Source organism: Cololabis saira, chromosome 21, assembly GCF_033807715.1.
Source record: "Cololabis saira isolate AMF1-May2022 chromosome 21, fColSai1.1, whole genome shotgun sequence".
In the NCBI taxonomy this organism is placed as follows: Eukaryota; Metazoa; Chordata; class Actinopteri; order Beloniformes; family Belonidae; genus Cololabis; species Cololabis saira.
The window spans coordinates 22,027,777-22,154,287 of NC_084607.1; the positions used below are offsets into that span (position 1 = coordinate 22,027,777).

The window sequence follows — 126,511 nt, forward strand, 5'->3', positions numbered from 1 at the left end:
CTACTACAAATAAACTGTTTTTGTAATGTAGACATTGCATACACACGATACCTGATGGGACTTTCATTTGTGTCGGGTGGAGACACCATCTCTGCTACAAAGACATCGTGTTTTGACCTGCGTGTCTTCGGGGAGGATATCTTAACAGGGCTGTCTACAGGTGAAGTAGCTATCGCTTCATCCTTGGACTCAGTCAGTCTCCTGGATTTCCTGACAGAAGCTGTTGGGGAGGTTTGAGGTGTTTGTGTGACGACAGCCTCCCCTCTCAACCTCCTCACAGCGGGCACAGAGGGAGTTGAGGTGACGGGAGGCTCCTCTTCTTCATGGTCATCAATTATTGTGACCACTGATTCTTCCGCAGCTGTAGCAGCAGGTGAGGTGGCCACATCTTTTTTGCATTTATCTTTCTTGCGTCCTTTTTTTGTTGGTTTCTTTGTGGCAGATTGGTTTCCCTGAGAGACTTGCTCAACAGAAGGTTGAATTACAGCATCGTCTTCGACAGGTTTGTCTGGAGCATCCAAAACCTTCTCCACTGCTTGTTTCTGTTTGCCTTGGTTCTTGACAGGTTTGGTTTTGGAGCCGTCCATGCTGGGCTGTTTGAAAGCAGCCATAAACTGTTTCTTCTCCGCCTTGCTACACTTTGGAGCCAATTCGCTCTCAAGCACTGCCAGCTCCAGATCCTCCTCTTGAAGAACCACATTAGATTTACGTTTTCCAGTTAGAGGAGAAGTAGAAGGCTGGGGTTCAGCCTCTGCATTAGAAGACGAGACCATCTCTGCAGGGCTCTTGGACATTTTTCTCCTACTGAAGATCGAAGCTATGCTTCCCTCTGCTTTTGCCTTTTCCTGTTTAGGTGAGACTACATGCACCTCAGCCTGGATTGTGACAGTTCGGGGTGAAATCTGCACAGATGGCCCCACATTTTCTTCAGCTTTTGGCATCTCCAAGTGCTCAGATTTCAATTCTTCTGTATCTGATGAGATCTTACTAACATCGTCTTTTCCCACATCATTTTTGTCTTCTTCAATTTCACACTGACTTCGCAAGAAATCCTCAAATGAGATTTTGACTGCGCTGTCATTTAACTGAGAGGTCTCATCAGCAATGACTTCCATGCTCACATCACACTCTGTTTCTTTCCCCTCCGGCTCTGGATGCTTTGCCTCTTTTTGCTGTCTCTTCCTTCTTTTCTGCACAGCAGATCTGAGCTGTTTTAGTTGATCTCTTGGGGATAAGTCAGTAGTGTTCTGTGCTGGTTCAGGTCTGACATTACCCTCACATTTGAAGCCATGTTCTTGAGGTTTATTGCTTTCAGGACACTTATCACTAACAGTCTCAGTGCCAGTGATCTCTCTTGTAGTGATGCAAGCCTCAGCACTAAGCTGTGACAGCAGAGCTTCTGTTTTGTCACCAAAGATCCCACAGCTGCTAACTACGTCTGCGTCAGAGTCTTCAACAACCAGGTAGGTCACATCACTAGTAGTGGTAACACTTTCAGATGCCACAAGTTTCCTTGCAGCTTTGCTGGACTTTTTGCTTCTTTTCCGTGATGGATGTTTCCCAAGCTCTGGGTTGGTGTTTTTTTCTGCAGAATGAGACTTCGGACAGTTTTCTTTAGCTTGTTGTGGAGGAGTTGTTTTCCGGCTAAAGTAGTCCATAATGTTGTTGGAGCGAGGAGGAGAAAAAGGTTTCTCCACGGGCTTGGGCACGGGAGAAAAATAGTTTGTGATTGTCTTGACAACAGGACTGCCACCATCTTTGCAAGACTTTTTGCAAGGCTGTTGGACAAAGATAATGGCAATCAAAAAAGAGGATGTAGAGAAATTAGGGCCAATGGCCTTAACACAATTATTACATAGGTGTCTGATCATAGTTACCTAAGGTGACTGCAGAAATCGTTCATATTTGTTCTATTAGCTTTGATTCATTTTTTTCTACGTAAATAAAAATCATAGTACTGTCATCTTTCAGCGCTCAATTCACAGATCATCTGTTACAATTTGATGTAGTCAAATGTTTTTCTAAAAATGCTTAACACCACAAATTTTAGTCACAACAACACAATACACCAGTGGGAATTCTTTTTTACTTTAAGCACAAAGAAAAAAAGGGAAAACCCAACAACATGAGCGAAATAATGTGCCTGATGTGCACAGCCCAATATTTTATTACCGGTATACATACTGATACATGCCACGCACAGCCGCAGTTAGAATTATAATATTACCTGGGTGTCAAAGTCCTCAACAACAGAAGCCATAGCCAAAACACCAGCCATAATTTGAAGAGATCTGAAGCAAAATAAAACACACATGGTTGAGCATCAAATCATAACAAAGGTTCAAATGTAATGACTGGATCACGAGATAAAAGAGAGGAATCCATTTCCTTGAAAATAAACTAATTTGCTTCTCACCATTTTTTTCATTTCTCATGCACCAATTTATCATTCATAAATGAGAAAAATGAATAACGTCAAAGGGTAATTATCAGCCTGTCTTTTTTCAATCACAATTAAATAGGTGTCAGCACTGGTATTTACACTACAACTCGTAAAGTCTCTAAAGGTTTCAAAGAAAGTCCACCTAGGCTGCACTTGTAAATAAGAAATGTGTTCTTAATTTGCTTGCCTGGTTAAATAAAGGTGAAATAAATAAATAAAAAACTGCGAAATTCAAAATAAACAGCTTCACCCCCCTGGTATGAAGGAGGTTCGTAGTTAGAAATATGCTCGCGAAAACCATTGATCATGAAACGATCATACAGTTGTCAGGAAACACATGAGACATGTACAGGACTGTCTCAGAAAATTTGAATATTGTGATAAAGTTCTTTATTTTCTGTAATGCAATTAAAAAAACAAAAATGTCATACATTCTGGATTCATTACAAATCAACTGAAATATTGCAAGCCTTTTTTTATTTTAATATTGCTGATTATGGTTTACAGTTTAAAGATTAAGATTCCCAGAATATTCTAATTTTTTTGAGATAGGATATTTGAGTTTTCTTAAACTGTAAGCCATGATGAGCAATATTAAAATAAAAAAAGGCTTGCAATATTTCAGTTGATTTGTAATGAATCCAGAATGTATGACATTTTTGTTTTTGAAATTGCATTACAGAAAATCACAATAAGCTAATTTTCTGAGACAGTCCTCTAGAAGGTTTTTCTGGGAGGCCCGACAACTCTCACAACTTGGTGCTAAACGACAAACGACAAAAACCAATATTAAGGAAGACACTCACCTTCAATACTGGACCCGTATCTTAGCTTCAGAGACTCCTTTCCTACCCGTTTTCACTCACTTTTGCCTCTGTTCGTGTGAATACAGAAGAGCGCTACTCTTCATTGTGTTTATCATCAACAGACAAGTTTTCACTGCAGGAAAAGCAGCTAGCGTAAGTTCAAACTTCACCTCATTCTGGTAGTAAAACTCCTACAGGTGCCCCGTACTTTCTCCAAGTAAGACACGGAGACGTCAGTGAAACGCGCACTATGATGTCCTAATGTTTTGAGAAGCGAACTGAAAGTCAAAATACACAATTTTCCACATAAACTGTCTCTTCAAAAACGCGCCATACCGCTGGTGAATGAAGAGCGCCAAATATACGTGACCCCTGACGAGCCGCGGCTCCACCAATCACAGGAGAGAACACAGCAACGTCACCGAAACGTCATCAGCAACCCATAACAAAGATGGCGGTTTGATGGAAGGAGAATATGTACAGCGTCCCCTACTGGCGGAGTTTAACACACACACACACACACACACACACACACACACACACACACACACACACACACACACACACACACACAGGACTGTCTCAGAAAATTAGAATATTGTGATAAAGTTCTTTATTTTCTGTAATGCAATTAAAAAAACAAAAATGTCATACATTCTGGATTCATTACAAATCAACTGAAATATTGCAGCCTTTTATTATTTTAATATGGCTGATTATGGTTTACAGTTTAAGATTAAGATTCCCAGAATATTCTAATTTTTTGAGATAGGATATTTGAGTTTTCTTAAACTGTAAGCCATGATCATAATAAAAGGCTTGCAATATTTCAGTTGATTTGTAATGAATCCAGAATGTATGGCATTTTTGTTTTTGTAATTGCATTACAGCAAATCACAATATTCAAATTTTCTGAGACAGTCCTGTATATACTGTATATTATATATATGGTTATTCCAACAAATATAAAAAAACGGATGGTTAATGTGCTATACCAGCTACTATAATATGCTATAAAGATTGATTGATTGACTGGCAAATAATCTGTAAAAATTAAAAAATATAATCTGTTGCCACACTGTATCCAGAATCTGTTTCAGGAAAGACAAAATGTATATGAACTGAGAGGAAGCTGTATGTTCACAAAAACAAAGAACAGAATGGATGTCAAACATAGATGTGGCAATCTTTTTCAAGAATTTTGGTTCCCATTATTCTCTGGTTTAGAGAACTTTATTGTCCGCTGAATGCTGTTTAATTGCTGTCATTTACTTTATGTATCTGTAGGTATTTGAGTTTTGATGCCCCTATTGTTATTTACTGATGTTATTTTCCATATTTTTATTCACTCACTTACTTATTTTTTTTTTTCTTTCCATTTTATTTATTTTTTTTTTGTGTATGTTTTTGTGCTTTTTTGGGGGGGATAGGCGGGAGTAGGCACGCATGCATAAAAGAAAATTGTAAGACCTACCGTCATTAAGAATGCATCTGATTGTCTTTCTTTTGTGAAATAAAAAGATATATATATATATATATATATAAAAAAAACATAGATGTGTTTCAGTGTATGGGCTTAATCTGTGGAATGTTTTGGAAATGGAAATTAAAGATGCAGTACATACCAAATATTTAAAATAATATTGAAGAACAAGATGCTCATTAAGTATGATCATATTGTATGAGTGTTTATGTAAGTCTCAGAACTTAAATAGATAATAGGTCTATGCAGTATATTGAATGTTTTCAAATATACAAAAAGTATATGAAATGTTTTTCTTTTAATTGATTTACTGCTCTGTATCGGTATATGTAGGAGCTGACAGAAATTGATTATAAAGGGGTAGGCGTAATAAGCAAAGCTTCAGCCTACACCTTTTCGGTCTTGTTTTGTTTATATATTTTGGTCTAATGCAATATTAGCATTAAATTCATGTTCATTTGTTGTTTTCTTTTCTTTCATTTCTTTTGTATTTGAATTCTTAATTTGGAAATGACCGGAAAAAAAACCAAACAAACAAAAACAACAGTAACATGATTCAATCGTTACATTCATGCAGCCCTTTGATTCAAAAACAACTTTCAAGTGAAGAACTGGTGTGGTGGTGCTATGTTAGTATTTTACCCCAAGCTATATCCGTATTCGACGTGTAGACTGGAGTTGGGGATCAATCCCACAACTTTCCAGCAGATTGGCAAACACTGTACCTCCTGAACTACAGACTCATCATTATCCACAACAGTAACTATAGTTTTCATCAACAAACAACAAAGTTTGAGCTCCACGGATGTTAAGGAATAGGTTGTGACAAGTTATTTTGCATTAAAATAGGAATAGGTGGGTATGCATAAAAGATAATAATCTATCTGTTTGTTAGTAAATGCTATTTTTTCTCTTCATAAACTTAACTCACACACCATGAACAAAGTTTCTCAAGTAGTGCAAAGAAATTAAGCCACTCCCTACTGGTGTATTGTTTCCATACTTGCATTTACTTTCATTTTCAAACTATGGCGAACACAGCTGCTACTGGCAGCTCTGGTAGGTGGTTTTGTTTTTAAAAAGCTGTCTTTTAAACTGTTCAACACCTTGAGTATCGAAACAGATTTAAAAAAAAAAAACATTGTTCATATTGGCTTTAGAAATTGTATTGTCATCAGAAAAATACGTATGTTGAATACAAGGAAATACACTATGGGCTGACTGGTTTGTTAAGTTTTCAGTTTGGATTTCACAGGAGCAATGTTGTCTAACTAAAGATTTTCCTTTCCAGATAAGTTTACTGTTGTACTGACATTTAATCTTTATATATTTTTCTAATTGGTAGAGATGGTATGTGCTTGAAAAAAAAGCCATGCAAAAATATGCATGTTATCTGATCTTTAGATCTGCATAAACAGATTATTCTAGCTGTAAAAAATGAATTAATGAACATTAAACTTTGTGTCTTACAGATCAAAGCCATCACACTCCAGAGTTGAGGATCGTGTTGATAGGTGGCAGAGAATTAACTAGAAGTAAAAGTTCAACAGGGAACTTCATACTCGGTCAAAATGTTTTTGACACCAGCATAAGAACCGCTCAGAGCGTGTCGAGGCAGCGGGAGGTTCACGGCAGACAAGTCACCGTGGTTGATACTCCGGGCTGGTGGTGGAATTATACACGAGAAAACACCCCAAAGCTGGATAAGAGAGAAATCCAAAATAGTGTCCATTTGTGTCCCCCAGGGCCTCACGCCTTTCTTCTGGTTGTTCCTGTTGATCAGCACTTGTACTTATCTCGGATTGTTATACCATCACTAAAAGAGCACCTGAAACTTTTCCAAGGAGATGTTTTCAGTCACACCATCCTGCTCTTTACTGCACGAGCTCCATGTAGCAACAAAGACATAGAATCAAAAATCCAAACATGCCCAACACTGCTCTGGATTCTTCAGCAATGTGGGAACAGAACACATGTTCTCAATATCAGTGACGGGGAGGACAGGGTTCAAGTTGTGCAGCTGTTTGAGAAAATCGAGGCAATGGTTGCCGTCAACGGGGGTCGTCTCTATTCTGTCGATGAAGCTCAAGGAAATACTCTGAGAGAAGAAATTCAAGCTTTGGCTGAAAGAGCCTCAAAAAGGTTTGATTATGTTCAGAAGGAAAGAAGGAAACTCAAAGCAGTCATTGAAGGTAAGTCACATATTTATCTGTTTCTAAACATAAAGTGACATAAGACGTCTTTGAATTAACAAATTAAATTAAATTAACAAATGAAACATATTGTAGACAAAGCAACAATTAAAATGAATGCCCATTAATAGCAGTTTACAAAACATACGTGTAAGAAACTATGTAACAAATTTTTTATTCCAAGTTGTCTTGTGCAGAAACAATGAAGATAATCTAGTGGGTTTCAGTATTATGCAGACAAACAGCCATGTGTAATGTTTTTCATGTAAGTGTGTTGTAAGTGTGTGTGTGTAAGTATGTTGAAGGATTGATAAGATAGAGTTGTTAGGATAGATGGTGTGCTTGGAAGAGCCCTCCTCTTTTCAAGAGCTTCTTGAAAACACCAAGAGATGGCCCTGCTCGTCAACTTGTGGCTTGTTCCGCTATTGAGGAATTATGAAACAGTCTACAGAGTGCCCTGTTAATGCTACATCAATAATTTTCACTACGAATCAGTCTGAAATCGATGGGAAATCAGTTCAAAACAATTTGAGGTACAACATTAAATAATGCAACAGATTATTCACAAATGGGAAGCATTCATCAATCTTCTAAGTAATGGACATCCCATTTATCCCAAGTTTAAGACCTGTGCAATGCTAAAAGAAACACAAAAAGCCAAGGAGTTGTATTTGAGACCTCACACACCTCACTGATTATGTTAAATGTTAAAATCCATGACAAAAAATTTGAAAATTATTATCAGAAGAAGACTGAAGATGTAGGGTTTGTTTGGCAGCAGAAAACACGGAACAATGTCCTGTGGACAGATGGAACCAAACGGAGATGTCTGGTCATAATGCTCAGCAACATGGTTAGTGAAAGCCAAACAGCCTTTCAGCAGAAACACCTCATTCCTGCTGTCAAGCATCGCAGTGGATTGCTGCATTTATTCACTTAACACTGAATGGGTGACTGAAGGCCTCAGTCACCCATTCATATTGCACTGTTTTGTACATATATCTATGTATAGGCATCATTTGTTCTATCATACACACAATCATACACAGATAAACATGGACTGTGAGGCCAGGAGTCAAACCAATATCTTTCAGTAAGGCAAATGACTCTACCTCTGCTGCGGTTCAGGAGCTTGAAATTACAGGACAGGAGCAAAGTTATATGATCAGATGTTGTATTTGGTTAATACTAAGGCCAACTATGACCAGATAAAATATCAGGTTTTCCAACATAACTAACAACCATAAATAATCCTCAATTTGGCATCAGCAGTCAAAGCATAATTTGACTCTTTGTCTGTCGTTACTGTGTTTTGAAATGATTCAGTATCATATGAGTTGAAAAATCCTGTTAATATCCAGATGGAGGAGACTAATGGTCTGATTTATTTGTTTTCTTTTCTTTCTTCTTGTGCAGCTGGCAAAACCCTGCCAGAGCATTTAAGACTTGTGATAGTTGGTGCACAGTGGGCAGCCAGGAGCTCAGCTGGAAACACAATTCTGGGGAAAAAAGCATTTGAAATTAATGATGGTAACAAGAGAACAGTGCACAGTGAAATAAGTCACGGCGTGGTTGCTGGTAGGAGACTCACAGTGGTAGATTCTCCTGGATGGTTCTGCAACCACAGTCTCCAAGACTCCTGTGAGAGGGACAAGGTTGAAATAGAGAATAGCATGTACATGTGTCCTCCAGGACCACATGCTGTGCTCCTTGCGATCGTCCTGGGAACTGCAATCAATGGATCATACAAGAAAACAGTCCAGGACCACATGAGCCTGTTCACGGATGACATCTGGAAGCACACCATCATTCTGTTTACTAGAGGTGACTGGCTCGGAGTGAAGACTGTGGAGGAGCGCATAGAGAGTGAGAAAAGTCTGCAGTGGCTGGTGAACAAATGTGGCAACAGGTATCACGTCCTGAACAACATGAATCAAGACGATACAGTGCAGGTAAAGGAGCTCCTTGAGAAGATTGATGGGATGATAGCAGGAAATGAAAATCCTTATTATGAAGTTGACCAGGAACGGGCAACACAAATTGAGGCCAAGAGAGAAGCTGAAGACAAGAAGGCCAAACGGATACGGAAGATAAATGGAAGACAGTCAAGAATACTGACAGAGCTGTTTAAAGGTAATAGAAAAATGAGAATGTATTTTCTAATTCACACAGACAATAATATCGTTTCTTTTGTTTTGTTTTGTTTTATTCTTACAGGGGAGAGGCAGTCAATCTCTGACATAAGGCTCGTTCTTCTTGGCCGAACAGAGTCAGGAAAGAGTACAGCAGGAAATATAATCCTACTCAATGAGATGTTTGACACAGGTTTTGGAACAGCTTCGTCTAAGAAGGTAATTCAAGATGCTCATCTCTACAATGAATTAGTCCACAGGTCGATCAGTCATGTCATAGCTTTTGTTTCCTTGCAGGATGTCCAAGATCAGAGAACAACCGCAACATGTGTGAAACATCAAAGGACATTCAGTGGAGTAAAGATCACAGTTGTTGACACACCAGGCTGGTCCAAAGACACGGCCCCATCAGACTGGCTCAAAGGAGAAGTTCTCCGTGGTATCTCCATGTGTGCCCCGGGGCCTCATGTATTTCTCTTAGTTGTTCCCATCTCAAGAGCCTTTACAGAAAATGATCAGAGAGCAGTGCTGGAGCTCTTGAAGCCGTTTACTGAGAGAGTGTGGAGGCACTGCATGGTGCTGTTCACATGGGGAGACTGGCTTGGCCAGCGCCCAGTTGAAGACCACATCGCCAGAGAGGGGGAGGCTCTCCAGGAGCTGGTGGAAAAGTGCGGGAACAGATACCACGTTCTGAGCGAGAATTATTGGGGTGATTCTCAAATAGTCAAAGGGTTGCTCCAAAAAGTCATTCACGTCATACGGCGAAACAAGGGATGTTTCACAACTGAAGAGAAAAAAACAAAATTCTTCTCACTACCAAAGCTAAGAAAGCAGCCCACACTGACAGAAGAGGAGTGGAACCAGAGGGAGCAGACACTGATAGACCGGATGCTGAAAGCTTTAGCAAATGAACCAGACGAGCAAACACTGCCCTCTGTGACGGTGGCACAAAGCATGGATGAAGCTTTCATTCCAAGTAGTGAGTTTGATATAATCAAGTACCAGCATTTGAGTCTAAACATACTGTCACTTACATACATTGTTCCAATTATTGATTGATGTCTTTTAACTGCTGTTTCAGTGAGTGGAGATGCTGCCTCAGAGTATGGGAGCGCTTCAGAGTCTGGGAATCCAAGAGCACATGACAATGTTGCTCACTGGCTGAGAAACCAAGTCGGACGTTCTGACAAAACCTCTGGGATTGGCAGCATCTGTTCCTCAGCCTCCTTTATGGGAAGGTTTGATGGAAATCCTGAAGTTCATGAAGAACAGCCAAAAAGTCACCCTTATCCAGGAAAGGAGGCAGGACTCAGTCCGCACAACAGACTCGCCACAAATAGTGCTGAAATTCAGCGCAGATACTCTTTTTAGGCAGTAAACATGTTGCACAGTAGCAGGAACTCCATTAAGTTACTGAACACAAGCAACAACAAATATGATCAACAGGGGATCATTTGATAGACTTAAATATTTTTAATATAGGTATGTAACAGATAAGTCTTAGAACTATAACTGTATATTCAATTGTTAGAAGATGTTAATAGTCATGTAAATATAGAGATTTTATTCTTAACTGTCCACTGTATAGTGTAGGAGAGAGGCATCAAAAACCTACAGGACACTGTCCCTTGAGGTCTTTGCACACCCATGGTGTAGGAGATAATAAAGAATCGCCTCGTAATCAGTCGGCCTGTTAAGATTACTATTTCATGGGGTCATAAAACACCCATGAATGTGATGTGATTATTTTAGAATGCCCCCCCCCCCCATTTTGACTGTATGATGTATAAAATCATGGTAACTTTAATGAAGAAATATGTAGCAAAAAATAAAAATATACCGTTTCATTCATGTTATGTACTTGTAAGTTTTGTATTTTCTTTTTTTCAGTACTATTTGTTCACGTGATACATTTCATCCATAGGGGCCTTTCTAACTCTCAAGGACACCATGCTGGGTTTTATCTTGAGCTCTCTGGACTTAAGCTGTACAGCAAATAGAACTACTGTATTTATTTTGCTTTGATTTAATTGGAGGAAGCGTGATTGCATCCAGCAATGCAGATGCTGCAAACACTTACAGAGGGAGCATAACGTCCCTTGGTGGGGCAAGGAAATCTGAGTGTCATGCATAGCTGTGGTGAGTAACATTGTTGTCATGTCTGATCTGACCTGGGGGAATAGTCTGACTGAAGGTTGAATAAAAGGAGTCCAAGAAGCTACCTTTGAGGGACTCCACAGGTCATGGGAATAATGCCGCGTTCCATTTGTCCTCGGAAGTGGGGATTTCCCAGTTCCCAGTCGGAATTTTCAACTGGAACGCTCCTCGAAGTGGGATTTCCCACTGAGAAAGTGGGAGAGTCTTCACCACCCCCGAGTTCACATTCCAAGATGGCTTCCCCGGTTGTAAACAGTAGAAGAGAGCTCTGTAAAAATTCGAGGCACTTCATTCTAGTTTTGGTCACACTAAATCAGTCGTATACAAGTATTGTTCTGCATATATATGCTGCTATAGTGTAATTTACATTTTTCATGTGGTATATGCGAACTACAAACTTGTTTACCTACTTTGTAACTGGAACGCTGATAACTCGGCTGTGACGTGATTCCCAGTTCCGAGTTCCGACTTCCGAGGTAAATGGAACTCATCAGATTTATTCTTTTTTTTTTTTTTTTACCTTGTCTGCACACATATTACTGTAATGATTGATACCATGCAGGTAAAAACCAAAGGCATATATATGTGCATTATTGCTATATTTAATATATATACATATATACGCCTACATACGCATACACATACATACATTACAAACCCAGTGATTTTTCTTTGGGGGGGAGGGGTGTGGGGGGTGACATCCACTGCCAATCCAGGAAGCAGGAACACACGGAGGCACACGTGAAGCACTGGAAATCTGCAACAAAAACCACAAACAAAACACCAAACCAACAAAACCGATACGGAGCCGACCAAAACACAAACAGCAATCAACCCAAATCACAATCTGAGCTAAGCTACCGCTAACTAACCCCAAAATGCGTGTGTGTGTGTATGTGTATGTATACGTATGTGACTGTGTGACTGTGTGTGTGTGTGTGTGTGTGTGTGTGTGTGTGTGTGTGTGTGTGTGTGTGTGTGTGTGTGTGTGTGTGTAATAAACCAAACAAAGCTCCACCTGAAGTGTATCTATAGTGGGGGTAGGGGAGGGGGGGGAGCAACCCCGCCACCCGTGAGACCAGGGGCCGACCAGGAAGAACCCGGAACCCAGGCCACCAGCAACCCCACAGAGGGGAGAGGTAGGAGGGAGGCAACCCACCGCCTGCGAGCCCCCCCCCCCCCCCCCGTGGGCGGGGCCCCCACGACACGGGAAGAAGCAGCCAGGGATCCCACGGCGGCGGACCGCGACCCAGACAATCCCCGGCCACCCGGTCCGGGCCGGACACGTGGCCAGGAGGGCCCACCCTCCAGGCCAACGGCCCCCACCCGGCGATGAGCCAGCCTGCCCGGAGAGACAGAGCCGCCCAGGCCGCAGACGCGGGCAGGAGCACCCACACCCACGAAAGTGGCCCTCTAAGACCAGAGGGGCGCCCTGCCGCGGAGGCCGCGGGACCGGGGACGGGCCAGGAGAGAGGGAACCCCCCAACAGGGCGACACCCGCGCGGGCCCGACAACGGAGGGCCCCAGACCCAGGCATCCCATTCATTCATCCATTCACCTATCCGATATCTATACTAATAATAATATTATATACTATCACCATAATAATAATAATAGTAATGATATAATAATAATTATATTAATAACCATCTTTGTATGTGTGTTTGTGTGCTCAGATTTATTCTCACCCAATGAAAAAACAAAGCACCTGACCTGATAACTTCACCCAGTTTTACAGTCAGTCAAAGATCTTATGTGGCCCTGGGTAGCTCAGTGGGTTGAGCGGGCATTTACGGAGGCTGTAGCCCTGGTGCAGGCGGTGGATCGAGACCTGGCCTGTCGCTCTTAACTGCGTGTCTTCCCCTCTCTCTCTGCTCATTTCCTGTCTACCTACTTTCCCAATAAAGGCCACTAGTGCCACAAAAACCTTTTTATTTAAAAAAAAAAAAGAAGGATCTTGTGGTCTCTTGGTCCACAGTATCAAAGGCTGAACTAAAGTCAAGCAGCACAAGATGATGTTCTCACTAAATTTTGACCTCATTTACGGCCTTGATAAGAGATGTGTTGTGAATTTGTCAGAAGTCAGACTGAAATCTAGTTTAATGACCATTCACATTTAAGAAATTGTTGGCCTGAATTCATCAAGTTTTCTCAGTAATTTCCAATAAAGGTAAGATTAAGATTGGCCTGTAATCGTGTAATACTGAAACAATCCAAGCTTATTTTCAGTAGTAAGGTCTTTACAACAGCAGTTTTGAGGACATTTTAGGACATATTTAAAAAAGTGTTGAATGTGCGGTACCTGTCAAATGTTTGAACACACCTACTTATCCATGATAAATAGATAAACATGTCAGAATAGTAGTTAAAAACATTGCGACTGACAATGAAAAAAATCCTTGAAAAACTTGTGGTTTTTCACTATTAACTCCAGTCACCTAGGAACTGCTGGTAATGCTGAACCTGGCTGCTGATGTCTGTTTAATGTGAGGTACCTGTCAAATGTTTAATAATAACTAAGAAGTATATAAAATAAGAAGATGAATATATTACAGTATATTCACAAATTACAATATTATAAAACTTTGTGAATAACAGTGAATAAAACCCTTGTGTTGTTTCACTGTCCAGTATATTCAGTTAGTTAGTTAATACATTGAACCCTTTTCCCAGAACTAACTCATAAATCATGATCAAAGTTTCGAGAGTAATAAAAAAGAGATAAGCCACTCTATGCAGGTGCGCTTACTCTTGTTTCTATTGCCCTGTTTGTGCACACAACAAGCAGCAAACCCAGAACGGCCAAGGGACAACTATGGCAAACACAACTACTACAACCAACTATGGTAGGTGATTATTTTTATTTCTTACTTTTTTTTTTAACTGTACAGCACCTTGAGTATTAAAATAGATTTTTAAAAATGGACCAGGCTTGCCGGTTTGGGAAGTTTTGGGTTTGGATTTCACAGCAGCAGCATTGACTAACTAAAGAGTTTTCTTTTCTTTTTATATTTTTCTAATTGGCATGTCCTTGTTACTTATAATTACATATTTAAAAGAATAATTTATGCCATAAAAATATGAATGTGAACTGATCTGTTGTTTCTGCATAAACATTGTGGCTGAATGTATTAATATAAATTACACTTTGTGTCTTACAGGTCAAAGCCATCACACTCCAGAGTTGAGCATCGTGTTGATAGGTGGCAGAGGATTAACTAGAAGTAAAAGTTCAACAGGGAACTTCATACTTGGTCAAAATGTTTTTGACACCAGCATAAGAACCGCTCAGAGCGTGTCGAGGCAGCGGGAGGTTCACGGCAGACAAGTCACCGTGGTTGATACTCCAGGCTGGTGGTGGGATTACACACGAGAAAACACCCCAAAGCTGGATAAGAGAGAAATCCAAAATAGTGTCCATTTGTGTCCCCCAGGGCCTCACGCCTTTCTTCTGGTTGTTCCTGTTGATCAATACTTATTTCAGATTGTTATACCATCACTAAAAGAGCACCTGAAACTTTTCCAAGGAGATGTTTTCAGGCACACCATCCTGCTCTTTACTGCACGAGCTAAATGTAGCAACAAAGAGATATAATCCAAAATCCAAACATTGGATGTCACTGCTCTGGATTCTTCAGCAATGTGGGAACAGAAAACATATTCTCAATATCAGTGACGGGGAGGACAGGGTTCAAGTCCTGCAGCTGTTTGAGAAAATCGAGGAAATGGTTGCCGTCAACGGGGGTCGTCTCTATTCTGTCGATGAAGCTGAAAGAAATACTCTCAGAGAAGAAATGCAAGTTTTGGCTAAAAGAGCCTCAAAAAGGTTTGATTATGTTCAGAAGGAAAGAAGGAAACTCAAAGCAGTCATTGAAGGTAAGTCACATATTTATTTGTTCCTAAAAATGAAATAGAATCAAATAAAAGACAATTGCTGAGAATTAACAAAACATGAATTTCAATAATTCAATGGCTCCAACCATAAAAGATAGGAAGATAGAAGATAGGAAGATAGAAAAAATATCTGTTTATATCTTTAATAAAGAGTCATTATGCAGAAGTAGAGAAACTTAGTTAAAAGCAAATGAAACGATTCATATAACAATTTTCCAAGATGGGAAAGTATTAGCCAACAATCAAAATGAATACTAATATGCATACTAGAAAAAAAAAAAAAAAAAAAAAAACGAGAAGATTATTGGACTGAACGTGCAATTCATTTAACTCACACTTAATTCTTGCAAACTTCTGCCAAAGTTATGGTTTTAGCAACCTTTAAACCCAGGTTGTTACTGTTTTGGGACAGGCAGAGTATTGTACTGATTACGGGAAAGTAAATGAAAACAGGTGTGTTAAAACTGGGACGCATTTAAATCATACAGGACAGCAAACCTAGAGGACCAGACCTGAAGACCCCTGCTCTATGTGAAACCAATGTCCTGATTTATTTATTTTCTTTTGGCTCAAACTTTTACAGGCGGCAGAACCCCGCCAGCACTTTTGAGAATCGTGATGGTTGGTGGGCAGTTCGGAGCCAGGAGCTCGGGAGGAAACAGCATTCTGGGAAAGAATGCATTTGACATTAATGGCAGTAGAACGGTGTGCTCTGAAATAAGTCACGGCGTGGTTGCTGGTAGGAGACTCACAGTGGTAGATTCTCCTGGCTGGTTCTACAACCACAGTCTCCAAGACTGCTGTGAGAGGGATAAAGCTGAAATAGAGAATAGCATGTACATGTGTCCTCCAGGACCACATGCTGTGCTCCTTGTGATCGCCCTGGAAACTGCAATCAATGGATCATACAAGAAAACAGTCCAGGACCACATGAGCCTGTTCACGGATGACATCTGGAAGCACACCATCATTCTGTTCACTAGAGGTGACTGGCTCGGAGTGAAGACTGTGGAGGAGCGCATAGAGAGTGAGAAAAGTCTGCAGTGGCTGGTGAACAAATGTGGCAACAGGTATCACGTCCTGAACAAAATTAATCAAGACGATACAGTGCAGGAAAAGGATCTCCTTGAGAAGATTGACAAGATGATAGCAGGAAATGAAAATCCTTATTATGAAGTTGACCAGGAACGGGCAACACAAATTGAGGCCAAGAGAGAAGCTGAAGACAAGAAGGCCAAACGGATACGGAAGATAAATGACAGACAATCAAGAATACTGACAGAGCTGTTTAAAGGTAATCTAAAATTTCTAAAATTTCTAATGTATTATGATACATTCAGCATATATATATATATATATATATATATATATATACATATATATATATATACATATATATATATATGCCCCATTTGTAAGGAACATGTATTTGTAGGATGAGGAGCAGAGCTGAGTTGGTTGTGACCATGAAAAATGTTACAAATCTTCTCTGCCAATGGCAAACAGATTATTTTACTGTCGCTATTGACTCTTGTTTTGAGCTTCTGGTACCCCCAGCGCTCGTGCCGTATGGCAACGTCAAGCTGGTGTTCCACAAAACCAAGTTGGGCATTGTTTGGAGTGAGCCCCAGTACCATCTCCAAACTGAAGGCCAAGCTCCAAATAAAGGAGGATGTCAGAGATAGGCTGCGAAGTGGGCATCTCAAAAAGATGACACCTCAAAAAGACTCCTCACCCTGACAGCACTTATGGCCCTTTCGCACTAGTCACGCCTCTGCTCGGTTCTACCCGCCACGGCCCCGTCTTGGGCTTTTGCACTAGGGCTGAGACGGGTAGAGCCGCTCCAAGCCGATACATTTTCTCTAACCATTCTGCCGAGGTTCTATCCGGGCTGAGCCGGGACTATTTCTGACGTCACCACCCTCCGCGCCTCTGATTGGTCGGGGGGCGGGGACGTTTGAATCAGGAAGCGGGAGTCAGAGCGAGAGCGACCCGCGGCTCGTGGCGATTTTATTATAAAGCGCAAAACGTCTGTTTGGTGATCCAACTCTGAGGTGCAGATGTTCATAAACCTGGTGACTGACGAGAGAATTAAAAAAGGGATGTAGACGGGCTGTTTTTTTCTCAGCCGCTCGCGGCTCCAGCTGATTTCTGATCAGCGCCGACATGAACAAAGCGGTTGCGCAATCGAGTATGTCACAGCAGCTTAACCCCAACCTGCCCACTTCTCCCCTGGCAGTGGAAAACCAAACGGGGACAAAACGGGTAGAGGCGTGACGAGCCGAGTCGGGCCGACAGGACTAGTGCAAAAGGGCCATTAGGTACCGTAGGACGGTATGGCCAACAGCTCTCTGTCCAGACAATACAGAACAGACTGCATGCAGCCAGATTTCAGTCTCATAGGGCTGCCAGGAGGCCTGCCATGACTGCATGACTGCAACACATCCACTAGAACATGAACATGTGGAGGAACGTCATGTTCAGCACTGAGTCCAGATTTATGCCTACAGAAACTGGATCACGGGGTCAGAGGTTGGGGAAGATGTGAAGAACGCTATGCCAGATAAAAGCAAACCGATAGAGTAACATCTTTTGGTGGAGGGAGCGTGATGGTCCGGCATCTCCCTCACTGAGGTTCGCCATCATTGGAGACGATCTCAATGCAGAGATAAAAATCAAGATGAAATTGTGCAACCAGTGGCAATCCCATATCTCCACAGCCTGGGACCAAAAACGATCATCCAAGATGACAACGCTGGCACCCACAGAGCGGGGTTTATCAGAGACTACCTCCAGAACTTGGGAGAGGAAAGGATGGAACCCCATTGAACACTTGTGGGATCAGCTTGGGTGTGCTGTTTGTGCCAGAGTGACCAAAACAATCACGTTGGCTGACTTGCGACAAATGGTGGTGAAGAATGGGATGCCATCCCACAGCCGTGTGTGACCAGGCTGGTGACCAGCATGAGGAGGAGGTGCCAGGCTGTTGTTGCTGTCGGTCCTTCCACACACTACTGAGGCCCCTGTTTGTTAAATTGATAAACTGTTAAATGGACAGAAATGCAGGTTCCTTACAAATGTGTTACCATTTAAAAGGTAAATTAATAGGCTTGAACAGTATACTATTTATCACCATGAAGCATTGTTACAATAGAGAAATAATCCACCAAACACAAATTTCCTTGCTATTTGTGCTAAGTTTAGTGTGTGTGTGTGTTTTGTTTGTTTTGTTTTATTCTTACAGGGGAGAGGCAGTCAATCTCTGACATCAGGCTCGTTCTTCTTGGCCGAACAGAGTCAGGAAAGAGTACAGCAGGAAATATAATCCTACTCAATGAGATGTTTGACACAGGTTTTGGAACAGCTTGGTCTAAGAAGGTAATTCAAGATGCTCATCTCTACAATGAATTAGTTCACAGGTCGATCAGTCATGTCATAGCTTTTATTTCCTTGCAGGATGTCCAAGATCAGAGAACAACCGCAACATGTGTGAAACATCAAGGGACATTCAGTGGAGTAAATGTGTGTGGAGTGTGCCCCGGGGCCTCACGTATTTCTCTTAGTTGTTCCCATCTCAAGAGCATTTACAGAAAATGATCAGAGAGCAGTGCTGGAGCTCTTGGAGCCGTTTACTGAGAGAGTGTGGAGGCACTGCATGGTGCTGTTCACATGGGGAGACTGGCTTGGCCAGCGCCCAGTTGAACACCACATCGCCAGAGAGGGTGAGGCTCTTCAGGAGCTGGTGGAAAAATGCGGGAACAGATACCACGTTCTGAGCCGGTATGACTTTGGTGCTCCTGATATGGTCAATGAGTTAGTCCAAAAGGTTACTGACATCATAACACGGAACAAGGGATGTTTCACAACTGAAGGCAAAGAAATTAAAAATGACTAGCAAAGAAAGCAGCCCACACTGACAGAAGAGGAGTGGAACCAGAGGGAGCAGACACTGATAGACCGGATGCTGAAAGCTTTAGCAAATGAACCAGACGAGCAAACACTGCCCTCTGTGACGGTGGCAAATAGCATGGATGATGCTATTATTCCAAACAGTGAGTTTGATATAATCAAATACAAGCATTTGAGTGGAAACATGCTGTCACATGCATTGTTTCAATTAATGACATGTTTAATTTCTGTTTCAGTGAGTGGAGATGGTACCTCCGATTATGGGAGTACGTTGGGGTTTAGGAATCAAAGAAAACATGATAATGTTGCTCACTGGCTGAGAAACCAAGTTGGAGGTTCTGACATCAGTTCTGGGATCGGCAGCATGTGTTCCTCAGCCTCCAATGTGTAAATGTTTGATGAAAATCGTCCAATGGATGAAAATTCTGCTTTCCAGAAAATTATAAAAAGATATATTTTGCATGAAAGTTATTTTTAATACTACTGCAAATCACCACAGATACTATTTTTTGGGAGTAAACAAAGTCACTGGACAGTATGCAACAAAAAAATGAACTGACGAAAGTTAAGAGCTACAAGTATTGATATTTATTTCTGATATGAAATTAAATTTATGTCTGACCATAAAATATTATCCACATAACTCACAGAATAGTTGTATTTTAAAGAACTAAATGTTTGTAAACTTGTTTGTAAAATCACATTTTTGATGGATCTCCTTGTTGCAGGAGAGGAAATAATGACACACTTTTGATCTCCTTTTAATCAATATATTAAAGTTATATCATATATGCTGGAAAAGATACCCCTATATATATATATATATATATGTATATATATATATATATATATATATATATATATATATATATATATATATATATATATATATATATATATATATATATATATATATTCATGTTAGAATAATAATTCTAAGTAAATGTACAATGTATAGAAAAATAAAGCAAGAGCTGCTTCACTGTTTCTATAAACATGTAATAAATGTCAATAAATATCAACCATCCCATGTGTGTTAGAGAGGTGTGTAAGGAAGATTTCTCTCAAGGGTCTGTAGAATTACACTCTTCACTGATTAAAAAAAAAAAAGTTTAACTGGAAAAACTTCAACACAATTTAAGAAGTAAAATATGAATTAGAAACATTTAAACAGTAAATTTAAAAAAAGGAGGGACACAATTTATTTGGTTTTTACACTTTTTTATAGTTTATTTTTGGTTCATTAATTGCTCGATAACATAAAAGATGTTCTTAGGTTTATATTTTAATTTAGGACAAAGCCTTTTTTTTAATGAATCAATTATAGATTTAAACTATTTGCGATGCATGCACTTGTCAGGCTCAAATTACAGCTTAGGTTAAGGCAAGTTTATTTGTAACGCACAATTCAACAACAAGGTGATTCAAAGGGCTTTAGAAAGACATTAAAACATAAATAAAAATCACCATTTAAAATTTAAATGAAAAAGAAAGAAATAAGAATAATGGATAAAATCAGTCAAAACCAATCAAAATATGATGATGTTTTGGAATGCAGATTTAGAGCTTTATTGAGTGTTTCAGCTGATCTGAGGCTTTCTGAATGTTTGTTCCAGACATGTGGGGCATAGAAGCTGAATACAGTTTCTTCATGTCTGGTTCTGACTCTGGAAACTGATAAAAAAAAAGATAAAAAAACAGATCCAAGATGACCTGAGGGGTCTGGAAGTTTTATAATGGTTCAGGAGGTCATTGATGTATTTTGGTCCTAGACTATTGAAAGCTTTAAAGACCAGCATCAGAACTTTACAGTCTATGCTCTGATAGACTAAAGCAACTTTTATTTAACAGTTTCTCATGCAGTGAGACTATATATAACTATATAACTATAAAACCTCGTGTAAACAAAAGGTGATTGTGTTACAGTAGCAATAGGCATTATGCTTTGGGGCTTAAAGAGCATATTGCAGGTTAGATTTTTTTCAAAAATGATACCTGACCTTATGTGAAAATGACTATGTGAGAAGTTAATGTAGGATTTAATATGTTTTACAAGACATAAGGGCACTTATTCAGAGGAAAAAGTGGCTGATTTTAGCCAAGTTCCTACAAACGCTTTTTTTTTCGAACACCGCGTCATATGACGCAGCAACAGGGAGCAGTCTCCACAGCTGCCCCATCTGACTGCCCAGACCCCGTACACACGTAGCCGGGTATCTGCTTAACCGAAGATATTTTCCTACGTTTGGACCTGTCATCCACATGAAAACGCAAATAAACAAATGTTTAAAAAAACTCCAGGCAAAGGGAAGATTTTTGAAACCTCAGTTTATGTAGATGCGTGTAGACCTGGTGTAGACAGAGACAACCGGAGTTTTGCGTTTTCAAACGTCACATTATGCTCCAAAACAACAACAAATCTAGAAAAATCTTAGAAAAGTACAAACGTAGACAGATTACAAGTACTCACCTATTTTTAAGGAGTTTCGGAGTTTCTTTCAGGAGCACAGGGTGCTGTAGTGAATAAAGGCGGATTTATGGTTCCGTGTAAAATCGACGGCGTAGCCTACGGTGTAGGTTACGCGGCGCACGCAGCGTTCTGTGCGTCGCCGCGTAACCTACGCCGTAGGGTCTGCGTTGGTGTAACGTGGACCCATAAATCAGCCTTTTAAGAAGCGAGTTTCAGCTGTCAATCAAAAGAACGTGGGGGGACTAACGGGTTTCGTAATTATAAGGCTGTGGCCTGTCATATTGGTGTGAATACACATTCACAACCTCTTCAGTGTCACAACTAACATTGAGATCCATTATTTTTCCTATTGTTGAATTCACCGCGCTCCCCAATGCGACGTCACTTCCGGTTCAACTTTTTCAGATGCGGAAGTAAAATACTCTCACAAAAACAACTCTGGAGGTCACTGTAGTATATATTTATGCGTATTTCAATGAAAATTCAGTTCCTACATTATTTTCCTACACATTGATTCACAGGGGTCTCCAACCTGCAATATGCTCTTTAACTACCTTTTTATTTTTTTATGTCATAAAGTAGATGTCATTTACTGCCACCTGTAGCCCATGCATGCAGGTGCTCTGCAGCAGAAGCAGCAGCTGTATCTACAGCTCCTGCAGCAGCAGGGGGAGCTGCATCCACAGCTGCAGGCCAACAGGCCCACAACACAGCAGATACATAGGACAACAAAAAGGAAAGGTTCCCGGCCAGCCAGTCATGTTTCAGCCAGGATGGGTTAGAATAGAGTAAACATGGAGGTTTTCATCATATTTGTGTGGCGTGTCTTTGCCTGCTAAATCTCACATAGAGGATACCTATGTTCTGGGTCTCTGGAAAGCACTGAGACAACTTCTGTTGTAATAGACGCTATGTGAATAAAATTGAGGTTGAAGAAATTGAAGAAAAACTGAATTGAACCTATGTAGAAGTTAATCTCTTTTTTCCACCACTAATTACAAAACCCTTTAATTTCTGATACAAATGTCCCCTCAATCTTAACTCTTTGTATTGTAGATGCAGAGAGTTAAGATAAGGAGAATAATTAGAAAAGTAAGAAGACTGACTATAAAGGCAGGGTATGTGATTTCAGAAAATAAACCCCATCAACTCATGAAAAAAACATCTACAAGGTTTTTCTCTTTTAATTATTGTTTTCTTAATTCACTCATTTATGAGGATGACAATGGATCCAATGTGAAACTGTGGAAATCACTCTTTATTCAATCATGTATTTTACTGAAATACTTCAGCACTCATCTGCATGTGATTCAGACAAACAACACACATACACACACTATGTGCATTTTGGTATCACTGAAGTATCTAGTTAATAATAGCCAATCGTATTTATTTATTTTTAACTTACAGTTCTTCGTGTCCACATGCTCAAGTTTCCAGTCATTACAATTTGTGAATACATTTGATGTTTTTGTTCTTTGCACCAGCAAGCTGACTTTTAGTTTGTTCAATATAAGTGTTTTTGGTGCCTGCTGCAGGGTGGTTGCTGGTTCCCTGCAGCAGTAGCGGTAACACATTAGTCTGAAACCATGTGTGAAAGAGGCTCAGGAAGTTATAGGGTATTGAAAGTATGTTTGTTTTTTTCTGTTGAAAGGTTCCTAAATAACCACATCTCATGTGACAGCCATGGTTAGATATGCTAAGTAGAGAAGTTTCAATGCTTCCTTTTATATCTCTATGATTAGGCTGCAGTGAACAAACCTTTATTAAAACACATGAGTAAAAGCATTCTTAAAATCTGTTGCAGTTATTTCCAAAGAGTAATATTCATTGGTATACATGTAAAAAAAAAAAAAAAAAGAATTGTGTGAAACTTTATGATATGATTGCTGTCATACATCCACATTCATGTGGTCAGTGTGAACCATCATGCACTTTTGTGTTTGAAATAATTGTAGTTCCAGACCTTAAAGAGTCTATTGTGTAAATAGACTCATTTAACAGCAGGTGTCCTCACAAATTCAAGTAAATACGTAGTCTCTGCTGCAATCACAGCCTGTTCTCCAACCACTCATGTACAATGTGGGAAGATTGTGGTTGCATTGAAGACAGCAACGCCTGATTTGGGTATTAACCAAAGTAAAAAAAAAAAAAAAAAAAGAAGAAGAAAATATTCATTTATGAGTGTCATTTTTTTGTACTTGAAGTTACATTAAAATCTACAAAAAGAAAAGAGCAAGCATTTTTTTAAATTTCTTTAATTTGTATCTTTAAAATTAAAAACATCTGAATTGCATTCTACCACCTCCAAAGGCACAGTCATACTTATAGCAGACCAAAATTCATAAAACACTGCCACTGAACATCTTTTTTTGTTTTCTTGATTTGTTTTATACATAAGAAACAATGCACTATAAAAATGACTAAACATTTTTACTGGGTAAACCTTTCCATATGCTGTAAATCACTCTAAAGACTGTAGTGATATGTACTCAGCTGTAGAGATGGGGCTAAAGATAAGGGATGGTGTGCTGGTCTGAAGCTGGCAGTCATGTTGAAAACGTGCACTGCAGCTGCTAAAAAACACAGAATTAGGGAGGAGGGGAAGAAAGAAAATTGTACACCAACTAATCTTGATGCAGTGTTGAAGAATATAGATGTCTGAAGCAAAACAAAGCCATTGGTAGGCGGGAGGAAATGCAGTGAGATTGGTGGTGAAAGAGGACTGTGCAGAAAAACATAAGTTGTCTCACCTCTCACCAAATTTTCTGAACTGCTCCGAGTGGTGAGATATATTTCCATGTAACACCTAACACCTCCATCTCAACATGAAACACAATTCAAAGAAAAATGAAAAACATTTCAGATTACTCTGAGCTTTAAAGACAATAGTCGACATGTGCAAAGAGGCAGGGCCCAAGCCTGTTTGTAGTAAAAACACCAGGTTTGATGTAGGATTGAAAACAGAACATACAATCACAAATCAATAATGCACACAAAGGCTGCTTTACAATATGTGACAACACAGCACCATACACTGCACAAGAGGTTCACTTAGTGACAAAAATTCAAAAAAGTGGATAAATATACAGTAGAATATAACACTGCTCTTACTCAGGCACAGTCCTCCTTAAAACCTAGAAAGACCATTTAAAACAGGAACAGAGATCAAAGAAAACCGGTTTGGCACACACATGGAAAAAGTATACTGAAATAAGGCAAGAAAATAATGTCTGAAAGGAAAGGAAAATGAGGCCACAGAGGAAGGATTGAAGCACTTTCAACATAAAAAAACATGACACATACAGTACCTCTCTCATGGAACCACATGTTCGATAAAAGAGTGAGGATATTTTGCAGCAACTAACAGGAGTCCTTATTCCACAGCTGTAGCTATCTTTACAAGTGTGTTTATCAGCTGTAACAGGCACTCCGAGAACACACATACACAAAAACATTTCCTTTACAAGCAAATAAAATCAAGTGTATCTACACACACCTCCCACATAAAAAATGTGAAGGTGCAATGAAATAATTACAGAAACACTTGTCGTTACCCACAACTCATACCACCACGGAAAAGCATGTTCAATCAGTATCTTGAAATAACAGTGAAGAAATGTGACCACAGTGCTCATACAAACTGTCAGGGAACACAGGAGCACATCAGAACACAGACTAAACAAACCCATTTCATATTAAAAATCTACCAGCTGTATTATTTAAAAACAAAACAAAAAAAAACTCCCATATTTTCATGTAGCAATTGATGAATTAGTAACAACTATGTTTAGCTTAAGGTTCACTTTGCAGCCTCCTGCTGTAGAAGTTACCTTTGCACACACGCACGCACACACATCACAGTATTTTAAAGACCACTTTGACATGGCAGTGACAGTTTCAGAATGGTCTAAAGTGAGCAGACACTTCTCAATGAGGCGACAGAAAACATGCCTAGTTTGAGATCATTTTTACAGGTTCATACAGCTGAGGGTTAAAATGCTCCGTTTCTCCTCCTCCTTTAGAGACTCTGGTTCTTGAAGCCACATCCTAACACATCATCGCTGATGGTGGAATTAATAACTGGTGTAAATAGGTGGTTGTGCTATCCAGACAGCAGCAGTTAATGACTGGGTGTGTTTTGATTGTGTCTCAACAACAGAATCAAAACAGTAAGCAGTTGACAAGATCCATATATCTATATAACAAATGTATAAATTAGTATTCTATGTACATCTGTGTGTGCGTATGTGTGTGTATGATCTATAATCTCAGCCCACATCTGTCAGTAGTTAGTTGTCGCCTGACCCTGTAGTGAAGAGAACTCTCTGATCAGTTCTGGCTAACTTAGCAGGCGGCTCCAGAGACTCGTCTCCTAGCATGGGGCCGTCAGGGGGAAGGGACAGCTCCTGACATTCCTCCTCACTATCATCCTCTTCTTCCTCCTCTTCCTCTGTAATTGACAAATATAAAGTAGATGGTCACAAACAATGCTTGAAACACCACTAACATTATGACATGAAAGCAGTACAGACCTTTGTCAGGATCTAGCTGGTTCAGCCCCCGGCCTAAACTGGCAAACTGTTGGCAGGATGAAAAAAAAAAAAAGGTGAGTGAAAATGGCTTCTACTGTTGTCTTTATTTATTCTGTGTGTTTGAATGCTAAGGTGTGTGGATTGATACCTCTCCCATAACAGCAATGGGGGTCTCTCCTTTAGCCTGGGCCACTCTGTGCTCTATAAGGTAGTACATGTATTCATCATACAGCAGCCGGATCAAGTGAAAGGATCCGAAACTGGCTGCACTCCGCAGGGTTAGATCTCTGATCACCATGGAACTGGGGAATAGAGATGATAAGACAAGCCAGTGTCACACACACATATTTATTTTCCAACAGAAACAGGAAATACAGTGTTTCATTTCTTTACTGTGAGGCATGCCTTCTTGCAATTTCCAAATTGTACATAAGAAATCCTCAAATAGCTCAGTCTCTCCCACCAGAGATGGAAGCAGAGGAGGCAAGAATCAACACGAGAGGCGAAGTGATGTGAAAGGAATTTAACAAACTGAGAAATCCTGGGTTCAGGATATAATTTCAAACTCAACATCAGCTAAATTTGACTTGATGGCTGCATCTTTAACTTTTTACTTTGCTTTTCATTATTTTTTGATCAGGGGGTATTAAGGGTGTTTATGAGAATGTGTATATTTATTTTGAATGCATTTTATTTAAGATGTGTCATTTCAGGTGCCATGTTCTTCGGAGGACTGCGTCTACAAGGTGTGTCCTAATTATTTCAGATATTCGCCATCATCAGAAGAAGCCTGAGTGTAATGCAGCTACAGCTGTAGTTACTAGACGGACCTCCAGTTCTGTGTAGAGAATAAAACCTCAGAACTGGGAGTAAACACAATACTTCTGGCATTTTGAAGAAAGTTCCATCAATTTCTTGTTAGTGGACTTCCATTAAAAAAATCTAACCTGCACTGAAGTTTGACATAAAAATTGTTTCAGACTGTTGAGAATGAATAAAGCTTGCTTAATGGGTTATTAAAGCTTTAATTCAAGATCAAAATTAATAAGGATATTGTACGTCAAATTCACTTCAATCGCTCCCTTTCTTGTCTTTTAACTGCTCTGCTGTCGTACCTGTAAAAAGACCACTTGAGTAAGAAGAGCTTGGCAGCCTTGGGGAATGCAGCGCTGTGCTGGTAGGGCTTTAGGACTTGGGACACTACGCCGTCAAGCCACACAGCCCATTGCTCTAAGGAGTTCTGCTGCTGGAGGGTCAGCTTGAAGTCCTGTTCCAGCCGCTGGACTACACGATCTTCACAGCGACACACCCATGAAGCTTGCTCCTGCAGAGGATGAACAAGATGAGATCAAATGTGTCAATGTCATGTGGTTATTTTACACACATTTTCAACATTTGCTGGTAGCTAAGGTCTGTGCTTGGATTCCTTCTCTTTTACTAACTAGGTAGCAGGCTGGAACGCATAGAATAACAGTTATTGTGAGACTGATTGTGTTGTTTAGTTATTCATTCCTGATGTTCATGTGGTGCCCCATTTTGATCTATTCATTCTGATCATTTATTTACATTATTAAATAACATACAAGCACTCCCTTTGTTGCACAACATATGATACACATATAACAAGAATACCTTTTGATAAAAATGTAAATAAAAGGAGAAGTTTACTGTCTGTGCCATGGAAGATGTGTTTTACAGAAAGATCAAATGAGCTTGAAAAAAGTTACAAGTATGGCAGAATGTTTAATACTGAAAGAAGAAAAAAAACAACTTCACTGAAACCACAAGCTGCAGTGGAAATTACTGTATATGCACAGTTTTAAAACAAGTGCAAGAATCAACCACAGACACTTAGACTTGATGTTATTTCACACAAATGTTAAGTGAGCACGACCTCCAGAGACTAACCTGAACGTTAGCAAAGTCAACACGGTTGAGGTCAGACAGCATCTGGTTGATCTGAGCCGTGTTCTGCAGGACCGCGCGAGCTGCCTGGGCGAGGTGGTTCAGACTGGTGTAACGACGCAGCGTCTGAGCAAATGCATTGGCCGATGTTACCTGAAAAAGAAGAGAAAATGTTAAAGAAAATTGTGGGACATAAAACTATTGCTGTAATCATGAATCCTGTCAAAGCTTACGCTTTACTATTTGCAAAATATCACATGTGAATATTTTATTAAAGAATCAAAAGACTATCTTTCAAATTATTTGGATGAATTATTTTGCTGCTGGTTTTATTTTCATTCACGTAATAATTTGTTGTCTTCCCCTGGTATTAACTAAAAGTAAGCTTCTGTAAACCTCTGGTCCTAAAAGAACAACTTTTTTCATGTCGCCAAAAAACGCAGTCTTCCATCAGCTTCAAGCGTGGGTAAAAGATTTCACCTTGATGCGGACCATTTCCTCAGGAATGTTCATCATGGCATTGGTCAGCCAGCTCTCAAGGCTCTTGGCAAAGTTACGAATGGCTTGAGTTAAGGCACCTGGGGAGAGTAAGGTAGGTGGAAAGAATTAAAAACTAGTCAGCCTTTAGGTTAAACACTTGATTACTATGGTTACAGAGCCTGCTGGAGAAACAAGTTTATTAGCTGTATAAATCAGTAACCAGATCTCCAGTGTATATGTATATGGTTGTGGTTAATTGTGAATATTTTTATGAGGAAATTATGGTCCTTTGCAACATAATAATTTTGTGTAGAGGCTTACTGGGGATGGGTCTGAGGACATCAGGGATGAGGATCTCCACCAGGCTCTGGTACAAACTGTTGTCACAGTCACGACTCCAACGCAGCACTGGGTCATACTTGCACAACATCACCAGGCAGGACTTTGGAAGACGCTTTTCTGACTCATCATGACTGTCGAGACACACACAGATTGTATGGGAACAGAACTGCTATTGCAATGGCAATTTTTTTTTTAATGTTGGGATAAAAGCATATTATTTTATCAACGTTTGACGTCAGAAATAAACAACTCACACGGCCAGTGTAGCATCTCCAGCCTGACTTTGGCTGAACCTCCAGAAGGTTTTCCACAGAGTCTCCACCAGCGTAAACTGCAGGTTGACCATCACATCCAGTATGGCCTGAGAACACGCACAGAAAAGACCTCTAAAATCAATGACTGAAAATGAATAATAGAAGAAACAGAAACAAACTGGACAAAGAAAGAGGGAGGAAAACAAGGACTACTAAATAGGAATACCTAAGCCATATTTACGAAAAAAGGCCAATGCAACGAAAGTAATTTGTTACAATGTAAGCCACTTTTTTTTCTTCTTGTATGTCATAATTCTGCACTTCAAGGCACTGCTGCATCAACACTATCAGTTTTTCTTTTCACGTAATCTAGGCTCAATTTGGTGGAAAACTCAATAGAAAATAAATCCTCATAAATACTCAGCATGGGGCAGACTTTTAGTTACCTCGCAGTGTTCTCTGTACAGCAGCTGAAAGCTCTTTATGTGCTCAAGTTCAATACCCTCTGGCAGAGACTTCCCCTGGAAGTCGATGTCTGGGAACTCTGGAAGGGCTCTGGATGCATCTGTACAACGAACACAAAAACATTGTTGGTTTAAATCCCTTTTCAGATTGGTGCTGTCATGGTCGTCATAGATCACTGAGATTTATGGTTATGTCCATCTTTGTTTACATGAGAATTACAAGTATCCTGACTGATACAGTTTGAACTGGTGTCTGCAATGTTTAGAAACAATGCCCACTGGAAAAGTGTTGAATGTGCGGTACCTGTCAAATGTTTGAACACACCTACTTATCCATGATGAATAGATAAACATGCCAGAATAGTAGTACAGAATAGTAGGTAGGTAAAGACATTGCGACTGACAATGAAAAAAAAAATAAAAAATCATTGAAAAACTTTTGGTTTTTCACTATTAACTCCATTCACCTAGGAACTGCTGGTAATGCTGAACCTGGCTGCTGATGTCCACGTGCCCTGACCCCGCCTGCTGCTGTTGCTGCTGGCCTGCTCCTGCTGCTGTGCCGTTGGTCATTCCTTCAACTTTATGCACAGGCTTCAACCTAAGGTGAGCAAGGTGGAAAACGTCACGGTCTAGAAAAAGATGAAACATGATGAAGTGGGAAAAAAAAGGCAACTTGCTCGGCTTATGAAACTGGCAGATGTTAGGAGCATAAGAGGATTAAAACACAAATCCAGAGAGAAAGAGAGCGTGAAAGGACAACATAAAAGGCAAGAGCAAGCAGGATAGATTCTGGTGGGGATATGAAAAACAGAGATGGGTACAGTTGTGAAACGATTGACATGTTGTGCTCAAGTGTAGATTGTATTTTTTTCTTTGAATACCTCTGTTTCTGTGAGAATGGCTGTTGCCTCATTGCCAGATGTTGCTGGTCTTCCATCAGACGGAGAAGAGAAGAGCCTGCCTTGATTCTCAGTCCATAATAGTGGTATTTTGAATTACCCCTACCAAGATGACAAGACATTTATATTTATATTTGCCCATATTAGATCCCTCTAATCCAGTGTTTCCCAACCCTGCTCCTAGAGGCCCACTGTCCTGCATGTTTTAGGTGTTACCCTGCTTCAGCACACCTGATACAAGTGGCTGTGTCATCAACAGAATTGTGCAGACCTTGATGACAAGCTAATTAGGACCATCAATTAGAATCAGGTGTGATGATGAAGGGAAACATCTAAAACATGCAGGATAGTGTGCCTCGAGGATCAGGGTTGGGAAACACTGCTCTAATCTACATATACTACCACAGTATGTGTTCTCACAAAACTTACACACACACATAAACCATTCAAATATACTTTCTCTGCAAAAATGCAGTAATTGAAATTGCATAGTTCAGGGTGCTTGCTCTTTTTCCAAATTAAAATTCCAGACTTTTCCCAGACCTTTTTAAAACTGATTTTTTTTTTCCCAAGACCTTAACTTTATGTACTTGTATACTTGTGTGCCCACTGCCTACTTCATTGGTTGAGATTGTACCAATTGTGTTTATTAGAAATGTTTGTTAGAATTTTTTATAGGCTAGTATTCAATGAACGAATGCATTATTCACAGTAAATTATGTTTTTACTGATGAAAACGTTTCGAAACATGAAAATCACAAGTACATGAATTTCACATCAAACAAGTGTCACAAAGACTATCTATAAAAACACATGAACGGATGGATGAATGGATGTAGAATTCAGTCTCTTCACTCGCATCTTATTTTTTCTGTCCTTGACATGACTGACCTTATCTTTATGTTATCTCATTTTAACTTCTGAACCAGCTGTATCACAACACATAAAAGTGCATATTTGACCTAGCTCACTTGGCAAGAACAAAAAATAAACTATTTTTATATTTTATAGTTAAATAAACTATAAGTTTTATAGCCTACCTTTCTATTTCTCATTTCACAATGCCTTTGAGCATACTGTAAAATTCTATACATTTTTTCCCCATACTTTATTAAGACTTTCACACAAAATTCAAGACTTTTCAAGGTCTGGAAAACAGTGTTTCAAAATTCCATACTTATTAAGACTTTCAAGACTTGCGCAAGCACCCTGATAGTTGAAATTGCACGTCATTTTTGCCAATTTCTCCCCCCTTTTTTGTCAAAGTCACCCACACATGTGCTGCCTGTCTTCATCTCTACCCACATTTCTTTCTAGACGAAGCACACATTTTGCACTACCCCAGAGAGGTCTATAGATGTTTCTGGAAAAATATCCTACTTTGTCCTACTTTTAACTTTACTGGGATGTACCCTTATTTATCCCGACATACATATATCATGCCTGTGAATAACAATTCGTACAGGTGATGTCTGCTGATTACTTTCAGAAGTAAACATAATAAATAAATTCCTATAAAATCATCTGTAAAAGGAAAATGTCCAGAGAAATCCATTTAAAGATCAGCACTTGTATAGGGAATTTAATTTCTACATGAAAAGGGAATAAATTGGTGCATTGGTTGCATGTTGAAAAGGTGCCAGATTACTTGTATATATGGTCCAAGAGTTCCTCGATACTCAGGTCTGGTCGGCTGGTGATCTTACCGAGTGCCCAGGCGTCTTGTGCGTAGACCCATGAACACCGATCTAATGAGTTTCCCAAAAGAAGCAGCATTAACAGGCTCAAGTTTCTGTTCCTGGCAGTGCAGCAGGTAGTGGCAGTAAAGCGTTGAGCGTGGCAGACTTACACCTTCAGCTGTCTCATAGTTGTCCAGCAACCACTGCACCTGACACACAGGCAGTGAAAAGAGAAAATAGCTAACACAATTAGAATAGTCAACAGACACCAGAGAAAAATCAATCAATAAACAGATGAACCTCAACATATCTATACATTTACACACATACAAATACAGAATAAATAGGCTAATTAAACAAAAGCTTGACACATTACTGCATACAGCACATGCATACACATTTTTCTATTTCTATTGGAAAAAAAAAAATCAATTCACAATCACAGTCAACCACCAAGAAATGATAACACAAATACACCCATTTGCGTGCCGTGGCATACAACTCTGGTATGCAATGAATCAATGACCTGGAGTACTGATGGGATGTCTGCCAAACACAGTTTTGTTATCATTATCATATGGGATTCAATGATGAATTTAGCATGAATAATATAGTGGTCAGGCATTTCAAGCAGATTATAAATGCCTATCATCGCATGCACTGCAATGATATGAAAATGATGAGGTCACGGTTTGGTTTTGTTTTTGTTTGTTTTTTTATGAGGAAATCACAGTTAAAAACATAATTCTTTATCTTTAAGTTTTATAGTGATCACATTTCATAATACAGTATCATGTATCATCCTCAGAAGATAATCTGTTTTTCATTTTTAATTGTGCTTTCCACTTAACAAAACTCCACTATGACGTCATCAGTGTGCGCCATCAAAGGGTTGTGTGAATGAGAACGAAACAGTAAGAAAGTCCTGCGCTTGGCGCCTCTGCATACCTTCTTGTCTGCCGACGGCACGCTACTCTCCTCGCCTTCTGTAATACTCACAGTGGCTGGGGAGGCGCGGGCGGTGTGTGAGTAGTTCTGACTGTTGCCAGCCGCCGCTCCGCTGCTGCTGGTGCCCAGCATGTAACCCCCCTGGATCACGTAGCTGCCTGTTGCACTACCATTAGTGCCTGTCCCATCCTCTTCCCCGTTGGTAGTACCCCCTGCTGTCACTACAGTGGACCCGCCCCCTGTTGCACTAGTGGTCTGGGCCACGAACATAGACACACCTCCTGTGGTGCCAGCTGCCACAGAGACGGTCATGGGTGTGCCAGGGGTAGAGGCCTGGGAGCCTGAAGTTGGCTGACCTTCGTAATACTGCGTTGCCGTAGTCTGGGTGTACAGAGGAGTTTCCGTGTAAGGGAAAGAGCTGGAACGACTGGAGGAGAGACATGTAAAGATCTGTTAGAAAGTAAGGAATCTGTTGAATAAATTGGACAAAAGAAAGTAAGAGTTCTGCCTGGTCATTTGTTGAAAGAATTCTGGGACAGTTTCTAACATGGTGCTGGTGGCGTAGTTGGTGTCTCCTCCTTCCACATACTGCACTTGACTTGTGTACACATGTTGCACTGGTACTGATGTGAGCTGCTGCTGAACCTAAGGAGTAAAAACACAGACGCACATACATGCACACAAAAATGCAATAAATCCTTGCACCAGGAGTCTTGGGTTTTTTGCCAATGAAAACTAAAAACATATTTCAGCCACAGATATATTGTTTGTTGCTCCTGCCTCAACTCAATAGCAGCCATCTCCCTTGTTTCCCTAACCTACGTATGTTTATGTTTATGTGTATTTGTAAGGATCCCCATTAGCTATGCCCTTAAACACAGCTAGTCTTACTGGGGTCCACATTAAAAACAATACATTTAAAACATACAGTTAAAACGAAGACATAAAGAAAGAAAACTAAATAACACGACCAACCTACATTAAACTTTACCGTACATGTAAATCATTATCTTAAAGCAAAAAACATACATGAAACATTCCAATATACGGTAAAACATCATCTACGCTATGAAAATCTGATCGAAAATACCCCTATCCTGTCCAGTATGTATATGTATCTGTATAAGTGTGTGTGCGTGTATAGTATCCTGTACATATGTTTGATGAAGGGTAGCTGAATAGGGACTGAACAATATGTTGTCACTGAAGTCCTCGGATGTCCAAGCGAAATAACCAGGCTCTCCTGTCACAAGATGAAGCAGCAATTCCTCTAGATTCTTATCCCTGGCTAACTCGATGACACTGGTGCAAAGGGGAAACTGAAACATGGCAGGTTGAATCATACATGAAATAAGCTGAGCCAAAAGCTCTGGGACTGTCAGAGGTCACTTTGATCACACATTCTCACAGTGAGATTATCTGTTTGTTTGTATTCTATAAATGAGCGAGGTGTGTGTGTGTGTGTGTGTGTGTGTGTGTGTGTGTGTGTGTGTGTGTGTGTGTGTGTGTGTGTGTGTGTGTGTGTGTGTGTGTGTGTGTGTGTGTGTGTGTGTGTGTCTTACCTCTTGGGTGATATGAACAGGCTGTAGGCTGGTGACACTAAGCTGAGTGCCTGGCTCAGTTTTGGGAATCTGAGAGGTGGCCTGCACCACAGATCTCTGTTGAAATGAAGATGCTTTAAGTACAAAGAGTCTTAAAACAAAAGGAAAAAAATAATAATAATAATTCAATATTTGTGTGTAACTGTGTGTATATTTTACCTGCTGGGCTGTCTGGACCTGCTGAACAACCTGTGTGGGAACTCCTGTCTGAACCACAGCTGGAGGAGGACTGGCATCTGACACGCTGTCACTTGAGTTCAGGGAACCCTCTGAAAGAGAAAGAGAGAGTCAACCTTTCAAACGTTTTGAACTATCACTGTTGGTCTGCAAAAAATTGGGTGAGAACAAATATAAAATTAACAAAGCTCCACACAATACATTTACTCATGATATATTTGTGAAAATGTAATAAGTTGTACAAAGCTTTAAGCTTTGGGGGTCACTGCAGATACCTACCCTATCAAAACACGTCTGTCGGGCTTATGATGCATGCAATGCCATATTTTTCCATGACTGCTTGCAAGCACAACACTAACTCTACCACTTACAACACTCACAGCACGGGTAACAAAACAAAGCAGTAAATTTAAAGAAAAATCAATGTCTCTAAATTAGCATTTTCAATTATATTGCTGGGTATAACACAATGTTGGTGGTCTGAGTATAGTATGTCCAATTCATAACTGTCTGTAATTATAAAGGATTTCAAGATTGTGAGAAACTAGTACGTTTATACAGAAGGACTCTTAAAAGTAATGGAACTCTATGTCTAGATGAGAAGGTGTTTACAATATTTCTATATTTCTATATTTCTATACAAAATAAAAATCTGAATGATGTCATTTTGATTTTTGGGGGCATTTAGTTGGGCAGCCCACTAAACGCAATCCTAAAACCACAGAGCTTGGTCACATTAAAAAGCACCTGATTTGTACATATTTTAAACGCATATATTCATTTAGCTTTAAAGCATTATACAGTATATTCAAGTTGAAGAATTTGAACAGTATCAAATTATGCCAATTCTTTTCTTAAATCCTAATACTTTCACTTTTAACCAAGGTAAAGATCATAGGTGGTTTCACTGTAGTGACGATGAATAAAATGAATTCATCATAGGAGAGCTGCTTCTGTGAACGTAAGTTTAGCTGTAAGGCACAGTACCGTTCTGTTTAAGACTTTGCAATTAAAGATACTTTTTGCGTAAAAGGAAATTAATGAAATATGAAGTTTAGTCTTTACCTGTGACAGTAACAACGATGTATTGAGGAGTGCTTTGAGCATTTCCAGAGTGTGTGGGGGAGCTTTGGATCTCCGCAGTCACATACTGCGTCTGAGGTGGCTGGGTCTGTGATGTGGACTGGGATTGATTCCCAGCTGAAGGTTTCTGAGCAGGGAGGGAAGTACTTTCTTCTGTGGGAGTAGTTTGCCCTGTGGCTGTGACAACAGTAGGAGTTACCACAGTAGTCTGAATCTCTGCCAAAAACTGAGGGGCAGTTGTAGGGGTGGAGGCGGCGTCAGGTTGACCTGGTGTGATGGAAACAGGAGCTCCCTGGGTTTGGGCTGTCGGCTGTATCTCACCTACGTAGCCTGAGGTGGCCATTACAAGAAGTGGGAATCACCCTAGGAAAAAGAATTAAGTGACAACTTTGATATTGTGAAATGCAATGCACGATCAACAGTAAAGTGAATTAATGCTTTAAAACTAGTCTATAAGCATTTAGACAGAGCAGAGAAAAATATATATAGTAAATGCAGTTCCTAACTTTGGAAATCATAGCTAAGTAAGATGAAAAAACCTAAATCTAAATAAAATAATTAGACTAAAATAACAACCAAAAAAAAACAAAAAATTGTTTCACTCTTTCATAAGTGATAGTAAAAAATAATGATCAACTGTAATATTCATCTTGGGGCAAAAGTTTACAAGATGGGGATATCGGAAGTAAGTAGGTGTTGTAATGCATTGACAAATGGTAATTAATGAATAAGAGTGCTGCATGAAAGTAATGACGTGGGTGACCTGTTGGTTAAGCAGCTATGGAAGAAATGTGGGGGAGGAGCAATGACAAGAGCAAGTAACTTGGTGTCTCTACCTGTAATGTGACACATGTTGGGAAATCCCTTACCACACTTGTTCATGTTGTCATACATCCTGCGCCAGGCTTTGTATCAAACACATTTACATGCAATGCACGTGTTTCAGTAAAAATTCAATAAATTGTGACTCAGAAAAATATTTATTTAAATAGGATAACCCCCCCCCAAAAAAGTACATTTACAATCATTGCTTTTATTGTAAGAGTATTCTGATCGGTTATTATGCGTATACTTGTTTGTTTTTTAGGGCATTCGTTTGCATTCAAATTGCAGTTTGTGGTGTAAAAGTAATATTTATGGACCTCAAGACTTTGTGGCTGCACCTATATCTGTAATATTTTCAGTGTTTGACTTTGTGGTCATCAAAAAGAATTGTGATTTGGTAAAATTTGCAATGTTATTCAATGGATTATGTTATTTGAGACCCTGATAAGGTAAATTGTATTGAAAAGTTTAGCGAACAAAGAGGTCACTCAACTCAGACCTGCATGTGTGTGTATTATTGTTGTTGTTTTTATTATAAATGTAGTTGTGCTAGGAATGTATGACTGAATGTACTTATGTCTTAGATGTTATCTTTTCTGTAATATTTTATGTACTTTATGGACCCCAGGAAGATTAGTGGTCGCCAAGGCGGCAGCTAATGGTACGACGGAGTATTAGGGCCAAACTAAGACAAAAAAAATTGGAAATTACGAGAATAAAGTTGCAAAATTACGAGAATAAAGTCGTAAAATTACGAGAATAAAGTCATAGCCTAATGTTACGAGAATAAAGTTGTAATACTACGAAAATAAAGTCGTAATATTACGACTTTATTCTCGCAACAATATGACATGAATCTTGTAATTTTACGACTTTATTCTTGTAATATTATGACTTTATTCTCGTAATATAACGACTTTATTCTCGTAATTTTACGACTTTATTCTCGTAATATTACGACTTTATTCTCGTAATATTATGACTTTATTCTCGTAATATCACAACTTTATTCTCATAATATTACGACTTTATTCTCGCAACATTAGGCTATGACTTTATTCTCGTAATTTTACGACTTTATTCTCGTAATATTACGACTTTATTCTCGTAATATTACGACTTTATTCTAGCAACATTAGGCTATGACTTTATTCTTTTTTCTCGACATTTTGACTTTTTTCTCGAAATTGTACTTCAACATTAATCTCGACATTTCGACTTTCTTCTCGAAATTTCGACTTTTTTCTCGACATTTCGACTTTTTTCTCAAAGTGCATAATGAAAAAAAATCTTCCTCCTCTAAAATATTATTTTTATTTTCCTCCTGCCTGGCCCTAATACTCCTAATATTCCGTATAATGGGGATCCATCCAATAAACAATAAACAGAAACCTGCGAAGCACCTGCAGCGGGCTGGCCACGCCCCTGGCCACGCCCCCTGCACTGGCCACGCCCCCCGTCCGTTAACCTGCCACAACCGTTATCCTTTACCGTCTCAAAGCTACTCAAGACCAGTACTGGAGTTGAGGGGGGATGAGGGGGGATGGCATCCCCCCTGAAATAAAAATGGTCAAAAATCATCCCCCCTGAAATAAAAATGGTCAAAATCATCCCCCCTGAAATAAAAACGGTCAAAATCATCCCCCCTGAAATAAAAACGGTCAAAATCATCCCCCCTTTCCATCCCTTATGTCATTTCATCAATGAATGTGGTTTTACTGCTATTTCAACATTTAGAGTCATCACCAGAAAAATAAATTATTTGATAATTTTCACCTGTTTCAAGTAAATTTTCACTTGAAATAAGTAGATCTTATCTTCTTATTACAAGCAAAAAAATCTTGTTCCACTGGCAGATTTTTCTACTTATTTCAAGTGAAAATCTACTTGAAACAGGTGAAAGTGATGAGTCTTGTTTTAAGTCTAATGAGATTTTTTTTACTAAAATGAGACATTTTAACTAGAAATAAGACAAATATTCTTGTTAAGATTTTGAGTTTTTGCAGTGATCCATTTTACTTATCCTGTGAAGGACAGAGTCATATTGATAAGTTCAGAAAACAGTTTTTTATTGTTGTGTTTTGATGTATTTGATGTAAGCCCAGTGGATATTTAAAGCTTACAGAAGGCTGCATTTAACTGCTGCTATGTCATTCCTGCAGTATTTCTGCAGGTGTTTTGGTTAGTGCTATATTATTTGTAATATATTATATTATTTGTAATCAGCACAGATTATCTGTCCCCATATGATAAAATCCACCATCCCCCCTGATTTCTTTTTTACAACTCGAGTACTGCTCAAGACCATATAAGTAATTACACTTTTACACACATCTCCATCCAGGCTCCTCTTTGGGTATTGAACCTGCAACACCCTGCGTCTTGATTAGGCTCATAGTGAAACATACTGTGCTGAAATACTGTATAACAGTATAATGCAGAAAACATCACGTATGTTCATCACCAATAAATCAAACATCATCAGCTGTAAAGCAGAACTGAAAACTAGCTGGTCGTGACAGAACTGACGCCAGCCATCGAGCAGGGTAACTTGAGCAGCAGGCTAAAAGGCTGATTTATGCTCCCCCGTCACACCGACGCAGACCGTACGCGAACCTTACGCCGTCGATTTAACGCGGAACCATAAATCAGGCTGGACTGGTCTCTACAACAACCGCCATTTTGTACCTTTTGCTTTGACATCGCCATAACAACGGCCTGCTTGACTATGCATCCGTGGCTGCGTCGTCATGGCAGGCGAGAGTGGAATAGAGTAGCAAACACAAGACTAAAAACGCAGTCCCCTCACTATCAGCCCGTGAGCTACAACAGTTACCTGTTATGGCTACTGGAACAACGAGGGAAAAAGCAATAGCACATTTACATTGAGGCATTAGAGGAACAAAATATTTCAATATATATATCAAGAGCTTCACCTCTGGTTTCACGTGTGAATTCCCAAGTGGGGAAAATGTCTTCTTTTATTTTTATGGCGGATTGGGTGTTGTTGTTGATTCCCGTTGCTGGGCTCTCGTCGCCAGGGCTACCGTGGCTATGGCGCTTCGTCTTCACCAGGGCAACTGTTGCTACCCACCCGCTCCTGCCCTCCCCCTGCTCAGCGCTGATTGGCCGAGCGCTGCCAAATTGTCTTAAAGTCACAACCCGAGTAAAATTTCACTGTAAAACCGTCTACGCCCTTTTTTTTTTTTTTTTTTTTTTGAAAGCACCATTTTGGTTTTTTTTTTTATTTGATTTGATTTATTTTATTTTTGTACATGTAAAAAAAAGAAACAACACAAAGTAGTCATAAAATGCCAATGGAAAATGGCATTGAGCTGTTGAGTTCATGAGTCATTTTTTTTCTGTTTTACTACAACTGTAGCCTACAGTCATGGCCTTTGAGGCAAAAATATGTTTACAAGTTTTCTGTTTGCACTTTTGTTGTTGCACTTAAAATGTGCACTATTACATAATGGATTTTCTGCTTTCTTTCTATTGTTTTATATTAATCTATACAATTTTAAGTTAAGCAGGACAGGTTTCTGTTTAAGAAAGATACTTATTTTATTCAGTTTTTGATTTGATTTGATTTGATTTGATTTATTTTATTTTTGTACATGTAAAAAAAAAAGAAACAACACAAAATAGTCATAAAATGCCAATGGAAATGGCATTGAGCTGTTGAGTTCATGAGTTATTTTTTTTCTGTTTTACTACAACTGTAGCCTACAGTCATGGCCTTTGAGGCACAAATATGTTTACAAGTTTTCTACAGACTTTCTGTTTGCACTTTTGTTGTTGCACTTATAATGTGCACTATTACAGAATGGATTTTCTGCTTTCTTTCTATTGTTTTATATTAATTTATACAATTTTAAGTTAAGCAGGACAGGTTTCTGTTTAAGAAAGATACTTAATTTATTCAGTTAATTTTGTTATTTTGTTATTAAAGTGAATTGCTGGATAATAATTTGTTTTCCATGTGTTCATGGCATTCAAAAATATGCGTCTAATTCAATTCAGGTTCGAGTCAAATAGTTAAGATAGATACTTATTTTATTCAGTTTTTGATTTGATTTGATTTGATTTGATTTGATTTATTTTATTTTTGTACATGTAAAAAAAAAGAAACAACACTTCATGAGAAGTTTAAGAAAACAACAACAAAACAAAACAAGGAATTTCATCCTTTAAAACTTGCTAACTTGATTTACATGTGCCAAAAAAGGAGTAGGAAGAAGTGTAAACTTATTTAGTCCTACCCCCATTCACTGATCATTTAACCTGTATTTATAATTATTCACACACTGTACTCACACTGCTAAGTAACAGTATTGTTATAATGCAAACGAATGCCCTAAAAAACTACCAGTAAAAACTACCTCATACTGTGCAATATTCCCCATGCATAATGTGCAATATTCCTTAATTCATCCATGTGCAATATTCCTCCCACCCAGACAAGTGCAATATTCTTCCACTTATTCATGTACATTATCATCCTCTCACTCACTCATCTTTTTTATAGTATATATATATATATATATATATATATATATATATATATATATATATAAAAATAAAAGAAGACATTTTCCCCACTTGGGAATTCACACGTGAAACCAGAGGTGAAGCTCTTGATATATATATTGAAATATTTTTCTCTCTCTAATGCCTCAATGTAAATGTGCTATTGCTTTTTCCCTCGTTGTTCCAGTAGCAATAACAGGTAACTGTTGTAGCCCACGGGCTAAGTAACAGTATTGTTATAATGCAAACGAATGCCCTAAAAAACTACCAGTAAAAACTACCTCATACTGTGCAATATTCCCCATGCATAATGTGCAATATTCCTTAATTCATCCATGTGCAATGTGCAATGGATATATATATATATATATATATATATATATATATATATATATATATATATATATATATATATATATTTATGTTTAATGTTTCCCATTTTGCTGTTTACAGTCTTGACTTGTTTACATAGTTTTTTTTTTTTTTTGCATGCATGTGTGCACTTTACGGAGCTGCTGCCTAATCTCATTGTACCAGTATTGTACCAGTATAATGATAATAAAGGCTTTCTATTTCTATTTCTATTTCTTCTATTACTATTATATACTGTAATTATACTCACCCACATACTTATACATGCATACATACATACACATAGTTGAATATTTCTATATATTTGTACACATATGCCCATATAGATATTTATAAAAAATATACTTATTTACACTATGTATATATATATACACACATATATAATTTGCACATATATATGTTTTGAACTATTTATAACTAATGGCAAGTGCTATCTTTGTAAAAATGACGGGCTAATCTTCCTGTCTGTTACATCCCTGTTGCTTTAAGCCTGAATTATGGTTTTGCGTTAAATGGACGCAGAGCCTACGGCGTAGGGTCTGCGTTAGTGTAACGCAGAACCATAAATCAGCCCTTATTTGTCAGTATCATTATAACCCCCTCTGTCCTATAGAGAGATGAAAGCCGTTTCATACAGACCATAATTATATATATTTGGTTTTAATACATCAGACTGGTATATTTCAATAAACAAAAATTATATTCATTTACTGAATGTGTAATGACTGATACTGTAATGAATGATACTTAATGAATGAGCACTGCAGAATATGCTAGTTTAAAATGCCCAGCTCCTAGTTTGGAATTATTTTAATATGATGAACAAACGTATAAGCTTTTAAAACAAGATTTAAAATGGGGCAAAATATGATGATATTATGAAAATCTGATTTTAAAAAACAATTTAAATTATTTAGATACTTATATTTCCCTCAAAGTGACTTCTCACCCATTAATGCATGTTATCATGCATGCCATTATAGTCTGAAAGACTTTATAGCTTATTACATTATAAACCAATCCCCAACAAATTCAAAACTACTGATAAAAGTGAGTACTAAAACCTTGTTACACTGAAAATGTTCTGTGAGCAATACATGGATCCTGACAATGATACAAGATGTCCCTTTTTTTATATATATATATTTTTATCCCGATTTTACTGATATACATGTGCTAACCCCCCCCATTTTCCAGCCCCTACTCCAAAGGACCACTCGAGATGAGCCTTTGTCCATACCCTGACAGTTTCGGTTCTTTTGAGAGGATGAGGAAAACCTACATGAAATTAGTCAGTAAGGGTGATCAGTGTATACAGCATGTTTAAGTGCAGCATGGCTAATGTAATTGTAAGTAAAAATGAATATGAACAGTGGGCCCCTGGATGACCACAAGTAACTTTCTTACCCTTTTTTCAGGTTATGTAGTAATAAATACAAAACAGAATATGTAAACAGCAGCATTTGTTATGTACAGACACCTAAAATTAGTTTGTAAGTTGTACAGTCCACAAGATTTTGTTATGACTTCAATGACCTTCACATGTCAATGCGTTAATGAGTGTAAGGGGTGGACACCCTCCCAAAATGCCATTCAGTTTGCATTGTATCGTCACATTAATTACAGATTCATCATCTCTATTGTAATTTCCTAAATGAGCGACCTTTGACTACGTGGATACCCAGATAAAAATGTGTTTTATATTAGTCTGACTCATAATAAGACTTCTGGTGTTATCTGTCCTGAAAATGTCACTGGTCCCGTCTGGGCCCATCCTGTTCACCTTTTGGTAAAGAGCTGATAGAACAGGTGATTTTCAAGGAAAAATTAATACAATGCTCACAAAGTTGCACAGGGTCATGTGTGGATCAAAAAGTGGCAAACCTAATGCAGTAATAATGAGACTCATTGAGGTAAATTATATCGATTTGTGTTATTAGACCTGAAATGTGTGTAGTTCTAACATTACAATACAGTCAATATGTTTGTTTAATTCTTATTTCTAAGAGAAAAGACTTCACAATACACTACTCTTTTCAGGAATGGAGCATCCAACTAGAGCGGAATTTAAAGCAGTTTGATAGGCAACTCATAGTGACACATAATATATGTTGCTTGTAATGAACTGGTGATATTGCGTTATTTCCTTTTTTTTTTAATGATCACAAAGCAAATAGAATAGTGATTATGTTTTCATTTTTTGAAAATATGTACAATGCTATGTGAGCCAATATTAACACACCATTTGTTTTGTAAGTCCATTGATATACTCATGCATACATGATTATATAATATTTTATTACGTGTGGCTAATAAGGATCTGACTAAATCATTAAAATGAGGGACACTGAAGGTAACAAATGAACGTCACAAGCTGAAACACAATGAGCTCATTGAGGCCTCGATCACATTTTTGATTATGCTACCTTTAGTCCGCCTTTTGTTTGCATAAAGGTCTCCCGTCCTATCTCTTTCAAATCTGGTTACCTGCATGCGTAGTTTGTGTGTTTCCCTTGCATGGATCCAACCCCTTTATAAACCAGCCTGGGGTCACATGGAAAATCTAAAGCAGGTAGGAAGACTTGAAAGCAAAGAGGTAGCCAAAGCAGAGAATTTCTTCCATTTTAGACTATTTGTTCCTGCTTTGTTTGCTTGGGGTACCATGTGGAAAGCTGTGGTATTGGCTTTGTGTCTCCTTGCGGCAGGGGGTCAGCCGATGGAGGACCCAACATACGGGGTGAAGCTCTGTGGACGCGAGTTCATACGGGCTGTCATCTTCACTTGTGGTGGTTCACGATGGAGACGATCACTCAGGAGTTCAGGTAGGACAGAAGGAGCTACATCTGCATCTTTACTGATGTTTTGATGTGTCTCATCCACAGTCCTTGTCAGGTTTATATATTATTATTGACATTATCATGAAGCAGTTTGGATTTTATCTAATGCCTCAAATATGTATTGTATTTCATGAAGTTATTATCCGGATGTGTTTTGTCTGAAGTCATGTGAATTACTCTTATATTCATATATATCCTCTCTCTGTCTTAAAATTCTGCAGCTTATTTACTTTTTGGGTCAAATGTACAGCAATTAATAACCATGGAAATTAAATAATATACAATCTTAATTATAGACAGGCAATGTCATTGATAACATTTTAAATTATTGTTCATGTTATGTGGCCAGTCTCAAGTCAATTTTCAAATCTATTATCCTGTTATCAGACGACAACCATTATCAAATAGTGATATTAACCTGCCATAAAGTGTTTTTCACTGATTCTTTAATAACAGAGCCGATACCGCTCATTTTTTAATACACTTGTAAAAGAAAATAATAAGTATTCTCCGGTTCTTCATTAGATGTTCTTTTTTTTTTTTTTTTGTTATTCAGCAGATGTTTCAGAGGACCCATTCAGTTTCCACCAGGAGTCCTCAGAGGGCTTTAATCCCAATTTTGAGGTGGAAACCATCCTTCAAAAAAACAAAGATGTTAGCTTTCCATCCAGAGACGACAGGGAAGGCGTGTTCAGCAGACCCGCCCGATCGTTCATAACTGAGGAAATCTTGGAGGCTCTTCGTAAAGCTGACCGCAAAGGCAGGGATGTGGTGGTGGGTCTGTCTAATGCCTGCTGCAAGTGGGGCTGCAGCAAAAGTGAGATCAGCTCCCTTTGCTGAGGACTGGTATACCCCCCCTGAGTTCATACACTGGCAGACATTTGTTATCTATTTATTTATTTTTAACTGAAAAGCACACCAACTTTTTTTACACTTTTCATGAATATTCATTTAAATCTTGTGTGTTCAATTTAAATATAGTATCTGTGTGTAATGTTACATTTTTGTACCATGTAGTGATGTTTTTGTTATGTTTCTTATGAAATGTATTTTATGCTTATAGCTAATCAAGAGTCATATATGTATTTTCTTTCCAATACCATACAAATGACTGACTAAAAATAAATCAAACAGATAAATGCTTTGTTCAGATAAATTGGTAAAAAAGTCACTTGTTTAGGAAGATGTCTATACTTTCAGTTGTCAAATCATATGGATGTTTTTGATGTTTCACATTTGTTATTGGGGAGACTGCTTAAAAAGATATTTTGACCCACAATAAAGATGAGAGTGTACAAGTCATGCATTTCCATACTTCCGTACTTTTAGTGGTGGATGAAATGTTCATTCATAGAAGTACCAAAATATGTGAATTGTAAGAGAACTTGATGAATATATACATATATTAACATGTTAACTTTTGATTATAGTGAAATAATAATGTAGGCTATTTCAACAGTGTGTATGAGAGTGAATGTGTATGAATGGAAGGCTTGTATTCTATATCAATTACATATATCAGTATAAACCAGTTCATACTTTACTGTACAAAATATATTAAATGCAAATTAGTGATGTAATAACTTATGACAGTGTTATGAATAAGCATTGATGGTAGGATCATTGCACAAAGTGGATATGAAGATGATTTTCTTTTACAAAAGTGGGTGCTGGCTCCATAAACATGAATGGTGCAGATGGGGCTGTAGGGGAGCAAGCTTTAGAGGTAGGTTTCCATATTTTTACATGAGTGCAAAAGAGATGCAAATGGTAATCCTCCTGACTGGAGGGGCTTTTTCCTATTAAGCCTTAGTTTGAAATCCTCAGGAGGAATGTGTTGGTGGTGGTGGCGGTGTAGAGTGGCATTCACATAAATGAGAACTTGATACCGACTGAGGACTGGGAGAACGTTTCACAGAAAACACAAGCAGCAAACATCCAAAAATCCAGACTGCACCCTCCACCGCAGCACATGCACGGACGAGCTGGCAATAGCAGGAAAAGAGAGCTAGGATTAAAGGAAAAAAAGCCAAAAAAACAAAACAAAGTATTTTTTTGCTGTTTTTTTTCCAAGTCCTTCATTACGTGTTTTTGAGATTAAAGTTTATACAAATCAAGGTGGAGTAGGGACTTACATTTAAATTAAAATAAAAATAGCCCACATGGTATTTAATTTTTGTACAATAATATTCAGCTGCTCCTGATTTTCATTGTACCTTTCAAAATATCCTGTAAAAACTAAAACTAAACTAAAAAGTAATTCATGTTGTCGTAGCAACTACGTGTAAAATTTTACAATGTTTTAGAGTTAAAGTTTTTCATCCTAATCACAGTTCAATTGCACTTTTACTCTTGATTCCTGTGTTTCAAACTTATCTTAGAAATATCTTGGAGACACACTTAATGTTATCCAACAAATGCATACCTCTACAGCAACAGCTTTGCGACAAAAGCAACCCAATAAGAAGGAAAATTACTCTTCTCACTGCATTAAAGTTAAAGAGGATTAAAAGAAAATAAAAAGGAAACACATGAAAAACAAGGGGAGATGTTGATGTGGATCGTCCAACTGAAGACCAAGTTCTGCACCAGCTGTTGACTGCGTCGGGTGCTGGTCCGGAGTCCCACACCGCCTTTCGGTTCTCAGAGTCATTTTCTTACACCAATATTTTCGAAATATTCAAACTTCAAAGCACTGAATTGAGCAAAAAAAAAAAAAAAAACAGAAGAAGTCGAAGTTGAGTCCAGAGAATCTTTATTCCATAACACAGGAGTAAAGACATGAGTTTACAATGAATTTACAATATTGGACAGCATCTTTTAGGTATAACTCTGAGGGTGTGTCTTTGTTCTGGGGCAGGTCTAACTATGCCCCTTTTTCTCCTTATCTATGCAGTTTTATTGGCATGTTTAATCTTCAGTCTATTTCCAGTTTTAGTTATACTGGAGTCTGAATTCTGATTGCTGAGATTTTTTAGAAAACATGGTATTCACCTCATACTTACTTGTTTCAAACATGCAGGTGTCTACAATGATCACATTCCCAACTTCTACTTCACCTTCCCATCAATTTTGAGCCATTTGGTTACCTTATACATGCCAGTACGTATACTTTCAGCTGTCATCCAGCACTTCACTGCTTTCAGCTGATCTTCTTACCTGGTTTTTCTGCAGTAACTTTTACTTTACCTCTACCTGAATATATGTCTGGCATGAGCCTTCATGTTAGTAAAACAAGATTGTTTATATTATAATACACATGAGCCTTTTTGGAGAGGAATCTTATACCACAATGTTAAAAAAAAAATTAAAGTCACAGGTCATTTCAGTGCTGTTCAAGATATTACTATGTCACCAAAGTAGTTCTCACCCGTTACTGACATTTCTCCTACACCACCTGTTTGTAATTTTCAATTATGAAACAAATTTCAGATGTTTGTATCCAGAGCAAAAATGTAAAAAAAACAAAAAAACAAAAAAAAAACAAGTACTGTCTGCACTGGAAAGCCAACTGTTTAGTCCTCATAGTGCTGACCAAATAGTTCTTAATGGCTATTGGATGACCATGTTACTGGAGAATTATATAAAATCCATCCATTTTCTATATTTCCTTAGTCTTTTTCAGAGTACCGGGCGTCTGATGGAGTGAACATGAGATATTCTAAATCCTATGTGGAATATTGGCCCAATAAATCTTGGGCTTCACTTGTTTCATAATTATATATATATATATATTCAGTTTCAAACCATTTGTTACACACAGTTTCATATCAGTCATGCAGGGCATTTTCTTCTGGCTTTTTTGGGCTTTCTGGCCCCTCCCAACACCCGCTGTAACCAAGCACCAACAATTGAACTTCCAGATTGAGGCCAACACAAAACTAAGAGATGTTGAGATTCCTCTACTGGGGACTGGCTCCAACAAATAAGTCAATCTCCCTTAACCCTGATCTTAAAATATCCAACTTTTCATCAGAAATAAGCATATTTAAGTCATGTTAAAAACATCAACAACAAAAAAAAAAATAACAGAACATGTTGGTCTTCATAGCGAGATTTCCTATCTATGCCAATTGTAAAGGGAGATCATTTATTTTTTACTACATCAGGTAGAATTATGTAAAGCAATAAAGGTACATATAATTGGGGCTGTGGACTTGACTGGAATTGAAAGCAGTTCTGTTCACTTGGTGACAGATTCTGCAGCATAAACAGGAAAGGAGAACTTCCTCCAACAGTCAGAAGCGCTTTTACTCAGTTAGTGCCACCATTACATAACATGGCATGAATATACTTGTACACTGAAAATGTATATAGGCTATAATTTACTTTCTCTGAATTATATTGGAATGTGCTAATGAATCAATAAAGTAATGAGAGTGAAAGGACCTCAAACTGCATTTAATGTCATAGTGAACTCTGTATGACAGCTCCTTTTTACACATTAGAAAGTTTTATTTAAAAAAAAGCTAATAATTGCCCGAGAGAGCAAACGTGTTTGACCTGAAGCGGTAACGGTTGCACTGATGTCTAGACACGCTGTACAAGTAGGGCACAGCGCATGCGCACATACGTCAATGGCAATTCCTGCAATGGGTGGAGCTGCGCCGAAGACGCTCAACTTTACCGCAAGCTCTTACTTTTGAGCGTTTCTGAAAACTGTTTTACACCGTGACAGGATGCTCGGCAGCCACCTCAGAGTGCCGCGTAGGGAGGTAAACAATTTAAACTTCACGTCGAATAATGTAATTGATTTACTCAATAATAATATTAATGTGGAGCCCGCTGTCAGGAGAAGCTGATGTGCTACCTCACACACCTACACTTAGGCTGATTTATGGTTCCGCGTTACACCAACGCAGAGCTTACGGCGTAGGGTACGCGGCGTTTCGCGTCGCCGCCTACCCTACGCTGTAGGCTCTGCGTCGATTTAACGCAGAACCATAATTCAGGGTTTATTCATAAATGTACGTGCGTCTGTGCTGTCGTAGTGTAGGAAAAGCAAAACTTATAATAGTTAAAACATGTGTGGATGCTGCCACATATTGTTTCCTTTGTGTACTTTAGAAGCTGGATATCTGTTTGTTTTTTCTTAGAGACGTGGGTCCAAATGCGATGGCCACACAGAGGACGCGTCTGGTTCCGCACATCCTGCTCGTCCTGCTGAGCACTTGTGCAGCAGCAGGTAGGCTTATCAAAAACACACGCACACCTTACTCAAATACGCCTTTATTCCCTAACTTTATACAAAGTCACCGCATTCATACATTTTGCATTTCACAGGCTTATTAAACTGCCCTTCAAACATGTCATCAGCTTTTATAAAATAGTCTCATTTAAGATCCGATTAAGTGAAGAGCAGCTCTATATACAATAGTCTCCTTTCTTTCCCTATTTCAACTAGTTGCACCAAAACCTCAGCGAGAGTGCAAATTGTAATCAAGCAGGACACCTCAGACATCTTCACATAATTTAACGTGGACTGCTTCATTTGTATTACATTATGTGCTTTACTTAACCTGAAGATATTTGCAAGCTTAAACTAATTCAGTGAAAATGTTTTTGTACCAAAACTGGCGGGTTACACTTGCCTGCCTATTTTGTTCGTCCTTATTGACACTGTACTTGTTGCCTGCATTGAAGAGGAAGTGTTCTCCAAGGAAGGGCACAGTCATTCAGACCCCCATGGCTCATTTCCGGTTACAGTTGTTTGATCATATTCATGCAATGTGTCACATGCAGGTAGTAAAGTAATTACTGCTAGAAGTGTGTAGGCTTACAAGAAATTGCTAAAGGTGACAGGTTTGAGGTGAAGAAAACAGCATGTAAAGTCCTCCAAAACAATGACTGCCAGAAGTCTCTAACTAGTACACTGGATGTTTGGTATTTACACCAGCAAATTACTTTTTATATCGCATTTTAGTATTTTTTTTCTTTTACTTTTTATTTAACTCTTGTTAGTTTCTCGCAATGTGCCCATTTCTTTGCTGACTGTGACTCGTGTTGCAGCTTTGTGACTGACATTTTGCCAAAAGTCAGTCACTTGTTATTATTGCCCCTATGGATTTACAATGTCTTCTCTTGTTAATACAACATAATTGTTTAATCAAAGTTTTATGTTCTTTTTGTTCCCCTTGAGTCCTCTGATTTTTTATTTTTTTTATTTTGATTTTTTTTTTGGGGGGGGAGGGGGGCTCATTGCAGCGTTCCTTCAGTTCGTTGAGGTTTGCGGGTGTTAGTTTATGCACAGCTCTTATCCCACCACAGCATTGTTAGTCAGTCAAGTCAGGCACTCTTTAGGAATATACTGTTGCCTGACCTTGGGATGAACATGCTGGGATGGCCACTCTGGAAATCTTGTCAACAGTCTTTAATGTGTTCCACTTGTGAGCAACGTTCCTCACTGTTCAGTAATGGATTGCAGTTTGTCTGGAAAGGCCCTTATAACCATTCCCAGATTAGTGGCCACCAAGAATTGCTTCTGATCAACGCCGATGTGTCTCTTTGTTGGCCTTGTGTTTGCACACCTCTGAATATTCCAGACCAGCATCTGCCAGAATCTCTGTTTTTACAGACGCGTTCCCACTTCATCACAGCTGATTAGTCTTTTATTTGATTAGCTTTTATTTGATTAACAGCACGTAGCTGCCGCTTATACTCTATATTCCCATGGAGACAGTAAAAGCTTACTTAGTTTTTACAGTGTCATGGTGTAATATTTCATGTGTTGTTTGTTTGAGCTTGTCTAAAACCTAAGAAAGGCCAGATGAAAAATATCCTTATATGTAAAAGAAGGATTAAAAGAGGATCTCCAATCTTTCTCATGTGACAATATTAAATATCAAAGTGCCTGTTCCTTTCAGTTTGTAGGTGTAACTTGGGAGATGAGGGGAGTGATGCCCCGCTCTGACTACCACTGTGCCCAATGTTTATCATTGAGAGCAGTGACAGACAGTGCTGCTAAGATTATTTTCTGAAGAATTTGAAAGTGCTTCCAAAAGCGGATGAAGACACAGTGTGGTGCTTAATACGGAATCAATATGCAAAGTTGCTCTTCTTATATAATAATACAGTATGAGCACTATGACTATAACAAGTCAAGTGATGAGAATTTCAACTATGCAAATATTCTGACTGACTCCTCTAACCTTGTCCAAACAATCAGCTTCCGGTCAGCAGTTGGCCAAATCTTGAGGGTTTTTTTTTCTTTAAATAGTGAGTAGTTTCCACGTACTGTATATGATCTTTGTGGAATATCTATTAGGAGTAAACCAGGTTATGATAACTGATGAAGCTGAAATTGAACTATTTGCAGTTGCTGAAGGAAGGTATATTAGATGCAAAAATATTTAGTATTTCATGTAAATAAAGTCTATCCAGCCGGAAATGGAGCAGTCATTCTTGGGTCATGGGAATAATTTTAACTTTTGGAAGAATGAATGCAATTAAACACCAGAAAATTCTCGAACCTAATGTCAAGCATCTGTAAAACAAAAAACTAAGGCCCCATCCACACGAAGACAAGCTCAGGCCTAAACGAAAAAGTATTTTATAAAAACCAGCGTAGCATCCATACGAAGCCAGCGTTTTGGGGGTTTAAACAATCATTTTTGAAACAAAGTTTCAGAGTGGAAAGATTTGAAGATGCTGTTTATGTGGCTCTGTTGTTACTGCCTCTCCACAACTGTTCTGAAACACTTGCATCATACACGTCACTCGTAATACTGTTTTCAATGACAATGTGTGCGTTTGGATCATTGCTTTTGTTTATTATTTTCTTTCCATGATATTCCAGGTCCCCCTGCTCCTCCCTCTAATCTCGAGTGCTATAGACCATGTGATGAGAAAGAGTGTTCACTTATACGTTGCAAATGGACACCAAACCCCAAGATCAACTCCTCCTACCATTTGTACTGGATGCCAGCAAATAACATGTAAGCACAACTTAACATAAGCCATAGATTAATCATGTGTCAGCTTTAAGTACTGGAATACGCCCTCTTAACTAGCTTTTGTTCTTCCGTTTACGTAGCCCTTTCATGTCTTTTCTTGCCCTCTTCTACAGGGATGGGTCCATCACCAGTGAGTACAGTTCAGATGGGATTATCTATCGTGAACAGTTTCCCAGCGATGGAGACTTTCGTGTTTGGGTCGAGGCTTCAAACCAGTATGGTTCTGTTAGATCTCAGGAAATTCTCTTGAATGCAGAACATATCAGTGAGATAAATCTATACTTTTTGTCATTAATACAGACACAGCATACCCAAACAACAATAATAAAAAAGTTCCTTAGAGTTTCTGAATGATCAAAATCCTGATGGTTATTCTTTCTCTCTCTCTCTCTCTAGTCAAGCCGCCTCCTCCTACGTTCTCATCAAGCAGTCAGGACCCACTACAGATTTATTGGGGCAGTCAGGAGGACCCACTAGAGATTCATTGGGGCACCATATGTAACAACCTGCAGCGGCAGGTTGGAACCTGTGATGTCAGATATAACACTGAGGACAACCAAAAGTTTGGGGTCTGTTAGGTTACTTTTTTTTTCTCTACCCTGTGGTTCTCTTTTAATAAGTTTGGGTGCTTTCACTGAATTAAAGGAGCTTGAGGCCGGATTGTGGCAAGATTTATGAAAAAAATCCGTATACATTTTAAGTTTTCTAGTGATAATGTCAGATGAAGCGTTCCAAACCCAAAAGAATGAGCCCTCTAGTGTATCTCTCCTTTGCCTTGAACAGTCTGTGTGCTGCAAAATGTGCTGCAATTCGGTCCAGAATTTTCCGCGCTGGGCTGCGGATGTGACGTCACATGACGCTGCATGTGCGTTCTCCCCGTTCTCCCGTGCCGGCTTCACTGTTGGCTGCAGTACCCCCAATGGCCGTCGTGGCGCTAGAGAGTCTAATTTCTTAAAAGGAGCCTCAAGCTCCTTTAAGAGAAGACCAAATACATGATATAAAAAGAATGAAGCTGCATCTTCTTGATTGACCATGGTTCAGTGATTTGTCCCTAAATTAATTCTTCTGTTTCCCCCCCTGCACAGTTTGAGGATGGGCTATGTAGCACCTATTCAGTCTTGGACCCTCAGCCCGGCACAATCTATGAATTTCAAGTTCGATGCGCCTGTGACTCGAGCCTCATGAGTGACTGGAGTAAAGTGCTAAGAATAAAAAGTCCAGAGTCGGGTGAGTCTTCAATTATTGAAATTGGGGTACAATGTGGAAAATGCTTACAAAAGAGTAATATTTATTTATTTAAATTTATTGATAGCATTAGTCTAGTTATCCTGCCAATATCTCTATTAGACCAATGCCAATGAAGGAAAATGCACAGATAAGACATAAAAATGTTAAAGGGGACCTATTATGAAAAGCACGTTTTTCTTGCTTTAACATATATAAAGTGGTCTCCCCTCAGCCTGACAACTCAGAGAAGGAGGAAAGAAACCAAATTCTGCAGTGTCTGTACAGCCGCCCGGATGAGCCGTCCAGTGTGATGTGGCTTCTACGAGCCGTTCAGATTCTGCTCCCTTTCGTCACGTAACGAAAATGCGATTTACATAGGTTGGCCTCCGATGCGTGAAACCACGCCCACAACTAACTCCGCCGGCCGGCGCTTCCGCCATTTTTTTGTAGCAGCAGTGTATCACAACATTCAGGCAGCAAATCAGCACAGTGCCTCATTATCATAGCCTCACTCAGAATCCCGCATAGATAAGGGGGTTAGAAAATGGGATGCTAAAGACATGGCTCAGAGGCTGAATTTCTAATTTATTTAGCAAAAAAAAAATCAAAAGCTTGTTTTTAAGACATTCAAGGCCTGTTTAAAATAGGTATTAGATGCCATAATAGGTCCCCTTTAAATAGTGAGCGTTACACCTGTGGACTTACAGTACATCTGGACAGGCAAGTTGGTCCTAAGCCAAAAACTAATTGATGTCCTCAGCCAGATGTGTGATTTCTTGAAGCTGACAAATGGTTTCAGTTACATTCTTCACTGTGTGATCTCACTGTGATGTAGTGAAAGTAACAGAAGCAGGAGAAAAAACTATCTAACTTAATTGACATTGTATCGTGCTTTGAGTTCAGATGTTTCCTCTTTGGTTTTTATTTTTTTCTTCTTGCATCCGATACATCCGTTGTTCAGCCCCAGTTGGAGAGGTGGATGTATGGAGGGACTGTGACGTGTCCTCGGCAGGACACAACTGTTTTCTGACTTGGAAGGTGTGTTGAAAAATTGACAAAATAAACATCTGTCTCTATCTTTAAAAGCAAATTAATCTCCTAATATCCACCCCTTCTCTTCATCCTTTCCAGAACCTGTCAATTTCTCAGGGACGAGGACTCATTCTGGTTTATGAAATCAGTATAATTTACAGCGACGACAATGTGAAGCAGATGAATGTATCTGCACTTGAATCGAGCAGCCTGTCAGCGTATAATGAGACGATGTGGCGCCTCAGCTCCTCTCTGAAAGATGTGTCAACAGTCAGTGTGTCAGCCTACAATGCTCTTGGTGCTACAAATGCTACTCACCTAGTTGTACCACTAAAAGGTATCAAAATGTCATTATAGCGTAAAAAACTCTTCAGCACCACTTGAACAGTTAAGAATTACTTTAACCTGCAGATGTGCGAATAACAAAACATCCACAGGCTTAAGTACCGGTAGTTATTAACTGGTTCAATTACGGGACTTGCATAAGTTATATAATTGTAAACGGGTAGACCCTAACTTTAAGGGAGATATTTCTTTTTTTTTTTCCACTGAAGTGTGGTTTTGTTAGATACTTATGATTAGGTAGTACCTACAGCATCTAAGGTTGGAGAATCGGGGAGGAATTGTGATGGGGAGCTAGATTAACAGCTACCCAGATTGAGGGCCAAAGATGAACACATTTTATAGTGAATCAAGTTAATCTGGTGTTATTTAAATACATGTCACTTTAGCGTCAAAAAGTTGCACAAACTTCCTCTGTTTTACACAGACACCATTACAACACTGATCATGTGATGTGGATCACAGACTGTGTTGCTAAAAGGATACTGTATAATAACGAGATAGAATGTTGTGATAAAGTAAATATCTGCTAGTGTGAAAGTTATATGGTTTGTAATACAAGGTTTACTCACACCACTATGGAATTAAGTGTGACTAGTTTTCTTTGCTCCTCTGTGGTAGTCACTCAGAGTAGCTGTACCTCCCCATCAGAATTTCTCCTTGATTTTTATTCCCACTGGAGATGGTATGATCACTGTTTACTGTTGGTAAAGGTCTTATTACTAGTAATACTAGTACTAATTACTACGGTGGTGCAGCTGGTAGTGCAGGCGTCTCACAGCAAGAAGGTCCTGGGTTCAATTCCCGCCGGGGACGCTGTGGGCGCTGAAGTGCGTGTTAGTTCCCCCAGGGTGCCCACACCCTGGGTGGGGTTGGAGAAAGGGCCTTTCTGTGTGGAGTTTGTATGTTCTCCCCGTGTTCCCTTGGGTAGCTAATGTGAGCTACCCTCACAAAAACATGCACACAGTCCTGGTCTATACATGCCCCTTCTGGCCAGCCGGGGCGCCAGATGGGGTGGGGAGGATCTGGCTGGAATAACGTGATCCTTCCGAGGGCTACGTCCGGCCGGAGAAAGCCCACCCTGTCTGGTGAAAAGAAGCGGCCTGCTCACTCCTCAGGTTAAGGAGGAAACCTGAGCTCAGTGCAAGTTGGTAGCAGGATGGCAATGCCCAGGACTGACTTAGGTAGGAGCACTGTGTGATTTAAAAAAAAAAGGGATAAAAAAATCTAAAAAAAAAATGCCCTTTAACACTTCTAAGCAAGGTTCAATTGTGTAGTTTATTTTTGTGTGGAACCTCCATAGGTAAACATGATGAAGCCTAATAATAAAGAGCTAAAAGGAGCATCTAAACCTACTTTAGAAATCTAAAAGATTTTCTATGACGGTTAAAATAAGCTGGTCTTATAACTGGTCAATTACAGAGCATCTAATATAAATAATCTTAAATTATAATGATCAAATCAACACAAAAATATAAAGCTAATTTCTATTGTAATATTTGTATTAAATGTTTGCTAAGTAATTTAATTACATTAAAATGTAATTTAGTTTTATGTGATTCAGGCATCATCCTGTTTTAATTTGTGAATATGTCCCAGGACTGTGTTTGAAGTTAATTGAAACTGAATTACATAAAAAGTTTCAGTTCAGGTTGTAGTTTCAGTTTTAAAAGGACTGTTCCTTCATATAAACAGCGATTTTTTTAATTATTTTTTTTATGACCTGTTTTTTACTCTCATTGGGACTTCTCCCACAGTGCACCAGAGCTAATAACGCTTTTGTCTCTTGCCAAGGTAAAGATGGAAATGATCAAACGATTCACCTGCTGATAACCGATCAAAACCTCACTGTGTCCTGGGACCTGCCCCCGCAGTTCTCAGACAACCTCAAACAATACGTGGTGCAATACAAAGAGTGTTCACCACGCCAAACCTTTGACTGGATCAAAGTGGACACAGATGAAACAGAAGTATATTTTCAAGGTCTGCATGTGTAATTACTCAATATAACATTCAGAAAGAAAGAAATCATCTCTTCTTACATTTAATTTTGAAATTCTGAAAATTCTCTAGTGGAATTAGTTTTATCCTGCTGATTATTTTTTTTTATAGCTGTTTCACTCTGATTTGTCTCCATCTACAGGCACATTCAAAAAATACACACCGTACCGAGTGTCAATGTTTGCAGTGTCGAACATGAATGAAGTGTATCAACTCTCAACAGCCATTGGATATTCTGCTCAAGGAGGTGTGTGTTCTTCTTGATTATTATAAAATTATTTTCAAAACATTTTGATGTCAAAAGTTTGGACACACGTTCAAATTAATAGAAAGTGTGCCCAAAGCAGCTGTTGACCTCTTTTGTCTTTCAAGTTGAATGGAAGAAAAACTCACATTCCCCTTGTCCTGCTCTCTGCCAGCTCCCTCCATGGTTCCGACCTTTAAGCTGCTGTCAGTAACTGCCACTGATGCGACTCTGTTTTGGGAGCCTGTCCCCTTCTCCAAGCAGAACGGTGTGATCTCAAATTACCTAGTAGGAGTAGAGAAGCAACAAGGTACACAAACATACAGTGCAGCACATGGCCGTCATTTTTAAACTTCAATACCTTTCAAAATGTGGATATAACAAAGATAATTTGGAGATGATAAAACAACAGAAACACTCCTATGCCAGAGAAGTACTTTAGCAGCAAGAATATTGTCTTAAAACACTCTCAAAACAACTCATAAAGGGGAATTTTATGTAGGGGACAATAAAATGAGCTCATCTGCAGAATGAACTTTTGGACCCCATTAATGTACTATGAGATTCATTGACTGCATCATATACAGTATAAAAATTTACAGCAAATGTTGTGACAGCACTACAAAATGGCAAACATTTTGTAGTGCACCATATAGCAAGTAGAAGGTGAGTTGGGAAGGTGTAAGATCATTTCTAGCAGTAAATGCGACACTGTTCTCAAATGTTAATGCTATTATAATACAAAATGCTGAGAATAGTATCACAGCTTACATACATGTTATATATGTAGAGGTGTATGAGTATAAACAAATAATTCACTGACATGTTTTTATTTTATTTCTTTAATACAATGTTACTTATTACTTGTTGCATCTCTCTATGTCTTTTTCATGAAACTCAAAAAAGCGCTGCTTCTAGAATTTAGGAAAAAAGATATTTCATTAAAAATGTCTGGCATTAGGACAAAAAAAAAACCAACAGCATTTGCTTTCAGGCTTTGAAGAATCAGTATGTCATGATTTTTTTTATTTTTAAATGATATCTCATGATATCTTTTTCTTGCAGAGCGGCAAATAGGAATCATAAATGTTCTATTTATCAAACTTTGTCCTCAGTGGAGAAACAAAAAATGCTTTTGACTTAAACAAAAAAAAAATCACTTTTTATTACAAGTATATTTGAATTAAAATTGATATTACAGTGAACTACATTATTGTTTTTAAGAGATTGTTCATCTGTTTGTTTAACAAAGTAATACATTCCAGTGTGTCTGCATCACAATGTACAGTGATGACCACATTTCTCTCCAATCCCCGTGTCTCTCTTAGTATACAATGTGACTGTAACCCCAGAACATGGAAATCAGACTTTGGAGCTGAAAAATCTTAGTCCAGCCCATGACTACAAGGTGTGGATCAGCGCTGTGACAGCAGCTGGGCCCGGTGTAAAAGTAACCCAAACGTTCAAAACCAAGCAGTCTTGTATGTCACCATACTCTATTGTGTTGTTTGTTATGAAACATATGAGCTGATGGTTGAATATCCTATACAACATGACCTGTTCTGAGGTGGATTTAACGTATTTTTATGTTGCCTTTTTCTCTTTCCTCAGCACTGAGTTTACTGGGATTCCTGCTAGTAATTCCTGTCATACTCTTAGTATGCTTTGTTTTCTTTTTACTCAAGTAAGACAATCAACTCACCTTGTGTCTGAATTTGTTTCATTTTATAGTGGTGAATACTTTTCTTGTCCTAGAAATTAGTAAATTATTAATAGTACCTGTCAACCCTCTGTTTGCTGCTACTTTCTCTGCCAGTGCTATTCAAGGGAAAGGCAGTGTGTGCAGATTTTGGCCTCAGTGTGTCTATGAGAAAATACCAGATCCCCGCAATAGCCATATCTTCAGACAAGCGAAGAACCAGGTAAGATTGACCAAATTTAGGTTGTTTTTTTTTTAACAGCCATGACCAGGATAAAGACAACAGTTAAAGTGATTAGTTGTCCAAACTGATGGATTTAGTTTCCAACAAGTTGTAACAACTTGTTCTGTTTGCAGCTACTACAAATTGCTATGGTGCACTGGCTACATGGAAAAATAAATCTTGCTTCTTTGTTTGATTTCTTTGTAGATTAATGAGTCTTTCACTTGGAACTCCATCAGGACCTATGAACCTCATCCTAAGATTTCTTTGTTAGAAATTGTGGAAAGAACGCCCATTGCTGTTGACTCTAATGGATTAACTAGACCGGTGATGAAAGAGGAGTGTTCACAGATGGATTATGAGGATGGCCGGAGGGTGGATGTTGTTCCAGAGGAGTGTGACAGGACAGACCACAGATATGGAAAAGGGGAGTACAGCAAAATGGATAACTCGGATGAGGAAAGGAATGATTGTTCAAGCTCATCAGAGGAAGAACATTATACATCAGGTTATGAAAAGCACTTCATGCCTTCTGTGTTGGAAATACTGGGAGACTGACACCCCCCTGGACTTCTTTGCAGACCTTGCATTATGTACTCCAGTTATTGGAAAGGAGAATCTGCTGAAGCAATCATCTTACCGCATTGATTATGGCCTAACTTTTGCATTTGTTTCTGTTTTAGTAATTGTTCTCTGCTACCTCTTATTAAGGTATCTTTTACTGCAAGGTATTCCATTCGATTACTTTTTTTATCACCTTTCTTGATTCATAGTGTCTAATGTTGGGCCTGATTGTGAGAATATCAGCTAAAAATATATTTTTAGTTTTGAAAATGAACAATGAATGTAAATCTTATAGCACTGCCATTTCAAATGATCCACTATGTTTACTGATTCAACTTTAATATTTTGAGAAGTAACTCATAGATGGACAACTGTCATTGTGTAAATAAATAACGGTAATATTGTCACTAAATCGGTTCTTCTGCCTCCGCTGAGAGAGATGGAAAAAAAAAATCATAGATATATACACACATCTATGGTAAGAAACAGTTGCCAGGAGCCGAGAATGTGTACATTTTTGAGAAGTTTTAAATAATTTTAATATCATAAACATATCATAAAGTGTATGCAGTATTTTAAATGTAATTGTTACTTTTTGTATGTATAGATTATTTTTAATATGCTTATCTACTACTTTATAACTAGGGTTGCCAACTCCCAGAAAAATAAATAAGGGACACCTCATCTGCAGGGCCGGCCAACCCCATTGCCTTCACCTTGACTGGCGTGGTGAATTTTTTTTAGCCTCTTTTTTTGTGAGTGAAACGATTTAACTATTTGACTCGAACCTGAATTGAATTAGACGCATATTTTTGAATGCCATGAACACATGGAAAACAAATTATTATCCAGCAATTCACTTTAATACAAAATAACAAAGTGAACTGAATGAAATAAGTATCTTTCTTACAGAAACCTGTCCTGCTTAACTTAAAATTGTATAAATTAATATAAAACAATAGAAAGAAAGCTGAAAATCCATTCTGTAATAGTGCACATTTTAAGTGCAATAACAGAAGTGCAAACAAAGTCTGTAGAAAACTTGTAAACATATTTTTGCCTCAAAGGCCATGACTGTAGGCTACAGTTGTAGTAAAACTGAAAAAAATAACTCATGAACTCAACAGCTCAATGCCATTTTCCATTGGCATTTTATGACTATTTTTTGACTCACAGTAATACGGGACAAAGTGTGTCCCTTTTCAGCTCAATACGAGACGCGTTCTTTAGTTTATAAATACGGGATGATTCCGTTTTTCAAGTCACGGTTGGCAACACTAGTTTAATATACAGATATCTATGATAAAAACGGTGGCCAACAGCCGAGAATGTGTACATTTTTAAGAAATTTCAAATAAGTTTTAAATAAGTTTAATATCATAAACATGTCGTAAAGTGTATGCAATATTTTAAATGTAATTGTTACTTTTTGTAAATTGTTATAGATCACTTTTAATATGCTCATTGAGAACTTTATAACTCAAGCAACCGGCTAGCTCGTTAGCGGCAAAGTTCAAACTGTTCTCGCGAGATCTGGTAAACGTGGGTTGAACGGAAGCCGCGGAGGTCAGTTTCAGTCGGCGTGCTCATTTGAACAGCAGCCCCGCTACGGAGAGGAGCGGCCCAGCAAGGATCGGTCAACTTTCAAATCTATATTGTACGTAAGGCTAACGGCGCGTCTCCTTTTTGATAAAGTGTTCAGTTATATATGTCACACGGGGTAAGGTGCCGATTAAGCAGATATCAAACTTATTTTTCCCCCCATAGCGTCGGCTGGGCTGGTTAGCATTAGCTGCGTGTGCAGCGGCTTAGCGGCTAGCAGCAGATGAAAACGTGTTCAGGGAGATTTTCACTAATCGAGCGTTTTTTTTGGTAATGTTCGTTGCGTTGACTCATAATAAAACTCGAGTCTTCGCTTGCTTTGAGAGAATGACCCGGTCCACGGTTGGTTTGGGTTCTGGTAGGCAGTATTTTGTCGTTTCCACGCCGGCCACATTCTCCCAGCAGAGCCGGGCTCTGCCCGCGACCAGGCCGGGCAGGACGGGTACAAGAGGATCGATTATCTGAAGCGACACCAGCAGATCAATCTGTTTGATACTGGCCGCAATACCTGGATAATCTATACATTAAAATCAAATATAAGTGAAGTTGATCACATACCGGCGACCTTCAATCAGTTTAATTCATCTTTACTGACTTATTTCCTGTAACTTTTTGCCCTTAACCTTATTTGCACACGCCTGTAACCAACTTAACATTTAGTATTTTTAAATTGGAGATACAGTAATGAGACAATGGAGCTTGTGGAGAAATGGCCCAGCAGCCCGGGTGGGGGTGGGTAGGATTAACTTGAGGCAGTTAAGCCGGGTCACAGAGATTTTAGCATGTCGTGTTGTCTGATGTCCTTGTTTTTGTGCCACTGCAGATTACCAATTACAATCTGCATTCCTGTTAGGTTGCATTTTTATAGCAGTCCCAGATCCCCCTAAAAGGCACATTTTCATGCAGAAAGGCGTCGACTGCGGTTATATTTTAAACTTATTGCTAATGTTGCTTCAGCACGCGTGTCCCCCCCACCCCCACCACACGTGACGCTGTATCGTCTTACATATGATTTACACTAGTAGTGCCTCTACTGTGACCAGTCTGAATAGGATTCAATAATATTCTGTTTCAAATCAATAGTATCTCAGCATTATTGAGTTGAAATGGTTTCAATACAGAAATGTCAAGTGATTTCATTTATTTATTCAAACAGGTCAAAACAAAATAATCAGAATACATAAAATGTATATACCGAAAAAACAAAACAAAGAACAACAAAGAAAACCATAAGCAAAACAAAGCAAATTAAAGAGACAAATCTATATGCAAATACATATTTCCTGTTTGAAAGGGTGTAGGATGAAGTTTCAAAAAACTTTTCTAGTCCTACCCCTTCTAATGTTCTGTTTTTACCGTTTCTTCGTTTCACACAACTTCAAAAAGAAAAGAAAAAGTGGTTCAGCAAGGCACTTTGGTTATTGGCTGTCAGTTCATGTGTCCATTTCCGTTTTGTATCCATACAGAGTAGTGTTTTTAAAGATTTGTTTAAACTTATTTAGTGATTTGCATGATTTCATTTCATCTTTACAGTTGTTCCACAGATTAACCCCCACCATCCTTTTTTTCTCTTTTTTTTAAGAACGGCTAATGTGTACCTTCTTGTTCTTCTAATTATACATGTGGACTCGAGATGATGCATTAAAACAACCTGATTTTCACTGATGGTGTTTATTCATACTGTCTGATCCAGATGTTCACATGTTATCCCACATCTTGATCTATGTAAATTATTGCAACATACTTAAAAAAAAATATGCCAAGGACTGTTAAAAGTAATTTAAACTGCATTAATTTTTACAGGATGGAGTGGCAGCCAGATGAACAGGGACTTCAGCAGGTCCTCCAGCTGCTCAAAGACTCCCAGTCGCCCAACACTGTCACACAGAGAGCTGTCCAACAAGTATCCTTTTGCACTATTGTCTGATGGTGCGCAAAAGTAAAGAATGGTCAAATTTAAGTGTTCTTTTTTTTCGTCCATTTTCATAAATTGCAATATTCGTTTAATTTCTTTTCATCCACTGTCAGAGGTGCTGTTACTATATCAGGTAAAGGGGTGGTTATTTATGGACAGACTGGTACCTCTAGTTTCAAAGAAAATTTATATATATATATATATATATATATATATTATTAGTAAATGAAAAAGGCCTTTCAAAATTTCCAGGATATATAAAAAAATGGCTAGAAATATTATGTATTGTTTGTGTTGTTTAATTGACTACTACTCTTAGCAGGTACAGTACATATTAATCACTCATGGGTGGGCGTGTGAAAACTTTGCACATCAAAGATTTGCTACATAATCCTGATATGAAAAGATCCTTAACTGTCGTACCAGAAACTTGAACAACTCAACCAGTTTCCTGACTTCAACAACTATCTTATCTTTGTCCTCACACGGCTTAAAACTGAAGGTGAGGAACAGTTTTTTTCTTCATCGCTCGGTGCATTTGTTGCACTTCATTCTTAAATCTCACTTATTAATTTGTCTGATGTTGTGGGGTGTTTTTAAAGACTAAGTCCATCCTAAATATGAACATTAGTAGAGATGTCCTGTGCACCCCACTGTCTGATTTTAAGGCGGTACGTGATAGTAAATATGATTTGTGGTATATTATTACATTTCAGGAGGCCGTAGTGAACTTCAGCACTGATGGCCATCGAAGTTCATAAAATGAATGTTGAATAAATGTTTAATTTCATGGTTATGTCTCTTGACAGTCCTACGCAGTCATATGTCTATCTAGCATCTGGATATGATGAAAAACCCAGCTCATTGATTCACAATGATACCTTAAGTTCCTAAACTTTCTGATCCAGATTCGCCAAAACTGTCTTCTGACGTGTCTTTGAAATTCACCATAATCTTTGTAGTCAGGTCCCACATCCAGTTATATCAGTCAGTTTCAAACAATAAGACAAAGATTTGGGTTTTAGGTGTCTTTTTTTTTGTTTAGTGAATTCAAGACATATATTAGAAAAGTGTTTTAAGATTGGATCCCGTTAATATCGCTGGATGATTAATGCACGCTGGTAATATAAACGGAAGGCGTGTTATGTCACCTCGAGGGGGGGGGAGGTGAGCGTTAATATCCACAAAACGGAACGTAGGCTGTGTGGGCAATGGGCATGTAAAATGACATTCTTCGTACATCAGCAAGATTAGTACGCCGCCGTGCACATGTAGTTTTCGAAACGAGGATGGATGAACATCAGGATGAGTCTTTTTGGCTGGGTTTTGCTTCTTGCAAAGCCCAGGTTTGTAAATTTTGTGTCCAGTGGTTCAAATAATGAGGATCCTTCGTGGTTCTGGACATACGCTGCTTTATGGCGTCCTCTGCTCCGAGGATCTCCTCGTCTCCCCAGTTACTCATCTTGCTAATATAAATCCTACCTGTGACGGCCTGCTGATGACGTTAACTCCCATCAGCAGTTTCCTTATTTTATAAAATAACAATAAAAAAATTGAATTACCTGGTGGGTGGTACTCGGGTTACATGATCTACAAACCCTTGCCAAGACCTCAACATGTCACCCCGTCCATAAAACGGGCATACAACACGCTAGATTCGCAGGTTATTCAGCAATGTAAAACGGGCTGAAGTAAAGTGTCAATTTTGGTTGGGTGTCATAGTCTCTCTAAATTTACCTTGATAGATTTTGAATTCCTTTCCATGTTCATGGATCCCTCTTTCCTTGTCTTCTCAGATGAGCCGACCCGCTCTTTGAGTGGTCTGATCCTGAAGAATAATGTTAAAGCCCATTACCAGAACTTCCCCCAAGGGGTTGCTGATTTCATCAAGCAGGAATGTCTCAACAACATTGGCGACCCATCGCCGCTCATCCGTGCCACTATTGGTGAGTTTCTGTTCTGCTGGTGTTCCTGTGTAGTCCACTGGAGTTGATGCATAAACACATCTGAGTCCCCATGAAGGTGTCTTATTCATACTGTCTGATCCAGAGCTGTTGTGAGTCATGTTTGTTATAAATCAAATCTGGACGTTGTCTTCATCTTTCTCTCTTGTGCTCCTATAGGCATTCTCATCACAACCATTGCCTCCAAAGGAGAGCTTCAAACATGGCCTGAATTGCTGCCCCAGCTCTGCAATTTGCTCAATTCTGAAGACTACAACACATGCGAGGTGAACACTCATCTGGTTTTGTGCTTTTCTATTTATTTTTTTCCTTCTAGTCCCTCAGAAGGACCCACTATGCTGAAATAGGTGTTGTCACTCCCTTTTGACTAATTTAGCCGTTTTAATAAAGTAAATAAGTGACAATAATGGCTTCATCAATCTTTTAAAAGCATGGCCTTCGTTTTTTGGTCAACTTTTTGTAACCTTCAGACATGCATCTGTAAGTGTAGGAGATGGCCTTGAAGCTGGCGTTACATCAGCTGCTTCAGTCGGTATCTTACGGATAGTGCACGCTTGCAAGGCTTGGTATAAATTTTCAAAAGTTTTAGAGTAATGATGAATGTTGAATTCATCATTCTAACTTTCATGGTGCAAGCACAAAAAAAAATAAATGGGGACGAGGAGTCAAACATAGATGTTTTTTAAACTGTATTCTGTGTTAAAACAGTATGGCAGTTGTTTCTTGTGAGTTAAAGTTAATGTACTGGTTCTTCTGTAGTGGCTCAGTGTGTTATGTGATACAGTATGGTGTTAGGTAGACTGGTCAGTTACAATCTTTACTTTTTTCCAGAAGTACACATTAGGAAGAGCAGGTTTCCCAACCCTGTTCCTCAGGGTGAGCTATCTGGCATGTTTCAGATGCCGTTCTGCTCTAACGCACCTGGCTCAAGTAAGAGTGCCATTGACAGACTTGTTCAGACCTCGAGAACAAGCTGACGGTGATCCAATCAGGTGTGATTGAGCAGGGAAACATCTAAAACATTCAGGACAGTGTACCCTGAGGAACGGGGTCAGGAGACACTGGGGAACTGGAGTTTAAAACTCACAAGACTCAGCATGAGATTATTTGGCGGTGATGGGTTTTAAAAAAAAAAAAAAGATTTTTGTCTTAAACCAACATTTATTATAGCACAACAACACAGGTGCTCTGTCCTAGTTTGACGCCCCCATTAGAGACCTGTAAGTGGAACACCTAAATGTATCATAGACGGGTTCAGTTTTATTCCCATCTGCATTGTAGCCAGTGAAAAACAGCCTTGACTAAACATTTCTGTAAAAATAAATGTATAAATAAATCATATATATAATGAAAGGCAAAGTCTGTGCATAGCATTCAGCATTGTCTCTCCAGTTTTATCTTCTCATGCAGTCTTATTCTCTCTTTTGTGTCCGTGTATGTTTGCGTTTGATTTGACAGCCTTTCTATGTATGTCCGTGTCTCAGGGCTCCTTTGGTGCACTGCAGAAGATCTGTGAGGACTCGTCGGAGCTGCTGGACAGCGATGCTCTGAATAGACCGCTCAACATTATGATACCTAAATTCCTTCAGTTCTTCAAGCATTGCAGCCCTAAGATTAGGTACAAGAGAGAGCAGGCCTTACTTTTGCTTTTTGTATTTCAAGCACTTGGGTATGATGCATACCAATGGCTAAAGTGTTTTATATTTACACTATAAATTTACTTTCATCGTTTGAAAAAACTAATACAATCGTTTTCTTCCCGCGTGTTTGTTTTGGTCCCACATTTAGATTATTATTGTGGTCATTTAAACCTGCGATGTTGACACGTGTGCAGCTCATTATTAATCGGTTTGTCTCCAAGTGTAAATGTCTACATTTCAAGTAATCCATTAAACGACTTTGATCCTTTTGTCGCAATTCAAAATATACGGTTTCCATTTTAAACCTTCACGTATGTAATTGAAGTCAAGAAGCTTGTATTTCTAATAAAAGCTTCTGTGTAGATGTTAACCTGGGAGAATTTGCATTGACTTGATTGATCCTACCCCGCAGGTCTCATGCTATAGCCTGTGTGAATCAGTTCATCATTGGCAGAGCCCAGGCCCTAATGGACAACATTGACACCTTCATAGAGGTGAGCTTTGTCTTTGGAACCTGAACAGCACTCTTTTTTTTTTTTTTTTGTTTTTGCTTCATCCTGTTCTCCCCATCTCTTTCTCAGAGCTTGTTTGCGCTGGCAGCAGACGAGGACTCTGAGGTTCGAAAGAATGTGTGCCGAGCCTTGGTCATGCTCCTGGAGGTCCGCATCGATCGTCTCATCCCACACATGCACAGCATAATCCAGGTAAGCGTTGAACAACAGTGAGGCGTAATAAGATATGGAAGCACATTTATGATTCACTGCTGCTTCAGTCAGCTCTGATTGAAGGGAAATATTTAGTGTATCTAGCATCTGGACATGATGAAACACCCAGCTCATTGATTCACAATGATACCTTATGTTCCTAAACTTTCTGATCCAGATTCGCAAAAACTCTTCTGACGTGACTTTGAAATTCCCCATCATTTTTGTAGTCAGGTCCCACATCCTGTCCTTTTCTATCTCTCCTGCAGTACATGCTGCAACGGACTCAAGACCCTGACGAGAACGTGGCTCTGGAGGCCTGCGAGTTCTGGCTCACTTTAGCGGAACAACCAATCTGCAAAGAGATGCTGTCCGGACACCTTGTGCAGTGAGTCTACTATTGCTTTCTGTCCATTGGAATTGTGAATATCTGTCCTTCTATGAAGTTAAAATCAAACATCAACTGTACCTTATGTGTAGTTTTCATCACTTATTCCTTGAATTAAGTTTTGGTTGCATAACAATTTAAAATTTTTAATCAACTATTTATTTTGTTCAACAAAGCCATGTTCTTGTCTCCCTGTAAATATAGACTCACTCCTATCTTAGTAAATGGGATGAAATATTCAGAGATAGACATCATACTACTGAAGGTAAGAACAGTCTTGCTCACTGCTTTGCTTTGTCAAAACATGTCAAATGCTTTTACACACTGACAGGAGGACTGTCTTAGAGAGAGGGATACTTTTCACTTGTCTGTTACAGAAGTGATTGATTTGAACTAATGCTTGATTGTGTAATTTTCATTTTTTCTTTTCTCTCTTCCTCCAGGGAGACGTGGAGGAGGAGGATGAAGCCGTACCAGATAGCGAACAGGACATCAAACCCCGTTTCCACAAGTCGCGCACTGTAACACTGCAGCACGAAGGAGGGGAGGGAGAGGAGGGTGAGGACATTGAAGAGGAAGATGACGATGATGATGATACGCTGTCGGACTGGAATCTGCGTAAGTAATAATAAATGGTTACTTGCAAAAAAAATTCATGGAGGGAAAGCTGCTTTACATGTTGTATTCTAGGAATCCATTAAATCACACTTGTGTTATATATATGTTATATATGTTATGTATGTATATATATGAGGTCAATCAGCACCAATTATTACTTTTACTGTAGTTTGGGGGTGGATCCTTAAAAGTTTAGATTTTTTTGGGGGGAGGTTTAAATGTTTTTTTTACAGAAGAGCCGGTAAAATGTTTTGTAGGTAGATTTCAGCTTGTGTTAAAGTGTGTGGACACTTGCAACATGAAATGCAGACTAAACGTATGATCTTGGAAATTACATTTGTTCTAAGAGTAAATGCTAAAAGTCTTCCATGGACAGCACTAACTGCCACAAGGTCAGCAGCAGCATGACTAGTGACCCCTCTGCTGTAAGCCACATGCGGTATGCTATATCCACACCTTGGCATGTGCAGAGAATGAGACAGCATTATTTCCCTACACTAGAGACCCTGCGCTGTCCCTTCCAGTTCCAGTGATGACGCAAAGGGCTGCAATAACTTTTCTTTTTCAATGTAGGAAAGTGTTCAGCTGCAGCACTGGATGTGCTCGCCAACGTGTTCCGGGACGAGCTCCTGCCGCACCTCCTCCCGCTCCTGAAAGGCCTCCTCTTCCACCCAGATTGGGTCATCAAGGAGTCTGGCATCTTGGTATTGGGTGCCATCGCTGAAGGTAAGAGTGGGAGCTCTCCGTTTTAGGTTCTTTCAGCATACTGCAAGTATATGTAGTTATTTTAGGTGTTGTGTAAAAAAAGAAATGTGATTTAACATCCATTTCTATTGCAGGAAATTCTCCATGTACTTCAAACATTTCTAGGACCTTAGTCATGCTGCAGGAACCAGGCATTTTATTGTTCCCCCAGCATTTTTTAGACGTGGGTGATTGAAATCAGGCGGTGACAATAAAATGGAAAATATTCAGTTAACACAATCCGTGGTTACAGTGCTTTCTGTCTCACTCTACATGGCATCACTGTTGCTTTGTAGTTGTGTATCCGTGTCCCCAACTAGACTAAAGTAACAGTCATCGTCTGTGTGTCTGCCACCGTCTAAAGACCTGCAGATGTACAACAGTTAGCTGTATGAACAAGTCTTTAATAAAAAACATTCCTGCATTGAGTTTCAAACCTGGTTTATGAAGTTCCTGGTTAGACTATGATGCGTGCTCTCTTTAATATATTTGAGAACTTAATCGTGGGGGCATACAGAGGATAGGAGAGATTTAATCTCATTAACTCAAGTACACATGAATGTCAGCGATGTAGGTTAGTGTGTTGAATAGTTCCTGGTAATCAACATGCGTCATAAATGTGCATTTCAGCAGTTTTTGATCCAAATTGTCGACTGCAGAACGATAAAAAAAAAGGATTGCATTTCCTCTAATAATCCCCCATCTGTTGTCTGTTCAGGCTGCATGCAGGGCATGATACCCTATCTGCCGGAGTTGATCCCCCACCTCATTCAGTGTCTGTGTGACAAGAAGGCCCTGGTACGCTCCATTGCCTGCTGGACCTTGAGTCGCTATGCACATTGGGTGGTCTCCCAGCCCCCTGACTCCTACCTCAAACCCCTTATGACGGAGCTTCTGAAGCGCATCCTGGACAGCAACAAGCGTGTGCAGGAGGCCGCCTGCAGGTCAGCTGCTTTACAGCTTTACACACATCTCCTGTGTGGATATGATGAAAAACCCAGCTCATTGATTCACAATGATACATTTTGTTCCTTATTATTTCTGATCCACAACTGGCATATATGTAGTTCAAGACAAAATGAACAACATGAAAATTACAAAATTATTCATTGATTTATTTTTCTCCCTTCTCAGTGCATTTGCTACTTTGGAAGAGGAGGCTTGCACAGAACTAGTGCCCTACCTGAGTTTCATCTTGGACACGCTGGTCTTTGCCTTTGGGAAGTACCAGCACAAGAATCTCCTCATCCTGTATGATGCTATAGGAACCCTGGCAGATTCAGTGGGTCACCATCTCAATCAGCCCGTGAGTGTCATGTTGCTTTTTTTTTTTAACTAAGTCTGATCAGACGGATGCCATGAAAGCCACAGTTACCACAAAAAACTTAAACCATCACCCAACCTTTTAATGATATAATCTAGCAGGCTAAACAAAAATTAAAAGGGTCTACAAATGTTGAACATTTACCACAACCTATATAAAGCTCAACGGGGGGGGGTGAATTAGCCGTACATTCATAACAGTCTAACAAGAAAGTAATTGCATTTCTTCTTGCTTAAGAATTTCTTCACTTTACTTTTGGTTTACTTCTTTGATAAGAAAACAAGTCATTGTTGCTCTTTCCACGTCATGCTTTATACCCTAGCTTGTAATGCAAAGAAACGCAAGACAAAATACACGTGTGTGTGTAGCGTTGTCAGGTTTAGGGCAGTTAACATCCTTATAAGAAAAAATACATTTAAGTATATGCATAAACTTTAGGTGATATGGTTGCATACCTTAACTACAGGTCAATGTACAACTTGTTTACGTGTATTGGTCTGTTCTTTCTAATCACCTCAAATTATTCCACACTAGCTCTGCTGCTATTTTGGTGCAGTTAAGTCCTTAAAACTGACAATAATAAAGATGATATAGATGTAATTTAGTGTAACTGTAACATTTGTTCCTTGTCATCTTGTGCGTAGATAGTATAGCTGTCTTGAATCTTTTGTAATTGATTTTGACTACAAGCCAAGTATTAAGGCTTGAGCCACATAATGTGAAATTCTGGTTTACCATAAACATTGAAACAAAGGAAAGTGGTTAACTTTGTTAACAAAGATTACAAACATGTCTAAATCTGAATATTTAATGTATTTTTCTTGGAAGTCTTAAGAATCAAAGCATGTGCTTGGATGCCTGATCATAAGCTAACGAGAGACTAAAAACATGACATCTTTTTCCCTCCTCTCTAGGAATACATACAGAAGTTGATGCCCCCCTTAATTGCCAAGTGGAATGAGCTGAAAGATGAAGACAAGGATCTTTTTCCACTACTGGAGGTAAGTGGCTTTTGAAGTCAATATATTCTATCTGGTTTTCATTTATCATTGTAAAAATATGTCATTGCTGTAGTGTAATTTGTTCGACATGCACTCCACAAATCAAACTGCTTTCAATTAATTTCTTTCAGTGTCTGTCATCGGTAGCGACGGCCCTGCAGAGTGGGTTTCTGCCTTACTGTGAGCCTGTTTATCAGCGCTGTGTCACGCTAGTCCAGAAGACGCTAGCTCAGGCTATGGTGAGAAAACACAAACCAAATGAATATTTTGTGTGCGTTAAAGTTTTCTATCCGTTGGCAAGTCAAAAACATTCATCATGTTCTCATGTCTGCACAGATGTACAACCAGCATCCAGATCAGTATGAGGCTCCGGATAAAGATTTCATGATCGTGGCTCTGGACCTGCTAAGTGGCCTGGCTGAAGGTCTGGGGGGCCATGTTGAACAACTAGTGGCTCGCTCAAACATCATGACCCTGCTTTTCCAGTGTATGCAGGTAACTTTGAGATAGCTTTATATATATTTATTAACTAACCTTTATGATAAAATGATCACGTTTGATATATTACTAAATATAGAAGTTTTTAATATCTGGATATGATGAAACACCCAGCTCATTGACACACAATGATACATTTTGTTCCTATATTTTCTGATCCAGATATATACTGCTTTATTTAGCACCAGTCTGGCTCCTGCATTTATCCACCCTAAATTTCATCAGGACAGTTTGTGAACCTGTGTAATGCCAAGTTTGTTTTTCCCAGGACACCATGCCTGAGGTGAGACAAAGCTCCTTTGCCCTGCTGGGTGATCTCACTAAGGCATGCTTCCTTCACGTGAAGCCCTGCATTGGTGAGTGGGATCAATCACATAAAAATAAGCAGTGAACATGCAAACTGCAGTCTAGGGCTGTTCGATTAATCGATTTTAAATCGTAATCGCGATTATGTAATTAGAACGATGTTAAAACGTGAAAATCGTAAAATCGATTTAAAAAAAAATATATATATATAATATATATTTATATAAACCTTGTCTGCACACATATTAATGATTGATACCATATTAATGATTGATGGAAATACCTCTCAATACCTGCGACAAGTGCCCCATGGGAGAGGCTCTTTAGTGTAGGAGGGGGCGTTGTAACGTGCCACCGGGCATCCCTCAAGCCAGATGCGGTAGACCGGCTCGTGTTCCTTGCAAAAAACTTGCAAATGTGAATAGCAAATGTAATGACTGACATTACACACCTCTACCTCCTTCATGGGTTGCATTATTATTTAGCATGCAAAGACCCAGTTTAGTTTAATTAGAAAATGTCTTGCTTTATTTAATTGGAAATATAACTTACTGTATGTTTGCAAGTGCTGATTTGCAGATTTTTTTTTTTTTTTTTTTTTCAGAGATAAAACTTTATATTTTTTTTTTTTTTTAACTTTTTTTCAACTTATTTTACAGAGTTTTGCACTTTATTCATTCATTTTTGGTTTAATAAGAGCAAAGTTTGCACTTAAAGCCCAATGGGGCAAATGTTCAATAAAAAAACATCATATTTGAAATCATTTCTTTGCCTTTTGTCAATTCACAAAATAATCGTAATCGGATTTTGAGAGAAAAAAATCGAGATTTTATTTTTGGGCAAAATCGAACAGCCCTACTGCAGTCTTAAATTGACCATGACTGAACACTGTAGTTGTTACTGCAAAGATGTGTTTTATGAGGGCCTATATTGGACAAAAGGCTGTAAAGGGAGTTGATAGCATTCGATAACATTTATTTTTTTCCCCTCATCTCCAGCTGAGTTCATGCCCATCCTCGGTCTCAACCTGAACCCAGAATTTATATCTGTGTGCAACAATGCCACCTGGGCCATTGGAGAGATCTCCATGCAGATGGGTAAGATGCAAGGTCTCATTTTAACTAACCTTTATGATAAAATGATCACGTTTGATATATTACTAAATATAGAAGTTTTTAATATCTGGATATGATGAAACACCCAGCTCATTGACACACAATGATACATTTTGTTCCTATGTTTTCTGATCCAGATATATACTGCTTTATTTAGCACCAGTCTGGCTCCTGCAGTTGTGCATTTGCATTCTTCAGTCTGAATGTTGCCATACATAATTCACACTGCCCGGTCTGCAGGAATTTACTGTAGCCACGAGCAACCTTTTGATAAACTTTGCCTGATTTGTGAAGTGGGTTTTCCAGTGTGACATTACTGACATTTTTGATCTTTTGGTCAAACTAGCCTTGGTATGCTTGTTTAGTGTGTCAGCATGTCTTTGGGTGCATGCATGCCCGGCAAGCCAGTACGAGTGGCTCAACAAGCCTGGTGAACCTCTATGTGATATCATTGCAGGGACAAGTGCCAAGGAGCAAACAGGGAATTGTCCAGGTGAGCGTAGTAGAGGAACCGCAAACCAGTCAACCTTTAGAGCAGTGTGCATAAATTTAAGATTATGAATCCCTATGTCACAAGTAGTTTGCCCTGTTCTGATTATTTTTGCCGAAAATTGTCACCCACAATATATTCACTTTTTCCTGATAACTGAATATTTACTAGTCCCTTTTTGTCTGCAAGTGAATATCATTTGTATGATATCCTATATCAGTTGGACCATTAATTGTAGCCATATAGCCGTGTTGGCTGATTGTTATGATACTGCCATTAAACAAAGACAAAGTTTGGAAAACAAAAAGTGGTCCTATCCACGCTGCAGGAACCCCCACGGTTTACTTGCCAAAGCCATGGGCAGGACTGCTTCCTTGTTGAGGGGCTGCAGATGAATGCAATACTTTTTAATTTAATTGTTTTTAATGGCTTTATGGTGTGTGTGCTGACAAGAACTGAAAGTTGTGAATGAAGTACTTAAGATTCAGTTATTAGAGTTTCTACTATGAAGTTGTACAAAAAGCCAGTCAAATTGGTTTCTATCAACTTTTGTTTTTTTGCTTTTTAAATAATGATTGTATATTGGCAATCAGCTGCAACAGTTAAAACAGCTTTTGTTTTTAATCCGTTTTTTTTGGTGTCCCAGAGATTTGAGGTCAGTCTCTCATGCTTGAATGACATCAGCCAAACTGGAGCATTATGATGGCGATACATGCACAATCCAGGTGGTGCATTATCTCTGACCATCTCTGATGCTCTATTCATTTGTTTTTTTTGTTTGTTTTGTGTTTTGTTTCTCCCGTAGGTGCAGAGATGCAACCGTATGTTGGCATGGTACTGCCACACCTTGTGGAGATCATTAATAGACCAAACACACCAAAGACTCTGCTGGAAAACACAGGTTTGTCTAGATCCACACGGATATGTTGCTGCATCAAAGGTGACCGTTGCGCACAAGGGTTGATGTGAGCTGTGTCTGTTTCCTTCTGTAGCCATTACGATCGGCAGACTGGGTTTCGTCTGTCCTCAGGAAGTCGCACCACAGCTGCAACATTTCATCAGACCGTGGTAAGCCTTTTTTGTAAAGGTTTTGATGCATTTGTCATACGATTATTTCGCTGATTAAGTGGGCTAACATGAATTGGTGAACGAGTACATGTTTTATTTATTTTTCTCAGGTGCTCATCATTGAGGAATATCAGGGATAATGAAGAAAAGGACTCTGCCTTCCGGGGAATCTGTGTGATGATCGGCGTCAACCCAGCAGGAGTGGTGCAGGTGAGGTGTTGCTGCATTTAAACTGCTATTCAAGGCTCCTTAAAAAGTTTGATCTATTTCAGTGTGTGGTGAATTACATGAATGAATCTCTGTCCAGGACTTCATTTTCTTCTGTGATGCTGTGGCTTCATGGGTCAACCCAAAGGATGACTTGAGAGACATGTTTTATAAGGTGAGTGTGTCCCTTCAAAAGGAAATCCATGTCTCAGACTGGCCTGAGAATCAGAATGCCCCTCCTTGGTGTTTAGTGCCAGCTCACCACACAGTGATGATCTCATCAGACATTCGAAATCTGATTTCAGTAATGCGGATGATTTATAAATCTGAGAAGTGTGGTGAAGCTTGCTTTTGAGAAAAATGTTTGTATTCAAGGTGGTGTTGTCAAAAAATGATTTATGATGCGAGCACCTTGTTCTACCTCATCCTTCTCTGCTGTTATTGGTTGCCTTCCTAAACCAATCAGACGCCTTACTGACAGCCTTGTGCCACAGCAACAGACAATTGCAACACATTTATTTATAATGTTATAATAATGGTAATATTGCACATCTTGTGTGTAAAGGGCCTCTGGCCTCATCTTCTTGCTGTAGAGTTTAGCCAGTTTTCTTTCTTTAAGATCCTGCATGGCTTCAAGGACCAGGTGGGAGAAGAGAACTGGCAGCAGTTTTCCGAGCAGTTCCCTCCTCTGTTGAAGGAGCGCCTATCAGCCTGCTATGGCGTCTAAACCAACCCCTACCCCCGGGTCCATTGACCTGTTAGGTATGTCCACGTCACAAATGTACACGCTACCCCAGACCGCACCCTCTGGATGTGATGAAACACCCAGCTCATTGATAAATGATGATGCATTTTGTTCCAAATCTTCTGATCCAGAATCACAATTTTTACCAACACAAGTGCACGTTTTGACCCCTGAACCAGTCTCATGTTTTATTTGCTCTTGTGTTTATATTTTCCCAGGTTATTGAAGGGGAGGGTAACGGGGGAAATCATTGCACTGCCCAGATCGTGGAGGGATGGTAGAGCTGGAGGGAGGTGACTGGCTTTGACGCTCCACTCTGCGGATGGCCTCCCTGCGCCCTGTTTGTCTCTGTGAGGGAGGGTGGGAGGAGGGTGGTGGGTGTGGGAGGGTAAACTGGGGATATACATATACCTCTCAGATTAAACGCCTCACTAAATCCAACACACTCAAAAGTGACTTTCGCCAAAAACACAGCAGGGATCCTTGATAAGTGAGGGCAAAATAGGGGCCGAGTTCGACCTCCCCCTCCTCAACTGAATTATTCTGATGATAGGTGACGGCTGGGAGGGGCGGGGGTGACAGAAAGAAAGGTACATAAAGGAATTATCTGAACCAGCATAGGGTGCCACAGTCCCAAATACTACAAATACAACGTAGAAGCGTAGAATGACTCACATGTAAGTGTGTTTAAACAGGCTTGTGCCAGAGGCTAAATGGTAAACACATGCTTTTACTATAACAATGTGCACAGCTTTTTGCACCTTTTACTGCAAAATTGCATAAACTTTTTGATGTGCATACACATGGGTCTTTTTCATATGTACATTGAGCTGAATTTAATTTCCTCCTTCTTTACTTGGTTGGTGAATTCCTCGTCAACTGTAGGATTTTATTCTTTCCCATCTCCAGAGGCAATAAAGATGCAGTACATCGGTCCTCTAAGGTTTATACCAGCGCAGTACCAAAATATCGCATGGCATCTGATCATCTCCTGTGTTGCATGTTTGAATGGATGTCTGCTTGAGTTATTACTGTCAGGTGCTTGGTTATTTTCCACATCCTGCATTTTGTCTGATCAATGTCCCTATAGTTTAATGGAGGCAGTGTGTGTTAAGTCAACCATAGGTTGAAGAGTTCAGGACTCATGTTGGATCTTTAATAATGTAACACAAGTTTGAATACTGTAGGCAGATCAAAAATCACATTTGCTGCTGTTTCGTTTTTAGAATATTTGCATAATGGACTTAACAAGCGTAATAAGACGTCAAGAATGAATTGGTTCTTATTGGTATAAATGCACTTTTTTCTGTTGTAAGAAATCTAGACTTTCTAATGTAAGGCGTACAGTAGTAATATACTGAAGTTTATATATTTCCTCTTTCTTTGATACATGATTTTAGGACTGTTGTAAGCGTAATGCCAATGTTAAGCAATGGTAAAATGACTTGGTAAGACTTGAGGCCTCCTAACATAGTTATATAATGTAGCTCAAAAATTGACTGAATAGGATTTAAGAGCAGGGAGAAATTGTGTTTAAGGTATCATGAATCCGTGTCCCGCAGCACCTGCCGATCTAGATGTTTGAAGATGTCCACACCTTTCTCGTCAAAGCGTCTTGGTCAATGATGGCCAGTTAAGCCATCCTCATGGACATTGCTTTTATGGTTTTTTTGTTTTTTTTCTTTCCCCCCTTCTGTTATTACATCCCCTTTGAGGGATCTACCTAGCGACAGCTCTGTCTAAGGCATTTCATATCGCCTGGACAAATGCGGTACTTCTCCAGCATCTGATCAAACTAGTGATTGTGGTTGCCATATATTCACCCGTTGATACTGTGTAAGGAATGCCTGGGAATACACTTAGTCCCCTGACACTGGTTTGCTTATGTGACAGAATGGTGGTCTTTATTCAGCTTAGTTTTTCATATGTAAAGGAGGGCTGTAATGGAAGTCTGCATGGCTTTTTCTGCCCGTTGGTGTTCACATGTTACACGTTGACATTTTTACAGCAGCCTTCTTAAAAGACATGTTGGAGTCCCGCTTGCTTTGATGTAGCCCACAGGTTTAATGATGCTTATCTGCCAATCAGCAGTCTGATTGTCAGGTATCTCAATAGCTCCTAAAATGATTATTGGATTAAAAAAGGAAAAAAAATTATTCCTGCCTGATTGCAGCAGCATAGACGTCTGTCTTCTGTCAATGGATTATGTATTTTGTGGGAAAAACATTCATGTTTTTGTTTTTTCTGTTAGTAAATGTGACTTTTTTTTTTTTTTTTTCTTCCTAAATGGCAAAACAGTGTTTTACGGTCTCTTAAAATCTTTAATAAGCTGCAACACTCCAGTGAAAATACTTTGGGGCTTTTTTTTTTTATAAAGCTGGTTTAACTAATGGAACTGAGATGTTATCACAGGCTGGACCGATGTGCAAATGGCAGCATTTAGTAGAGATATTGTAGACGGATGTAGCCACAAGGAATTGATACTGTTAAGACAAGCAAAATATATAATTTGAGGCTTTGCCACTCCTCACCATGTTGATGCATAAAATATGCACAAAGTTAATGTTAAAGGCTCTTTGTCCACACGTTTACTTTATTTTTTTGTTTTGCTTTATTTTAATGCTTATGTGACAATTTTATTTATTTTTTTAGTTTGTTTTTTATAATTTTTTTTGTGCTTCAGTGCACAAATTTTTTTGGACTTTAAAAGTTTTTTTCCTCCCTTGTAATTCTTTTTATTTAAAGAAAAGGACTATTTTCGTTGTTTTATAGCGTACCATCTTTTATGTAAAATTTGACATTGCTGGACTGAAGAGCCGGTGCTGGGCGCACAAGAAAAATATGTGGGAAACAAATTCACAACTTATTTTAAATCTGATATCAAAGCAGGTAAAAACCTTTTTTGGTTTTGTTTTTTTTTTGTTTTTTTGGCGGAACTGTGGTGTAGGTGGGATGAAATCTGATGTATCCCTTTTATTTAATTTTTTGTGAATAGGGGAAAATAAATGTTTTCTTTTATTTTTTTCTCATCGACCCTTGAGTCGGTTTAAAAATGCGTGCTTTGTCTGATCAGTTTGTTTTAATGAGACTTGTATTGTCTGGGGATTGATATCCAAAACAGATAATGCATGAAACTATAATGCAGTAGTTTATTTTATAAATTAAGTCATTTTGATATCTGAATGAAACTGCCTACACAGTTTGGGATGAATAAATTGGATCAAAATTGGATCAAAAGAATTAAACATTTCATGTCTTCCACAAGAATCAAATATATCATGGACAATCTTATTTTGGTACCTTCCACAATGGTGACTGAATAACTTGAAACTAGTAAAACTAATTTTGATTGACTGGAATTTTCCTTCTCATGATGGTAGAAACGTACATTACATAAAATATGTATATGTTTTACAAACCCTTGCGTGTACGTTAAACAGTTTAGTTCTTGGGACACAATTATCTTACATGTTTCAGTGATTTTTTTTTTTCAAGCTGATTTTAGACAATTGTGGACAATTTGGTTGGACCCTTGGGATTAAAGAAACGAGAGACCTACAATGGTCACTAAAAATTTGGAAGTGATAACACTAATACTTCATTGAACATTAAGTGATGAAAGTCATATTTCTTTGAATGGCGGCTGCACGACCATTTTCAAGCAGCTTGACGTTCCTGTGACTAGTAGAACATTTCAGAAGTTTAGGGTCCACAGGTTTTATAGCCACCGCTCCTGGCTGTGGACACAAGAAGAAAACGGGTAACAGTGAAGGCATGAACAATACAGATTGTAACCAAAGAGCCCAGAACAATTCCCATATAGAGATTCATGGTGAACGCAAAAGGTCAAGGTACATCACTGTCGGAAAAAGCCATCGGTCACCATTTGTGCTCAGGTGGAAGACCGAGGAGGACTCCGCTGATGAAAGCAAATCATAAACAGTCAGAATGGATGGATGAAGACTTCAGGGAGAGTGCTCTTTTAGATGAGACAAAATTAGTTTTTGATAGTCATGTCAGCTAAATTAAAAAAAAATGCAAAATATAAAGGATTCCCAAAAAAGTGTAAGGTTAAAAATGGGGGTTTGATTATGTCCTGGGGCTGCTTTGTGCTCAAGGACTGGAAGACCTCAAATTTATTCATTGGTAAAAACAAATAGGTATCTTGCAAGGGGTTATTTTATGTTAACGGATCCAAAAGACAAGAAGTTTGTGCAGGAGATAAAGCTGAACCGTTATTAATTTCCAAGCCTTTTGGTGGCCCAGAATTAAAATAGATGCAACTGTTAAATTCCTGGATGGTCTTTTATATGCATCTTTTAGTCAGTGAACATATGTTGCTCCTCGCAAATGCTTTTTCAGTGAAGGCTTTGACTTTTCTAGTCTATATCAAACTACAATCTTCAGGTTTTTCAACCAACTGCAGTTGTTGAATTTCATCAACAGCATCATTCACGGTAAGACAATAAACTTCAGTTATACATTTGTGTAAATGAGCACTTTGGACAATTACAATTTAATCAAAAAAAAAAAAACAGTTTCTTCGAAGATCTGTATCTAATTTCCAGAGTAATCATTAAGAGACCTGAAACTGGAGTGTCAGTGAAATAAATAAATTAACTTCTCTGATTCATAAAGTAAGAAGTGCAGTGTAAATCTGTAAAATTGAACATGTTACATCTGGAAATAGTTACGTTTTTAATGGTGTAAAAGTAGTTTAATAATTGTATTTATCAAATGTCAAACACATACATCATTTGAGTAGACATTTCTAAGCACCCACTGAACACTGATGTTCAGAATGGAAGACACTATATGAATGCCTCAGTAGAATCCTGCATTTGTATGTTCAGTGTTACACCTTCAGCTGTTTGATGTAATATATCACCATATAGTATTATGTATAGGCTACTCAAATAGAAAACACACAATTCTTTACTGTAACAACAAATAATATTAAACAGTATTTGGACTCAAAATGTGCAGTCCACTGGACATCACAGCAAGCTGTGGATAAAAAAACTTGACAGAAAATAGAAACAGAACAAAAGTATTAGGCTGCATCCTGCCTTTCATCCCTGGCTGCCCACAGGACCTCATCCACGTCGCGGGGGAAGAATCTCCTACAACGCTGCATGAAGCCTTGACAGGCCTCAGCAGTGACATCGCCACATGCGTCCTCCATGGCCTGCAGCAGTGGGATCCGTGTCTGAGGATTTCTCTTGTATACCTTCCATCTCCAGGCAGAGAAAAACTCCTCAATTGGGTTGAGGAAGGGAGAGTATGGAGGGAGATATAGGACATCAACTTCTGGATGGATCCTGAACCAGTCACGGACCAGAGCAGCCCGGTGGAAACTGACATTGTCCCAGATAACAACGAACCTGACCACCTCTGTGTCCTCCATCTGGTCTGGCTACAGTGATATTGTAGAGCTGGTCCAGGAATGCTAGAAGAAGTGCAGTGTTGTAGGGGCCAAGGGTGGCATGGTGATGGAGGACGCCGTGGTGATTGATGGCAGCACACATTGTTATGTTCCCTCCACGCTGGCCAGGGACCTCTGTGATGGCACGCTGGCCGATGATATTCCTCCCTCGGCACCTTCTTTTTACCGCTTCATCAATTAATATGAATTCAATGGCAAATTACTGATTGCATTTTGCTCAACAGCCTTTGGAGTTTAGAAATGTGATTGACAGTGTGTTCTGTGTGAACAGCAAGAGAGGGAATTCAGGAAGAGTGTGCAGAATATTGGGAATTGTGTGTAGTGTTGTGAGAAATGTGTGGTATGGAATGGGAATTTGAGTCTAGAGCAGTAAATGTGCTTGGAGTTCAGCAGGATTGGTTTAGCCACCTGAAACATGAGTTTCAGGTTGTGCACATTGTGTCTGATGTTCCAATAAATGTGTTTAAACAATTGTGAAAAACTGTAATACTAATATATATTTTCTTCTGAACTGTTGACGATATACTGTATCTGTACCTCTTCTGTTATTCATGCTCTTTTATCTTTGTTTTCCTGCTCTAGATGGGTTTATAAGGGTCCCCCCTTATGATCCAAGTCCCGCTCAAGGTTTCTTGCTTTCTAAAAGGGAGTTTTCACTTGCTACTGTTTTGCTTAAGGTTTTTCTCTCATGAGGATGGTTTTTACTTAATCATTGTTCGGGGGTCATGCTCCGGATGTTTGGATAGTGCCTAGACCAGTGGTCTTCAACCCTGGTCCTCGGAACAGAGGTGTCAAAAGTATTCACATTCATTACTCAGGTAGAAGTATAGATACTAGAGTTTAAAAATACTCAAATACTAAGTACTGGTTTCAAAACTACTTAAAGTATAAAAGTAAAAGTAATGTAAGGGGGGAAAAAAGCCATTAAGGACAAAAGCCATTGAAAATGAATGCAAATATATTAAAGAACCATATATGTGTACTATTGAGTATTAACATGTGTTTCAGAGAGCAGGAGATATGATGACTAGTTGCCTATAAGTATTGTAATGGTGCAAAAAGTCAAACTTCAGAGGCATGTTATCATTTATCCTAACCTTTATTGGAATGTACATCCAAGTTTAGTTGCAGGAATCTGAGGGAACGGATGTAAGAACAAAACTGGACAAGAACATCTGAAACAACCACAACCAAATTCACTCTATCTGGATGGAGCAATTTAACTGGATAGTTTTTTTTTTAAAGGCCGAAATGAAATAGAGTAACAAGGCTGTTTTTAAAATGTAAGGAGTAAAAAGTACAGATAATTGTGTGAAAATGTAAGGAGTAAAAGTAAAAAGTCGTCCGAAAAATAATTACTCCAGTGAAGTATAGATAAAAAATTTCTACTTAAGTAAGGTAACGAAGTATTTGTACTTTGTTACTTGACACCTCTGGGGACCCCCTGTCCTGCATGTTGCCTTGCACCACCACACCTGATTCTAATTAATGGCCCTCATCAGCTTGTCATCAAGGTCTGCACATCTAAGTTGAAGACACATCTAAGACATGCAGGGCAGGGGGCCCGAGGACCAGAGTTGAGAACCCCTGGAACACAGTGGAAATGTGCACTGTGGTGGTTGTGTAGCCAAGAAGCTTGATTACTCAGTATTCCAGGTCTTGATACACACAGAACTTGATAGCCCAACTATAATCAGATCTTGACATATTCCCATTAATAATGATGTTAATTTTGTTTACAATATCGTTATGTTTATAATGTTGTTTATAAAACTAAGCTTGTTCCTTATTTCATTGTGGTGTCCTTTATGTCCTGTATTTGCATGATAAAGACCAGTTTGTGGCTGTTATAGTTTCATAGGAGCCTAATGATGCTCTTCCAGTTTAAGGCTCACAATGACCTGTAACAATGATATATTATGGGTATATTATACATTTCCTGACTCCCTATAGTCCTGTGAGTATTCCAGTTTTTGTATTTTGTGTCTCTGTTCCTAGATGACACGGGGCTAAAAGATAGTATATCATCTGGGGTAAAATTGTGTAAAAATGTGTGTTGTTTATAGTTTTAAGAGCTGCAGGGACCTCTATGTTGGTCAGAAAGATTCACATCTTAGCTTGAATGAATGCTTCAAAGGTCCCCTTTAAAATGATACCAAAGACAATATAGTGAAACATTGACAGATATCCTGTACATGAATCTAAACCAGGACATGCACCAGCATCTAAAATGTAATTTTCTGAAGGGGTGGGTAACTTCATGAGCTGATAACTATGATACAGCTGCCACTCAGGAAGAGTTATCATACCAGAATATCATCTACAGACATGGATATGTTCAAAGATGATAAGTAAGTTTTGTCTCCTAGAGTGGTACTGATATCTGGTCTGGCCCAATGACTAATGATACAAGGAGCTGTGTCAACAACAGTTGATGACAAGCTGGTGATGACCGTTAATTAGAATCAGGTTGATGATGCAAGGCAACATGTAAAACGTCCAGGACAGGGGGTCCCGAGGACCAGGGTTGAAGACCCCCTGGTCTAGACACAACTTGTTTCGTAATGACGCAATATAAATACATTTGAATTGAATGAACGTAGGGGGGCGGGGGCAGCGGCAGCGGCGCATGCGCGGTTTGATCGTGACGACGTCACGGTGCCGGATGTTGTGCTTCGACCGTTGACAGAAGTTGTAGTAGTTCATACCATGGATGTATTATAGAACTATCATACTTATATCATACTTTATTCACTTTAGCGTTTTGTTTTTAACCAAAGGTAGCAGTTGCCTCTTTTTATCGGTACAGCTAGCTGTCATGTTTATACAGTAACGCCCACGACTAAACCAAATAATAACCGTGGTAGTTCCGACTCCTGCATATTTAGTTAGTGGTTGGTGGGTAGGCAGGTGAACAAGGTGATGTCTGAGCTGAGTGTCAACCTGCATGCTTCACACGCAGGATCGTGCCATGAACAGGATGGACCATGCCCTGACTCCACGGGATCCACCAACATTGATGTTTGCAGTCCCGACCTGCAGGGGTAAGACCCTATTTCAACCGCGGTTGAATTGGTTTGATATTGGATATTCGACATTCAAAGACATCCATTTAACTTGTGATACATACCACCGATTTTGGTCATATTGCTTGTGATGCGTTCATGGTCATCTAGACTATATATCACAAGAGAGTAATTATTATAAAATCATACTATGGGCTGATTAATGTGGTTTAATGAATTCAACACCCATAATAAACAATTGGTGTTATGTATCACAAGTTTATGGGTGTTGAATTCATTTGGTGTTGAATTCATTAAACCTCATTAAATCATCATTAAACCTCATTAAATCAGCCCATAATATGATTTTATAATAATTACTCTCTTGTGATATATAGTCTAGATGACCATGAACGCATCACAAGCAATATGACCAAAATCGGTGGTATGTATCTAAGTTAAATGGATGTCTTTGAATGTTGAATATCCAATATCCAATATCAAACCAATTCAACCACGGTCCTATTTCAGGACATTAACTGTCCATGTTGCACTTGATTCTGGGATGAAAACTAAGTGAATGATGTCCATGTTCCTTTCAGCCTGCTGCCTGCTGTCCACTCATCCTCTGCAGATGTTAGTCCCTCACCATCTGCAGAGTCCAGTGGCTTGTTGTCTTTGCCGTGGGAGATCTTAACCCACATTGCATCACTCCTTCCTGCTCAGTGTGTCATTGATGTGCTGCCAAAGGTTAGCTGTAAACATTTTCTATTTCTTTTTCTATTTCTTCAAGCTGAGTGGATTATTGATTTATTGTGTTTCAGTTATTACTAAACAAAAACAGAAGGTAAAACTGGCGTTATATTTGCCAATTGTCTTTCTCCGGACCAGTGGCGTCAATTCAGTCAAAGCTAAGATATGGCAAGGTTACGAGTCACAGAACTTAACTAGAGTATCAATCAACACGTCCAGCAAATACTCATCACAGAAGTCTGCTATGTACAGTAACTTATCTGTGTGGTCAAGAAAATTGGAACTTTTTCAAATGCAGTCTCGCTCACTGCAAAAACTCAAAATCTTACCAGGAATATTTGTCTTATTTCTAGTTAAAATGTCTCATTTTTAGTCAAAAAATCTCATTACACTTAAAACAAGAGTCATCACCAGAAAAATAAACTGTTATTTGACCATTTTCACCTGTTTCAAGTAAATTTTCACTTGAAATAAGTAGAAAAATCTGCCAGTGGGACAAGATTTATCTTCTCATTACAAGCAAAAAAATCTTGTTCCACTGGCAGATTTTTTCCACTTATTTTAAGTGAAAATCTACTTTAAACAGGTGAAAATTGTTGTTCTTGAGTCTTGTCTTAAATGTAATGAGATTTTCTTTTACTAAAAATTAGACATTTTAACTAGAAATAAGACAAATATTCTTGTTAAGAGTTTGAGTTTTTGCAGTGTATAATAAATAGTGAAATCGATCATGTTGTTCTGATTTGCATATAGTTATTCTATATGTATTAAGTAATAGAATAATCAATACAAATAGACACAGACTAATTCCATAAATGTATTTAAAAAACAAACATTTACATTTTTCCTTGAAGCCAAGGTGTGACGGCTGCCATACCTTGCCATACCCAATTGATGCCCCTGCTCCGGACTCTCCGGTCAGTCCGGTCTCTCCCCTCTCTGTGGTCTCTCCGGTCAGTCCGGTCTCTCTGGGTTCCAGGGCCTCTCCAGTCTCTCCGGGTTTTCAGGGTCTCCTGGCTCTCCGGTTAGTCCGGTATCTCCCCTCTCTGTGGTTTCTCCGGTCTGTCCGGTCTCTCTGTTCTCTAAGGCCTCTCTGGTCTCTCCGGTCAGTGAAGCCGAGATGTCACTGGACGCCATCACCATTGGTCCTGCACTAACCGGCTCTCTCCCCGCCTCAGTCTGCATCCATCTCCGGTCCTGCTGCTGCTGCTGCTGCCAAGACCACCGAAGCTGCATCTCCTCCAGGGCCTGTGGCCGCCGCCACTGCCCCTCCTCCTCCGGGCACTGTCTCCAACGACACCTGGATGCGCCTGGGCGCCATGCCCAAAGCCCTGACCAGCTCCACTCCGTTGGATCCTAAGCCCCGGCCCCGGGTCCCTGGTCCTGGCAGGAGAGGGAGGCCCTCCTCTTTCATACTGCACCACGACTCCCAGCTGGAGAGCAGATTTGCACCCCTCGCCTTCCCTCCTGTTGTCGAGGGACCTCAGTCCTCTCCTTCTCCACCCTCACCGCTGTCCCCGGGGTCCCACGGCTCACCGTCACCTCAGTTTTCTCCCGCGCCACCACTCGAGCGCCCCTTCCACTCAGCTGTACGGTCTATACCGCAGTTCACACCGGCTCTGCCAAGCGCTGCTGCCCGCCACGCTGACAATCCCTCCCCAGCCACTCCGCCGTCCCTGGAGAGGTCTTCCCCACCGACACCTCTCAGTCCAGAGACCCTCCCAGGTAATCTGAGCCAGCAGCCTTTACCTCCCCGTCCACTCTTCTCTCCAACTACACTAATAGTTTGAGATTCAATAATCAGAAATGTCCTCTTCTTTAACGCTGCCACACACTGCTATCCTGGTTCCACTGCCCCTGTTATACTGAGAAAACTCCCGACGCTGCTTCTATCCCTCCCGCCCTCCATAAAACAAGTGATAGTCCATGTGGGAACTTGTGACGTCGCTCGCAGACAGTCTGAACTGACAAAATGGTAATATTTTATGTTAATAAGAGCTGTCGTTTGCCTATTTACTGTACAGTGAGTGAAAATAACCGAGTCAAATTCCCTGTCTTGTTTGACCTGACTTGGCCAAATAAACATGATTCTGATTGTGAACTGTTTCAGTCTTTTAATGCGGATTTCTGAAACCCTCTGTCCCTTTCTCTCCATAGGTTTGTGACACTTTGGGTACCGTGGGTAAAGACAGCACCACCTGGCAGCTGCGTGCACGGAGACTAACTGGATCCAGAGCAAGTTTTCCATTTGTGCCAAGGGAGGACTTTGACTGGCCTACTGCTTGTCTGGAAATGGAGCAACTAATATCCTGCTGGACAGGTGAAGAGCAGCATATAGCCAGAGGCTCCCAAGTGGATGAAGAAAGAGGAGAAGGTCAAGCGAGACCACAGGCAGGTGGACCAGCTGCAGAGGGACAGGACGGTGGTGGACAGGGGGAGGTAGAGGGAGTGGGAGTGGCGGCGCAGGAGGTTGCTTATGGTGCTAATGAAGGATTGGAGGTTGAGATAGAAGGTGAGGATGGTGAAATGCAGCCCATCTTAGGAGTCCAAGAGGCAAGATTGAGAGAGGAATTGGGAGGCGGACTGGATAATGGTGCGGCAGCACTAATGGAACAGGAAAGGATGGCTTTTCATGCTTATATGGAGCAAGTAGTGGCTCCTGATAAGCAGGAGAACCCGGTTGATCGAGGAAATAAAATAGGTTTCAGTCCATCCCCAGCGCTGGAGTACACGAACTTCGCTATAGATCACATCGGACAGGTCAACTCAGTCCTCCTCCTCGGTGGAAAGGGTGCCGTCTGTGCTACAGCATCACGAGATGGGAATGTGAAATTATGGGATCTTCAAGCAACCTCCGATCGTACTTTAATATACACGTTGGGAAGGAAGGGTGATTTCAGCACCCATAAGGGCTGGGTGTGGTGCCTGGCATCCGAGGGTCCACTGCTGGCCTCAGGGGGCTTTGACAACACGGTGAGCCTATGGGACCTTCAGGCAGGTGGTGCAGAGAGGGGCCTGATCAAGACTGGGGCTGCTGTCATCTGCTTGTCCTGTCAGCCAGACGTGCTGCTGGCTGGTACATTTGACAAGATGGTCAGCTTATACGACCCCAGAGGTGAGAACAGTTTGACATACAGTATAACTCACTAGTTTGGTTTTAAGTCCTTGTGAAAATCACTACTCTCATGTTAATAGATATGTAACACGGTGTCACTTTTTTTTTTCCTTTTAAAAAACAGCTGCTGAACCACTGATTAAAAGCCTCCGTCTCCATAAAGGTGCTGTAATGTGCCTCGCAGCAGATGACAAATACATAATCTCTGGAAGTAAAGACTCCACTGTGGCAATTTATGACCGCAGGGCAGGAAAAACCTTGGAGAAATGCAGGGTAGCCGCACTGGCAGACACACATGTTATTTGCTTAAAAAGTTTGTATTCATGTCCGTATATGCTCACACCCAAGACTGACCCCAACCAACCTTTCTTTCAATTTGTAGCTGAGGTCTTATCTAGTGTCCATGAGCTACAATGGCTGTGAAGTCTGGGCAGGAGACCAAACAGGCATGCTGCATTGTTTGGCAGTACAGACGGGGACCTTGAAACTCCTGTCTCAGTTTGATGTGGGACACACGGCTCTGATCACTGGCATCCACAGTTCCCTTGGAACCCTCTACACGTGCTCATCTGATCGTACTGTCAAGGTAGGATGGGTCGATGACCTTGTTTTTGCTGTTTTTTTTTGTTATTCCAACTTTATTGCTGGAATTTTTTCTTTGTAATGTCTTGTCTGTATTGCAGGTACATATTCCTTCTGCACCTCCAAGGACCTTATGCACTCTGCATCATCAGACTGGAGTCCATGGGGTCAGTGCTTTTTATAACATCCTTCATGACATAAATACATTTTCAGTGAACCATGGCTCATTAAAGGGGACCTATTATGGCATTTAATGTATATTTTAAATTCAATTCAATTTTATTTATATAGCGTCTAATACAACAGATGTTGTCTCTAGACGCTTTCCAGAGATCCAGAACATGAACATAAACATAAACCCCCGAGCAATTATTACATACAGTGGGGAGAACAAGTATTTGATACAAACATGCACAAAAGAGAAAAAAGGGGGGCCAGCACAAGAAACTACAGGAACGATGGACAAAAACGATAGCTATGAGATATTTATAATAAATAAAAATGGAAATGGAGAAGAGAGGAAGGGAAAAGGAGAGGAGAAGAAGGGTAAGAGGCACCGCCCAGCGGATCATGTCGGTGCCCCCCTGCAGCATAGGCCTATAGGAGCATATCTACCGCGAAGCTATATTTGAGACTAACTATTATAGTCTTGTTTTATAGCTGCAACTATGACTACTGACTCTAACACACTAGAGTTAACACTGCCTAGGGATTTACCAACACCAGCTAGAGGTTTACTAAACACTAACTATAGGCTTTACTAAACAGAAAGGTTTTAAGTTTAGTTTTAAAGGTGGAGGTGGTGTCAGCCTCCTTAACCCAGATTGGAAGTTGGTTCCATAGTAATGGTGCCTGATAGCAGAACGCCCGCCCTCCAAATCTACATTTAGATACTCTAGGAACTACGAGTAAACCTGCACTCTGAGAGCGGAGAGCTCTGCCAGGAACATAAGGCACTATCAGGTCTTGTAAATACTGTGGAGCTAAGCCGTTTTGGGCTTTATATGCAAGTAATACAATTTTAAATTGGATTCTGAATTTTACATGGAGCCATGCTAACACTGGAGAGACGTGGTCTCTCCTGCTGATTCCTGTCAGTACTCGTGCTGCTGCATTCTGGATCAGCTGGAGCCTATTCAGCAAATTACTTGGACATCCTGCTAATAACACATTACAGTAATTTAGTCTAGAAGATACAATCGCATTAACTAGTTTTTCTGCATCACTCTGCGAGAGGATTTTCCAAATTTTTGCAATATTACGGAGATGGAAAAATGCTATTTTACAAACCTGATTAACAACACCAAGGTTTCTCACCTTCGCAACACCATCTAATCCCTTCCTAAGATGCTCTGGACCAAGAATGATAACCTCTGTTTTATCTGAATTTAGAAGCAAGAAATTTCTGGACATCCAGTCCTTGATGTCCCTAAGACATGCCTGAAGTTTAACTAACCGTTCTGTTTCATCCGGCTTCATAGGCAAATAGAGCTGCATATCATCAGCATAACAATGAAAGTATATGCCGTGATTCTGGATTATACTTCCCAATGGCTGCATGTATAAACTGAACAAGATTGGCCCTAGCACTGAACCCTGCGGAACACCATAACAGACCCTTGACTGTTCTGACGAAACCTCATGTACATGAACAAACTGGAACCTGTCAGATAGTTATGATTTAAACCAACGTACAGCTGTCCCTTTAATCCCAACAACATGCTCTAACCTGTGCAGTAAAATGCCATGATCTACAGTGTCAAAAGCAGCACTGAGGTCCAGTAGAACCAATATGGATACTAATCCCTTATCTGAGGCCATAAGAAGGTCATTCGTGACTTGAACCAGTGCTGTCTCTGTGCTATGATGCATTCTGAACCCTGACTGAAAGACTTCAAATAGATCATTTCTATACAAATAGTCACATAACTGGCTTGAAACTGCCTTTTCCAGAATTTTAGATACAAATGGAAGGTTGGAAATTGGCCTATAATTAGCTAAGGTGTCTGGGTCAAGAGAAGGTTTTTTAAGTAAAGGTTTAATTACTGCCACTTTGAAAGCCTGTGGTACATATCTTAAGTTTAGGGATAGATGGTTTGGTCTAGTATTGTTGTACCAATAAGAGAAAAAACATTTTTGAATAGTCAAGTCGGGATGGGGTCTAACATGTGGTTGACTTAGCTCTATTAACGAGTGAAGTCAGCTCAGGGAGGTCTATAGGATCAAAACAGTCCAAAGACAAGTCAGAGCCCAGGGAAGTTGCCAAAGCTGAAGAAATGGCCACAACCGGCTGGTTGATTTCTTCTCTAATTCTCGTGATTTTACTGTTAAAGAAGCTCATAAAGTCTTCACTACTGAGAGCTTCAGGAATGCACGGCTCAACAGAGTTGTGACTCTTTGTCAGCCTGGCTACAGTGCTGAACAGAAAACGTGGGTTACTTTTGTTATCCTCTATCAACGTTGAATAATAAGCTGTTCTGGCTTTGCGAATGGCTTTTTTATATACAATTAGAATATCTTTCCATTCACGATAGGAGTCTACAGACTTACAATAGTACCACTTCCTTTCCATTTTACGCACGTTTTGTTTCAACATGCGGATATCTGAATTATACCAGGGAGTTCAGCTGCTGTGGCTAGAAACCCTCCTTTTCAAAGGAGCAACTTCATCTAAAGCTGAATGCAAGAAATCAGCAGTGTTACTAACAAGAAAATCAACATCAGAGGTAGAACCCAGGTCACTGGCCTCTACTGCTTCACTATTTTCCACTGTCGCAAGATGAGCAATGGCCTCCTTAAATTTGGCAATAGCTTCATCAGACAAACATCTGCTAAAATAATACCTCCTATTTTGCACTTCAACATCGACAATATTAAATTCAAACGTTATTAAATAGTGGTCGGATAAAAGGGAGTTTACAGGTGACACCAACTGACCCTCAGTTTTAACACCGTGAGAACGAGATCGAGAGTATGATGAAAACAGTGCGTCGGTTTGTCCACTTTTTTCGAGATACCCATTGATTCTAGAAGAGAATTGAAAGCTAATTTAAGATTATCGCTTTCAACATCCATATGAATATTAAAATCACCCACTATGATGAATTTATCTGTTATTTAAACAGGCCTTGAATGTCTTAAAAACAATCTAAAGCTTGTTTTTCCTACATAAAACAGAAATTCAGCCTGTGGGCCATGTCTCTAGTTTTACCGCTTCTAGCCTCATTATCTGTGCTGGATCCTGATGGGAGGGGAGGCTATGATAATGAGGCTCTAAGCTGATTGGCTGCCTGAATGACGTGTAGCAGGGGAGGGAACAAAGCCTCGCTCCGGACTGAAGAGCCGGCTCCGTACACAAAGCGTGTCCCATGCGAGGGAGCTTCGTCGACAAAATAAATTCCATTGCTTTAGTTTTTTTTGTATTCGACTGTCCTAACTGGCCGCGAGTTTAACGGTTTCAGTGTGGACAGAGACTGTCCGATGTCACGCAGCTCGACGCTCTGCGTTGGTGTTATTCAGAACCATAAATCAGCCTTTAGTTACCTGAAGAGGGATCTGGGTCACCTCATCTTCACACAGGAAGATTTAATTGAATTCTAAACAGTTACACCACAGTTATTTACTCCGATTCATCATCATTTCCTTTCTTATGTTACAAGACAAATAAATCATGTTAACTGTAAAGAAATCACAAAACTGAATTTTCACAAATGGCAACTTTATTGTTAAAAAAAAGAACATAAGTTGTATATAAATAACATGTATGCCCTATTGCTGGCTCAAGGAAGGACCGTGCGTCTTCTGAAGTTGTCGTTCAACAGCTTCAGGTGCATTGCTTGGAAGATCTGAAACCATAAACAGACGAAAAATGTATTACTAATAGAGCTCCGGTGTTACCTAACACTCCGTTAGGTAACACTGGAGCCACCGGAGCTGCTCACCGGTCCGGTCCAGTGAGCAGCTCCGGTGTTAACTAACGGTGCTCTGGAGCTAAGCCAAATACTTAGCCGATGCAAAGATAATACTTGTAGACAAATATAAATAACATAAAAAAAAATAACGTCACTTAGCGCTGACTCGTGTGCAGTTGCCGGGTTCGTACTGTGGGCACTGATCCTTTTTATGAGGGTAAATGTCGATGCAAAACCTAATTTTTACTGTCCCCTCGCTGTGGAAACAGCCACCGCTTCCAAACAATGGCGGACGCTCCAGCCGGTGGAGTTGGTTGTGGGCGTAGTTTCAGCAGCGGAGGCCAAACCTCTGCACCTATGGTGACGTCACCATAGGTGCAGAATCTGAACGGCTCGTAGAAGTCACATGACACTGGAAGATTCAGCCGGGCGGGGTGAACAGACCCTGCAGAATTTCGTGGCATTTCATCTTTTCTGTGTTGGCAGGGTGAGGGGAGACAACTTTATACATGTTAAAACAAGAAAAAATGTGTTTTTCATAATAGGTCCCCTTTAATGAGGATGTTCTTTTCTATATTTGAGAGATGACTGTTTGTCAAGACTTTAAAAAATGAGTTTTATTCCAGTTTTCTCAGCTGATGCTACTTTATGTCTTTGTTCTCTTCTCATATCACTTCTATAATTGTCCTCAACTTCCAGTTGAGTGTGGAAGCTGGAGTCCTCGCTGTGGCTTCATGGGAGTCAAGTCTGGCAATCTGGAGGCCCAGAACATTAAGCTAGAAATCCACACACAAGAAGGTCAGACGGATACAGACAAGATCCGAAGCATAACACCTGCTGACCTTTTGGTTGTCATGTCATGAAATTTGGAAAGCAATCAGCATTAAGGATGATGTTGTCTTTAAAAAAATAATAATACTGATAATTAGAATTATAAAGTTGTACCACCAACACTGCTTTCCTGGCTGTTTCTGGAGAAATATAAATTGTGTAATTTAACAGATAAACCCACATTGTTGTAGCTTGTAAAGAGACCAGCTTTTTGTAGTACATATGGCCAATGTAATTGTTTTATTTTATAAGTGTAAAATTGAAACATTTGTAAAAAAAAAAAAAAAAAAAAAGTTGTTGAATTTAGTGTAATTCTGACTGAACTTTCTTCCTGTGATTGCATTTTGTAATTTTGAAAGTTCCAGGTGTGTTTATGTTGCTACGTTTATTTATTTCTGTTGCTTTTTTCTGTATGCACAAAGCTTCTGGGACAATGTCTTCTAGACAGATGAGACAAAAAAAAAGTGCCAGTTTGGAGACAAAAATGGCTGAAAACAAAACTTTGGACAATTCTGAAGTGGCCCTCTACGAGCCCTCCAAACCTGAGACTGCTGGACGAGAAGTTATCTCATTGACCACTGTGGATTCCCCCTTCTTTAATGGAAGGATACCAACACATTTGGCAAAAACAAAATCTTATTGAAAAAAATCCATTACAGTGACTAATAATACAACCTGTTACAAAGTGCTTTGTTCAATAAATGAAAAATACATTTCCTCACTTTCTGTGACACACTGAATGTGGCATGAAATGTCCTGAAAATTGAGTGTCTGCATTTATGTACAACTTGCAACAGTTTGTGATGTCTTAGTTCTGGCAGGGTTACGTAAAGGCTTCATTTCCATACTTCCGTACATTTGATAGCAGACACTCCTCACTGGTGCTCCTCAAGCAGAACATCCGTCATGCTTTGGTTGTCATCTCTGCTTCAAACTGTCAAAGCAGCACACAGGTCTTCTTGTCTTTGAAGGGATTAGACGAGGCAGCTATACCGGTGAGCAGGGGGTCGCTGTGCCTGTGCTCTTGACAGTATCGGACCAAGTCTGCTGCTGTGAGGGAGATCTGCTCAGAGAAAATGGCACTTCCCAGGATTTCAAATAGCACCAAGTAAGAACAGTTTCAACTTGTTGTTGGTACAGTTCACAAGTCTTTAATTGCAGAAATGATTAACTGACCTTTAGGTTTTGCTTATATGTATGTATGTATGTATGTATGTGAGTGATAAATATTTTACATACCTTGAATCTCTCCATGCCTGCCTCCATCCGAAGCTGATCCAGCAGTTTTTGTGCCTGAATGACGCTGTTGCTGCTGCTCATCTTTCCTGACAGCATTCAGTATGAAAACAGGAACAAAGTTTGCCTGTACTAAGTAACCTCCTTCAATGCCAATGTTAGCAGCAGGACGAGGATGTAGACCAGTAGTTCAACCGAAGCATTGGCCAGGGTTGTACAGGGAAGTCTGTACAGACAAGACTGATTTTTAATTTTAACCTGTACCACTTTTATGCACTGATGGGGGCGGTTCCGAGTCTCTGTGATGGGAAAGGTCACACAACACAGAGTTAGAAATGTCACTAACATCACACATCAGTTCAGAGGCGCTGCTGATGAAAATACCTTATTCTGACTGTTCTCCTTCAGGTAGGGGGTATACCATAAAGCTATGATGACTTTTGGGATATATATCCCCCTTTGTTTTGTTTTGTTTTGGTCTTTTTTCGGCTTATCACTTTGACTGGGATTAATAAACATCCCAGGGGTGATTATAAGTGAAACGGTTTAACTGAACCACATATAAACATTTAACATAGCTTTTCAGCTCTGACATTTCATACATGTAGCTGGAGAGATTATAATCGTAGTATGAGCAGTTGTTAAAAAGTGTGTGTGTGTGTGTGTGTGTGTGTGTGTGTGTGTGTGTGTGTGTGTGTGTGTGTGTGTGTGTGTGTGTGTGTGTGTGTGTGTGTGTGTGTGTGTGTGTGTGTGTGTGTGTGTGTGTGTGTGTGTGTGTGTGTGTGTGTGTGTGTGTGTGTGTGTGTGTGTGTGTGTGTGTGTGTGTGTGTATATATATATACATGTATACATATGTGTGTGTGTGTATATATATATATATATATATATATACATATGTGTATGTATGTATGTATATGTGTGTGTGTGTGTATATATATGTATATATATATATATATATATATATATATATATATATATATATATATATATATATATATATATATATATATATATATATATATATATATATATAATGTCTATGCATACAAACAGAAGTCGGTTCAGGTGTCTTCTGTGCATTTTGCATATATAAATGGACAGGACTAAACAACATAAACTCATGTAACTGTCATACAAAAGTTATGAAACTGGATGATTTGTTTTTAAATTTCAATCTTTGACGCAGTGAAAAATACTTTGGTGATTTTGTCCCTTCTGCGTTTCCGTAGACAGACTTGCACGCCGGACGACCCATGTCATGCATCCTCAAACGCACATCTTCAATATTTGTGCTGTTGTACGTTGTGACAAACGTAACATTTTTAACTCTCTTGGTCACGTAACGTCTCCTTAAGAATAGGTAAGTTGTAATGTTTATTTCAAAACGTTTCCTCGCATTTGCGTCCCCAAATAATTGCTGTTATGTAGCTAGCCTTAGCCACCATGGAGCTAATTGTCAGACCACATGGATTTCACAAATACATCTAATGTGTAGCTATTTTGATTTATATTTATATCTTAGATTTAAAGTTAATTTGGTTAAACGAATCAGAGAGGGTAAGATGAGTTCAGAGTAGTGTCTCGGTTGGAAGTAAAATTCATGCATTGAAAATCTTAATATTTTAAAGATAAATATACATATATCAAAGTTAAAGAAAGAAAGTAGACTCGTGAAAATGCCCCTCGGTGGTTGCCAGGCCTTCATGAATAGTACCTAGACACCCAGTGTCATTTTAGACTACAAGCCACTTGCATCCATCCAATACTCACTCAAATGAATTCAAAAGGCAGATCATCGGCAATGTGAGGTTTGTTTTTGTCCAAGGACACTCGGATATGTGGAAGAGGTGATTGATGTGATGGTTTCTTTTAAATGTCAGATAAAACTGAAATACCTAATGATCGCTTTTATATTTGAAAAATGTGCAGATTATCTGAATGAATTTATTTATTTCAGACAATTAGCACAAACGTGATTGGTAAACAGTATCTACAAAAGAACAACCCCAAATAACACATATTCACCAGTATTACTCATCATCGCAATATATATTCATATATAAATGTGTACATAATAGAAAAATAATATAAACAACATTTTCAATTGGATAAACTTGTAAGTATACCTTCAGATATGACATTGATTGATGCGAATTGTCTGAATTGTGAAGTAGTGCATAAAAAAAAAAATTATATTTTGTTAACTCAGAGACTGCTAAATTAACTAAATTTGTCTAATGTGTATATGTAAAAAAAAAAAATGGTGTGTTTTAGAACAAAGGTGTATACAGTATGAGTTGAAGTGTCAATCAAATGTTGTGAAGTCTGATGTACAGTGGTGTCTCCTGAGTTGTAAGTGTGCAGAAGTAGAAAGTATCATGAAATAAGACTGATTACAAATACTTAGCTTCCAGTGTAAAAACACCTTCGTTCCTTAGTGAAGTTTTAGTAATGTGTCATATGATATGACATAAATAATGTTATTCACTTTAAGCTTAATGATAATCTGTTATTTTATGATATTCCAGTTGTGCAATTTAGGAGTGACATAAATTGCTTTACCAAGTATTTTTCCTTAAGGTTTTGCAGAAAAATGGCAGACCAAGCCCCTTCTGTTGCCATGGAGGCTGTCCTGAAGCCCAGCTGCGAAGTCCCTCAGGACATGCCAAAAATCAGAGGCTATGACTTCAACCAGGGGGTCGATCATCAGGCATTGCTCAAGTCCTACCTCACCACAGGCTTCCAGGCCAGCAGCTTAGCCATGGCCATCCAAGAGATCAACCACATGGTGAGAAGAAGCAGCTGAGTGTGGGCTGAGGCTCGTACATGTAAACTGCAAACTCTGTAAAACTCTGTCTTTACTTTAGAAATATTTGCATTTTTTTGCCCATGTTTTGAATGAGAATGGGATTTCGGCAGTGAAATTCACAGTAATAAAAACAGGTGTTTTAAAAAGAACAGCACATTAACACCAAACGGTATCAACCACTTGCTTACCAACTAACCGTTTTAGTGACTGTATCCGTTTTATCCATCATCAATGTGAATTGCTTAAGCTCTGTTATATTTAATGCTGAAGTTGTAAAACAAAAATAAACATACCCGTTTTCCTGAAAATAGCAATCCCTTTAAAGTCTGTTCTTAAGGATTGAAATCTGATTCAAACAGCAAAACTGTTTCTGAAAAATGTATTTTCTTTAATGTTCTCAAATGAGGACAGAAGAATTATGACTCAAACAAAGAGTACATGTGACCTGAGCTCTGTGAAAGACTGATTTGCTTTATTCAGAAGGTTTGCAGTTTACTTTTAGACATCAAGCTAGTCACGCCTTCAAACATACCTCTCTTTTCTTTCCTTTGACTTGCTGAGAACTGGTTTAGTTCTAATTCGCACAAAGTTTTGTTTTGGAATCACAGAATCATCTGCCCAGTGGTAAAATGGCGTGCATTGATTGTAGCAGTGCCCTCTACTCCACACTGGGCAGATTGTTTATTTTCACAGGTTTAATCCAAGGGGATGATATTATGATTTGTATTCTGACTTGACAGGCATCTGATTGAGACTAGGAAGCATTATTTATGTTCCAAACCTATAGTTGATCACAAACAAAATGTTTTTTTTTTAGTGTGGGACTTTAGGGCCACCTAGTGACTTTTTTGATGTATTGCACATGAAGGTACTCCTGTACTGGCTTTAATTTAAAGTTACAGTCGTTACTTCTCTGTGTCCTTTGATCATATTTGTGAGCTGTTGTTGACCAACAACTTAACACCCACAGATTGAGAAACGTCTTGAGCCAGAGAAGGAAGGCGAGGGAAATGAGTCTGGTGAATCCTCTCAGCACTCAGGTTGCACCATCTTCCTGGGATACACTTCCAACCTCATCAGCTCTGGAGTGAGAGAGAGCATCCGTTACCTGGCAGAGCACAAAATGGTACAAAAGTATTCACTTGTCATAGCTGTTTAGATAGTCTTGAAAACAATCAACCAGTTGGGCAGGGTTGCAGTAGTTCCTAAGAGTTTGTATCTTTGTCTTAGGTGGATGTGATTGTTACCACAGCTGGAGGCATTGAGGAGGATTTGATCAAGTGTCTGGCTCACACTTATTTGGGAGACTTCAGTTTGTCTGGGAAGGAGCTCCGTTTGAGAGGCATCAACAGGTTGGTTATTGATGTTAAATCTTAGCCCTTAAATTCAGTGTTTCCGATCAGGGTGATTACACTGAGCTTGAGAGCACAACTTGGTAACCCCATTAAAATATTTTTTTCATACAGACCTGGATTTAATTAAGCAAGTAGAAAAGAGCCCCCTTTGGAAAAGTACAGCTGTGGTTCATATTTTTCAGCTGGCAACAAGTTATTTAACCCTAACTGAGGCAGCATGGTGGGTTGGTGGTTAGCACTGTTGTATCACAGCTAGATTGTTTATGATTCCTGGGTATTCTTTAAGTTTCTTCTCACAGTCCAGATATATGCATGATGGGCTAACTGGTGATTTACTGTTGCTTCAACGTGTGGTTGGTTTTCTGCTTGTGCCTCTGTGATGGACTGGCCCCTTGTACTCCTGCCTATCCCCCCAAAACATCTGGGACAAGTTCCAGCAAACGGAATAGGATAAAGTAGTTTAAGATAGGGCTGGGCAATATATCGAGATTTTTATATATATCGATATATTTTCAAACGCAATATGGTACGAGACAATATCGTTTATATCGATTTAAAAATGTTTTTTATTATTTGTTTTGATTTTGATATAGCTTATTTTGTGACAAATTGACTTGAATGTTTTATTTGAGATTTGCACAAATGTTTTGTTATTTGCACAACTGTCAACCTCAGTGGAAAAGTCTGCCTGTTACTGTCTACATTGTATTAATTGCACAGTGTATTTTAATTTAATTTTTATGCAGGAAAGGGATATTTGTTTTATTTTATTCAAGAAGCATTTTTATTCTATATATGCAGGCAGTTTATTTTTATTTCATTTGTTTTATACATTTTGATATTGTGCAGACCTCTGTTAATAAAGGAACCTGTGTGACATTTGGCACGAGGTATTGTATTAAAACGGACTGTTTTTTTAAGGGTTTGCCTCAGAAAAAGATGAAGCTAACAGAGATGCTATGCTATAATGCTTTGGGGGAAACCCCAATTATGTCACAGAAAAAATATCGATATATATCGAGTATCGCCATTCAGCTAGAAAATATCGAGATATGACTTTTGGTCCATATCGCCCAGCCTTAGTTTAAGATATGAATATAGTTATAATTACACTGACCTTCTTATTACCTTTAATCTTCCCTATGATGTTATTGATTGCATGAATAGTGCAGTTATGTCAATGCTGGTAAATGTGCTGAGATAGTGACAAGATATACACATGTATGAGAAAAGCGATGCTTCTGCTGTGATATCTGATGCCAGCAGAGCGTTGTCTGAACAGTGGGTGATTAGTTTGTGTCAGCAGGTTTTTTTGTTAACAGCCATGCAGTTAGACAAGTATGAGCAGGTATGGGTAGGTAAGAGATGAAAACATTCATGTTTCAGGAGAAATAGTTCAAGTGCCAGATGCTGGAAGTAATTTGCATTTGCAGAGCTTCTGGCAGGCAGTGCCTGTATCAGTACGTCAAGTTCCTTTGTTTCCCAACCCTGTTCCTTGGGACACACTGCCCTGCTTGTTTTAAATGTTTTTCTGCTCAGACACACCTGATTGGATCACTGTCAGCTTGTCATCAAGGTCTTCACAAATCTGTCAATGGTTCACTAACTTGCGCAAATTAGAGCAGCATCTAAAACATGTAGGCCAGTGTGTCTCGAGGAACAGGGTTGGGCAACTTGCAGGAATCCAACGAGCCCTCATAACTGTGTTTCGTTTGCACCAGGGGGGCAGTGATGAATCCACTACTGATATTAACATACATGGTGGCTGTGGAGGAGATTGTTTTGTTTCATTTGCACTAATTCTGATTTGGAGGAAACAAGAACCGCTGGGCGAACAGACCACACTGTAGAATAGATATAATTTTTTTAAAGTTTACCTGCTTCCCAGGGTTAACATAATTTCCGTTAGACTAGTAGAATATTTTGTCTTTTTTTTGGGTGGGGGGGGTGTACTTTTTCACTCTCTTGTCAAGCTGGAGACAGTGGTGTAACACATTGTTTACATTCAGTGGCCAGTCTTGGCAGAGACTGAACCTCGTAAGTATATTGTACTCTTTGTCCCAACAGGGCAGGTCTTCATTATCAGAAGTCCTATCTTAAGTCTCTTATCTTTAAATCCACCATGTTATCCCTGTTTATCTCTCAACCCTCCTCTTTTGTTCTGGCTGACTGCAGAATCGGGAACCTGCTGGTGCCCAACGATAACTACTGTAAATTTGAGGACTGGCTGATGCCCATTCTTGACCAGATGTTGCTGGAGCAGAACACAGAGGTAGGGGGTTTCCAGCCATGTAAGCAAAACTCATATGTGTTGACATGTTTCCCTAAAAATGCAGTTGGGAAATTCCAGATTTGTCTTTCATGTTGCTGAATACGCTACAATAATTCTTATTTTCCCTCTGTGTCACCCCCCAACCCCCACTCCACTCTGATCTGTCTTATTTCAGGGAATCCGTTGGACTCCCTCCAAAATGATCCACCGGCTTGGCAAGGAGATAAATAACACTGAATCTGTTTACTACTGGGCCTACAAGGTTAATCCTGGTTTATATCAGTAGTGTATACGATAATTTATACCATAAGTTGTTTGGAACAAAAACCCATGAGGGCAACAAATGAATAAATTGTTAAACGTGGATTTATGCTCCTTTTTAGAATAACATTCCAGTCTTCAGTCCTGCTCTTACAGATGGCTCTCTGGGTGACATGATCTACTTCCACTCATTTAAAAACCCCGGCTTGGTTTTAGACATTGTAGAAGGTGAGAACATCATTGTTACACACTTAAGATCATCATAGGGATCTTAATTTGTTTTAATCACGAGTATTATCTTTATTTCAGACATACGCAAGTTGAACGGTCAGGCAGTTTTTGCCAAGAAGACAGGAATGATCATCCTGGGAGGAGGGCTGGTTAAACATCACATAGCCAATGCTAATCTTATGGTAAGTATCTTCTGTGATCTTTTCACTCAAATGTTTCTACACTCATAATGACTTCATGCAGAGTTTCATGATTAATATGTTTTGCTCATGAATGGACCAAGTTATATGGTAATAGAGAAGTAGTAACATGCCTAGAATTAACCCTTCAGACTCAGTTGCCATTGGTATTTTGTTCCCCAAACCAGAGCTGGAATCACCCATGAGAAAAAGAGAAAAGAAATGCAAAGAGTAAGATGTACACTGCATTGATTGTTGTTTATTATTTGATCAAATCCAGTGGAAAACAGGAAAATCTTTAAGATTGATTTGAAAGAACAAGAGTTGCTGCAGACCTGCGGTTCTCTGGTAGATTGTTTCACATAGACATCTAAGTGTAAATGGGAAACAGCTTCTAGCTTAAGATGCCTGCAAGGTTCAAACATACCAGAAGATGTAAAATGTGATTTAGCTGTTTTGAGGCAACAGCAGAATTTTAAAATCATCTTTGATGGACACAAGGCAGATGTAGAGAACTCAGAGGTGGAGCAACTGCAGCTGTCTGATCAATTAGTTGTTACAGTGTTACAGTGATCAAGTGTACCAAGCTCCTATAAATCACTCTGGGACAAAGCCTTGCAGCACTTGAAATATTTTAGGGGAGGTTTTAGTCCCTCCATTAGATTGTGATGATTAATTGATCAGAAACTGCAGAGATCCAGTAACTCCACAGCAGCACAGCGCCAGACATCATCCCAAACCACTTTATAATCCGTAGTATCGTTACTGTTTTTGATGACTTTTGAAGCCAGAATCTTTTCACAATCTGAGAGTATCTGTTTGTGAAAAAGACTTAAGACATGGGATGTAAAAACTAAAAAGATGAAAGAGTAGGAAGAATAGTAGCTAAGGAAAAAGGAGCTGAAGGATGTTGTAATTGTTGAATAAAGGGCTGAAACTTACTTTGAAAATTTCCTGAGTAAAGTGTCTAAAAGACACTTAATGTCTGTTATTAGCCTTTACAAGTCAGGCTGGGATAATTAAAAGAACAATACACTTTACAATGACGTAGACTGAAGTGCTCTGCACTCAAGTGCATGAGACTTAAAAAGGAGTAAAACTATTTGCATCTCAGTGAACAACAAGGAGACAAGTGAATGCAACGTTCAAGTGAATTATTACTTTTAGTCTTGTTTTTTTTTTTTTATTAAACCATCACAATTGTTTCTCCTACAACACAAGTCATGACCTTTTTCTTTTTTTTTTTCTTCTTTTTTTTTTTTGTGAAATGGTGCCAGCAGGGTGAGCCTCCTCCCCGCCTTAATATAACACGTAAAGTCAGTTTCCTGTCTTGACATGCTGTCTGTCCTTGGATTCCTTCCAGAGGAATGGAGCTGACTACGTAGTGTACGTGAACACTGGTCAGGAGTTTGATGGCTCTGATTCTGGGGCCCGACCCGATGAGGCCGTATCGTGGGGCAAAATCAGAACAGACGCAACACCCGTAAAGGTACCGATGTTTATCTCATGTCTTCCGACCATGACCACTGAGACTAATGTCAACATGATGTTGCATTTGTTCTGGTTAGATTCTCAGAAAACTGTCCTTGTATCTGCTTCACTTTTCACATATTTCTCAGATGATGTTACTTCTAAGTGTCTTCAGATGCTGATTTGGGGCATGATTATTCATTGGTTTAGTTGCAAACAGGGTCACAAAAAAACGGGCAGAACCCAACATGGTTTATGACTGTAATGTAAAACATGCCTTATTTCACAAGTCGTGCGAAGCAATCCTCAGTCTGATCTACTGGAAGCCATCAGCATTTGACACCCTTCAGATCCATTAAACTAGTTTAAGACCCCCCCCTCAATAAAAAAAAAAACCCAACAAAAAACAAAACAAAAAAGAAAAACACATCTTGAGTTGGGGATGTGGCTCCTGGTTTGACCTCAAGGAGGCGATGTCTGCTCAGGGTTTGTGCTGAGCGCAATATGCCATCAAAGCATCCAAACTTTAGCTAAATATAAAACCTGGGTGTTGGTTTTTGGTGTCTTGTATATTAAACATAACAGTAATGTGATATCTCATGCTTACGCTGCTGTGTTCTCGGTTTCCAGGTGTATGCAGATGCCTCTTTGGTTTTCCCTCTGATCGTCGCCGAGACGTTTGCTCTTAACGCCAGCAAGCTGACTGCCTTAAAGAAAGCTGATTAAATTGTTGTTGCCTTTTATTTCCTTTTGGAAATGACAAGCACCTTTAGTTCCGCCGGGTATTTGTTTGTGATACTGAGAAAGAATGGTGTGGATGTCCCTTTTTTCTTCTTTCCAGGATATGAACCTGATAGGTATTTTTTTCTTCTTCCCTGTTGAGACAGCTGAAATAGCATCCGTATAATATTATGCATGTACCAAAGACACTGTTTCAGATGAATCAAATGTTAGCTGTATAATGTGTGTGTGTGACAGGAAAGGATTAAGTACACTCACGAGTGTTCAGTAGGGAAGAGTTTTAACTTATTTCAGTGTAGCTGTGGTATTATACTCAATGAATGGCTGTTTTCATTAATATGATCTTAATGGGTCTCCGCTTTTATATATCTGTATAAGTTAGCTTGTTGTTGCTTTGTGAATGGAGAATCTTTCTCTTTAATTTAATAAATCATGAAAAAAAATCTGTCTGTCGTGACTATTATTAACACAGTACTCTGTTATAGTTTTGGGTGAGAAAGCCTTGGAGGTTTTCCTAAATCTCACATGACCATGATGGTGATCACTTGCTATTTTGAAAATAAAACATTTTCTTTTCCCTTTGATATAGGTTATCAGCTTACCGACAAAGGCCTTATTTGTCCTTTAAAAAAAAAGTATTTTCATAATGGATGGCAGGATCGGAGTGTAAGCTGTCTAGTTTTTTACCTGAACTTTTCCACAATGAAGCCACACTTGTAATACGAAGAATATGTTTAGATTATAATATTTATCAGACCACAGCGCAGTTTTCCTCTTCAGCACGCTTCATCTTGAAAGTTCGGGCCAAGAAAATGTGGCAGTATCATCTGTCTTGGTCTGTTTTTTTTTTTGCGGTGCAGTTTTTAAACTTTCATTTGTATATTTGTACATGCGGTTATCAGAGGCGTTCCTGAACCCATTCAGTGATCCACAGAATTCAAATCCACAGATTTTTTTTTTTTCATTACGGAGCTGACTGAGGGGCTGAAGAGCCCTTCTGCAGCCATGCAGTGTTGGATTTTGATGTCTGAAATTCAGCTTTAATATTCATGCTTCTTTCCAGTTCACAAAATCAACTTAATGACTTATTGCCATTTAGCCTTATTCACTGAGATGAGCTTTATTTTCCTTCCAGCATTAGCGTTGCTCAACAAACTTACCTCTGATCTTAATTTCTAGATGTGAATACATTTTTTCAATTCAAGTTTTTATGTAACTGCACTGGTAAATATAACAACTCTGCTTCAAATGATAATAATTATACTTTAACAAAGTTTATAACTACATTTTTATGGTAGCATAAGTGTGTAAGTGTGTAAGTTGAACAACATTCAAATCACTGACCTGATACATAAAGGGAATGTTACACAAAACTAACCTGAGAGATGTTATGCTAAAGTCTATGCTCCTATTTATTTTATTGAAAAAGGAACTGCATATTTTATGGCAAAAACCCTTGTTCCAAGTTGTCTGATTGCTGGTATACTTGCATTTACATTTTTGATCAAGAAGAAACTCAAAGCACTGTTCTCTTTTGTTTCAGTCAGTTTGTTTTTGAAGAGGAAAAGAAAAGTCTTGTTGTCGCAAGTGGTGCCAAATCTCCGCAGCTGAAGTGACAAATGTGTTTTCAGAACCAGATGAAGTTCTGATAAACTCCTCTGATCACCTTGATGCCTTTTGGGGGATCCTCCCATCACTTACCAGCAGGAGGACAAGAGCACGGACAGGACATGCTGTGTAGGTGTGACTCAGCTTGCCCTGATTTAAAAAAAAAAAAATGTTGCCCTTTGAAATAAATCTGTTTTTTATAGTTTGAATGGTTATTTCCTGTAACTAATCAGTGCTCTTGTGTCCTCAACAGAGAGTCACTGTTATATTCACACACTTCCAGTCTCTGGTATGGAAATGTGGGATAGCTTTTGTTTCAAGCGTGTGTGTAATATGTTCACTGAAGCCTTGCTTGTTATTTGTTCCTGGAGTAGGCAAATTTAGAGCGTCTTTTTCAAGTGGGTATGGTGACCTTTTCTTTTTGGAAACGGAAATGGAGAAGTGGAATTGGACATGGGATAAGGTCAGCTTTCCAAAAACCTCAGCTCCTTTTGCTCTCACACATGCAAGAGATGGGCGTTCACGCTGGTACAAACTACTTTTCCATCCAGCCCTTCTATCTTTTCCTATTGGCAAAATACTTTGCAAGTGTGTGTTTACCCAGGATTTGAGTATGAGTTTTCAACCCTATAGAAACACATGTTTGCATTGCACTTAGCAACTTACTTTCAAAGAGACCGAGTGGGCTGAAAACAGTAAAGTCGAGACCCCACATGTGTTTGTATGTGGATGAGCTGTAGTCACGCTATAATAATGTTGTGTGGCGCCTGCACTGTGCAGACAGTCCCCGCCCCTCCTCCTCCGTGGAACAATCAGTACACTGTGTGATGTGCAGAGCTGCAGCAGTCATAATGGCAATTATGTCTTCTTCCAGCCAGATTGGCAGCTTTTTTTACGGTGAGAACTAAAGAGCCAGACAGGGAGGGGGAGCGCTGACCTGTTGCACAGCTGCTGGGTGGGGTAGATCTGAGAGAAAGGGAGGGAAAAAAAAGAAAGAAATACAAAGCAGATGGATCTGTGTACAGTTTCATATTTATATTGGTTTCTTAAGTAAATTCATGTGCAAATGTGTATGGAAAGGGTAATTTCCACCAAATGTATAAACACATGCATACCGGTACTTGATGTTTCAAGTTATTTTTAGTCATGCAAGTTTCTCTATTCAGAGTACTTATGATAACCAACCACTGCATTCAAGATAATAGATGAAAGGTGCATGATAAAATGTACATACTGTATTTGTCTGGGCCACCTTCAGTCACCTAATCTATTTTATCCCTGGATTTTGCCTTTCAGGCTACTGTACCTTTGTGGTAGCTTTCCTAAATCATTCGTCAATTGTCTGCAATGAAAGTGTGTAAATTTCCACAACACAGAACCTCAAGTAAAACATGTTTTATTGCTTATCTTTGAATCGGCTAATTATGACACAAGAACACAGACTGAAAAATTGGTGACTTGCAATTGAAACGTTTCATCAGGTCAGTGATTTCAGAGAACTATTTTATTGGTCCATGTAATTTTAAGTTACTTTCTCAACTACTGATCAGGGAATCAATTGTATTTTTTAGCAACTCTACAGGTCTACACTTTTATCTTAGCCCCTTTGTTACCTGTTGTGTTGCCATGGGAACTCCCTCCGCTGCAGCTGATTGGTCCGCCTGCAAAGGTGCAGGCAGGTGAGGGAGTGGAGCGCGGGGGCGGGAGGAGGCAGCAGGGTTTACAGGGCGAGGTAGGGCATGACTGCGACGGAAAGATAAACATGGCGTATGGGGGGAGGGTGGTGTTGTACAATAGAGCAATAAATGTATGGAAGAAGTAAAGGTGGGTCGAGGAGGAAGGTTTTTGCTTTCTCAGAAACAGGAACCCGCCGGTTGAACCGCCGTCTCCTCCTTTGACGCAGCTGGCAGAGGTTGATGACGGCTCGTGTCTCTGTTGCCACAGCAACCAGCCGGCAAAGACAAACAACCGGATGACACCTCACTGGCCTGTCACAATATTTTCAGCGAAATTTGTAAAAATACACTAACAGCTAAAACAACAACAAAAACCCCCCATGAAAATCTAACTAGCCTATAGATTATCAAATCAAATCAAACTTTATTTGTAAAGCACCTTTCATACAAAAAATGTAACACAAAGTGCTTTTCATAAAACATAAACATAAAATGTATTAATGCCCTATCACTGTATGTTATTATTCAATGACCTTTAGGACAGAGTTTTTCCTTTTTTTCTTTTCGTTCTTAAAATGTGTTCCTTACAGGTATTCAATGTCCTCATCCTGTACATTTAGTCTCAGAAAAAAGCTACAACGCATTTGTTCAAATAATCTATTAAAATGAATGCACGTCACATTTTATTTCAGATTAATAATTGACACATTTAATGTACGTTTAAATGGAGCACAAATCTCAAAATACAAAACAGTGTAAGAAATGTATCTATATAGCTTATTTGATCTAAATTATATTTTATTTAACTTTTTTTATTATTATTTTTGTAATTTATAACATTTTTCTCAGGTTTGGCGTCGTTTTGTTCTTTTTTCTTTCCCCACCATGCATGGAACTTGAAACCCGGTCACCACCTGTCAGTTTTCTTGATAGTTTTGCCTTTGAAGCCTCATAAAAAGTTCAGCTATGCAAATATGTAGGAGGCCAGACTGTGCAGCTCCAACAGAAAGTAAAAGGTTAATGTTGAGCAACAAGCCCTTTGGATTAAATCAATAAAATTTCGAATGTTACCCAACAATCGCTTGCTGCAGCTCTCACCGCCAGATTGTCGGCTTTCTGCGGCTCATTTGTTATCCAGTCCTTGTCCTCAATAAAGATAAGGACACAAAGAAAGTGGGAGAAAGGAGGATGAAATGTGAATGCTGGACTTGTGAGATTTACTGTATAAATGAAGAAATGAAAGACAAAACTCAAGATGCACATTTTGATTTCTGAAGGAAGTGTAATTTTATTGAATACGCATGAAGCAAGGTTTGTTTAATACACTTGACAGCAGGTGAATCAAATATTTGAATACAAATTTTAATACACACATATATCCATTCTATAACCAATTATTATTTGGGAAACATGCCATCAAAAAATACAAAATAATTTGGCTTGCTAAGAATATAAAACAGATGTATTAAAATGCAAGAAAAATATTACATTCAACAATTGAATTCTTGTCATATGGGAAGTGATGGGCAAAAATGCACAACATGCTCAAAAAAATATGTGTTTAGAATACATTAAAATGATTTTCCCATGTTTATATGGCTTTTGATGTAGGTTTTGACAGTCTGCATTTGCAAGAAAAGAGGAGGTATAAATAAAAAAGAAAATATGTGCACACATCATTCTGTTAGTATTAAGGTGTATGCGAATGTGTTTGTGTGGAAATGAGAACAGTCCCCTGTTCCTGCTGAACTGAGCCAGCCAACGTCACACACTGATTATCAGCACAGCAGGCACAGGAGACTGGCCCAGCAGGGGGTGAGGAGGGGAGCGGACGGAGGTGATTACACACACATAAACACACACACAGTCACACAGACAGACAGTGATGCTCAAGCAGAAACCATCAGGTGGAAACATGAACGAAACGTAAATAAAAATACAAATTTAAACACATATTGGTAGCCCCGAGCAACTCTGGCAGCCAGTGATACAAGTAACAGCATCAGATGACACACTGCTTGCCCTAAAGGAACAGCAGCAGCCCTCGCCACTAATGAGACAGCTGACATTTAGCAGACACTGACACACTGAATACGCATACGTCCAGAATTCTAGTAGTTTTTACCAGATCATAGACTATGATACATTTCCCCATGAATCCCTCCATTGCCACTGTATGTGAGCTACTCAAAACACTGTAGTGACTCTTTTGTGAACCACACATGCACTCAGTCGCTCACGCTGCCGGCCCTAAACACATGTTGTTGATTTAGATGAGATGAGGTGCGAGACTAAGTTCAGAAAGTCAAATAATCGGTTCTGAGAAACATCTCACATTTGCATCTTGATCGATAACGCAAGTTTCCTCGATGAGAACCACCTTTTGACATGTACTCTGGTACAGAGCTATCTCCGTTCAAATGTAATTCTACTATTCGAGTATTTACCTAAGTTTCCCCCCCCCAAAAAAATAGAAACATTGAATGAAAAGTAATGAACAGTATCTAATTACTGCAAAAAAAAACAAATACATTTTTACATCATGTGCCTTTAAGCCATTGCTGAAAGAGAGGGTGGTACAAGATGGATCAAGAGCCTGTCTGAATTCTACATGTAATACAGAATAAGGATGACAATGCAATTTTTATTGAGAGTTTCATATTTTCAGGCTTTTGAGGATATAAAATGGCTCAACCATAGCGAGCAGCTTTCTTCACCAGATATTTTCATGCTCATCGGAAATCTGATGATGATGTGAGGAGGGCTGGGTTGCTGCAGGGCGGCCCTTCCCTGACCTTTACTTTCCCCCTGCAGGCTGTAGCCCTGTGGCGGCAGAACTTAACCACTGTGAACATGGCAGACACTCACTGTTCACATGTGGGTTAAGTCCTGTTGCCACACAGCTAGGCATCAGGTGCGTTTGCGTGTGGTTATGCAAATGACAGCACAGGAGCGTACGAGTACCAGTTTGTAAATTAGTGCGGGTGTCGTACATTCGTGAGAAGGAGGCCGCTTCTTCGTGACAGCCAGTGGAAATCCCTGGCAATGTGATTCAGTACTATAGTCTCAAAAATCACTCTGCCAGGAATTCCCCTGGCTGGCAGAGGCAGATAGGTGGCTCAATGAAACAAACCATGCAAAACACTAACAACAAACATAATAATAGACCTCCAGGATCAGCGTCTCCCTTAATACACTAATCTATTTCTTCCCAGGTCGTTTTCCACCAAACTTTTTCACATGTGTGTGAGATATCACCGATGTCTGATGTGCTTCACAGAAAACATCCATGCTCTTCCAATCTTGAACATAGGTGGCTTTTGTCAACTCACAGACTTCCTGTGGCCTATAAAAATAACTTTTCAACGACAGAACGGAGAATTAGGTTAGTAGGAAATGGCCAGTGAAGTGGCACTCCTTTTAAAGACATTTTCTAATTTGTGTTCTGCCTCTTTATCAGTGCTCTTTGTGTGGGGGGAGGAAAGGGGGAGCAGAGTTGGGTTTTCCTCTGCTGCTACGATAATGTGAAATATCTTGAGAAAATATCATGAATTTCCGTTTTGTGTTGATAAGCTTTAAAAGTTGCATTTATGTATGTTCCTGCTTTTATAGAAAGAGAAACCGGTCGCACATTTAATGTAACAGGACCACTGGAGCTCATGTGAATGAGCAAATCCCGCTGAGGGCTCCACAATCTGCCGTTTCCCTTGAAGTCCTTTTTATTTTAAGCGGATAGATATTGCACCGTATCCAAGCTCTGAGTCAGTGGGACACTTTTGGGGAACTCCAGACTCTAAATAAGTTTCCGCCAGCCGTCTGTTGTCACCGTGGAACCTGCTGGAGGGCTGTGCCAGGGACACCGCAAGCTTTGGCACCATCGCCATAACAATGCTTGTCACAGATCTGCTGCAGAGAGATCTTGAAAAGAGCTTATCAAAATGTAAGAAAAACCTCTCTTGAGATCACATGAAAAAATGAATTAGCAGATAATATCTTATTAATGCTCAAAAAACAGAAATACATTAAGTTCTCTTTTATTATACTTTATCAGTGACATGATATTTTAATCAAGGCAGTACTTTTTAAAAAACAGCTTCATAAAAATGTTGGATTAAAGTTCTCATGGCATGTACATTCATGGCTGTCTCCACATGGTCAAAATATAATGTGCTGTCTCAAGAATGAAGGTCACTTAAGGTCCCAGCACCCATCAAAGACAGTATGTTAACTCCCCTTTAACTCCTCTCTTCCATCAACCTTAAACCCTCTATCCCGCCATCCTTTCATCTGCCAGTGGCTCATCTCATGTGTTATTTTCACTGCCTTTTCATCTTTTCCATCGGTTTCTCTCTTCCCCTTTGCGTTCCCCCGTGGAACCCACAGCCGTTCATGTCTATGAGCTCATTCCTTCCCTTCCCCTCTAATGATGGCATTTTGGTTGAAGCATGCCGTCCAACAATCACCTCAAACACTCGCTTAGAGGATCTCAACACGTCTCACTTGTTCATTTTGGCTGCCTTTTCTTTCGGAGGAGTTTTCCGATCCTTCTCTTACACTCTTCTCAAATTGGATGTTTATGGTGGTTACAAATAATCACAAGGCCCTGGCATGTGGGTTGCAACCTATTGGTGGTTCATAAATGTGTCAGCATGTTGCATCCTGACAGAGATGCAGAGTAGGAAAATGAGTATCACTGAGTGACGATTGCCAGCAGATGTACTCTAGTAAAGTTAAACGTTTTTAGTTTTCACTGACTATGGCCTTGTGTGTGGGTTCTTTGATGGTTTTGGGGTGTATAGTTTACACTGTGTGTGTGTTCTGCTATTCATCCTCAGGACGTATGGAGGTCCAAGTGTAGACGTGGCCACTGGTTGTTTTCTCAGAACGTCTTCCCCCTTCGGCATGAGTTCAGAATTGACATTGCCTTTTACACAAGGGTACACAGTTAAGTGGAAAAGCCTCTGTTGAGACAGCTGGATCTCAGCCCCTTGTTGTTTTAACACATATCTTCTCCCTTTCTGTGCCTTTGTGTGAACATACACACAGATGCATTTGCACACGGGCCAGATACAAACCTCAGCACACATTATATCCTCACGATTAATAAACAAACACAGTTATACCAGCGAACTGCCAAGCGAACATGGAATGTGCGTAAGCCGGGATTTCACTATGTCTCATAAACCAGAAATAGCACAAATACATACCGACACGGCTCGCACCTCGAGGCTGTGAACTGCTTCACAGAGCAAACACTGCAGGGAGATCCACAGGCCTGCTATTGTGCCTTTCATTTATTACTCTGTATCAAAGTGAAGCATGTGCCTTCCTGGTATCTTTCCACTGCATCGCAGAATTTTACAGAGGGCAGTTTGTTTCCACGACAGCTTCATCCACATCTACGTCTAATGGCTCCGGACGTTATGTCAACACTGGAGCCAAAGGGTTACAATAACGTCTGAATTCCCTTCTAAAAGTGTAAATATGCCAAGTTTGCTTTTCATAATTGCTGTTGTATCCATTACTCTTCTTAAACACGCTTCCTGTGTGGGGGCTCGAAGAGGCTGAAAAGGTGGAAAATTAACTTTACTGACCGGATGACTGAAAACGGGTCAGCGATGAGCGTGGAGAGTGAGGACGCCTGACTGCGTTTTCCCTACGCTTGCGGAACATTTTTAGCGATCAAGACAATAATCAAAGACTTCAGTCTGACGAACTATAAAGCTTCAAGTGACAAGCTCTTTTGCGGGCAACCTCCTCAAAGATGGCTTTGCCATCCAACTCCATTAGATGTGTTGTAATACTACCTCTTTTTCCAACCACATAATCAACAAAACAGCTGAGAAGCTTCTATGAAACTGCAAAAAGACAACGTTATATCTTTGAACTTACGCACGTAACACAGCACCACACCTTGGCTCATTTGCTCCCAGACAGAATGCGTCTTCAGTATGTGTGTGCATGTGAGCGAGATTTGTTTCATGTTGCGTGCGAGGCTGTAATTATTGCTGAGGCCGTGACATTCAGTGACATTCAAACAAGAGCTCTGGCTCTACTACGGGCCTCCTCCGCAGCAGTTTTCTTGAATTAAAGGCAGACAGTCATTGGCTGGCCTGGAATCAATGAAACATGCCACATGTACGGCATTAGTCTGAGAATAAAAAGTATTTACAGAGCCAGTGCTCTTTTTTTGGTTGTTTTTCCAAAAGTCCCAATTCTCCTCCAGTTGTAAAGCTAGCCTCAACAGTGACGAGCCCAACCCAAGCCCAACCCAAGCCCAAGCCCAAGCCCGTGGTCCACTTCCTGTAACACAGTGCGTGTAACCCTATCTTCAGGCTGATTCGTAGCCAAACACCCTCGCCACCACCAGCCCTGTACTTAGAGTACAGCTGCCCTGCTACCACTAAACCACACATGTACAAATGTGTGCAGAAAGTGCACACATACACGTTTATTCCACTACGCCACTGTTTCCTGAGCCCGGGCCCATTTGTACGGATTGCTAGTCGGGCACACCCACCCACCCAGCAACCTCACTAAAAGCTTGTGGCTTGACCACTAGGTCCTTACTTTCTGTCCTCCCTTCTGCTCCTCCTCTCATGCCATCATTTCCTCTTTTCATTCATTTAGCTTTTTCTCGTAGGCGTTCCAGCCCAACGATCCCTTGCTTGCAGAAAGTCAACATAACAGCTATTCTAACCTCTCCCCGCTCTTTCCCATGCACTTAGGCAAATAAGTCATCTTAAGTCACAGTCGGTCCCACAGAGAGCCAGGCGACACATCACGCTCTTGTGCTAAATTGACTTATTCTTATCTTGTCCGTTCTTGGTGCGTCAGCCTCATGTGAACTTCCTTCTCCTCCGTTAATGTCGTCCACTGCTCAGTGTGGTTTATACCACCAACCCCCGGAGGGAAAAGCAGACAGGGCGGCGATTAGGAAGGCAGATGTAGCCGGGCCCTGAGGTTTAGCTGAAACTTTGCTAGCTACAGTGGCAGCTGGATTCCCTTCCTTTCATGGAGGTTTGGGAGCTCGTACACTTACAGAGCCTCTGAACAATGAGAGGAATGTTTGAGCGGGTCTGGCCCCGCTTCAGCGCTACCATTACCCTCTCAGATGCTTTTCTAGAACTTTTTGTGACCTCTGTTCACTCTGTACAAGGCAACAACAGCCCTGCGATGAGGCACGTAGACTGGATGAATATGAATGACACGTATATGTGGACAAGAGAACGGCTGCAGAGGGAGTCGGAACAATGGGTAGAAACAAAAACAGTTACGCGGTAAATCACAAAGCTGGGAGGTGATCTCTTAATCAATCACACGGCAGGCAGGCACACAGAGAAACCACACAGGCAGAAAGTAAGCCATCCCATTCAAAGGAACTATTTACATCTGACCTTTGTAATGGAGCTGGTCCACAGCGGCAAAACCTCACAACAGGGCAGTATTTCAGTACTAATATCACAGTATATTTGAACAGCAGGCAGACTTTACTCTCGCTCTGTGTGAACATCTGTCCTGATCAACAGGTTGCAGGAGTTTCTGTGAAGTGCCTCTTCGTGGAAGACCAGTGGTTCAATGCAAAAAAAAAAAATAAATAAATAAAAGAAGATAACATTTCCTGCGTCATAAAGTCATAAAACAGTAAAAAAAAAAAAGTCAGCAAACTGGGTCTGAGAAGAGGCAGCCATGACGCTGCACCTACCTGAGACAGCAATTCTTAGTCCGGTTTCTCTGTCTCAAGTTCACTTTCCTCGTGCTCTCCAACGCCACAAATGTAAAGTTGAACTTCACCGTCTTTCGTCTTGCTCTCTTTCTCCTCCGGCTGTGCAGACAGGAGCGTGTGTGAACGCGAGTGTGCCTGGGAGCCAGACAGGGTGAGAGTAAGTGGGTGGGCGGACCCAGTCCAGTGCAGGGGATTCCTTTATGACGATGTCAGAGGACAGGAACCCTCCCCTTCTCAACTCTTCCTCTGCCTCTCCCTCCCTCTCCTCTCTTCTCTTCCCCTCATGCTGTGCATGACTGAGGCTGCTGCTAGAACACAGGAAAGGGGGGCAGGTAGATAATAGGCTGCACAGCTGCTAATAAATGAGAAAAGGCTGTTTGAGTCAATAGAGCGCAGGAAGAGCAACAAGCAAAATGAGCAACAGACACATATACATTGTTTTGAATGTTTGAGATGTCTCAAAGAGGGATAAAAATGGCAAAATAGGTGTTTTCTTCATCAATGTGAGGACTTTATTTGCTCAGTTACAGTGTCCAAATCCCATTGTAGAGGCCTTCTCGGACTAAAATGGTATGAAATTGGAAAAAAAGTGTCATCAGTAAATGTGAGCCTAAGTAGGATGAAAACAGGATGAAAACAACAAATGGTCAAGTTAAGTAGCCATTGGAGCTCTTCTTCATGAGAGATGTTTGAGTCCCAGCTCCTTTTGATACGCACCTGTCAAGGCCAGATGCCCCCCCGTCTCTGCAGAGGGGGGACAGTAACATGAGCTTCTGACAGGGACTATTAGACGCTTTACAACTTCCCTTTCTTCCCCCAAAGCCTTTGGGTGTGTATGAGTGGCAAAGTCCTTCTCAGACGACCACGCCCCTGCGTGAGAGCGGGCGTCACACATTCCACACACACACACACACACACACACACACACGCACGCACACAGGCGTCTCTTAGCAACACATACACTCAGGCTTAGTGAAATGACTATGCCAGTAAAACACATGACTGCAACACATGGTTTATCTTCTGTTGGGATAATGTTTTGTTTGTGGACTCGAGTTTCTATGTTGTCTTCACCGGGGATTTACAACTTTGCATAACAGCCACAGTTTAATGAAGACTTTGACTTTTTGATTGTTAGTTAGCGAGGCAAGCATGCAGTGTGTGAAACGGCGGTTATGACAGAGCAGCGTAAAGATGTACGTTCATCTTTTCCCACTGCACTTCCTTCTCTTTCTTTTAAGGAGTACACCAAGGCCATGTGTTTATTTTTGTATGACTGCATGATTACCCTTTTCCTATGTCAAATAAACTAACCACGTGAAACTCGAGTGAATATTTTTAATATACACCTAAGTGGAATTTCTATTTCATAAGCCCATCCTCCTCCTCCTCTAAAAAAAAAAAAAACAAAAAAAAAACTTTTCCAGTGATCTAAATCACATTGTGTCCCGTGCACATTCCCCCCTTCCTTCTGTCGCCTCACAGACAACATAATTAGCCCTACCGCGTGCAACCCCAATACTGGAATGACTATCATGACACGGATATGAAACTGAGATGCTACTCATTACAAGAAATGTCGTGACATCTTTCAGATCAGACCAATACTAATTCTCTCAGTCTGAGTAAAATATGAAACAGATAAAGCTGCTATGAAACAGCTAAATCAATGACATATTCTTATTTTTTTCTTTTCCATCCACTGCAGTTTTTTTAAGAGCACAGTCTGGTTCATTGTGTTCTGAAACATTTCTTGCTGCCTCTTCCTTTTTCTGTCAACGTACAAGTCATAAATATTGTAACATTGACCACGATTGAAAATTGTGGGTGGCTTTTTTGAGTTATGGTGTAGTTGTGTCAACTTGAGTTGAAGTGGTTGACGAGAAAAACTCTCTGCAGAATGTGCTGCTGTCATCACAGTTCTGAGTACACTCTGCATAGACACATGTATGTGTGTGCATGCCTGAATTTGTTTCTTTACATCGTGATTGTGCTGTATGTGGAAACGTTTGGGCCGCCTGTGTTTGCCTCTCGCAGGAGAAGTGCGGCTGAGAGGCCATCTTTCACAGTGACTCAGACGGTAAATGGCCTTACTGTAATCTGGGCCACACGGTCTCTGGGGGGAAAAAAAAAAAATCAACTTCCTTTTGGTTGTCATGGTGATTAAGTTTCAATTAAGCAACAATCAGTGGAAAATTGTTTGGTAGAGGGAAAGAGATTCAGGCGACTGAGAGACAGAGCTGCTAGGTGTTCCCGTGTTTAAACGCTGACCAGAGAACTAATTCCTACTGACCACAACTTTTCTGTGGACAGAGATACACATTCACATTGACGTTTGAGAGGCTGCGTGCATGTTTTTTTCATTATCATTGTTATTTTTTTATTCCATCCATTCATCTTTATACCCGCTTTATCCTTTGCAAGGTCATGAGGCTCTGCTGGAGCTTATCCCAGCTAATTTCAGGCGAGAGGCAGGGGTTCACCCTGGACAGGTCACCAGTCCATCACAGTATTTTACCATATTGTTTCGTTTTTTAAATTGTCAGCTATGATTGCAGTGCTTGTTTTATAGATGTCCTCGTTAAAAAAACTGTCTATAAAAATGCTTGGCACAGACGATTTGATGAAAAACATCTCTGTCACTATTCAACAGAGGTGGAGAGTAGCCAAAAATTGTACTCGAGTAAAAGTACTGTTACTTCAGAATAATATGACTCAAGTAGAAGTAAAAAGTAGTCATCCAAATAATTACTTGAGTAAAAGTAAAAGAGTACTTGGTGAAAAAACTACTCAAGTACTGAGTAACTGTTGAGTAAAGTCTGATTTATTTTTTTAACACAACCATTCAAACAGACAAAAGTACAAAATAATCATCTTCAGGCAAATTAAATCAATAAAATAAATTAAAATTAATAAAAAATAAAAAATAGCTTAAATTAAAATAATCTTAAAGTAAATTCAAGTACTTTAATAAATAATAAAATAAATAAAATAACAGAATAAAAAAATAAATTAAGCACAAGTAGCACAAAATTTCAAGCCTTTGTACTTTTCTTTTTTAACCAGGCAGAACTAGAACAAGCCCATGAACTCATAGAAACTCTGTGTGTGTTTGAGTCTGTGTAAATGTGACAAAACATGCAAAAACAAACATTTTTCCCAAAGAATCACTCAGTGATGTCATGAGATTGACCAGTACGCGGATAAAACGGATAAAAGAAAAGTAACAGCTCAACGTAGCCTAATCTAGCGGAGTAAGAGTAACAGTTTCTTCTTCACAAATCTACTCAAGTAAAAGTAAAAAGTATAGTGATTCAAAACTACTCCTAAAAGTACAACATTTCCCAAAACTTACTCAAGTAAATGTAACGGAGTAAATGTAACTCGTTACTACCCAACTCTGCTATTCAACATAGGTACTCTTCAACCAATTGGATCCATATATTCAAGCTAGTTAATAAAATGAGTGAAAACATCTGTCCCATGGAGAAAATCTTTCAGCTTCATCCTTTTCTCTACTTTTAATGGTAAAAAATGCAGTTCCAGCAGGACTTATGTGAGCTGCCCCTGCTGACTGGGACGAGATTGGATGCTCTGTAGCTTATCTCCATAGAAATAAGCGCCCACCGGAGACGTCTCCTGCAGCGTAATGCCTAGCCAGGTGTAAAATAAAAACATCCAGAGGCTTAAATGAATCACTGCGGCTACTTAATATCTACATTCATTCAGTGTGCAAGTTATTGTGTTTAGTAGCAGAAAGATTGGTATTCGTGGCAGAGCACCACACAGGAAATGGCTTCTCCATCTCCTCAAATGTGCTAGATAGCACCTTGGTACTTTCTTACCAAAGTACAGCAGATGTTTTATGAATTATTTCATCTCAGACTGAGCTGCTCGGGTTGAACATATGGTGCGATGCACGTCAAACCGTATGTGCCTATACTTGTGACTTTGAGCAGATTTATGGCTACATTTTATGGCCAGTGAATTCAGAACTTAAGACTTCACATACTTTTTCAGGCTACTGCAGCTTTAAATGAATCAAACCAAAACGGATATTAGATTGCAGATGGTTTACAGGTTAGTGGGCAGATTTTATAACCTGCAGATAGTTTCTGTTGATTATTGTGAATTATAAAATTGATTTAATCTTTATTGTGACCACGAGGAAGCCCAGCTGATTCCATGAGGGGGAGCAGAATTTGTATTTCCACCGCATACTAAGATCAGTCATCAAATTAGTTTTCATAAAAATTATTTCTGATCTTCATTGTTTTCAGCATATCGCGGCAACCTCCGGACCTTTTATTATAAATTATTAGTAGAATGCAAAAAACTTCAGCAACTTTCATCAACTACAGTGTTTATCATTAACAGCATTTAGACTTTAGTCTAAGCTCTTCGTAGAAGAGGTGAACGCATAGGAAAAACTGCTAATCCGTTCCACGGTGCCTTTTTACTCTTTGTAGAAGCAATAAAGTGTGGACACAAGAATTATTTCTCCACCCAAGGATATTGAGAGCATGTTCAGCCAAGACTTCAAAATCATGAGGCTCATTTACTCAGCAGATTGGTATTTTACAGTATGTAATGTATGTTTCTTGTTTGGGGGATCTGTAACGTTGGTGTGGCGACTGTAGGGAACAGAACCAGCAACCTGTCAACCTTTTTGTAATCAACCTGTCAGCTTTTCGTGTCTTTCATCATCCTCATCTCCATCCTGCGTTTTGCTCCTTCAGGCAGTTTTTTTTGCCCATTCCGAGCTTAATTTTCCCCATCCGCCCCTGACCCTGTCCTGGGACATTTTAGCTCATAGCTTGTCAAAAACCTCATCCATCCTGGACCATGTCCCTGGAAACCAGCTGAGAACTTTGTCATTGCGTCCAGGAAAAGACCAGTGTGTCTTAATCCTGCTCAAAACAGCCAGTAAAGAGGCTCTGAATGGATCCACTTGACTTTGACTGCCCTGTCCTTAGTTTTTTTTTCTTTCCTAAGCTCTCTTTCTTTTTTTTCTCCTTCCCCCTTACCTCTCTGGTATTTATGCATTGGTAGTTGCCATGGAGACAGGACACACAAACACTGTGGCGGTAGACAGGAAGTGCTGTGGAACCACAATGGCGTCACTGCGGCTCTGCGCTCGCTCTCCTCTCACTGTCTCTGTCTGCCCCAGCCAGCCTGCATGCTATTATCCTGAGCAAGCTATATGGAGACCACAGCACTCTCTCTCTCTCTCTCTCTCTCTCTCTCTCTCTCTCTCTCTCTCTCTCTCTCTCTCTCTCTCTCTCTCTCTCTCTCTCTCTCATTATTATTAACATTGCTTTTTCAGCTGTCTCTCCCTTCTCTTTTCAACTTTACACCACATTAGCTACTTTAGTATTTGGAAAAGTCGCTGTCTGATTTGTGGTGTCTGGAATGCGGGGTGTTAAATCGATGTGCTGAAATGCTGCCGGGCATCAACTATTTTCAGTGTTTGACCTGCCTATCATTCTAAAGACTTACGTATCAGCGCGCCGGGGCGAGCTTATCTTTGTTCATGATGAAAGGAGTCAACAAGTGACTGAGCAAGAGGCAGATATAGAGAGGGGAGAGAATAAAAGGAATGTGTGTGGTCCTATTGCAGACTCTTACATCAGACAGACATTAGTGTACAGTGCACATCCCTCCTGTTCTCCCTCTGTCTTTTTTACACATCCCGGCTCTAAATATACTCCTCTGGAAAAACCCCTTGAGAAGATACCGCCCTCCACCACTCAGCATGCTAAAAATATCCTGCCAAGACCACCTTTCCTACCCCCCCCCCCCCCCCCCCCCCCCCCCCCCCCGCCCGCCACTTCACTGGCTTTTCTGTCGGTCATTGCTCCCTTCGTTTGATTGCTGCCCTTCTCATTTGTTCACTCTCTGCACTCAGCACCAGTCCATTAACTCACTCAAAACTCAAATCTCTTGTGTGATGTTTGGCTCCTCTTTGTACTCCCACTAAACTCCCAATCTGGCCCCTGTCTGATAGCTACTCCTCCTCCAGTCCCATCCCAAGGCTGCTGGGAGCTTCTGCTGACACAGGCGACCACTGTCCTGCCATCCGTGCATCCATCCAGGAAGCCCAACAGACATGAAGCTAACCAGCCCGTTGACCTCAGCGGGCCAGATGTAGAGCTACGTTGAGGTCTGAGCGGCGGTGAAACCTGGTGAACAGATGAATTCCCAGGATAGACAAACACCAAGGGGAAAGAAGTGGATTTCCTTGAAGTGAGCCCACAGAGAAGAGGAGGGAAAATTCAAAGCAGGTATAAGATCCAGATCACAGTGACTGATTTGTGTTTGTTACAGGGAAGACATTAAGATTAAAGGAATCTCATTGGCAATGGTCTCTGAAGATGGAGAAGATGTAATGTACAGAAAAAATGAACTAATAAACAAACAAATGTTATCTGTGGCAATCCATTTATACTTAAATCAATTTAGCAATTAATAAACACCCATTTTTGTTTTGTAAATAATCAAGGTGACATAGTTTTTCCTTAAATTACTTTCAAAATCCAACATGTTCTACTTTTCATTTCCAAAAAGCTTCACAATCTGTACACTACATCAACTTTGATACTTTAAAAACCCCATATTGTACATTTCTGTTTATACATTTTATTTTATCTGTCCTAAGTCATCCTACGTCACTTTTTGTAAAGACTCATATCCGGCACTTTAAAACCTCATACTGTACATTTCTGTTTATACATTTTATTCTATCTCTTATTTTATCTGTTATATATTTGTTTGTTTTTATATTTTTATTTTATTGTATTGCACCAATCACCACAACAAATTCCTTGTGTGTGTTAACAAACTTAATACTCAATAAACCCTTTTCTGATTCTGATTCTGATAAACTATTGTGATATCTCATGCGGGCATCTTTTTAGGAGAATCTCTTCGTGAATTTGATTTCAACAGCACATAAAAGTAAATAAAGTAATCTTTATTTGTCAGTATACATGTTTTTTACCAACACACCGAAATATGTCCCCTGCTTTTAATCCATCTCTAGTTGGACTATCCAGCGCCCGGGGAGCAATTAGAGTTAAGGGCCTTGCTCAGGGTCCTAAAGTGGTTCACCTTGGTTTCCATCCCGGGGCTGACCCAAGCCCACCCCTGTAGCCACTAGACTACCACTCCCTCACATTTAGGAAAAAGTTGGGGTGGGGGATGTTTACCACTCCGTTGCATTACTTCAACTTCAGCAACACTATAAGGAATTTCAGTGAGTGACAGGCTGGGAATGCTTTAGCCTTACATGGTTTTGTTAGGAAGCTATACTGTTGTAAAATATGCAAAAAAAAAAAAAAGGAATGGCTGCTTTTTTATGCTGAAATATAAAAAGCTCTCCCTGATAAACATGCTGTCTGGATGGCGACACATGTTGCTTCACAACTGCGACCTGAAGGTTAACCTGTTAATTCGCCCCATCCCACGGTAGATGCCTGTTTTTTGTTTGTTTTTAACTGTGTGCTGAAAAATCATTTGTATTTATCCAGCGTCCAACTCCTTTTAATACAGGGTTGTACATCAGGCTGGCCGTAATTCCTCCCAACTTGTCTCTGTTTTATCTTTCTCAGACTGCATTCAGTCACAACAACTTAAATTTACATAGTACGGAAGCCTGCATGACTAAGTGTATAAAAAAAGGCCTCTTGCTCATATCTATTCTTCCTCAATTCATTACTTAGCTTATGTTGCTGCCGTGTTGTGAAAGACAGTGAGCAAATAGGAGGATGTTGCTCGCAGCAACATCATTCACAAAATCAAACAGAAACAATGAATTAACTTTGTGGCTTTCAAAAGAGGAAGAAAAAACAGAAATGGGAATATTAAAAAGTGCAGCTTGCTTGTGAATGCACCGTTCTAATTCTGTGTGAGCACCTGATTGGAAAAGAGCACTGTACTGGTAAGAATGTACTTTTTGTTTGCACTGGTCACCTAAAGCGGAAGCCTATCTGTGGCCATATGGGGTTTCTGTTCCTCTGTTGGGCACCGTCTGACATCATCTGCAGCAACACACTCCAGAGTGACTTCCTTCGTCTCATTAATCACTTGTGCGCTAACATGAGCACACGCTCGCCTCAATTCCTGCACTCTTTTACAGCCCCGCACCACATTCCTCTCCACGTCGTTAGCTTCTCGGCTCCTCCATCATCTTCTGATGCTTTTTTTTCCCAGCTGGCCTCCCCATTTAGCCATGACCTCCGACCTCCCTTATCGTGGCCATATACTTAAGAAAAGAAAAAAAAAAACCCTCCACGCCGTGCTTTGTCCACCTGCTGCTCACCTGCTTCACGGAGAGAGACGTACTGTAAAAGGAGGGAACTGGTTTTATGTCAACAAGCTTTGCTCGGGGATGGAAATGTACTTTGACTTTTTGTCCTGCACTTGTGTTGTGAAATTCAAGAACAAAGAGAAAATAAGTTGCAATAACTTGCAGCCGTTGGAGGACAGGTGATTGTTCTTGTGTGTTATCTCGGCTAAGATAAAACTGAAACGTGTTTTCAACGAGGTGTTCTGATCGGCTCTTTTGAGCTGAGTGGAAATGTATAGTATAGTGATAATATGGGAGAGTGACATATTTTTTTCCTCTCAAGAGTTCTGATGGCCTGAAGCTACAAATTGTTAACGCATTTTACTATAATGAATCACTTTTTAAATACTGTAACACCAGACAATAGTATACTGCACCAGCTTCAATTTCATAGCAATACATCATACATCTAAAGCTTCCCGGATGGCATTTAAAGACGCAGACATTAAGAAGATTGAGAGTAATTTAGCATTCATCATTGTCAGGCGGTGACATCTTGCACCACGCCAGCTTTTATGATCGTGTAAAGACACGCACGCACACATGGTTGCAGGGACAATGAGGGGGTCTGTGTGGTGGTCTATTTTCTACTTCTCAGTCAGCGGCAATAGTAGCCAAAACACACATTTGGTGTGTGTGTGTGTGTGTGTGTGTGGGGGGGGGGGGGGGCGAGCCCCTCTGTGTTGCTGCATGTAAATCACAGCCTGCACAAACATAAACCTGCAGACTACTTCGTGTAAATATGGTTAGTCATGTCCACCAGGCAAAGGACTCCACTCCACCGAGCCGGCAACCGTCGGAGACGGTGAAGACGAGAATAACCATCTGGCCATTTCTTCAAAGTTAAGGCACTTTGTGACTATGATTGTAGTCTAAACATTCAGTTTTAGAAATATTCTGCTGCTGACTCTAAAATAAAACCTTACACTGGCTTGCAGAAAAATGCAAAGTTTGTGGTGCACAACTAAGGCGGTCTATCTGAATGTGTAGGCGTAAGACAATAAATGGGTGGTTAAGCGAGTTAAGCCAAGGTGTGCACAAACTGGGTGTGTCTGCGTTTGTGTTTCCTCAACCCCCACCCATGTGAGGGGGGCTCTCGGGAGGGGATATGTGCCCACACTCGTGCCCTCTGCCTCTTTGACTTTTTTTTTCTTTCACTTGGGAGTGCTCTCTCTCCTTTCCCAGCCACTCTGTCTGTGCTCCTTTCATTTCTCACTTGAAGTTTTTATTTTTTTGTGTCTGTCTTGATTTGCTTCTGGATTTCAACATATTATCCCACTCATTGCCTTTACCGTTCTGTTTTTCGGACTCCTTTGCTCTCCTTCTCTGTGCATGTAGTTGTCCTTATTTGGCTTCTCTTTGAGCGAGGGAGAGAGTGAGTATGAATGTGACTGTGTGTGCGCGTTTCCTCCTGACTGTGACTCACTGCTTGTCTGACTCACGAGCGCTAACAAAAACAGTGTTGCCATGGGGAAGTTCTCCCCCCCCCCCCCCCCCCCCCCACCTCCCATCTCCTCCACCATGTCTCCCTCTCTCTCTCTCTTTCTGTCTTTTCCCACCCCTGTAAGCCTCTGATTTCTCTCTCTTCTTGTAGGCATCCCGGGCAGCCCTGGCACTGCTAAATGTGCGCCGCTCTTGATTGGTATAGTGGTTGGTGAAAGGATGGAGGAAAGATCGAAAGATACAAATACAGAATGAAAATACGGGTGGCAAAAACACAATGAAAACTGGTAAAAGCAAGTGTTGCAGACAGAAAAGCTAGGGTGCAAGAGAAGCAATCATCTGTCATCAGTAGGAAGTAGGAATGCATGCATTGGCTGGGACAGGCTAAACAGAAAGTGCCCACCTGTGGCTCTATTCTCTGCCTCTGTTCTCTTGCTTTTACTGCTCTGAAATTGCAGACTGCTTTGAACTGCGACTGTCCTTTGATGTGCTGGCGTCACCATTCGGCCTCGCAATAACCTCCAGGGAGTTTGATAATGTGACCACGTGTGGTGTAGGATTTTGACAAAAAACTCAGGTAGGGCACTACATTTATTCACAGCCTGACGGCGATGCAGGCAAGGGGCCTCCTAGTGGACACATTATTGCTCCTTTATCTTAGCAGTCAGCATTTTAAACATTATATTCAAAATTAATTTACACTCAAACAATAATAATTAAACGAACACGTTTACTCACATGTAGCTGATTAAAGGCATATTAGATTAGGCCGGAGACGATGGAAAAAACAGCCAAAAAGAACCTCCGTATTTAAAAAGTACAACATCCTTCAGACCTGCCTCTGAAGCCACACCTCCAAAGCTGTCCAACGCTCAAGGCCTGTTCACTGCAGCAAAAACACAGTTTGACATGGACGCCAGCAGTCGAGTGGCTTTGCTTGGACACTCACAATGATTGGATGTTGTTTTTAGAGCCCTGTTGCTTCAATGGGAGATCTTTTCTTGTTTTGACATTAGAGCATTTAATCATTTTTTTTTGCAATTGATGAGTAGAGAAAGATTTCCTGCCTAACCTTTAATGCAAATTTCATTTGATAGGGTTTTATCCTCTTAATGTCCGGGATGCAGCTAAATTATATTCCTATGTAAGAAATGTAGCCGATTATCATATATGATTATTGTATTCAATACAGCTTAAATTTTGATTAACCGTTTTTTTAACTCTGTTCTTCTCTAATTGAAACTTAGTATCAAATTTGTATCAGCTATCAGTTTTCTTTTGAGTAAACTCTATAAGAATACATTAGTAGAATTAACCCATCCTGGTAACCATGGTAACCTGAATGAAGAATTCGGTGTCAGTACCTATAGGTGTAACACGTCTATATTTCTTCAACACAGAAGTGTTTTCCCCACACCGTTTTCCCCAATGCCGGAACGAACGTGTAAAAACAACTGACTAATTTTCGGAGGCTGCAGCGA

At 39.7% G+C, this 126,511-nt stretch overlaps 8 protein-coding genes and 1 pseudogene across 19 annotated transcripts in view; 6 read left to right on the forward strand and 3 right to left on the reverse strand.

Moving 5' to 3' along the window:
* The window catches only part of atad5a (ATPase family AAA domain containing 5a), an 11,677-nt gene extending 8,101 nt beyond the window's left edge, over positions 1-3,576 (reverse strand). For 2 of the 3 annotated variants that reach the window (XM_061711754.1, XM_061711751.1), the window contains exons 1-3: positions 3,250-3,576; positions 2,228-2,291; positions 52-1,778 (exon numbers count right to left, since the gene is read on the reverse strand). In XM_061711754.1, coding sequence (XP_061567738.1) covers positions 52-1,778; positions 2,228-2,278 — 1,778 coding nt within the window. In that variant the 5' untranslated portion in view covers positions 2,279-2,291; positions 3,250-3,576. The remainder of the gene's footprint in view (positions 1-51; positions 1,779-2,227; positions 2,292-3,249) is intronic. The other variant, XM_061711752.1, reaches the window with a different exon arrangement.
* Positions 3,577-5,760: 2,184 nt separating this feature from the next.
* Positions 5,761-19,821, forward strand: LOC133421552 (uncharacterized; annotated as a pseudogene).
* Positions 19,822-24,226: 4,405 nt separating this feature from the next.
* Positions 24,227-39,764, reverse strand: rfx1a (regulatory factor X, 1a (influences HLA class II expression)). 6 transcript variants are annotated; one of them, XM_061711262.1, is made up of 18 exons: positions 39,618-39,764; positions 35,839-36,219; positions 34,756-34,865; positions 34,558-34,653; positions 33,543-33,640; positions 33,047-33,422; positions 32,075-32,256; positions 30,351-30,470; positions 29,934-30,067; positions 29,449-29,567; positions 29,003-29,109; positions 28,728-28,879; positions 28,407-28,504; positions 27,930-28,079; positions 27,137-27,345; positions 26,170-26,323; positions 26,022-26,067; positions 24,227-25,939 (listed from the first exon to the last, which is right to left on the reverse strand). In XM_061711262.1, the coding sequence occupies exons 2-18, from the start codon at positions 36,197-36,199 to the stop codon at positions 25,779-25,781; spliced, it is 2,673 nt and encodes an 890-aa protein (XP_061567246.1). In that variant the 5' UTR covers positions 36,200-36,219; positions 39,618-39,764; the 3' UTR covers positions 24,227-25,778. The 6 variants fall into 6 exon arrangements, with proteins under 6 accessions (XP_061567246.1, XP_061567242.1, XP_061567244.1 ...); XM_061711258.1 differs by having other exon boundaries at positions 32,996-33,422; XM_061711260.1 differs by having other exon boundaries at positions 32,075-32,250; positions 33,504-33,640.
* A 4,442-nt stretch (positions 39,765-44,206) lies between these two features.
* Positions 44,207-45,699, forward strand: rln3a (relaxin 3a). 2 transcript variants are annotated; one of them, XM_061711938.1, is made up of 2 exons: positions 44,207-44,405; positions 44,977-45,699. In XM_061711938.1, the coding sequence occupies exons 1-2, from the start codon at positions 44,246-44,248 to the stop codon at positions 45,258-45,260; spliced, it is 444 nt and encodes a 147-aa protein (XP_061567922.1). In that variant the 5' UTR covers positions 44,207-44,245; the 3' UTR covers positions 45,261-45,699. The 2 variants fall into 2 exon arrangements, with proteins under 2 accessions (XP_061567922.1, XP_061567923.1); XM_061711939.1 differs by having other exon boundaries at positions 44,980-45,699.
* A 3,311-nt stretch (positions 45,700-49,010) lies between these two features.
* On the forward strand, positions 49,011-60,116 carry il12rb2l (interleukin 12 receptor, beta 2a, like). Of its 2 annotated transcripts, none has more exons than XM_061712477.1 (15): positions 49,011-49,135; positions 49,517-49,605; positions 52,216-52,354; positions 52,486-52,637; positions 52,769-52,941; positions 53,458-53,599; positions 54,561-54,637; positions 54,731-54,968; positions 56,768-56,956; positions 57,117-57,221; positions 57,394-57,528; positions 58,547-58,699; positions 58,830-58,902; positions 59,035-59,140; positions 59,348-60,116. In XM_061712477.1, the coding sequence occupies exons 2-15, from the start codon at positions 49,536-49,538 to the stop codon at positions 59,696-59,698; spliced, it is 2,103 nt and encodes a 700-aa protein (XP_061568461.1). In that variant the 5' UTR covers positions 49,011-49,135; positions 49,517-49,535; the 3' UTR covers positions 59,699-60,116. The 2 variants fall into 2 exon arrangements, with proteins under 2 accessions (XP_061568461.1, XP_061568462.1); XM_061712478.1 differs by having other exon boundaries at positions 56,774-56,956.
* A 1,152-nt stretch (positions 60,117-61,268) lies between these two features.
* On the forward strand, positions 61,269-76,383 carry LOC133422467 (transportin-2-like). 2 transcript variants are annotated; one of them, XM_061712475.1, is made up of 26 exons: positions 61,269-61,361; positions 63,110-63,209; positions 63,648-63,723; positions 65,018-65,167; positions 65,345-65,451; positions 66,670-66,803; positions 67,238-67,319; positions 67,407-67,529; positions 67,799-67,917; positions 68,122-68,182; positions 68,361-68,535; positions 69,109-69,261; positions 69,998-70,223; positions 70,414-70,585; positions 71,518-71,604; positions 71,736-71,843; positions 71,941-72,099; positions 72,371-72,458; positions 73,407-73,505; positions 73,981-74,016; positions 74,819-74,914; positions 75,006-75,081; positions 75,192-75,291; positions 75,389-75,463; positions 75,908-76,050; positions 76,252-76,383. In XM_061712475.1, the coding sequence occupies exons 2-25, from the start codon at positions 63,111-63,113 to the stop codon at positions 76,013-76,015; spliced, it is 2,709 nt and encodes a 902-aa protein (XP_061568459.1). In that variant the 5' UTR covers positions 61,269-61,361; position 63,110; the 3' UTR covers positions 76,016-76,050; positions 76,252-76,383. The 2 variants fall into 2 exon arrangements, with proteins under 2 accessions (XP_061568459.1, XP_061568460.1); XM_061712476.1 differs by lacking the exon at positions 73,981-74,016.
* A 7,780-nt stretch (positions 76,384-84,163) lies between these two features.
* fbxw9 (F-box and WD repeat domain containing 9) lies at positions 84,164-94,775 on the forward strand. Of its 2 annotated transcripts, XM_061712236.1 has the most exons (7): positions 84,164-84,523; positions 85,087-85,234; positions 87,395-88,352; positions 88,477-88,625; positions 88,735-88,938; positions 89,036-89,101; positions 93,545-94,775. In XM_061712236.1, exons 1-7 carry the CDS (start codon positions 84,402-84,404, stop codon positions 93,623-93,625), a joined length of 1,728 nt encoding a protein of 575 aa, XP_061568220.1. In that variant the 5' UTR covers positions 84,164-84,401; the 3' UTR covers positions 93,626-94,775. The 2 variants fall into 2 exon arrangements, with proteins under 2 accessions (XP_061568220.1, XP_061568221.1); XM_061712237.1 differs by lacking the exons at positions 84,164-84,523; positions 85,087-85,234 and adding an exon at positions 86,850-87,212 and having other exon boundaries at positions 93,545-94,774.
* On the reverse strand, positions 94,554-95,188 carry LOC133422289 (guanine nucleotide-binding protein G(I)/G(S)/G(O) subunit gamma-7-like). Its single transcript, XM_061712238.1, has 2 exons — positions 94,916-95,188; positions 94,554-94,739 (listed from the first exon to the last, which is right to left on the reverse strand). The coding sequence occupies exons 1-2, from the start codon at positions 95,009-95,011 to the stop codon at positions 94,614-94,616; spliced, it is 222 nt and encodes a 73-aa protein (XP_061568222.1). The 5' UTR covers positions 95,012-95,188; the 3' UTR covers positions 94,554-94,613.
* Positions 95,189-96,125: 937 nt separating this feature from the next.
* dhps (deoxyhypusine synthase) lies at positions 96,126-104,662 on the forward strand. Its single transcript, XM_061711119.1, has 10 exons — positions 96,126-96,272; positions 97,493-97,700; positions 98,692-98,847; positions 98,952-99,073; positions 101,252-101,348; positions 101,524-101,610; positions 101,732-101,837; positions 101,919-102,022; positions 103,383-103,508; positions 104,120-104,662. The coding sequence occupies exons 2-10, from the start codon at positions 97,506-97,508 to the stop codon at positions 104,213-104,215; spliced, it is 1,089 nt and encodes a 362-aa protein (XP_061567103.1). The 5' UTR covers positions 96,126-96,272; positions 97,493-97,505; the 3' UTR covers positions 104,216-104,662.
* The last annotated feature ends 21,849 nt before the right edge of the window (positions 104,663-126,511 follow it).

Bases quoted from the DNA above. Each gene is read 5' to 3' on its own strand.
- rfx1a (XM_061711256.1), bottom strand. From the start codon at position 36,199: ATGGCCACCTCAGGCTACGTAGGTGAGATACAGCCGACAGCCCAAACC. The intron at 34,654-34,755 runs GTAAAATATACA...TCATTTCAACAG, and splicing joins AGGTCCAGACAGCCCAGCAG to AGATCTGTGGTGCAGGCCAC. The intron at 30,471-32,074 runs GTAAGATCACCA...TCATCTTGGTAG, and splicing joins ACAAGACGCCTGGGCACTCG to GGGTAATTCAAAATACCACT.
- rln3a (XM_061711938.1), top strand. From the start codon at position 44,246: ATGTGGAAAGCTGTGGTATTGGCTTTGTGTCTCCTTGCGGCAGGGGGT. The intron at 44,406-44,976 runs GTAGGACAGAAG...TTTGTTATTCAG, and splicing joins ACGATCACTCAGGAGTTCAG to CAGATGTTTCAGAGGACCCA.
- il12rb2l (XM_061712477.1), top strand. From the start codon at position 49,536: ATGGCCACACAGAGGACGCGTCTGGTTCCGCACATCCTGCTCGTCCTG. The intron at 52,355-52,485 runs GTAAGCACAACT...CCTCTTCTACAG, and splicing joins TGGATGCCAGCAAATAACAT to GGATGGGTCCATCACCAGTG. The intron at 58,903-59,034 runs GTAAGACAATCA...TTTCTCTGCCAG, and splicing joins TTTGTTTTCTTTTTACTCAA to TGCTATTCAAGGGAAAGGCA.
- LOC133422467 (XM_061712475.1), top strand. From the start codon at position 63,111: ATGGAGTGGCAGCCAGATGAACAGGGACTTCAGCAGGTCCTCCAGCTG. The intron at 70,224-70,413 runs GTCAGCTGCTTT...CTCCCTTCTCAG, and splicing joins GTGCAGGAGGCCGCCTGCAG to TGCATTTGCTACTTTGGAAG. The intron at 72,459-73,406 runs GTGAGTGGGATC...CCTCATCTCCAG, and splicing joins TCACGTGAAGCCCTGCATTG to CTGAGTTCATGCCCATCCTC.
- fbxw9 (XM_061712236.1), top strand. From the start codon at position 84,402: ATGTCTGAGCTGAGTGTCAACCTGCATGCTTCACACGCAGGATCGTGC. The intron at 88,939-89,035 runs GTAGGATGGGTC...TCTGTATTGCAG, and splicing joins CATCTGATCGTACTGTCAAG to GTACATATTCCTTCTGCACC. The intron at 89,102-93,544 runs GTCAGTGCTTTT...CTCAACTTCCAG, and splicing joins ATCAGACTGGAGTCCATGGG to TTGAGTGTGGAAGCTGGAGT.
- LOC133422289 (XM_061712238.1), bottom strand. From the start codon at position 95,011: ATGCTGTCAGGAAAGATGAGCAGCAGCAACAGCGTCATTCAGGCACAA. The intron at 94,740-94,915 runs GTATGTAAAATA...TTCTCTGAGCAG, and splicing joins CAGGCATGGAGAGATTCAAG to ATCTCCCTCACAGCAGCAGA.
- dhps (XM_061711119.1), top strand. From the start codon at position 97,506: ATGGCAGACCAAGCCCCTTCTGTTGCCATGGAGGCTGTCCTGAAGCCC. The intron at 101,611-101,731 runs GTTAATCCTGGT...GCTCCTTTTTAG, and splicing joins TTTACTACTGGGCCTACAAG to AATAACATTCCAGTCTTCAG. The intron at 102,023-103,382 runs GTAAGTATCTTC...GATTCCTTCCAG, and splicing joins TAGCCAATGCTAATCTTATG to AGGAATGGAGCTGACTACGT.